This window comes from Benincasa hispida, chromosome 6 (genome assembly GCF_027475165.1).
Source record: "Benincasa hispida cultivar pf3 chromosome 6, pf3_genome.v1.1, whole genome shotgun sequence".
In the NCBI taxonomy this organism is placed as follows: domain Eukaryota; kingdom Viridiplantae; phylum Streptophyta; class Magnoliopsida; order Cucurbitales; family Cucurbitaceae; genus Benincasa; species Benincasa hispida.
The window spans coordinates 1,125,235-1,269,413 of record NC_143483.1 but is presented as its reverse complement, the minus strand read 5'-3'; the positions used below and the strand labels follow the sequence as shown (position 1 = coordinate 1,269,413).

The 144,179-nt window shown below is 33.8% G+C and overlaps 3 protein-coding genes across 4 annotated transcripts in view; 1 reads left to right on the top strand and 2 right to left on the bottom strand.

Moving 5' to 3' along the window:
- Nucleotides 1–26,200: 26,200 nt before the first annotated feature.
- Nucleotides 26,201–30,378, bottom strand: LOC120080333 (cytokinin hydroxylase-like). Its single transcript, XM_039034977.2, has 5 exons — nt 29,959–30,378; nt 29,634–29,860; nt 29,223–29,464; nt 28,041–28,422; nt 26,201–26,989 (listed from the first exon to the last, which is right to left on the bottom strand). Exons 1-5 carry the CDS (start codon nt 30,248–30,250, stop codon nt 26,561–26,563), a joined length of 1,572 nt encoding a protein of 523 aa, XP_038890905.1. The 5' UTR covers nt 30,251–30,378; the 3' UTR covers nt 26,201–26,560.
- Nucleotides 30,379–38,182: 7,804 nt separating this feature from the next.
- Nucleotides 38,183–113,128, bottom strand: SWEETIE (HEAT repeat-containing protein). 2 transcript variants are annotated; one of them, XR_016530135.1, is made up of 48 exons: nt 112,772–113,128; nt 110,177–110,384; nt 109,283–109,389; nt 108,278–108,514; nt 105,353–105,442; nt 105,157–105,244; nt 104,425–104,489; nt 103,880–103,984; nt 102,607–102,696; nt 102,390–102,470; nt 101,219–101,287; nt 98,632–98,757; nt 88,459–88,562; nt 87,883–88,015; nt 87,661–87,767; nt 86,694–86,804; nt 86,390–86,557; nt 86,188–86,274; nt 85,999–86,092; nt 74,852–74,920; nt 74,635–74,757; nt 74,486–74,554; nt 74,282–74,386; nt 74,042–74,130; nt 69,712–69,868; nt 67,580–67,729; nt 67,002–67,051; nt 66,568–66,667; nt 66,349–66,405; nt 66,169–66,236; nt 52,240–52,333; nt 51,687–51,913; nt 49,370–49,514; nt 49,216–49,284; nt 48,847–48,903; nt 48,570–48,656; nt 48,371–48,499; nt 47,691–47,894; nt 47,146–47,598; nt 46,138–46,203; nt 45,213–45,310; nt 45,017–45,116; nt 44,681–44,819; nt 43,482–43,720; nt 43,191–43,378; nt 41,732–41,896; nt 41,522–41,647; nt 38,183–39,129 (listed from the first exon to the last, which is right to left on the bottom strand). XR_016530135.1 is itself a non-coding variant. In XM_039035175.2 (48 exons), the coding sequence occupies exons 1-48, from the start codon at nt 112,934–112,936 to the stop codon at nt 38,368–38,370; spliced, it is 6,636 nt and encodes a 2,211-aa protein (XP_038891103.2). In that variant the 5' UTR covers nt 112,937–113,128; the 3' UTR covers nt 38,183–38,367. The 2 variants fall into 2 exon arrangements, 1 of the variants encoding a protein (XP_038891103.2); XM_039035175.2 differs by having other exon boundaries at nt 43,191–43,325; nt 43,413–43,720.
- Nucleotides 113,129–142,649: 29,521 nt separating this feature from the next.
- The window catches only part of LOC120080445 (T-complex protein 1 subunit zeta 1), a 7,906-nt gene continuing 6,376 nt past the window's right edge, over nt 142,650–144,179 (top strand). The window contains exons 1-4 of the mRNA XM_039035101.2: nt 142,650–143,065; nt 143,160–143,223; nt 143,512–143,647; nt 144,107–144,179. The exon at nt 144,107–144,179 is cut by the window's right edge and continues 79 nt beyond it. Coding sequence (XP_038891029.1) covers nt 142,932–143,065; nt 143,160–143,223; nt 143,512–143,647; nt 144,107–144,179 — 407 coding nt within the window. The 5' untranslated portion in view covers nt 142,650–142,931. The remainder of the gene's footprint in view (nt 143,066–143,159; nt 143,224–143,511; nt 143,648–144,106) is intronic.

The window sequence follows — 144,179 nt, the reverse complement described above, 5'->3', positions numbered from 1 at the left end:
GATCGAATCTCTAACGTCGAATAGTGATGATACATTCTTTATGCCAATTGACCCATGCTTCTTTAACAAAATTTAGTTTAGTTTAGTCATACTTTCAAAATATTTATTTTAATCTGTATACTTTTAACAAAATTTAGTTTGATATCTAATTTTTTTCAAAATTAAGCCCATAAATACTCATTTCACCTCTTAGTTCTTTGTTTCGTTATCTACTTTAATTTCTACCAATGTTTTAAAAACTAATTCAAGTTTTGAAAACTAAAAAAAAAAAAAGTAGTTTTTGAAAATATGTTTCAACCCTTTTATTTTACTTAAGAAAGATGGAAACCATCGTAAGAAATCAAGAAGAAATAGGTTTAATTTGAAAAGAACAAAGACAAAAAAAATCAAATGGTTAATAAATGAGACTTTAGAAATCAAAATAGATATTTGGACATACAAAGACTAAATGAATCATTTTAAAATTAAACTATAAAAAAAATACAAAAATCAAAATAGTATTTTAAATTTTGAAACACGATAACAACAATATATCAATATGTATTAATTTGGATTAGGTAAGTAAAATAGAGCACGTAATATAATGTATTGGTCACCTCGTTGATAAAACGAATGAACTATCAATTTCCTAATCTAGCTACTTTTGAAATTATTTCCCAATAAAAAAATAAAAAAGAAAAAAAAAAGAAAAAAAGAGAAAAAGAATTAAAAGGAAGGAATGTGATGGTTTGTAATTAATTTCACTAGGAAAAGCCAAAAAAATAGGGGTGGAAGATACTATATATGAAAATTGGAAAATGGGAGATAATGCCATATCTTATCCTTAATTTTTTCTTTTCCATTGATTGATCAGCCATGAATGCTACCAAATAGGTCTATGCACTCACTATCCATCCATTACAAGCATGAACAAGATTTCATTTACACATGGGGAAATTAACCACAATGTTAACCAAAATAAGAATTAATAAACCCTAACCCTAGTTTTATTATTTTGGGATTGGAATTTTCTATGATTTTGAAGCAATTAAATCATTTATTAATATCTTTTTTTTTTAATTAGTGTGCATATGTATATGAGTAATTAATTACAAATTAAACGAATGTCTAAGCTAAAGAGAGAATCGATCACAAGAGACATAGCAGCATTCACCCATGAATAATTGTTCCTCAATACAAACACTTAAAAGATTGATTGTTGCCGTGAGCATGACAAGCCAAACTACGAACAATAGAATTATTGCTTTGGAACCTAAAAGAGAAGTTCATAATGAGATCTCTTCTACAGAAAACTTGGATATCATCCACGAAAGCTAGGACTTTGTTATTATAACGGTCCTAACGTTCAAGTAAATTTTAAAGGATCAATGAGTCAGTCTCGATCCAAATTAAATCCGTCAATAACTTATTAAATACAAAATAATATTTTTTTTTTTTTAAAAAAATCAAATTGAAACTATAAGAATTTAGGTATTAAATACTTTTTAGATGTTTTAAGGATATATTGGATATAAAATTAAAAGTTTAGAAACTTATTGAATACATTTTAAAGTTTAAAGATAAATAAATATAAAATTGAAACTTTAGGTTTCATTTGGTAATAACAATATTTGATATTATTTTTTTATTTTTTGAAATTTAAATTTATTTTCTCTTAATTTCTTGTCATGTTTTACCTCTTTCTTAAGCAAAAGAGTTAAATTCTTAGTCAAATTCTAACAATAAAATACAAAATTTTAAAATCTACCTCTTTAGTTTTCAAAACTTGATTTGATTTTTTAATACCCCATAAAAAGTAGATGAATAAAACAAAGAATTTAAGAAGTACAAATGGTGTTTATACGTTTGATTTTAAAAAATCAAAGGGTTTAAGGAATTGAATTTGTAATTAACTTTTATTTAGATAAGAATACAATGAGAAATAAATATATCTAAAATAATGTGAGAAAAAAAAGCATTATTATTAGATAAGATTGAAAAGGATTTATATTTGGTGTATATAAAACAACCTTGAATAGTAGAAGATAAAAATTCAAAAAAAGAATAATAAAAGAGAGGCTAGAAGATATACCTAAAATTGTAGGTATATATATACATAGATCTCCATGATGGGTACATGCTTTGCTTCTACATTTTGGATTTGTGGGCGTTGGTGACAAACCAATATGTAACAAACGGGTCAAACAAATATTACCCTTAATTCTTAGTCAAAAAGTTGCATCATTAAAACCATATATACTATTTTTAGCTTTCCATTTATTTACTACATAGAAAAATATGTAGAGATTCTTTGAGAAGAGTTATTATATTCCGTGAGTTATCATACTCTATAAATTATAATAGTTTGTGTTTGAATTACAGACTATTAATTTAGATAGAAAATAATAAACACTATAATAAAGAGAAAAAAAAGGATAAGTAAGAAATAGTAAATACTAATAAATCGTAAGTATTCTAACCAATAGAGATTTGAAACAATAATAACATTTTAATTAATTGTAGGTTATAATAATTAAAAATACCAATTATTATAATTGGAGTTTCAAGTATGGATTGAGCTATAATAGCCTACTTCATCTACTTGAAGTTCATAACTCAAACACTAGTCAAATTATAGCTTATTAGGTGACAATTTTTTTATGTGATGGGAGGGAGCTGGAGGAAAGATAGATGCAAATATTACTTTAGAAAGATATGATTTTTGTTTTTTTTTTTTTTTTTAGTTTTATAAATTTCAACAATTATATGGGGTATTTAAGTTGAGTACATTACGAAGTCTAAAGTTAATATGTTAAAATTAGGAAGTCTATGTTTGTGATGATAATAGTATGTGTTTGTGATGATAATATAGGGTTTTTCGATAAATATGCAAAATAGAGAAAGAGAAGAAGATATATATATATTTTATAAATGTGTAAACTTCAATCATGTTTACTATTGAAATTGAGTTATTTAACACAAAATTATTGTTTCAAAATGTATATATTTATTATGCATCAACTATGTACCTAGAATTGTCAAATTGAATATAGTTCAATTGACATACGAGTGTCTTAAAAACCATAAGGTTTGTGGTTCAAACTCTCTTATTTTAATTTCATTTAAAAAAAAAAAAAAAAAATCTATGTCCTAGCATTTTAGTTACCACAAAATTGTAATATATATTTTTTGGGAGTGCCTAAAATACCAAACGAAATATAATTACAACTAAAATACCATGTTAAGGAAATTCAATACTAAAGAAAGTTGGAATTTGGAAAAATCTTAACCATTTGTTTTTTGTTGGTATAACAAATTGTTGGTAAATCTGTTAAAATCACTTTGAAAATACACACTTATTTCACAGTTTTTAAAATCAATTTCTACTAACTTTTAATTATGATACAATTAGATGTGTCACTTTTTTATAAAATTTTCAATTTTCAATTTTTAACTTTATTCTTTAAAATTAAGATTTATTTTATATATTTGGTATTATTTCTCATATAACCAAAATCTATCTCATAATTTTTCATAAGTTGAATGCAACTATTTTCTTTTAAATCATACCATATTGGTTTTTTTAGTAAAAAATTAGAGCTATTTCCCTTAGTTCTTACCAATTAATTTAGAGCATAATAATAATAATAATAATAACAAACAAATAAATAAATAAAGTCTCTTTACATATATGGAAAAATGAGGCTAAAATATTGCAAAAATAACAAAACTTAAAACTAATTGTAAATATAGCAAAATTTACCTCAGCCCTTACAAAATGTCCAAAAAGCCCATTGAAGACACATAAAAATGTTGGAGGTACGAAATTCTCGATGTTTGAAGTTTATCAGTATTGTACAACTATTATAAGTGATAGAAGTCTATGTCCTATAGATAGTATTAGTAGTAAATTCTTATCATTGATAGACTCATTTCATAGATATTTTTTATATCATCAATATCTACTTAAGTTTTATCATGGATATCATTCATACACGAATATCATAAAAAACAACCTAACTTCTATCACCGATATCAGTGATATACAGATATCATTGATATCTACTTAAGTTTAATCATCGATATCATTAATACACGGACATCACCAATATTTACCTAAGTTATATATCACTGTTATCATTGATAATTGATATCATCGATACATGGATATCAGTGATATCTACCGAAGTCATTGTTGGGTTGTATGTCCTAAAACTCATTGATAGAAATTGTAAATAATTGACTATCATCAATAAAGAGTTATTGATATTATTTCAATAAGCATTATTGTTTGTATTGTATTTATTTTATCTTAATAACCATAAATCCAATAAATTAACATCCTAGGTCGTCTTATGAGTCTTGAATTGTATGTAGAGACATAAGAGGATCAATGTTCAAGATACAGCCTAAAGGGCCTATAGTATAGAGATAAGACTGGGTACCTTATCCTGATAAAACTATGGATACAACCCACTTTGTATTTGATACAAATGCAATGATCCAATGCATTTGTGTAGGTGACATGCAAGTGGAGGTATCATGTGCAATAAGTTTGCATAAGACTAGACCGCGAAATAGTAACCACTAGATGTAACTTCGTTGACTAGTTAGGCTTCTATTTCAATATGATGACCTAGACAACTTAATCTTAATCCTTAGTGTATTATGAATTTCTGTTCATGAGCGATTGTTTTTTTATTTGTATGGGTGAGAGTGGCCAATTCACTGACTCAATATGTCTACCATTTTGGGGACAAGACCGAATGGGGAGTTGAGAACATAATAATACAAGATGGATTTCACTCTTCCTAACTATAGGGTAAGTAGATGAGTGTTCCCCTAAGTGGTATCTCCAGACTTTGAACAAAGGGCCCTACCCTCTCACTGGCTTGAGAGGGATTTCTGTTTAATGGCTGGACCATAAATAAGTTGTCATTGAAGGAGCACCAGTACTTAAGGATATAGAGGTAATCTAGGGGTAAAACAATAATTTTGACCAATTGATGTTACGAATATTCATGAAGGACTAATTTGTTGTTATTGGTCTATACTCGTGGACACGGAAATATATTTGTAGTGAGAAGAGTGCAATTGTAGGTCTTTAGTAAAGTGTACTCACAGTTAAGGAAAATTGATTAATGTAGTTAATGAGTTTAACCAATTAATCTCATATCATTAGAGTTTCTAATTTGTAGGTCATTAGGTATCCTTCCTAGTTCGTAAAGGGTATTGAGGTAATTATATCTTGAATAGAGTTTAAAATGTTCAAATTCACTTAGGAAAATAATAGTGTATAATGATATACTATAATATAAAGTTTATATTTTAATTAAACTTTATAATATAAATTTAATTTTGGATACGATTTAAAATTAATTTATGAAAGAATTAAATATTTGAAGGAGTTCAAATATTAATATAATATGAATTGGATTCATATGAAAACTATAGTTTAAAATTAAAGCATATTAGATGCACATTAAAACTATATTTTATAAGAAAAATACAATTGAATATGATTCAAATGTAGGTTAAATTAAATATAGTAATTAATTAATTGGAATACTAATTAATTATTTAATTTAATCTAATTTAATTTGACTTTATTTAATTAAATTAATTGAATTAATACTATAGGTTATGTGAGAGATGTCTATTTAAATATGATTTAAATGAAACTATTAATTAAATTAGATTTAATTATTAATTTAATTTAAAAGATAACTCTCATGTTGAGAGTTATCAGAAAACCTGAAATACTTTCCACATTTAACTCTCAGTCTCTCATGCCTAAAGTAGACCTGGAGAGATGAAGAAGTTTTTTTTTCTAGAAGAAGATCAAACACAGAAAGTGATTTGGTGGGGAAAAAAATTATCTTTGAACTTTTCTCATTTTTCCAATTTGAGAGTGATTCCCACAAACCAACAACCCCAATTTCGCTCAGAGAATAGGGAGGTTACCAAATGGTGGTGTTCATATATTCCATCCTAAGGAGAATTAGTCTTTTTGTCCGATTCATCAACGAAAATAAATGACATTTTTCTATTCTTTGTAAGACTAAATTCCCAAAAGGTAGTAGGTTGAAGTTTTTTTTATCACTGTTTTAATCTGTGTGTTTTGCTAATGTACTGGTATTTTAGATTCTAGATTAATTTCGAGTTGGATCTTGACTCTTCTGCTGCATTAGGGCTTTTATCCCTGCAGTCATATCACCAATACTGCTAAAATCATTGATATCATTGATACATGGATATCTCTAATATCTACTTAAGTTATATAATTGATATCACTAATATCATCGATTTTAAATGCTATAATAACCAAATTCATATTTTCACATTTTTAAATACGATTTTAGTGATTTTTTTTTAACATATAAAGACATAAGTGATAGTTAGTGAATTGATCTTCAGTTAATGATAGAATCCTTTAATTGACTAATATATAAGTATATCGGTGGTTATCCCTGATAGATTTATATTTATGTCATTATAATAGAAGTCAATCAATTATAGTTACTAATAGATTTTATAAGTTTTTAGACTTCCATTTTGATCTTGAGTATCTAATTACATTCTAATTACAATCATCCAAACTAACTCTTTTACACTAATGTTCATTTATTCAAGAAGAGAAAGTGTTACTAGACAAATACTTACTAATAAATTATCATACATTAGTTGATAAAAGCCTATAAATTATAAATTTCTATCACTGATTCAAGTAATAGAACCCTATCACTGATATCACAAAATATCAATGATAGAAGTTTATTACTAATAAATGTTATACTTTCAGATTCCTACAAAATAAATAAATAAATATTATAGGCTTGTTTGATAACGTTTCCGTCTCTCATTTCGTTTCTAAAACAAATGTCAAATTTGAGAAACAAAGAAATGTAGTTTCTTTCATTTTTCTATTTAGTATTTATATTTAATGTTCAATTTCATTAATAAAACCTAACAATTGGCTCATTGGTGTCAATGAAAAAATAATAAAAAATTAAGCTTGAGAATCAAATTTAGCAACGAAAAAAAAAAAAGAATGCAGAGCACACCAGCTTGGAATAGTATGTATTCGAAGAAGAAGATCTACGTGACAAACTCAAAAAGGAACAAAGAAATATGATTTAATTCACAAATAATAATTTAATTGTCAGTAATTATTTTAAAAGCTACAACAATACCAAATTAAGTTTTCGACCCACATCATATATATGTTAGTGTGTAAAAAAAATGTGTATAACATTTAGAAATTGTGTTTTTTTTTTATCACATTTTGTAGTTGTTTTTAATAGAATTGTTGTATATAGCTTATTTTAGTTGTCATGAATATCAACATTATTAAAGAGAATAATTTTTTAGTGTTTTGAAGATTATTTTTTTAAAAAAAATATATATAAGAATTAAAACATGATTTTTTTTAATAAGGGGAGATTGAACATTTGACTTTAAGGTGACATTGAACTATATTCATTTTAGTGAATTAAGCACATGTTTGATACCACCAAAGATTGTAATCACCTCTAACTTTTAATTTGAAATAAAAATTTAATGCATATATTAGAAACATAAAGTGAAATATATTCTAGACTTTTAATATATATATATATATAGTTTGATTTAGTTCCTTTAAAAAAATACTATTAAAGTTACGTTGGTTAGTTTTTTCGTTTTCACTTTTTGAAAATTAAACTTATAAATACTACTTTTATAATTTGTGTTTGAGGTTTGGTTGTCTACATATTTTAGGAGTGTTTTCAAAATCAAACCCACATTTGGACAACTATAAAAAGTAGTAATTTTGTTTTTGAAAATTGTCTAAAAATTTAAATGTTTACCTACGAAGTGTGAAAAATATGAATAAAGAAATTGAAAATAAATAAATACAAATTTTAAAAATAAAAAACCAAATAATTATTAAAGGAGACTCAAAATAATATAGTGCTCTATATGAATGACATGATATGATATGGTAATTAAATATTATAGTGCCCTATATAACTATATTTATGATTTAACTTTAATTTTAGTTAAATGATTAATGTACAAACCCTAAATTATTATTATTATTATTACGATGATGATAAATTTTGACTAGGAAGTGTAAGCAATGAAAGATCTTTTGAGGTTTTTGAGTCCTTAAAAAGATTATGATGTGAACTTTTTTTTCAAACACATTGAGAGCAAACCATAGATTAATCTTTTGATTAATTTATTTCCATTAATGATTTAAAGATACACTGCCATTATTTTCAGTCATTATTAATTAAACCTGAAAGCTTTTTAGTGAATTGTCAAAGGGTCTTGATTGTCTTGTAGATTAATTAAAAATTCATAGAAATCTAGTTCAAAAAATTATTAAATTAATATAAAGACATGAAAACTCTTTAATTATTGTATACATTATTTTTTTTACTATATACTTTTTGATTTGTGTGTTGTTTTCGTGCTTATACTCTTTATTATTTAAATTTTATTCTTGTACTTTAATTTGAGTGTCAAAAAAAGAAAATTGTTGAGAGGTGGCCAACTACATATCAAACATTATTATTTTAATTTTTTAAATTAGATTTAATGTCTTTCATTAATGATAGGGAATATTATTGGAAGTGTATTTTCAAAATGGTCTTTGAAAGATAATATTAAATATGTATATTTCCATTTTGAATGTCATTTGCATTTTTAGTTCCTCATTTTGATTTAGGCTTAATTTGAGATTTGTGTGGTAGCTTTTAAAATAATGATTAGTAATGGTACTTTTAGAAAAAGTAGTTGTAAGCCATATGCTAAGTTGAGACTTTGAGAGATGATGTATTTCTTAATTATTGTTCATTATTTATTGATCATATCACTCACAAATCATAGAGAGGGAAAAAAAAGAAAAGAAAAAAAAGACTTCAACGAATCATATATAATAGAAATTATTATGGGTTGGTCTAATGATAAACAAAGAATATTGAGTTTGATAAAGGACTAAGAGGAAATGAATTCAATATATGGTGACCACCTATCTAAAATTTAATATCTTACGAATTTTCTTTAATATCTAAATGTTGTAAAAAACAGATAAAATAAAAGATATGAATGGAGTATATGATTTTTTTTTAGTTTAATTGGATATTTTTCACATTTTAATTATGAATATATATCTTATGGAACTAGTTTACAGATATAAAAGAATTAATAGTAAATATTTTCATTTCTTGAGTTATATTAAAGATTCTTTAACTTTTATTCCTTTAAAAAAATGATTTCTTAAGTTTTCTTCTTTCTTAAATCATTTAAAAAACTTTGTAGTTCAATCATCACCATAATGTGATTGTGCTATATGGTAACAAATTTCTGATCACTTGAAAAATGTAGCTAAGGAAGTAAATATTATAAATTTTTTCATACATCTTAAGTTTAGAGTCGATAACTATAATGAATTGATCAAGTTGTGAAACTCTATTCGATAACGGTATTATTTTTTAAAATTATACTTTTTTTTACAATTTTTTTTGCTAGATTTTTCACATTTTTTAAAAACTTGCATTTGAATTCCAAGTTTTTAAAACTACTTTGGCAAATCGAATTGATTTTTTAAAACAATTTTTAAAAAAATATATAATAAAGAAAACTAGAAATAAAATAGGGATTGAGAAAGACTGTAATTTTGGTTAAGACGCATTATAAAACATTATTCTTAGAGAAAACGTGTTTTTACTTGTATTGAGTATTTTGACACTCCACTTACAAAATACAACTTCTTACAAAAAAATGTTAGAGTTTTGGAATTTGCTATTTTTTTTAAAAGATTGTTTGGTCCTTGTCGTATGAGACGTCTTGCTGGTTGTCTCAAGCAATATCCTACAAATCCTAACTATTTGTTTCCCTTATCTGGAAAATCTTTTGCTTTTGTTTCTCTTGGATATTTTTCTTATTTAAACTATGCAGATTTTGAATAGGGTATTTTTCCTTTTTTTCGATGTGCCTATTTAAAAGAAAGTTGTTGTATTGCTAGGGTTATTGCTTTTGAGTATTTTGTTTGAAGCTTTTCGCTTTGTATGGTGGCCGAACTATCTGGTTGTACGTTAATCTTTAAGATTGTGGTTCAGAGTTCTTGTAGATCTTGAGGTTCTGCTCTATATCATTTTGAAGCTTAAGGTTGTCTTCATTTCAGGGGAGCCTAAGATATCATTGTTTGAGAAGAGATTCTCTAACTTAAGGGGAGCCTAAGTCCGTCAAGTGGAGTTATCTTCACTAGAAGGTGGAAAGACTACTAGGGAGTCTCACACTTAGGAAGAGTTTAACTGATTGCTTGTTAATTAATATACTTAAGGAGCCTAAGTGATCATTTAGTCAGTAGAGTTGTTTGTGTGTCACTGTATTTGTCATATATCTATAGGTAAGTACGACGTCATAATTGTTTGACTTCATATTAGTAAAAACATATCGCCAAATTGGATTACCAAACTTTTTGTCTTATCTTTTAAATTTTATTTCTTTGGTTTTTTGTCGTTCTTGCAATTACTGACACATCGTGTGTAACAACATTGGTATACTTTGTGACAAATAACCTTAATTTCAGAAAGATTGTGTACAACTAAGCTATCTTACGAAATTTTTGTTGACTTGTATGCTCACAAAAAATCCCTTCTGACGTTGAAGTTTTGAAAACAAAAAGCTTATGTATGAATATGGTAATTTCTATAAAAAGATAGAGAAGACTGACTCATTCATACCCATCTATTTATTTGATAACAATTTAAAATAAAAACAAATAATTAAAATAAAAGGAAAAGAATATTTAAATTATCCAACATGCACTTCATCAATTTTAGAATTGACTTCACTCTCCTTTTACTCTTTAAACCTAGATGGTGTGTAGAAATAAATATAGCACTTAATATCACAAAATTAATTAAATAATTAACAACTACTCACAATTATATTCAACGTGCTAATTATAATTATATTTACGCGTGAGTTTAGTCTACAAAATAATCTCTTAAAATATGCTATTTTTTATTTTTATTTTTATTTTTATTTTTTACTTTGAAGCCTAATTTTGAATAAATAACCAAAAAGGGAAGATCTTAGTTCCATGAATGTGATATATATTATATATCAACACTTGGAAGCCTGACTTGATTAAAAGTAGCTTTTTACACTCTTCTAAGATTTCAATTAATTAAATTATAACACAATCACATAAAATTATATATCACACAATATGATTAGACATTTATTAAACATATACTTTACACTAATTCTTAATTTTTTATAATTAATTTCACAAACTAGATTAGTATCACTTGAATATTTAAAAAAACAAAAAACAAAAACAAAAAAAACAGAACCTTTATGTGTTTGATATATGAATTATTATTTTTATTAAAGTTTTTCGTTCTCAATCTAATGATTATTTAGAGAATCTCAAATTATTTTATACATATAAAAAAATAATATTGAATTGAGATATGGGATTTGTGATTTATTTTTTTTTTTAAAAATTTATAAAAGTTTGTAATGATGGTTACTGCCACTTAAAAAAACACTGAACGGTCAGATATTAACATCTTTTGTGCAGATTTAAAGAGGAAAAAAATATTATCTAGGCGTGAAGCTAAAGCACTTATAATAAACTATAATATCTAATTAGTTGTCTTCATTATATGTTTAATTATGTGAAAGAAAATATTGAAAGAGAATAATAATAATTAAAAAAGAAAAAAAAGAAAGTGGTGGAGGGGAAAAAGGTGGTGGGAGAGGGTTGGCATATTTTTGATTTGGTATATGGTGGCGCATATTTATTATTTATTATTTGAGATCTTTAATTTTACTTAAATTCTTTAAGTGATAATGATTTTCCTATCATTATTGTTAATTTATCATAGTCTATTACAACCGTGTAAAAGCTAGCCTTTCTTTTTTTCTTTCTTTTTTTTTTTTATATTAGGAATATTATTCCATGTGAGCATATGTGTATACTAGATAGTACGAGGTCTGTGGTTTGAATCTTTTTACTTCGATTGTACTAAAAAAAAAAAGTCTTCTAAAATAATTATTTCTAGTAGTTTTCTTGATCTCTGCACCTAATTAACAAAAATTGACTTGAACTTTCAATCTCAAGAAAAATAGTACAAATAAATTAATGCTTTGAACGATTAAGCTCATTTGGATAATAACTCTAAAATCTATTAGTATACAATATTCATACTTGACAATAAGTCCTACTTTATGCTAGATAGATTCAAAGACATCCTAAGCGTTAGCATGTATTTATGCTAGTTAGTTGAGCTATAGTCGTTTTGGTAAGTGTATTTTATTAATGAATTATTTGTCTTTTTATTAATTAATATATATGAGGGAGTTCTCAAACATTGTTTTCTCTAACCATTGTTTACTTTTTAGTCTATGTTTTTCGATCATAATTTAAGGTATAGGAACTCATACCATGATCTCTTAAACCATGGTCCCATACTATTTGTTTGGACTATGTGATTAGTCTATATGCTTTTGTGAATTTATTTTAATCATAATAAGCACAAATTTCAATAATAAAACAACCAATCATAACATTTCTCTGATTTATTTTCAAATATTTTATAAATTGTTCAAAGATGGTATTTTTAATTTTTGGTGTTTTGTATTACATTAAAACAAAAAGCCTATTCGAAAATGTTTGTGAGAGTAAGCTTTTTTTTCCATGGTATCCATAAGGGTCGGGCTAGCTTATCTGCACCTCGACTAATCTCATGGGACAACCCGTTTGACTATACAACATATGAGTGTCAAGAAAACTCGTATGATATTCAATCGTAAGTAGGTGGTCACCGTGGATTATACCCATGACCTCTTAACTTTTTATCAAGATCATACCCATATTTGCCATTAGGCGAATCCATGAGTTTATGTTTGCTAGAGAAAGTTCATTGGCTAGGAAATTAAAAACATAAATTTAGCCCTTCAAAATTGAAAAAGCACTAGGATGACTCGCCACTCGATATACGAATGTTAAACCGAAAGCACTGACAACTACTGTAACAACAAAAATACAACCAATAAGTAAAGACACACAATAGTTGGTAATCTAGTTCGATGACAAACACCTATGTCTAGGGGGCAGAAAGCCCAAGAAAGATAATCCACTAATATTAAAGAGTTAATTTACAATGTAGTACTTATCTGTAATATACCAACTACTACAGTGGCTCACGTGGAGTTTAACTCACATTGCACTTAGGCTCTTCCTAGATTGAAACTCCCTCTCAACTAAATTTAGTCTCCCCCTAAGTATGTTAATATTAGCATCAGTCACTTCGACACCCAACAGTGTGTGGGACTCCTCTCAACTTGATTATCTTCCTCTTGGATCAGTGAACTCCCTTCACTGACAACTCTTAGATCTCCCTAAGATAGAGAACTCTTTCTGAAGTTGAGTCTTTGACTCGCCTTAAGACTGAAAATCTCTTCTCTAACAGTAATGACTTAGGCTCCCCCTAAGACCTTGAAACTCTTTAACGTGTTGCACTCGACGGATGAAGAACATGCACAGTGGAATAGTGAGTAGACAAGAAAGAACATGATATAGAATAGTTCGGTCGGAATATAGAAAATGTCTTGCTCAATTACACAAGTATGGTATCCCTAAATGGTTTGCAACACTCACTTTAAATAAATGAATCCAATAAAGGAAATAAGTCCTCATTTGGAATAAAAGGATGCACTTAAAAAAGAAACATATCGGACTAAATATCACAGTCGGATATTTCTAGATATGGAGAAATATTCTACAAGAAAATACTTTAATGTCACAACTGGATGTTAATACTTTATTTGAGACATCTGCAAAACCCCTACCTTAGAGAAAATTATAAAGTCAACGAACCAAAACTCCAACAAACTCTCCCTTTGACTTATAATTTTTTATTTTTTTTTTATAGATAGAACAAAAATAAACTACCATTCAACAACAAGCACAAATGTTTGAAAGAAAGTCTTGATAGAAATAATAACATCAACAGAACAATACAAAATAAGCTAAAACATATCAATCCTTAGAGCATAAATACATCATAATCAGGAGCAGAAAATCAGATAGAAACCTCCGCCAAACTAAACCACAAATAACTCCCTCTTTCTGGTTGGCAAAAAAAAATCAACGTCCTTATTGAGAAGAGGAAGCACCCGCATCCCAACCGCATGATCAGTAAAACCTCATCCACTTCAGCCTTTTTCTCCTAAAGCTGGTGCACCAAAGACTCTAGATCCCATGATACAGTGGAAAGTAGCTAAAGAATACAACCACCAAATGAAAAAGTTATTAAATCTCGACTTGAACCATCAAGATAGTAAGTAATTGTGGTAGTATCTAGACTAGGAACATGATGTCCCTACAAAATTTTAGGATTGATGGAGAAGAGACTTAAAGATGGGCCAACAACATCTGAAGTAGTGAGAAGACTAGGCTTCTAAGACAAAAGGATACCACAAATAAAGCGAGGAAAACAAATAGGTAATTTCAAGGTTGTAGACCCAATGTGACGTTTAATCTAGTTGATTACAAACACAACATAATTGAATTTTGATCTAGTCCCAATCTAATATATTAAAGTAGCAAGAGCAATGGACTTTCCAATCCTATACGAAAAGGCATATTTAACACTTAAGATAGTTGTAGACAGTTGACCCTTACGTGGCCAAATGGAACGTGCTTCTCCAGTTAACTCAAACATCAAATCTCTTAAAGAAGAACGTTGTTCTTTCATAGTTTCAAACACAGTACGAAAAAAAATTGGTTGATCACTGCAGCAGAGAAAACAAAAGCATGTCGCCTAATATGTACCCTTTGAAATTTGCACTAGCTGATTCTGCAAAGTCTGAGGGAAGATTCATACTGAATTCACGAACAAACTGAGGATAGTAGGGCCCCAAATTCAAAACTGTTCTTTTAATATCAGGAGTTTGAATCAAGTCCATAAGCTCAACACATTCTTGAGTACGATCAGATAATTCTTTCTCATTCACAATATTTCTTTTTACGACATACTACCACATGCTTGCACTCTCTTCAGTGTGAAAAGAGACCCATCCAAAGGCATAGAAGGGACATTAGCACAGATGGTTGTTTTCTTTTGGTTTGAGTCGTGGCCTTAGTGACCCGAAAAGATCATGTAGCTTCTTTGTCTGAACTACTCTTGAAACCCCCATTCAGAGGCTTCCTCAGAAGCAGATTGCTTAGAATAATCATCAGAGAACTGAGAAGAAATATCAACATCATTATTACCATCTCTAAAAACACAAGCACTATCAAGAACTTTCTTAGATTGGAGAGCAATAATAGGGATATCATATTCATCATCAAAATGAGTGGAGCGCGGAGAATTCTCTAAACTTGGGCCACTGGAATCAGTGTTAACTTCAGATTCAACAACACATTCTCATGAGCCATAAAGATCAATAAATCAACATTATTAGGATTTTGGTCGGATAAAGTGGAGAACTCATACAGAGTTTGACATTTTCTTTAACATTCTGAGTCTCGTCACTAGGCCCAGTGCCAATAACAATCAGTACCATAGAAGGGCTTTGCGAATCAATACCATCGAGAACAGAGGAGGCAAGAACAATATTCTAAAAAACAGAGTTAAAAAAGAAAGGTTCATCAAAGTATTTACACCTTCATTTTTTTTTTAAATCAGCAAAATTTCAATATTATCACAAACTAACATTACAGTTGAAGTAGGAACAAACAACTTCTCAAATTCATGACAATTCGGATTAACAACATTCGAACATAACTCAGGAGCAGGAGTTTGAACAACCATATCAACAAAGACAGAACCAGATTCAAGATTAACATGATAAACTAAACTACCTTAAGAAACCCTAGCGTCTACATGAGCTTATACAAAAGGTTTATCTCTTTAGGTTTTCTAGGCATGGCAATATACTTATGCATATGATCATATTTACCACTAGAAGGAGTTTGTTTGGAATAATTTCAACACAACCCCAATTAAATCAACCATTATTGAGCTCACCTTTCCTTTCTCTTTAATGTCTAATGGTTGACTTGCTCCAGAACGTCTTCTTTTTGCGGAGGAAGGAGGAAATCCAAATTTCTTAATTTCAACAGGAAAACCTCGCACATGAACACCATATTTATTTGTAGAGGGCGGTAGAACTTCATCAATGACATGCATCTTGCACTTTATCTTTTTCTTTATATCTTACCATTTTACTGGCAGATATGTGAGACTCTTGGCGATTACTCATCATTAGAGATGACTGAGAGAGATAATCAAGAATACAAACTTTGAACAGAGGCAGTTGAGAGAGAGAGAAACCCACGATATAACAAGAAAATCTGTCATGATCAAACCGCCTATAATTTGAATTTGAATAGTAATTTGAAGTTAAACCCACGTTTATCTTCCCTGAGTTCTCACCAATCATAATTAAGATAATTAATTGCATGATCTGCCTCATGGGCTTCCACAACTGATGCGTCGAGATTCTCAGTTGAACGACCCATGACATTAATTGTTATGCCTTAAGAACATAAAGACTCAAGGCTACCCTCAGAGCCTCAAAACGATCAACATCAAGAGTCTTAGTAAAAATGTCAGTAATTTGATTTTTTGTGTTAACGTGTTCTTACACAATCTGTTTACTTTCTACAAGATCACGAATAAAATGATGTCTGATGTTTATATGCTTAGTAAGATTGTGTTGAACTAGATTTTTAGATATGTTAATTACACTCTAATTGTCACATAAAAGAGTCATGACATCATGTGAAATATCATACTCCATCAACATCTGCTTCATCCAAATTAATTACGTATAACTACTCCCTATTGTAATATATTCTGCTTCAATCATAGGCAAGGAAATAAAATTTTGTTTCTTGTTGGACCACGAAATCAAGTTATTCCCTTAAAAAAAAAAAAAGCAACATTCGAATGTACTCTTTCTATCCTCTGAGCTACCTACCCAATTAGCATCACAGTAGCCAGATAGAGCACTATTAGTATCAAGGGTGTACAATCAGTAATAATTGCTAGCTCCATTTATGTATTTGATGATTCTCTTTGCACTTAGTAAATGACTATTTTTAGGATAATATTGATATGTAGCACATACCCAAACAAAAAAGGCAATGTCAGATCTGCTGGTAGTCAAATAAAGCAAACTCTCAATGATGCTCCTAAATGGCTATTTTTAGGATAGGATTAATATGTAGCACATACCTAAACAACAAAGGCAATGTCAGGTCTGCTGGCAGTTAAATAAAGAAAACTTTCAATGATGCTCCTCTAGAGACTCTTAGCAACATTTGTTCCACTGGAGTCTTTTGACAGTTTTACATGAGTTGGGGCAGGAGTTTTTTTAGTATGGGCATTTTCAAGGCCAAATTTCTTCACTAAATTCTTGGCATATTTTTTTTGTGAAATAAAGATTCCCTCATTAAGTTGCCTGATTTAAAATCCAAGAAAATAGGATAGTTCTCCTACCATACTCATTTCAAATTCATCCTGCATCAATTTCATAGAGAGCTCAACCATCTCCTGAGACGTTCTTCCAAAAACATTGTCATCATCATAAATTTGAACAATCACAAATTTTTCACTAGAGCTCTTTCCCAAGAGAGTTTTATCAACCCCCCCCCTCCTCCCCCCCGATCTGTACCTATTGTTGACAAGAATTTGGGTTAGATGCTCGTACCATGCTCTGGGAGCCTGTTTGAGGCCATAAAGGATCTTATTGAGTTTATATACATGCTCAGGGTGAGAAGGATCCACAAATCCTTTGGGTTGAGCAACATACAGTTCCTCATTTAGAATTTCATTCAAGAAGGTACTTTTTACATCCATCTAATGTAATTTAAAATTTAAAAGAAAAGCAATGCCGAGCAAGAGTCTGATGGCTTCTAATCTTGCAACAGGAATGAAGGTTTCATCAAAATCCACACTTTCAACTTGTGTATATCCTTGAGCCACTAATCTTGCTTTATTTCTAGTCACATTTTCATTCTCATTAGTCCTTTTTCTGAAAATCCACTTTGTACCAATAACATTCACATATTCAGGTTTGGGGACAAGAGTCCAAACGTCATTCCTCACAAATTTCTTGAGCTCCTCCTGCATGTCATTTATCCAACATTCATCAGCAAGAGCTTCTTTAATATTTTCTGGTTCAACAGGGCAAGTGAAGCAAATGTTATTGATGATGTCAAGATAATTAATTTTGTCACATCTAAAGGCATGTTAGACGAGAGGTTAGGCATATTAGTATTAATAACTGAAGTGATATTGAGATCTTCTTCAATAGAAGGTAGTATGAGTTCATTTGTTGTAGACACGGTAAGCTCAACTATTTGTGGAATATCGAAAAAATATCCTTCCATCAGACTTGAAATCCCATTTCCTTTTAGTTTCTCTATCAACAAGAATGTAACAAACACTTTCAAAGACATGAAAATATTTTACATTAGGTTTTCTACCTCTCTATATTTCATAAATAGTGTTTGAAGTTCCTGGTCATAAGACCACTCTATTACGTATGTGACAAGCCATGTTTAAAGCTTCCACCCATAAGTGAAATGACATATGTTTTGCATGTATCATCGCACGAGCCATCTCTTGAAGTGTTTTGTTTTTCCTTTCCACAATCACATTCTGTTGTGGTGTAATAGGACCTGAAAATTCGTGTGAATCCTAACAGACTGATAGAACTCAGTGAATTGAGAGTTCTCAAACTTCCTACCAAGATTACTTCGAATATATATCACATTCAGATCTTTCTCAGTTGTAGTTGAAGACAGAGGGTATGAAAAACAAAAAACAGTGTCTGCTTTTTCACAAAGAAAATGCACCTAGGTGTATCTAGAGAAGTCATCAATAACAACCATAACATATTATTTGCCTCCCGGACTCTTCAGATTGCATGAGTCTTATCAAATCCATATGAAGAAGTTTCAAAACAAGGGAAGAGCTTGGGTGACCTGATTGCTTGTGAGAGGCATGAGTTTGTTTATCGGATAGTCAATCTCCAGAAATAATTCTAGGAGATGCTGATAAAGAGAGGAGAGTGTTTATGGCATTCGTTGCAAGAGCCTTCTGAATAGTTCCCATGCTTATATGCCTAAGACATTTATACCATAAACTCACTTCATCTTGTTTAGAGAGATGAAAAACCTGCAAAGAATGATCAGGACTTGACAGATAACAATTATCAGAAGAATACAAACCTGTCATAACGAGAGCTTTGACATCGTCTGTGACAACACATTTGTCCTTAGTAAAGCTCACATTTAGTCCTTGGTTGCACAATTGACTGATGTTAATAAGATTGGCAGTGAGTTCTTCAACCAACACTACATCTTTCAGTGGAGGAAGACCCGAACAATTTGGTTTTCCTTTTCCAATAATTTTTCCACAAGAACCATCACCAAAAGTGACCTTTCCAGAATTAACAGATTTGAGATTGGACAAATAACTCTTTTCACCAATCATGTGCCTAGAACTTCCACTATCAAAATACCAGTCACCCTTAGCAAAGGAGCTAAGCGAAGTTAGAACCACATTACATTTGTTTTGAACATTTTTCTCTCTCCACACTTGTTTGGCTCTTGTCTAGTTTTTATAATGGTTCTGTGCGAAGTAGGGATCTAGAATAGGTGGGTCTGTAAAGAATCTTCAATAATTGATAGTAAAAAGGTATTTGTGCCCCACTTTTCCACAATAATGAAAAACCCACTTTGGTCTAGTCAAGGGATTATCTTTTAATACAGTATTATTAGTAGATGTACCTGTAAAGCCATAAGACTCAGGATCTTCAGATCTAACAAACTCAATCTTTTGCTTCCCTTTTTGTTTTGACTGGTTGTAATGTTGACTTTCTCTTTTAGAAAATTCAAGCCTAGAGTTATCATTAGTGAATTTTCCTTCTATCAAAAGTTTTTCCAAAGACTCAGGTCCAACATCAACATTTTGATATTCTTGCATATTGAATCCTTTTCAGCTTTAACTTGAGAAAGTTCACACTTCAAATCTGCAATAGTAGATATAAGTATGTGATTATCAATTATCAAAGTCTCAATCTTACCTTCTGCACATTAAGGGCTTTCTGATTATCTTGCCATTTGAGAAAAAAAGTATGATAAGAGGGATTTATAGACTCAATTCTTGTAGTATCATGATCGGTCTTTGCATACACATCATGAGGTGTCCGAGAAGATGTTCTAACAAGCGCTTTTGACATCATCCTCTGAGTCACTGCTATCTTGGATTCAGTATCAGACAAAGTTAATATATATCCTTTGCTCCGTCTCTTCAGAAAAATGGGACATGCAACATATGACCGAATCCATCACACTCTCGACATTTGGAGCTCTTTTCCTTGTGTGAAAGTAGATTGCCTGACTTGTCAGATTTCCTTTTACTATATTGAGATTTGAATTGACTAAGAGGAGTATAACCATCTTATTATTATTATAAGAGCCCGACCTCTTACCAAAATGTTTTAGCACACAGTTAAACTGTTTTGAAAGCAAAATAACCGATTTAGCAAGAGAATCTTTTGATTTTCTATTGTCACTCACCAACTCTTCTTTAACCGTGGATTGAAGGGTAATTCCCTTATTTTTTTTTCGACTTTCCCATCTAGGGACATTTCAAAAATGAGTAAAGAGCCAAATAATTCGTCTACTCTCAACTTTGTTATATCTTGAGCTTCCGCAATGACAATGATTTTCATATCAAATCTCTTGAGTGGAGATATAAGTACCTTTCTGACAAGTTATTCTTCTGAAATCTTCTCTCAAAGAGCAAACCACTCATTAGCAATATCTAGCAAATTTACATTGAACTCATCAATGGTTTCTTCTTCGTTCATTCTAAGATGCTCAAAGTTTGATGTCATCAACTGCAACCTGGACATCTTTACTTTAGACGTTCTCTCATGTGTAACAGACAATATGTCCAATGTCTCCTTAGCCAAGACACAAGTGTTAATTAATCTGAATATGTTACGATCTACACCATTAAATATGACATTCAAGGCACGATAATTTTCCAAAGAGGCTTCATCTTATTCTCTAGACCACTAAGAATCTGACTTCAAAATTTCCTTTCTATCATCAGTTTTGATGGTAAGATGAGTCCATCCGGATACAACAACCTTCCAAGTTTTGCTATCAGTCGACTTCAGAAAGGTAGTCATTCGAGCTTTCTAGTAGGAATTGTTTGTTCCATCAAGAACAGGTGGACGAGGTGGTCGAGTCTCCTTCCTTGATTCCGTCCATGATTAAAGCACCTGAGATAAAGGTGATCCGTTCTGGTACCAATTGAAAAAGCATTAGGATGACTTGCCATTCAATATACGATTGTTAAACTGAAAGTACTGACAACAACTGTAACAACAAAAATACCAACAAAAAGTAAACAAGTAAAGACACAATAGTTGGTAACCCAGTTCGGTGATAAACACCTACGTGTGGGAGGAAGAAAGCTCAAGAAAGATAATCCACTAATATTAAAGAGTTAAGAAATTTACAACGTAGTTCTTATCTGTAATACACCAACTACTATAGTGGCTCATGTAAAGCTTAACCTACAATACACCTAGGCTCCCCCTAATGTGAGACTCCCTTTTAACTAAACTTAGGCTCCCTCTAAGTATGTTAATATTAGCATCTGAAACTTCGACACCCGACAGTGTATGGGACTCCTCTCAACTTGATCATCTTTCTCTTGGATCAGTGAACTCCCTTCACTGACAACTCTTAGATCTCCTTAAGACAAAGAACTCCTTCTATGAAGCTAAGTTTTAGGCTCCCCCTAAGACTGAGAATCCCTTCTTTGGCAGAGATGGCTTAGGCTGCTTCTAAGACCTTGAAACTCTTCAACATATTGCACTCAACGAATGAAGAACATGCACAACAAAATAGTGAGCAAACAAGCAAGAACGTGATATAGAATAGTTCAGTCGGAATACAGAAAAACGTCTTGCTTAATTACACAAATGAGGCAACCCTAAATAGTTTGTAACACTTACTTTAAATAAATGAATCTAATAAAATAAATAAGTCTTCATTTGGAATAAAAAGTCACGCTTCAAAAAAGAACATATCAAACTAAATATCACAATTGGATATTTCCAGATATGGAAAAATATTCTGTAGAAAAATACTCTAATGTCACAACTAGATGTTAATACTTTATTTGAGATATCTGCAGATGCAGAACCACTGCTTTAGAGAAAATTATAAAGCCAACAAATCAAATCTCCAACAAAAATAAAAACCTCCATTTTTTCTATTTATAGTTTTAATATGTGTGTAATGGGTTAGCTACAAATATTGGTACTATGTCAATTATATACATATTATAAAGAGCATAAAGTTGAGGAGGGAGGAGAGATTTAGAGACTCTTGAGCCTATACTAAATCTGTCTCTATGTGTATATATATTTAATGGGAATAAAAAAAAAAAAGATAATGGATGATATTTAAAAGGAGAAAAAAAAAAGAGAGGAAAAAGAGGGAGATCCCATGTGAGTTAAAAGGAGTCAAAGCACTAAACATCTAGTTGTTATTATTAAATAATACTTTATAGCAAATCTGAGTTTAATAATAAAAGTCTTTGAGTTAGTTATTTATGAAGGAAAACCCTTGGAACACTTCTTTCCACTTTACGAATTTAATCGCCACTAAAATCCGCTCGTGCAAGTTTTAAACTTTTATTTTAAAAAAAAAATAAATTTATTTATTATTTATTATTATTTAAGTGTGTGTACAATATCCAATCATTATCAGTGGGGATAGTGACTTTTATAACCATCACATGCCTAACTCTTCCACGGTGGAATTTCAATTTACACGTGGACAAATACATATCAACTCCAAAGGAAACCGACGGAAATGAACGAGAAAATTTCTAATACTACAATAGTATGAAAAATTTTCTATACTACCTCAGTTCGTTGTTTGCCACAAAAGTAACATTTAAGAATCATGTGAGTCCATGAAATAAATGAATAAATTATTTAATGAGGTATCAAATAATGAATGAGAGGATTAGATATTATAATAGTACTAAATATTTTTCCAAAATGAATAACTCTACTAGCATCAAACATGTACTACATCATTACATCAACATCGAGATTTAAAGTTTCATCTCTACCTCAAATATTAACAAAAAAAAAAAAAGACCTCAGGGAAGTGAAGCATTGAAGCACAGTTAGTAGTACAAGTTCTAAGGTTGAGTTTACTTATTTCAAGGTTGTAAGGGTGTTTTTTTTCCTAAAAGTTAAGCGTCCATCAGGATTTTGTGACTTTACTTTTTTTTTTTGTGGCTAGTACAACAACTATGAGGCGAGGAATTAAACCTCCAACCTCTAGGTACGAAACTTTACTTTGAGATGTATTTCTTTATACAATTTTTTATTTAACATTATTTTTTTAAAAAAACTTATTTTATATGTAATCATAATTGTGAGACTTTTAAAAGTCAAAGATTAGTGTATTTCTAAAATCATAATTTATATATTTATTACTTCAAAAGAAAGAACAATCTTAGTTTTGAAAAGGAAAATTTTCACAGACACAAAAATTGTCAAATTATTTACAAAAATAGTAAAAAAAAAAAAAACTGATAGATACTAATAGATTTTTATCGGCATCAATCAGTTTCGATCACCAATAGAGATTGATGTCTCTATCAAAGAAGATTAAAATTTTGTTATTTTGTGTAAATAATTTCCCTCATTTTTCTATTTTTGAAAATCCCCCTTTTAAAAATAACAAAAAAAAAAAAAAAAGTTGGAATGCTATTTTAAAATCTTTATAACGGCTCTAATTCAAAGTCATAATTGAAGAGATGAAAACATCACTATAACCAACACCATCGTCTCATATTGGTCTCATTACTAGCACACTTCAAAAGTCACCTTAATCTAAAGTAAAGTTTTGTTTTATAATCTTATTGTATGTTTTAATATATAGTTTAGAATTTCCAACATATCAAAAAAGTCACCTTCATCAACAAAAAGAAGTAGGGAAGGACTTTTATATGGTCATTTGCATGTATAAAATCTTCACTCTCATTTTCAAAACTTTCCTGCCAAAAGTTACTAATGTGAGGTTCAATGGGGCACCATCCACACTCAATCTTTGAATCTTTTAAAGAATATTTAAAAAATTATCTATAGATATTTAATATTAAATTATTTTCCACTTAACAACATCTCATATGTGTGTTATTTACTAATTAAATTTTAATGGAGAATTCAAGATATATATAAAAACTACTTTTTATTTTTCATTTCCATATTTATTATTATTGAAATGGACAGTATCTTTAAGATTTTTCCTTTTTTGGATATGGTCTACAAATATTATAATTTATTTATTAGTGGAATACCTTGAATCTATCTATTACGTTTCGAACGATTAAGTAGGGATCTCGCTATCCAATTAACAAGTTGGGATCTAAGAAGTTATATTCGTATTTGTCAAATATTTTTATTTACGCTTTTTATCTTAAAATTTAGAGAAGTGCACTATATAAACTCTCTAATTTTAGAGGTGTCTCTGGCTTTGTAATCTGAAATATTCTCTTTAATAATAAATTACTCTACCTCTGTCTGTTTGGACATAGTTAACACACTATTAATAAATCACGTAAATTTATGAATTCATTAGATTTGAAATTAAAAATTAACGATTTATTAGACATAATAGGTTTGTTAAATTTAAAACAGTGTTGAATAATTTATCAAATTAAAAGTTCAAAAAACTTAGCTATAAAATATTCTTAAAGTTTAAAGATCTATTAAAAATAAAATTGAAAACTCAAATTTTATAAAATATTTATAAAGTTTAGAGAAATGTATTAGACATATAAATATAAAAATTCGAACATTTTATAAGACAAATTTATTATACATATTTGACACCAACATTAAAGCTTAATGCCTGAAGTTGCAATAATTATGTTCCATTTAAATATTAGATTGCCGACTTTTCTTATGGCATTATAAATTGATATAAAATAAATAATAGTATTAGAAAATAGAGGAGTGGGAAATGAAAATAGATGAACAATATTTTAAATTAATTCTTTTTAATAAATAATTATTTCTATTTAGTGACAGCTAATCAAAGTCATAGATTAATGACATTAAAAAACTATCATAACTTTTTGAAAATACGAAGGATTCCACACTTTTTTTTTCAAAAAAACATGCTAAGTATTTTTTTCTTAAATAAAAAATACGTATAAACTAATTAATTATATTTCATGACAGTTAAAAATTGCCATAGATTGATGAAATTTTAAAATTGTCATAAATTTTTAAAAATTCGACAATTTCTATTTTTCCCATTAAAAAAGCGTTTCTTTTAGCATTTATGACACTTTTTTTTCTATCTCTACCTTAGTTTGGCTTGACAACGATATCATGGAAGCCCACTTTTCTTTAGTGTGTATTGAGAACGGTATCCATCATTTTGCACTCTAATCACACAACAAACAAAATTTTAAAATATTTTTATTTAATTATTAGGTCACAAACTGTAGTTAAACAATTAGATGAGGCAGACACAATTAAGTAATTTTTTAAAAAAAGATAGTGGGACGTGAAGATAATTAAAGAATAATGGGTTGCAGGAAAAAAAAATTAATTATCCTTTGAAAGAAAGATTAGAAGAAAATGCATAATGTTTTGGTGTATGTTTTTGTTTATATTATTAATAAAGTTTTGTTTTGGAGCATGTAAAAAGTCATAGACACCCTAGACACCCTGTCTAAGAGAGAAGCTTCAATATAATAACCTCTAAACTCCAAAGTAGTGCATTTGAGGCCAATTAAGAAGCTGCTGGCTTTGACCTGTAATGTAATTAACTCACTTTTTGTTCCATTTTTCTTATATTATACATTTTTTCTTCCAACAAAAAAAACTTATGTCCTTTATTCAATATAATAACCTCTAAACTCCAAAGTAGTGCATTTGAGGCCAATTAAGAAGCTGCTGGCTTTGACCTGTAATGTAATTAACTCACTTTTTGTTCCATTTTTCTTATATTATACATTTTTTCTTCCAACAAAAAAAACTTATGTCCTTTATTCAAGTCAATTAATCCAATATAATTCAACTGAGATACATTATAATTTGTTAACGATTAAAATGTCGAATAATAATTAAAAAAGAAGAAGGAAAAAAAAAACGGTTGCCTCTATTTAATATTGCTCAAAATATAACATTACAACCAAACTTCATATTCTCCCACATCTCTCTTTCTCTTCACAATGACAAAAACAGAAAGAGAGAGCAAAAAGAAAAACAAAAACAAACGAGTGAAAAATGACCAAATCTCTCTCTCGTCTCAAAAAGGAAAAAGAAACTCTACCTTAGAGAAAATTTATTAAGGAAAAGTACTTGAGTGCATTCTACGCTACACCCATCTATTTCAGCTGTCCAATCAATTCTTTTTTTTTTTTTCCTTAAATTATTCTTTCTAGTGTCTGGTTGGAACGAGGTACAAAAAGATGGGTGCAACTCACGATGCATTCAAGTATTAACTCTGTGTATTCAAAGGCTTCAAACAAACTTGAACGCCGTATTTAGGTTTTATAGTGAGGACGACAACGGGTGCATGTCGGTATTTATCGGAGATCGTGAAGCTAAATTTGGAGATGAGCATAGCCAAGATGATCTTAGTTTCCATAAGAGCAAAAGATTGGCCAACACAATTGCGAGGGCCAGAAGCAAAAGGGATGAAACCACCAGAAGTAAAAGCTTTTGAATTGGCAAATCTTTCTGGATTGAATTCATTTGCATCTTTTCCCCATATTTCTTCACTATGATGAATGGCTAACACTGGAATCCATATTGATAATCCTTTTGGGATCTCTAAATCTCCAAGTTTTATATCTTCAAATGCCATTCTTGGAAGAATACTTGCTGGTGGGTATAGTCTTAGCGATTCATTTATCACCATACCTAACTGTAATTAAGGACAAATAAGTAAATGTACACGAATAAAAAGATATAAATAATTATAATCGGAAAAAATTTGGATGCAGTTACGTAGAAAACACTCGATAAAAATCCGTCATGTGATCAATACTTTTAAAATATTCAATTATTTTTATTTTGTAAAAGGTTGTACCTAATCATGTCTATATATGAATATTTATTTATCAAACAAATGTAAGGGTAAATAAGTAAATGTACAAGTATTTCCTTATATTGTAATAAAAATATGTTAATTAAGCTCATTTAAATCCATAAAAAAAAATTGTAAATGGTAAAAGATTGACCATGTGTTTATGAGTTTTAATGTCTTTTCAGGGCCAACTGAAGTGGCTACAACAATCATTAGTTTTGGTTAAGTGGAATATTTGGATTTTAATTAATTAATTAATTAATTTTCTTCTAAAATTTGTGAAAATTCAGTTGAGGAAAAAGACATTTATAAGTGGTGTGCCATGAAGTAAGCCATATTAAAATGAACTAGGGTCCCACCCACAATCTTTTTTTTCCTTCCATAAATTAATTTATCTATTTAGTTTATAATTTTTATTTGTTCAAAATTAAATCCATAAATTTTTATCTTATTTGGTTATCTACCTTATGTTTTAAAAAATCAAACTATTTTTTTTTTAAAAAAAAATTATTATTATTTTTAACATTTAAATAAAAATTCAATTCTTTTACTTAGAAAAAATAGAAAATGGTAATAAAAAAAATAAAATGATTGCAAAACTCAGGCTTCCTTTTCCAAATTATAAAATTCTTTTGAAAAATCTTCTATTATAGCTGAAAAGACAGTTTGGGAACCTTAGTGGGTTATCCATCCCCCACTTTTTTAGGATATTAAATTTTCATCTTCTTATTAATAATTTTTTTGGGCTTTATATTATAGTAATAGAAAAATGTTATATAAAATACAAATAATAAGAAATTTTAACTTGCTTTAAAAGGGTGAAAAACTTGATTATCACATTAAATTTTTAAAAAATAATTTATAAAATTAAAATCTCGACATTTCTTACCAGAGAAAGTTTGGAAAGATGATGAAACGAGGGCGTTTCAGAACCACAGATAGCGATAACTTCGGCTCGAAGTTTGTGTTGCCAAGAAGGGTTAGTAGCTAATAACATGACAGTCCAAGTGAGCAAAAGGGCAGTGGTTTCATGGCCAGCAAAGAAGAATGTTTTGCATTCATCCATTATAATTTGCAAATTCAAACTCAAACCATTCCCATCTTTTTTCTTTTGCATTTCATTTAGCAACATTCCCAATAAATCATTCCCATATGAACTGCTTCTCCCAATTTCCACACAATCCCTTCTGCTTTGTATTATCTCCATTAACAATTCCTCCACTTTCCCTTTCAATGCCTTTATTTCTCTGTTATATTTACTTGGAAAAAACCTGCCAAAAACCCAAATTAAAAACTACCCATCATCAAAATATTACTCTAAAATAACATTCACTTTTATGTGTTTGAATTCTTTTTTTTTTTTACTTAGATACATTATGGGTTGCACACGTTCTATAGTATACATCTACTAGTATATATCTACTAGAATTATACGGAAGAATAAAAACTTAAAAAAATTTTAAAAAGAAAAAAATTTGTCACATGACAAATTGTACCTAATAACCTTGTTTGATTGAAAAAATGTAATTTATGATGATTTGATAGCTCTTAATAATAGTTGTTTTTTCCGACCAAAATCGAGTTAATAGTTAGAAAATTAATGTTACAAGAAATCGAGCTTAAGAGGTCGTTGAAATGTTGTAAGTGTGACTTGATCTAAAACGATGCATTAAGAGATCAAACGAAGCAATTGCACTCGTGATAATACAAAAAAGACGAAAATGTCCTTAAAACTACAACATTGCACACCCAAGTTTTTTTTTATCATGAGCTAATATTTTTGTTCCAACAATAAAAGAGAAAAGAGATCAAAATGAGCATAGGACACTCACATAATGTTTGCATTATCAATCTTAAAATTATAAGTTCAATTCTACACTCCACGATGGTAAAAAAAAAAAATTAACAAAATGTAGCTAAAAAAAGAGAGTGAAAAGAGAGTGAAAAAAGAGGAGAGAGAAGAGAGAAATTAGATTTTTTTTTTAAAAAAAAAAATGAAAATAAAGCCATGTCAAAGGTTAGCACTGTCAGCATTAAAAAAAAAAAAAGGAGAAAAGAAAAAAATTGTTACCGGCTACCGGGAAGACAGAGGTGGCGGCTGGCCTGGGCACAGAGATGCTGTAAAACAGTAAGTAAATGAAAGATTTGTTTTCCCTTTTCGTAACTGCTTTCAAACTCCGTTCTCGATATTATATCCGCCGTTAATCTTGTCATATACTCGCCGATTTCAAATTCTGATCGCCCCGATTTCACCTCATTTTCTATTGACTCCAGCATCTCCCTTGTACACTCCACCATATACCCCGCATAACTCTGAAAAAACAAAACAAAACACTAAAATTCAAATCCAAAAATAAAAATAATAATAAATAATCATTTATTCGTGTTCTTAAATCATTTACGCTAGAAGTTGGATTTCCCCACTCACATATTATAATTTTTTTTTTTTTAAAAAAAAAAAAAACCACAAAAGCGTACGGACCTTAAGTCGGTCACCGACAAAAGCGGGTGCGACAATATGGCGTTGATGGAACCAATTTTGGCCGTTGGCCATTAAAAGACCACGGCCAATAAAGTGCTTAGAGCCTTGTTGTTGAAGCCATGACTTGCCCGAAACGGCGCTGTATTTAGACAAAAGCTCTTTTATCAAATCCGTTTCTGTCAGACACATTCTTGGCTCAATCCCATTCCAAAATATAAATCTCTTCCCTGAAAAGATGAAATAAAATAAATTACTTAACGATGATAATCGTCGCAATGCAAATAATTTGAGGGTCATCATCATGATTGACTCATCATCGACGTACCAAACTGGGTGGACCAGGCGAGGAAATGAGGGAGGAGACGGGGGACGAGGTCGTGAGAGATGGAAGGCATGTCGGAGGAGGTGGATTTGGAGAGGAGGGCGGCGACGTCGAGGATGTTGCCGAGGAGAGGGCGGGGTTTAGGGCCGCGCACGCCTTGCTTTGCCATCTTGTGCTTGATGCGTCTAGGAGTGAAGCAGTAGCAAGAAAGGGTGTCGTATAGTAAAGAGAAGATGAAAAACGACGTCGTTAGGAGAACTAGAGTTGTAAGGAGGAGTGGCAACATGATGGGCATTGAGAGATCAGAGAGGGTATAATAAGTGTTTTGAATTTATTTATATATATAAAACTTAAATTTTGCCAAACACAGAAGAGAGATTCAGAGTTGGGGAAAAGGGAGAATGCCAAAGATAGAAGAAAGACATGCACATATAAATCGTGAGCACATCTTATGTGAACTTTGCTTCCTGGGCCCTACTTCCAACAGTTTTATTACTATTTTTATTTTTATTTTTTTAACATTACCGGTGAAAGATCGAATCGTTGACCTCTAGAGAGGAAGGATTTAAACTCACTTTTTAACTATTTTAAGATTCAAGTTTAATTGTATCTTTTTTCTGAATTTTTATTTCTATTTTTTGTATAATAATTTCTTAATGTATTAAAATTGAATTTTTCGAGATCTACTAGATATAAAATTGAAAGTTTAAGAATTTATTATAATCGCTTTTAAAATTCAATTATTTGTTAGCAATATTTAGAGATAAATTTGTAATTTAACTTTTTTTTTTTGTTCTTTTTTATTTTGGAATGAATATAATAGAACACTTTATTTTATTAATTAAAAAATCTTGGCATTTGAACTTGGATTAAATTACACATGTTTGGTGATCGTAAATATGAGTCTTGATTAATTAATTAAAGTATATATACCATTAATTAAGAGGTCAGAGATCTAAATTCCGCGTTAACACGTAATGTTGAAGTCTAAAAAAGAATTAAAAATTTGGTCTTAAAACTTTCAAGATTATGTTCTACATGTTTGTAAACTATATAAAAAAAAAGTGTAATAGGAATCTAAAACCACAAAAACTTGAAATTTTAATATTATGATATAATTCAGATAATTTTCGATTTTAAATTATTAAACCGGAAAAAAAGTGAATAAAATAAATTGTTCAACCTAAAGTTGGAGGGCATCTTTTATTATAAATTATCATTTTATAGTTTTGGTCCAATATTTCAATATATAAATAATATCTAATCGATTATAATTGATGTGTAATTTTTTCCTTAAAGATAGAAGATTTAAAATTTCAATACCTACATTTATTGTGTTTATGATAAACTATAGATGTAATAGTAACTAAATTTAATTATAGTATTAATAGCAGTTGTACATATACAAATAAATGAACAAAATTAAATTACTATGTAAAGATTTGAATTTAAAAATAAAGAAATACAAATGTGTTGAACAAAAATGTAAAAAATTGTAGAAAAAGAAAACGTGGCCACAAGAGCATTACATTTTTCAAAAGGTTTGACCAAATAGTTTCCATTCGAGAAAATCAAATTCAACCAATTTTCTTGTGACCAAATAGAATTTATTTCGATTCCCATCTTTTTAATTAAATCCCTTCATTATTCAATCTGTTATTATTTTATTTTATTTTTTTTAATAACTTTTCTTTATTCAAACATTTATTATCATTTCCACTTCTACGGTAGAAATAAGTAGAAAAATAATAAAGAAATTAGACATAAGAGTTTACATAAAAACTATAAATTCGGAGAAAAATCACGATCTACAAGAAAGAAATCCACCATGTGAATAATTTTCTACCAATCCCAATTATAAGAGCACTCTCTCAAAACTTGTATAAACCCGATACCCTTTTTTCAACTCAAACTAGAGAATACATAAAGAAATTTTAACTAAAGTTAGCACATTGAAGTTTAAAGTATTTCTAATTAGGACAATTTGAAACCAAAGTCGTAAGTTCCTTTTATAGTACTTGGAGTCTATCACTTTCTTAAACCTTTTCGATATGGGATAACCACATTTCTAATATTTTGCCAAAACCTAATCGAAATGGTTCCAGTTCCAATTTCCCACATTTTTAATTAAAAAAAAATTGATTTAAAATTTGTTGTAAACATTTTGAAAAACTCAGTTCTTTGGTTTTATATATGATTTTTAAAATTAAACTAATAAAAAAAGTGATTATATTAACGTCCCATTTGTTAAAGATTCTTCTGAAACGTGCTTTAATTAGAGATGAAGAGGGCTTGTTGAAAGCTGTTTGTATATCCTTAATAAAAGTTCTCAATTTTATCTCAAAATATATATATATATATATATATATATATATATATATATTTGATTTCAATTTTCATAGATTTAATTTTAAAAATAAGTCATTTGAAAAAATTTGAAGTGTTTTGCAACCAATCAAAATAGTTTTCGAAATACTTTTAAAATTTATTTTTAACGGTTTTTATCAAAAAGAGTTTACATGAAAATGATTTTTTTAAAAAAATTTTTTTTTTCTCTAGTCAATCTTCTAAGTTTTTTTTTTTTTTTTTAAGAAAAAGAAATTGCAAAAATAAGGCATCTTTTTTATAACTATTTCAGTTTATTTATTTTTTGTTTTTGGTCTTCAAAAGCCATACATGTTTTATAATCGTTTTTTGTCTTTTCACAAAAAAAAAAAAAAAAACCTGTTTTTTTCTTTAAAAAAAATTGAATGATAATTATTTTCAATTTTCAATTTTTTAAAAAGTGGAGATGAAGAGATGCTTTAGAGAGAAAAAAATATATAGAGATGTGAAACTAAAAATTTTATGACATAAATATAAAATTTTAAGATAGAAAAGTTATACACAGTAAGTTTAGAAACATTTTGAGAATGAGAAAAGGTTAAAAAGAGAATATTTGTTAAGACTAAAAATATTAGTTAGATAAAAATAAAGAAATAGAAGTTAGAGAAAAAAAAAAAGATAAATTTTTGAGAGAAAAAATGTTAATAAAACAGAAATTTCACATAATTTTTTCTCTCTAGCATTTTGACCTTTATAATTTCTATTTATTTATTTTTCTAGCTAATATAGCTCTTAGAAACTATTATTTTTACATGAAAATGTTAGGGAGAAACTTTTGTTAAGAGAAAAGTTTTGTTTTTGATATATCATTAGAGAGAAAATATTAGTTGGAAAAAAAGAGATAAATTTATTGAGAAAATTATGTTAGAACAACATCATTTCTCCCTAGGATTTTTGTATCTACAAATTTTACTTTTTAGTGAGATGTATTTGAAAAATAAAAAGTTCATAAAGGTAAAAATGTTTAGAGAAGAAACTAAACTTAAAATTGTTTGACCAAATCGGAATATTTTAGAGTCTGTTTGGTAGAGATTTTGAAAGTATAAATTTGAAAATAAGAGATTATGAAAATAAAGTTATATTTCATGTTTTCAGATATATGTTTGATAGCAAATTCAAAAATTGGATTATAATATAAATAATTGTTTAAAATTTGTTTGGTATATTCATTTCTAGATCATAAAATTGATTGTAGTTACCCACTAATATTTAATTGACAATAAATTATCATTAATTTATTTATCAGTATGATTTATGTTAAAAAATTTGATTTATGTTAAAAAAATTATATAATTAGTATTTTATAATATTATATAATTTGTAATATATTATATTAAAAAAAAAATTGAATTTATAACATGATATTATTGTATTTCTAAATATTAATTTCAAAATTTGAATATAATGAACATGTAAAAACATTTCAGAATTTTCATTGTTTAGATCATAGAACTGGAAAACAGTTGTTAGAAATAAAATTTGCTGTCAAACACATATTTACTGAACTCAATAAATTAAAAAATATAAAATATAATTTAGATTGTCTACCAAACAAACTTTTAGTTTCGATTCAAGCACTAAATAATTGTTTTTATTATATTAAATTATACTATATATATTTTTAAACCTACTAAAATAATATATTGCAACTATGAAAACAAATTGGAAAAAAAACCCCACAAAATATAGAAGAAGGAAAAAGTAAGCTTGACTTACCCACACCCACAACCCGTGCCGTGAAATTAAAAACCAATAATATTTATATTTCCAATTATTATCACAAATTTAAAAATCAATTATTTTTTTTCCTTTTCCTAGATTTAATAATTGTTATTTTCAATCATAAATCATTGACAAGAAAAAACTATCATAAATTTTGAAAAATCTAAAAAACTTCATTTTTTTTATGGTAAAAAAGCATGATTTTGACTTTAATAACCATTTTTTCTCTACCTTTCATATATTTACAACGGTTCATATGTCAAGAAGTAGTGATTGATTATTAAACGATCCCTATTTTATTGAATTTTAGGGTTTATAAAGTATCTCTAAATACAAAGATCTCTAACAACACTTGAATTGTATATCTAATCTACAAATTTTAAAAAATGTCAGATAGATTAAAAATTAATTAAGCACAAAATTAAAAATCCATAATATATTAAGAGAAGATTGAGATTTCATAATTTGAAGAAATGTTAAATACAAAATTGAAAATTATTCTAAAAAAGAAAAAAAATAGAGATCTGTCACATTTTTTTTGTTTAATAACTAAATTTCTAATTTATCACATCAATTGATTCATTAAATTTTTTATTTTTTTTTTGTCAAAGTAAAAACTTTTATCCTCTTTAAATGAAGAGAAGAGAACGCTGCCGTCCATTTTATGCTAGGAATCAAGACCAAGAACTTTGCAAATATTTTAATTTTGAAATTGTTCACTAATTTTAATAATAATAATAATAATAATAATAATAATAATAATAATATTATTATTATTATTATTATTATTATTATTATTATTATTATTATTATTTTGGTTTCTCATGTTTGTCATATTATTGGGAGATTATAAGCTTTTAATTCGTTGTGGAAGATAGGTCTTGCAGGCCAAAGAATCCTATAAGTATCTTTGTGGTTTCTTTTGGGTTTATTTGTCTTATGATCTTTTGAAAATATAAATATGTTTTAAAAAATTTTAAAAAAAATCATAGGAAGTAAATTATTTATTAAAAAAAAAAAAAAAAAGCAAGTACTTCTATTATATGTTGGGAAGAGATTCATTCCTAATAAGAGCTAAGAGGATAGGCAAAATTATCAACTTACTTGAAGATTTTATTATTTCATTACAAAATTATCTTCATTTAAAGTCTTTAATGACTCATGCATAAGGACATAATGGATTAGAAGACACATTCCACCATTTACCTAATAACTTATTTAGTATATTCGTTAATATCAATTTTTATTGATATGTTAATATTTCCACATTTTCATGAATTATATATCAATATAAGAAGTTAATTATATCGTAAACAAAAATATGAAACACAAAAAATAGGATAATTACAACGGATAGTATTTTTAGGGTTTATATTAAGTATATAGCATCAATTTTAAAGAATTGTAAATATAGCAAAATCTATCGATGATTGCAATATTTGCAATTGCCCCTAAAAAATAAGTATAAAAGGTGTCATTAATATGAATATAATTTAAATAATAAATATTTTAACTTGTTTAAATATATTAAAATGTCTAATTACTAATTTAAATATATTTTTTAATTTTTTATTTTAAATCTTAGATTATTCAATTGGGAAGAAAGAACTATAAACTATTGATATTAAAATAGATGGTAATTGAAAGAGAGAGAACTAAACAGAGATTTGACTCAAATTGTAGTTTCCACTTTTAACTTTGAATATTCAATTTACCTTTTTCTTCTTTTTTTAAACTAATATTCAATTTACCTTTTAAGGTTGGTTAATGCCTTCTTTCAATATTCCCTTTTTGTTTAATTTGCACAATTATGGTAATGGGTTCAAGTCATTATTTTACAAAAAGTCCACAATAAGGAAAAAAAAAAAAAATTATTGACTATGAATGCGAATGGCTAAGCCAATCAAGAATTTTAGACACATAAAAACTCATTAGTTTATTATATGTACAATATCTAGATTTGTAAATGACATCTATATGAATATTTATATTTATGGTATTTATTAATTTATTTAACAAAGAAGAGGGGTACTTTTCCAAGTAAAGACAATTGAAATTCAAAAAAGAAAAAAAGAAAAAAAAAAACCCTCCATAGACAGTTTTGGCCATTATATACTCACCTAGAAGGAGGACTTTAAAGAGAAGCTATGGCTTTAAAAATTATAATACTTTGACCAAGTTTCTCAAAATCTGCAAGATAAAAGGGCTCTTGTTACTAATATTTTAGAGAATCATCTCAATTCTTTTAAAAAATAATAATTTTAAAAAAAAATTCATTACTAGAATATTATGTTTTTTAAAACTACAAAGAAAAAAGGTCCAAATAGAAAAAGTTGTCACTTGACCAATAAAAAGTATAAGATTAAAATGCTTTCTCATGTGTCAAAGTATTTGTATGACTATGGACTTCTTTCATTTTAACAATCAAAGTTTGATTAAATTTTCATGTTGATTATAATGCCAATATTATCAATCTTGACCACAAAAAAGTGAATTGTAAGAACAGTTAGCTTAGAAAAAATTATTTAAAATCTTATTCATCTTTTAAGATTTTCTCTTTCAATATGCATTTGTATATTAATTTTGGTTTGAGTCTCACTTTTAACCGAATTTAATAAATACCACTTTAAAAAGTAAAAATTCAGATTGGTGATAATAAGAAAACAAAAAATTAATAAAATAAAAAGGTAAATTTGCCCAAAATTATAAGTAAAATTTCTTAATGAAATAATTTAAAATTTTAGGACACTTATGAAATATAAGGTGTAGAGAAGATTTTTCCCACTAAAAAATCTCTACAAAATGAGTTATATGACGATTTGAAAGTAAAAAAAAAAAAAAAAAAAAAAAAAAAAAAAAAAAAAAAAAAAAAAAATCAAGAGTAAAAATAAAAGTTTTTAAACACATCATATGGAAGTAGGTAAGTAATTTAGACCTCATTTGATAACGATGTTTTTTTTTCCTATTTTTAAAAATTATACTTGTTTCCTCACGATTTTTTTTGGGTTATTTTTTTCACCTTTTTACTTGATTTATATAATTTGTTTTCAAATATAGGCAAATAAGTCAACTTATTTACAAATATTATAAAATGTCACTGTCTATCAATGGTATATAGTAATAGACACTCATATAGATCTATTTGACAATTAGAATTCTATACATAACTTTGAATTTTCTCGAGCCGTATGAGGAGAAAACTTCTTGATACCAATGGTAACAACCCGACTCTCTAGGACTTAAGTTAGGTCGTTACTAAACACATGCATGCATGAAACTTAAATCGACACTCTGTTGTGGTGAAATAAATGCTAATTAAATAAGGTAAATTTAAAAGACTTATGCATTAAATTTTAAATAGGATACCCATAAGTCAAATGATAATAAATAAATCTGGAAGCGATTCTAAATAGTAAGTTTAAAACATCAACACTGAAAGCTAAAAAAAACATGAAAAGAAGTTTAAATCTCATGAGCAGAAGCATAAAACATGTCCCAATGGCTCGATCACGAATTCCGTTCGTCATTTGCCGGCACGTGAAAACGGCAAGAAAAAAAAAGAAAATACAAGGAGGGGGGGTCGACGGCGGACCTGGCTCGTGCAGTGGGCGATGGTGAAAAACGGGAGTGATGGTGATCGAATATTGTTAATTTACATCTATCCCAATGAACCGTTTATCGAATCATTGCAATTGATGTTCGATCCTGAAGAGAGGGAAGAGATCTTCGTAAAGTGGACATTTGTCAGTGTCAGTGAACACTGTAACAAAAAATTTAAAAATGATTGCAAAATAGCAAAAACTATAAGATAAATAGTAATATAACAAGAGGTGATTATTATAATCTTATGATAGTCCTTGCTCCAAACATCCCTAAAAAATTATAAAATGGGATGTCAATGACACAACACTTATATTTTGTTTGTTTAATTCTAAGTCATTTTAAAAAAAATTTAAAGGTGTACTTTACACCGTTTTTATCAAAAGAAATTAAATAAAAATGATTTTTTTGATAAACATTTTCTTCTCATCATTCCAAACATGCCTTTAAATAATCAATTCGTTTAAATATTCAGAATTTCATTTTTAATCATAATGAACTAATTTTCTAACTCGATGTATAAAAATAAAATAAGGCAACTAAATTCTCAATGTACCAATGTTGTCATGTCCCCTGTTACAAAATTTAGCCAACACATAAAATAATAAATAATAAATAAGAAAAACCTTAATATTTAACCTACAATCATAATGGCAATACAATTCTATTGTAAACCTGAAAATTGGATCAACTATAACAATGTTTCTATATTGGTAATCGTAAACTGTCATTTCTCTGTTCATTCTCAACGCTCGAAATTTTAACCACGGTATCGTTTTCATCACCTTCTTTGTATACTCTGACACGATCATTATCTGCTTCATCATCGCGTATCTCACGGTCTGAAGGCATCGGGGTTTCGTTTTCTGGGCTTTCACCAACTGGTTTGTGAACCCCGAACAAGCTGACTATAGCAGAAGCTTGGCTTAGTTCTTTTCCTGGCAAAGCTTCATTCTCTGTGCCATGTTCCTGATTGAGAACAATATCAACATTTCCACTTTCTCGATCACTGACTCCTTGCGATCCACTCCGATCGCTGATTAGATCTCCGTCTGAAGATCTCTGACCTGATGAAGATATAGACAGCGATACCTCTTCACTGGTTTCTTCATGTTCCACATTCTCAATCTTCGATTCATCAATTGGAAGAGGAGTGGAGTCTTCCATGCTAACACCAAGACTACTACTTCCAAGAACTTCCTCAGTTTCATGAGATTCTGTGACGTTATCGGTTATCACTTCTCGTGTGGAAGCAGGAAAAGACTGGAAAGTATCCCAGTCATCCTCATCTTCATCCTCTTCGCCGACAGTCGCAGGATTGTTTTCAATGCTGGACTCAGCCGTGTGCGGGGAGGAATCTTTTTCTCTATTCACCTCTATCGCGGGTGCTTTTATCTCTAGCATTGGTTTTGGGAGATTCTTCTCAGTTGGATGTTGATCCTGTGTGACAGAAGCACGAATAACCCCCTGAAACCATAAAATTATTACTTTGTTAGTCAAATTAGTATTGCTACAAAATTGCCAACTGGATGAAATCTGCCTCTCATTAAATATTTAAATATGGTGAAACGTTTGTTCCAATACTTAAAGTGCATTGATCAAGTTCAAATCTTTGGAAGTATAGGAAAATATGCACCTCATTCATAAATGAAATTTGTGGATACCATAATTGAGGAAGCAGAATAATCCAACTGATATTTAGACTACCCTTTCAGAAAAGGCCAACAGTGCATATTTTGATAGTGAAACTTGAGATGAGATTTAAACCCGATGTTATTCCATTTTTATTTATATCTATGAATGTTCAAGTCAACTTGTGTGCACCTCAACTAATTTCACGAGACAATCTCTTACCCTTGATGTAAGAAAAATAAGGGTTAATTGGGCAATTAGGCAATATTCTATATTAATTTCTCTTTTTACCCCCACTTGTAATAAAACTCTATAAACAGGAGTCTTTCCCCTCTTGTATGAAACACTTTATCATTCTAATAAAAGATCCACAATCTCGATTCTTGGAGGATTATTCCTTGAGGCTACTTAGGCTACATCAATTTAGTATCAGAGCATCCGTCTAGGCCAATGTTGACTACCACCGGTAGAAGTTCGAAAAATTCTTGGTGACACCGATCACAAGAGGGAGCTTTGTGAGTTGTACTCATTACCGAACAACCTACATCTAATTAGGGGGAACTCTTGAAATTCCAAATAAGAAAGAAGATATTAAAGATTTATCAAGATTTTGCAAGAATGGACTATTATCAATCAAAGAAAAAATTCAGTCATTGGTATAGGCAAGAAAATCAATTTTACTTCCAAAAACAACGCCGGAATTCTGACTCAAGTGATTCAGAAGAAAAATTTCGACATACTAATTTTGCCCATGCTCGATTTTCTCAAAGAACCGACCGATCATTAACCACATTGGATATTTGATTCTAGTGATTCTAGTGACTTTGATGATGTTTCAAGGCAGTTTGGGACAGAATAAAAAGACGACAATATCCAAAAAAGGGCTCAACAATCCAATCAAACCCCTTTTTCAAGAAATCAACGTAAAGATTGGAAGTTAGATGAATTAAAGAATCATCAAGAATGGATTTTTACATCCCAAGAAAAACGTTCGAGACTCAAAATTACTCTTTTGATTATGAAATACGATCAAGAAAGGTTGATTCAAGAAAATCAATGGATGAGTCCTATACCCACTATGAGATTGAAACATGTTCAAGAATCCAACAAAATGACTACTTTGATCCCATAGTATTGTAGGAAATAAAGAAAACAACAAAAGATATCCAACGTCCATTGGGGAAAATGACTCAACATATTGATCAACTATCAATTTACTTGCAAGAGTTCAATAACGAATTGATTTCATATACCGAAGAAAAAACAAATGACTCACGGTTGGAAAATTTTCAAATAAAAAAACTTAGAGATAAAATTGAAGAAAAACAAGAATTTCAAGATGTCGATTTGGAAATAGTAGCAAGTGAAGAAGAAAAATCTAACGAAGAAGATGAAAAAGAAGTATCGAACACCGAGCAAGAATTGAACAAGAACGACACATTGATTGCGGTGGAAATGGATCACCAAACTGTCAAAGAACTTGAATCAAATGATAAAAAAGAAGTGATTCTTGAACGATCCTCTTTGGAAGGTAGTTTTTTAATGATTGGTCATTTGAATACAGTTTTGAATGAGCTTGAAGGAAACATGTTTTTTTAGTTTATGGCCGATGGAGAAGTTCATTTGCTGGTGGCAATATTGGATTTTTTGTCTCGAATTAATCCCTTTGATCATAAAATCTTTGTTCAAAATGTAGGAGGTTGGTTTGGTCATACTCTGTTGAACAAGTTTATTTCATTATTTGTTTGCTTCATAAATTTATTCTTTTTAAAATTCGAGGACAAGTTTTCTTTTTGGAGAGGTAGAATGATGTAAGAAGAACAGGGGTTAATTGGATAATTAGGCAATATTGTATGTTAATTTCCCTTTTTACCCCATTTGTAATAAAATTCTATAAATAGGAGTCTTCCCCTCTGGTATAAAACACTTTATCATTCTAATAAAAGATCCACAATCTTGATTCTTGGAGGATTATTCCTTGAGGCTACTTAGGCTACATCAATCCTACTATATTTGGTTGCCAAAGAAATTTGTAGGACATTAAAACTTAGGTAAGTGGCCACCATAGTTTGAACATGTTCTCTCTAAGTTCTTTATTAGTTTTTATGGCACCTTATTTGACCACTAGGCCAACCAAACATGCCCTTTTTTTTTTGGCTCATAATTACACTTTATAAATGCGTCCATACAAAAAAGATATGTGTACGAGGAAAAACTCAGACATTACTTGTAGTTGTTGCCGATGCATCACTGGCATTGACAAAATGACATCCTTGAAAATAACGGCAGAGGCAGGTATCTGAGCAAGATGAGAAACAAGTTTTATTGATGTACTTTTCAATTCTTCAAGCTCCTGTCATTAAGTAAATTTAATGAATAAGAGAGGAAAGAATCTTTAAGCTAGAGCTTCAGACTTGGTTGGGTTCAGTTTGCTTACCCTGGGATTAGAGCCTGAAGATGCAGAGAAAACCATGACTATGGCTTCTAAAAGCAGATTCATAAAAGTTTTCTGGCATTCACCGACTTTGGATACTGTTTGTAGAAACACTAAGAATCTCAAGCACTCAACTGCGATCGCTATTGATTCTTTAGTTATTGGTTTCTGCTAAGTACGGAAACGAAAGAGCTCACATCAATGAATGTGGGATCTATTCAATTATGAAAGATAAAACGATACTAGAAAAGACACACAGTAAGAATAAATTTTAATGCAAAATACGTTGTAGTTTAAATATTGAACTTTCACCCTTTTAAATACTCTGATATGAATCTTAAACTGGCAAGTTTAAATATTGAACTTTCACCCTTTTTGTTATGTATACCAGAAAATCACAAATTTAGATTTCTATCACACCTCAAGTGATAATGAACCCAAAAATAAAATAGCAGTAACATTATGAAATGAAAAATACGCATATATTATGTACTATTGGTTTTTTAAACTCCAAATGCTATATCTGGTGCAACTCTTAAAATGCTGAAGATTTAGGGGAAGTACTGAACGTTCTTTCTGAGTTTTCATGAAGGTTTTTTTTTTCCCTACTGAACAAGGAGATCTTCTTTGCCTAACATCACTAGTTTCCTTTTCCTTTATAGAACAAAAATCATAAACTAGTAACCAATCAACACAATTTATTTTTGGGTAATTTACATTAAGCAGTTAAGCATTCAAATATGAACTTAGAGGGCAATTAAATTAAAGATTAATATACATATATAGCCCTTCAACTTTTAGTTTTGTGTCTAGTAGATCCTTGAACTTTAAAAAATATTTAAGAGGTCCCTAAACTTTCAATGTAACGAACAAATCCTTATCATATTCAACATTTTTTAAAACCAACTGATCTATTGGACACAAATTTAAAAGTTTAGGGATCTATTAAATAAAAATTCTAAGTCCTAGGACCTATTAGACACAAATCTAAAAGTTCAAGGACTAAACTTGTAATTAACCTTAATTAAGGTAAAAAAGATGAACATTGTCATAAAACCAAGGGCAAAATGCACTTTTGGTCCCTCCGGTTTGAGATTGGTGTCTATTTGGTCTATGAGGTTTCAAAAGAGACTCTTTAGTCTCTAAGATTTAGAAAATGCTTTAAATGGTCCCTAAGTTAATTTAACAGTTAGTTGACTAATAAAAAGGTAACATAACTTAGTTGGCAAACTTTAAATGAGGTGCAATTTTTACTAATTTTATATTCTTTTTCTAGATGAGGTAAAAGTTGAAAGGGAAAAATGTCTAACGTAATTAAAATGTCATCAGTTGATGCACTATAATTGTGAGGCTTACTTTTAACTTTAAATTTGGAATCCTAATTCTTGGATGGAAATTTAAGTTTAAGTTCATCATAGACACAACGTTAGAAATAAAAAATATTAAGAGTGAAGTAAATTACCTTCAACATCGTATCGATTGTTGTCAAAACATCTCCAATGAGTTCCCCAACAAAGAACAGAAGGAAAGCTTTTTCTTCATTATTTGTGTATTTTTGGGTCATGCCTTTTAGTACTTGCAATCCAATTGCTTGAACCTGAGGAACAGAAGCTTCCATCATCCAATTTTCTTCCGGTGTTATTATTTCAACTGTTGCAAAAAAATCACTTTGGATAATATTTACCTGCAAATCTGAATCATGAAGTACGTTTCCGATGCATTCAGTTCCATATTTGAAAACAGAAAAACATACTTTCTCAACCTCAGCATCTGCTTGAAGACACCCAGCAAGATAAACGAGCTTTCCCAGTGAAATAATTTGCTCTAGAGAAAAAGCAAGCTTTACTAGCAGTAGTCTCTGGAGCTTGGAACTTTTGTTCTTAACCATATGAATTCCCTCAATACAATTGTTACATGAATCCACAACCAAATTCATACAAGTTCCAAGAAGTTTTTTAGAACAGAGACTATCCTCACCAAGCTTTGTTCCATCTGCAACAAGATTAGTTTTACATTTAAACAAACCGTTTCATAAGTATTCTCCAATTCAAGTTGAGTCTTTATGAGGTAAAATCTAAGAACAAAGTTTAATCTTAAAAACAAAAAAAAAAAGGCATTAGAAGCAAGAGGAAAACAGGCACATAATTGTCGATTCAACCAGGTACTTGCTGAAAAAATCCTCAGTACATGCAAAAGATAAAGAACGTAATATAATTTAAGAAAAGATAAGAATACCTAAAGGAAGCCTATCCCTTTAAAGTAAGAGATAGAATCACCACAAAGTCAGAGAGTTCACTGAGCCTATCTTTATTTATCAACAAGGAAAGTGAACACCTAGGAAAAGATTAGAGAGCTTCCACTCTTCCAGCGTCAACTCTCTTTATGATACTTGCATTCATTTTATACTAATATCGAGTTTGGGATGCATGTTAGAAAGAATACTTATAAGTGTGTAAACACTTCTGGAAGAAAATTAATTCAGGATTTTATCTGTTTATAGTATTTCTCAAACTATTGAAAATTTTAAATAGTGCATTTGATTGATTACCGCTCTTTAAAATTTTAACCAAACGCTACCCTTTCTTAGTAATTACTTTTGGTCAAGCCTAAGCACTTGAAATGACATGCCAAAGACACTCGAACAAACAAACTCATGCCTTCTTGCGTATGTCACATGGATTGTTAAGTCCCTCCCCATTAGCACTTTCTTACTGATAAGTGCATTGCATGTACTACTGGTGTCTTATATGAGATTCTACAATGTTTTCCAATTGAATATTTTTAATAGGACATCTGAAATATGGAACGTTTCTACAACAAACAACAATATTTTCCAACGATAACTACAAAATTACTACATAAAGGAAAAAGGACGCAACTCATTTGTACCTAAGTTGGACATAGAAATACGTCAATAACCTTTACAATCAGTTACAACTTCCAAAAGATTACCTTGGATAAGTTTCTCTAGTATATGGCCAAAGGACCTAATAAAATCATTTACTTTAGATAAGCAGAATTCAGTTGACGTGTGCCTAAAGTATTTGAGTCCAACTGAGAAAAAGGCCAGCAGCAAAGATGGTATTTGTTTCTGCATGCCAAAAGAAAAACGCAGTTCAAGCAAAGTAACCGATAATATTGTAAACTTCTTAAAGATTATGATATCCTAATTGAATATATTCCTTAAATAAAGCAACTTATTTCCGAAAATATAAATTAAATAAAGATTTGATCAGAGAAATGTAATATTCAATGAATAGCTTCTACACCACACATCGACTTACCCACCTTAAATTCAAAGCGCTCCATGAGTACCTTAACTGTAATAAATAATGATGATATCAAATCCTCCCAATTTGGATGATGATCTAGCTGTCTAGAGTTCATACTGGACAACAAGAGGATGAAACATATCATCAGTCTGGCAGCACAGACAAATCTATTTACATTTTAAAAAGCGTTATTATGTACTATTTCATATCACCTCTGATACATTCGAAAAAGGAAAGCCAGACATAATTCCAATGCCAGATAAGCAAAATCTTCATTTTGAAGAAAACTTTCTGGGCAGTTCTGAACCATCTGATTGAAAAAAGCCACAAAAAAAATTGGCATGAATTGTCCAGATATTCTGAAAAGATCATGTGTTTTTGGATTAAGAAGTAACAACCTTAAAGTCGACATTACTACCCTAACCCTTAATCACAGCATTTTAAAGACGGCATTACTAATGCTTACAATTCACAAACATACATTAAGGACTCTTATTGTTCATTAACAACCTTTCAAGAAATAATTTAACAGGTTTGCATGATAAAAATTGACTAGGGAGAAGATATAGTGAGCACAATGCACATATAGCATTTACATACTGGTTTTATTAAATGAATTTCAACCGTCCTGGACTTAGTTATTTTACTAAATTTTAAAAATATTACTCATCGGGTAAACTATAGCTCTGAGCTGGACAGGCAATAATCGGTTAAAATTAGGGAAGAACCCCAAAAATTTCCATTCAAATGATTTTGTAAACTATTGGGACCCAAAAAATCTTTACATCAACACTTCAAAATTTTAAAAATCACTTGGTTTTTTTTGGCACAGTTTTCTTTGTTAAACAAATATAATTTAGGTTTTAATGTTTCTCCAAAATCTTTTGGCTTCTTAGAATGTCAGTCAACTACAATTTTCATAATATTTGAAGTTGGTATTATCAAATTCATATATCATCAGTTAAATGTATTAGGAAATTGAAATTCTATTTCTAAATCAGATATGCCCTAAAAGCTTTCCTATTGAGTATTAATGCATAGTCTTAAATTTCCACATCAGTCAGTGCTGCTCATGCGTACAATTTTAGAGTTTAGAATTTAAAACTGACGTACTTGGAAAAGCATAATGGTCTTTACCTGGGATAGCACAGACGCTGCAAGAGAATTCCAAGAGATATCCAAGAACGTGTAATATGAGAAAACCTACATAAGATAATCAGTAGCATGTGATAAGAAAATCGATTCATAATCATAAAAGAATCTCATAAGGAGCTAAAGAATCTTAGTAAGAAAAATGAAAATCAACATGTAATCAACAGCACAGGACAAGAAAATCAATTATAGAAGTAGCATCATCTAGTAAATACCCTAAAGTGAAATCCCCGTTCATCATTGTTTAAATAAATTAAAGAACAGTTGAGAGCACAATGATTGCTACTTCATGCCCAATGATCAAAGCATCTCATATGTACAGGGAAAAAAGAAGAAAAACAGCATAGCTAACATTCAAAATACAAAGGAGACAAACAGATGCAGTACGTACTATCAGCTTAGAATTTGAGAATTTTGTAATTACGGAATAGGAATCTCTGATTAAGAAGAGAAATCATCCGAAATTCATAATCCTAGTCAGCCATAAAACTCAGTGGTGATTTTAAAGCATGCAAAACTTAACCACCACCTTGTAAGGTCACAGAGTTTCCACGATTCCACATATTTCTCAGGTTCAATGCAATTATACTTGCATCTATGAAGTAGATGCAAATAAAAGAGAATTGATATTCATTGGTTTACAATTTAATGTTAAATGAAACCATAGCCGCGCATGTTTAGGAGTGATTCAAAAATGGTTAAAATTAATGTTGTTATTTTCGACATAACTATGAAACATGTTTTTAATCCTTCAAAACTAATTATGATGATATGGAAATTGATTTTAAAAGTGTAAATTTTAATATTAAATTAACTTTGAGTGATTAAAAGTGTGATTTTAAAAAAGACAAAAGTGATTTTGACAATTTTAAAATCACTTCCAAACATGCACTTAGATATTTATAAACAAGCCCCAGAAATTAAATGATATTTCTAGAAATTTAGGATCATTGATCTTATTAGAGGGATAAAAGGAATAAGTATAAAATGCACCTGAAGAAGTTCTATGCAGATATCAACGGTAAGAAATCCTGCACTAAAGAACTTTACAGTTGACAAAGATTGGAGCACTGGTAGTACAATTTCATAGAGTTTTAGTTCTATAGAATTAGTAGTTTCCTTTGGAGAGTCCTCAACCACATTTGCTGTAGTAGAAGATGATGATATGTTTTGTTTGCCAGGATGATGACGGCCACAAAACAAAGAAAAAAGAGCAAAGCTCCACAGAAATCGATATTCATTAGATTCCAGTTCAACCATGCTATATCCAGATAAAAAGTTGTTTTCCAATGCATTATTAATAGACGAACTTGCAATCCCACCAAAGTTCACTGGAATTGCATCCAGTGCAATGGCCTGCAAAATAACTGGCCAAGATTCTTCTAATGAAGATTGTAACTTTGATATAACCAGAGATGATTGAATTCCATCGAGAAATGGATTCCACTGCAAGAAATTTGAACAAAAGATGAGATAGGAGAAAAGAAACAAAAAAGAATAACAGCAAATAGTAAATTAGTTAATATCATATTCCTTACTTTTTTCTTGGGATGCAAGAATAAGCAGGTATGGCAGTAATCCATTAGAACCCCAATCCAGTGCTTTCCCAATATAGTCGAAGTTTTTGAAAACCATGGTAACAGGGCTAGATACTCGTGTGGAACTTCACTCTGTTGTCTTCTCAAAAGTGCATACGTGTAACATTTGAGAGAGGCGTGTGCAGCCAGAAGTCTAACCTTGATCTATATTTCATAGTTCATAGATTCTTAGTAACAAATATTATAGTTTTGACCTTTGTACTTTTAGTTAAGTAACAATTTAGTCCCTAAATTTTATATAACAATTTAGTTCTAGTACTTTTAAATTTGGAACTATTTGGATATGTAACAATTTATTCTCAACTGTTAAAAATCTCATCTAGTCTCTAATTAATATATCGATCTATATATGCAAGAAAGATCATTTAATTTTAACAACATTTTTCATGATAATAACTAAATCAAGAAAATGTTTATTTTAATTTGAATATAGTACCCTGACTAAATTGTAACAAATTTGACGTTACAGGGACTAAAAATTATTACAAACAAAATTTCAGGGACCAGATCATCACTTTAATGAACGTATAGGGACCAATAATGTTTTTAACCAATATTATATAAGAAGGGAGTTCTTGCTATGTTCAGAGGGAAAGAAAGCAAAGAACAAAGGAATATACCTTGCATGAGACCCATTCAGCAAAAGAAGGATAATAGAGCTCCTTGAAGTCATTCAATAGCCGTGATATCAATGAAAAGATGCGCTTAACAGCAACTTGATCACCATCAATTATTCCACTCGTGAGGATCTACACATGTATGAGAGCCTGTTAACTCGACATAAAGTTTTGAATAAGATGAAGATGTAAATGTTCTAACCTTAGTGGCCAGCATTAGTCCTGCCTCCAAAAGAATAGGGCCAGAGGATGTATCTAAGGCAGAGCGAACTGCAGATACTAATTGGGCCTATAATTCAAAATTGGAAACAAAACTTCAGATGATCAATGAATAACCAACCACATCATACAAAATCATTCGTTAATGGTTTATGACAATGATAGACAGCATCAAATGCTAATTTGAAATGGGCTAAATATATGTGTGCATGCACGCATGTGTATAGAGAGAGAGAAAAGACAAACAGATAGGGAAACACCTGATATTGCTCCAATAGAAGGTGATCCGGAAGCTCAGGATCAGCTATGTGTTGAAACTGCATTCACAAAACACAAGATATACAACACTCTCAAAACAAGAAATCACAAGGAATTAATAAATTTCATTGGCCCGAGAAATACATGTGTGCATATGCATGTGGCTTCATTGCGTTAGGGAACTAAATATTCTTTTACGACAATGGTTATTAGAAAACCATTCAAGGGGGGAAAAAACAAATAATCTGTTTGCATGCAACATGCATTATCATGCAAAGTGTCGTTTTTCATTTTGATATGAAATTAAATTTTGCATAAAAAAGAAAAGAGAGATAAATAGAGTACATTTGACATGTAAAGTTGTAATGTACCTTATCAATAATCAAACTTAGGAGTCCAACGCCAATTGGCTTCATACTTTCAAATTGAATTGTGCTAATCTATAACCAAGAAATCAACTATGAGACTTACTTGAGACAAAATCTAATTAACAGAATCATATATACGTAACCTCATATTTAGCACCTGATAAGCAAGTGAAATAAGCTCTTGCACATGAAGGACTAGCCAATCACCAGAGGTGGGCCCGTTAGCCAATTGATTCCTTGCTAAATAAAGGTGAAAATGAGCTGCATTCATTCCAACCGCATCAGGTAGATGACTCAGACACCTGTAAAACAATTAAATTTTGGTTTTAATTTGAGGGGAAAAAAAAGGGAAAAAAAAAAAAAGAAAGAAAGAAAGAAAAGACAAGAAAAGAAAAAAAGAAAGAAAGAAGAAGAAGAAGAAGAAGAAGCAATTTGTAGTAACCAATGGTTATAGTTTTAGCGTGGATCACTAACTGAAGAAATGCCCTGTGGCAAGTGATGTAATTAGTCTCCTATTAAAAAATTTATTAAAAAAAAAAAAAGAAACTAAGATGTATTAATCACAAAAAGCACAACCTAGGGGGAAAGGCGCGAGGAGCCTCCCTCCCAAAAAAAAACGATAACACAGCCTCCCAATTTTTGGAGGATTTGAGACGAACAATAGCTGCAAAAAAAATAAAAATAAAAATAAAAATCCTTGTCTGAGACTCCACATCAAGGATAACTTGCACGAGGTTACAAAAACCAAAACAAAGGACTTATCTCCGAAGGTCCTGTTTTGTTCTTCCCAAAGCTCCCACAGTAAGTGATGTAATTATTCTCAGTGAAAATATATTTAAAATTTCTAAAAGAATCAATGAAGCATAGGTGAAAGAGCATATGCACATACATCAAAACAAATAAATTCTCCTTTCATTTCATTTTAATCCTGAAGATATCCATTCTGTGTAAATTCACTAATTTCCGAAAGTGTCATATCTTCAACATGATCCACAAGTTTGAAGATATTAACCGGTGCCATAGGCACTTTGACAGCAAAAGAGATAAAAGAAGAATTCCATAGTAAGATTTGAAACAATAATAAGTAATATTTGAAAAAGTGAAAGGCTAAGAAGAATATCTGCTCCATTCATGCCAACTTTACAAATCATTTCAATCTTTAAATTGCCAATGGAGACTTCATCAAATTATGAAAAGATAATTGGTGCAAGGAGTTTACTTAGGATGACATATTAAAGGAGTCAAGAGTTTGAAAAAGACATGAACAAGTTCTAAGAGAACCAAATGCAGCATAACACATCCTTTTGAACAAGAAACAATTTTTTAATTAATTTATGAAAAAGATATAAAAAGCTCAAGGAAATGCACTCCCATTGAGAGAGAAGAACAGAACACCCAGCCAAACTAAAAACACAGAACCAAAAAAGAAAGGGAAAAAAACCCAAAAAACAAAGAACATAGCTCTCCAAGAACAAAAGGACCCAACAAACAAAAAATGAAAGAAGAAAACTCCACAAAGATAGTCAGAGCCACAAAGAGCAAGGCACCATAGCCAACAGCAAAAAGCAGAAAGATCACCAACAAGGCTACAAAAAGGAAACTCCAGAATAAAAACGAAGTAGCATAAAAAAAAACAAGAAGTTGCCAGTAGAACCCTCAGAAAATCAAAACTACATTTTAGGCTTAATCTCTAAAAGAAGTCCCGGATTCTGCACCAAATTGAAATAGATCTTCCTTAGTGAAAGGAGAATGAAAGCATAAGGACGATCTTGGCTTAGGAGACCTAAAGAATCTGAGAATGAAGGATCTATTGAAGGCAGAGGGGCTTCTAGACCATATTGCTTATCATCATTCAAAGAACAAAGACCAACTTAGAAGAAGACAAACATAAATTTACAACTTTACAAAGTTGAGGAATTATTTGATTCAAGAATAGAATGAAAGTGCCCAGTAATGCTGGATGTCTGTTTGGTTCTGCATGTTGCTTCTCTGTAGGCTTGTCCATTATTACTGCATTAACTAATCAGTTACCGAAAATAAGAATGAAAATCATTTCGAAGATATATTAACTAACTCTGCCATTCCACAATTCTACCACAAAGATCGGACACTTTTCCAAATAATTACATCTCAAAAAAATGGCAAATGTTCCAACTGCCTGAGAAACCTTTCCTTTCTCTAAAAATGGGTGGAGGGACAAGTATGTTTTCCAAGAATATCCCCAATACAAAAATGAAAGATTGCTGAAACTAAGAACTTAAATTTACAGAATAGACAAGAGTAAACAAAATAGTGAAGGAAAAATGGCCTCGATCCTTCCAGTGTCGCTTTTAAGGAACGTGCCACTTATCAATAATGCATAAACAAACATTTCTTTTTTTAAAGATCTATAGAAATAAAATACTGATAAGGTTGACTACACTGTGTTCGTCAAAAATTGTAACTGAAGATAGGAAAAAATTTATGGCACATACTCGGCAGCAAAAACTCTGGTTCGATATCTAAGGTGCTTATCCCTCTGAATCATAATATTGGAAGACTCTAGAGCATGTCCTGGTGTTGGAACTCTACTGTGGCCAGAAACCATATTCTCATCATCATCTCCAATGTTCAACTTTAAGTCACTGTCTTGAGCATTTGAAGGATTATTTTCTGAGTTGGATCTATACTCAATATTTCTCCTTGTTGATGTAGCAAGAACCTGAACAATTCAGCAGTTTAAGTCAGGTACATCATATATCGAGAAGTGTTGAAAATATTACATTAATGTAAACTGACTTCAAATCCCAAAGACCACAATACATTTATAACGACAAACATCCAAGAACATGCCAAATTGACCTAAACTTTGTAATCTTTTATCATACTATTATTAAAATCTTAATAATACAACGGAAAAGGAGAACCCATTATTTGAACAATGGCTCTCACACAAGGATGTAAATAAGTCAAGTACTTCAATCATTTTCCAATAGAAGATGGAAAAAAAAGAACATCACATGAATTTGGGCAAGTAAAAGAACTTACAAGGTTTCGACATATTGTTATCCAGTGAGAGGGGCATGAAGGGCACGATGCATAGAGTAAGCGCATGATTGTGGTCCTCACCATATTTGCAATGCTGCAAAAGTCACATAACAATAGTCAGGAATTGAAGATGTTTGTAACATTTGACAACCATTTTTCCACACTCATATTCTAGATGCAAAAGTCACATAACAATAGTTTCAAAAAAATTGCGTTGGAGTACACAAGATAGTTGATCCCCTGTCATTGGACCCCACATAATCAACATTAACTCCACTCCTTATTTTTAAAAGGAAACGAGTCTCTTCACTGAGATAATGAAATGAGACGATACTAAGTGAATAAAAATACAATAAAGAGACAAATCTAAAGCCAAAGGATCAGTTAGTGTACCCGGACATCTCAACTAGGTTGACACCCCCTTAGCACTCTCATTATATCCAATAAAGTAAAGAACTATCCAAGACCGAGGTTCCAAAAACAACTAGGAATGAATACAAAGCCAAAAACAAAACATTACAAGAGCTTAAAACAATACAGGACAACTACAACTGAGAAAAACCAGCAATAAAAGATTACGATGAGGAAAATGAAGGCCTTCCAATTAAGATTGATGTCTTGGATGGAGAAATCTTCAAAGGCTTTGGAGAGGGAATATCACGAGGAAGCATTAAGCCGAGTTATCTCGAAACGGATCATCCAAGGGGAAGCTTTGTCATGAAAAACATGTTGATTTCTTTCAACCACAGTTCATTGGACCAAATCAACCTTGGTTTTTCTTTAAACTTAGGACCAATCAGCAGCTGCAAAACATTGTCATTGAACTCATTACCAAAACTCCAATCTTGGTTTTTCTTTAAACTCTCCACTTCTAAATCACATTTTTCGATTTCTTTTAGCAAGGCTTCTTGCTCTTTTCTTTTCTCTCAAAATCTGCATTCCAAGACTTCAACGCTGTCTTGATTTTTCTTAACTTCAATATTCAATGCTCTTTCAATTACTCAGCAGCTTTCTTTAATGTCTAGCCAACTGTTGCAAAATCTGAAAGGAAAAGGTCCCCACTCAAAGGAACCAGCTTCAAGCAAAATAGGAAAGTGATCCGAAAAAGTGTGTGCTTGTCTTGCAATTCTAGTGTTTGCAAATATCTCATTCCAATTATTAGAGAATAAGAACCTATCGAGAAGAGCAAGAGATATCACGTTGCCTTCGCGTGACCACGTAAAACAACCATTGCTAAATAGAATTTCCATTAAATTTACCTCAGCAATGAAATAATTAAATTTTCTCATTCCTCTTGTCAATCTCCCCAAAGGAAAACGTTCCTACATTCTTCTAGTGATGTTGAAATCTCCTCCAATACACCAAGGCCCTTCACAGTAATCCGAGAGAGAATGTAGCTTTGGCCATATAAACTTCCTTTCTCTATAATCAATAGATCCGTAGACATTTGTGATCCAACAGGACTTCTTACATATAGTCAGGCATTTAATGGATATAGAATAACCCCCTTTCAACACTTCAATAACTGAAATTTTACTTTCATCCCACATAGTTAATATTCCTCCAGATTTTCCAAACGCTTCAACAAAGGCCCAACCAATGTCTTTCAAGCTCCATAATTCTCTGATAAAGTTTGCATCAATTGATTCTCTCTTTGTTTCTTGAATTAAGGCCAAATCCGGATTTATTTTCTTTAAGCTTCTTTTCAATGCCAATCTTTTGGAGTCATCTCCTAAACCTCTTGTATTCCATGAAAGAATCTTCATGATAGGACAAAACGAGAATGGAGCTCTTTTACTGGACTTCAACCGAGGATCAATTCACAATCTTCAACCACTGAAACCAGGTTTTGTGGAATTTCCTTATTATCTATAGGTTGAAGGGATGAGGCACCAACACGGCCTATCATTGTCATAACCATAGTGATTCCCTTCCTCTTTGAATTCCTCTGTTTCTGATTTTTCTATTTCTTCACTGCTAGCATAGGCTATTGAGTCTCCATCTGAATCGCATAGACTGTTTTGAACAACGTTTTGTTGGGATTCCGAGGTACCTCGTACAAAAGGCATGCTTGAGCCAGCAATTTTGAAATTGGAATAAAAAAAAGAACAAGATTCAAAAGAAGATTTATCTGATCTGTCTAGGAAGATCCCATGAATTTGGACTTTGATGCAATACTCTTTCAATTACTCGACAGCTTTCTTTAATCCCATGAATCACACTCTACTTCGTCATCCTTCATAACTTGATTTAATCGGACAGTATCAATTGGATTGGTAAAATCATAAACAAATAAATCTCCTATTACCTTGCTGGATGCGTCAATTGATGAAATATCACCAAAATTCAAGAAAATATTACCCCTCTTTTCATATGTAATTTCTATCGTTGTAGGGATGAAACCACAAAGATTTTCCTTAACTTCAATTTTGGCTTCTAAGACATTAAGAAAATTTAGTGATTTGATAGCAATATTTTCCAATCCACCAAAATAAGCGCCGATTGCTTCAAATATTTGTTTGTTCCAGCAGTCTAATGGAGATTTTTAATTGAGATCCACCCGCTGTAGCCTTTTGAATACCAGGACTCTCGATTACTTCATCCAATGATCCTCGATCCATGTCAACCAATGCGTTCTCTGCAAATATTGGTTGATTATGACATTTGATTGAAAATAAAGTTTCAATATTTCAGTAATTTCTAACCAACTATCAAACTCAAAGAGGCGTGAAACAACCCATAAATTATTAAAATCTGCTTTGAATACTTGTGAATTCTTTATGACCCAATATCGCCTTATGCTCTGTTTATTGGGTACAAAAACAAAGGACTTAATGCTCTATTTATCAGGAGCAAAAATAGAGGTTCTTTTTTCAATATTCTTTTCTTTTTTTTTATTCACCTGTGAGAGTGTTGAAGTGTGGTGATCAAACCTTGTCGTTGTAGGTTCCGTATGATTTTCACTCTTGTTAGAAGACTCATTGATTTGCATCATTGGAGCTTTTCATGAATTCTTTGATATTTCTTTAACATTCTCAAAAATGTGTGCTAGCCGTTCAATAAGTCACCAAAAAGAACATGGATGAAAAATCGACCTCCAGACAAGGGCCAAACTACACAACGCATAATCCAACTTGAAGATTTTCAAAACTTTAACAGCCGCATTGTGCCCGAGCCATCTTTTCCGTTTTTTATGTAAAAACGAGACATTGGTCCTTGTATCAACTCAATGATGCTTTCTACAAACCAGCTTAGTTGAGACTTAGATAAACGTAGGAATTTGTCTGCCTCCATGTCTTCAACAAGGAAGACATCAAATTCTTTCCAAATACAGTAAGGAGTGTCGTTCACCTTGCAATTTATAACTTCCATGTTCGTAGCTCAACGGAATGGAGATGGGTGACGATGGTCAGAGTAATGCACACAATCAAGGAAAGGAGTTTTAGGATGATCGGAGATGGAGGGCAGAGTTACTTACCGGAGATAGTGAGAGGGGAGAAGAAAGAGAGAGGAGAGAGAAGAGAGCATACTTACCTCCGCAACTATTTAACATTAGCTTCACTTCCGATCCCACTATTAATCAAGTCCCGATCTTCTTCCACGAAAGCCACTACTCTTCTTCGAGGGCAACTATTGGATAGATCCCCTTACACGTTTAAGGTCCATTTGCTCTTGGACTTCATCTTGTGAACCATCAACAAATCGTGCAATTTGGTAGTTTTCATTCTCAGCCAAATTGGTCCGTGCACTGAGTCGGTGGAATTCCTCTATATAGTTTGCTACAGTACAATTTCCTTGCTTGCATGTTTGGTATTGTTGATATAGCATCTATTCATAATTAGCTGAAAGGAATCACGCTCTCATCATATTATGCATTCTCTGCCAATTCCTTCTAGGTCTTTTACTAATTGCTCCTCTATTTATTTGAACTTGATCCCACCTAGCTGAGGTGCCAGACTTTAATTTGAAAGTAACCAACTTGACTTTTCTTATTTTTAGGCGTATTCATATAGTCGAAAAAAATTTCAACATTCTTAACCCAATCAAAAACTGCCTCCACACCTATTTTTCCACTAAAAATCGGCAAGTCGATCTTCATTTTATAATCTTGCTGATGCTTTTCATACCCATTTTTCATATCCATTGTATTGCCTCCTTTCATATTGTCTCTCATTCAGAAATTGTGAAAAAGGTTTTCTTTATCACTACTTGCCTCTGAATCTTGATCTTCTTAGAAGTAATCTTGGTTTTATGCCATATTAATCACTGCACGGATCCTTTCTTGAGAAGGTGAACGACTGCTATTATTGTCTCGTATATGGTTTTGTTGATTTTCATGGTCAATCCCTCTGTTACTTGCAGTCTTCTGTTCCTCTTCTAACCTTTGTGGTTGTGCAACGGTTAATTGCTCCAGCTACCATACCATGGTGCCTAAGAGTCTGCGCATATCTTCAACAGTTTCTTGAATCTCTCTCTATATTTCCTTCAACAGATAACAAGTGTTCTGTTGTTGATTTGTGGAGGAGAATTTCAGGTGGATGGGTCTAGGCTTCTTCTTCCCTTCCCTGGCTGGTGTTTGCTACGCACTTTCCAGCCATGACTTCCAAGGGATCTTGGGCTCTGGTACCAAATCTTGGTGTAAACCAAGTTCAGGAAAACATTCAATCTTGAATAGTAGTACCTCAATAATTATCTCATTAATGAAAAGAAGCCAGCTTATATACTAGGTGGGCTTCTAAAACAAACTTATCATAACAGTAATTAAGTGTTAGCGGCCATTAACTAATAAAAGACAGCCAACTTAAAGAGCTCCTAAGAGCACAATACAGCGAAGACTTCCAACTCAAGACATTAACGAATTACATCAAAGGAAACGAGATAACCTGTATAAACTACTGAACTCTTTCAAACCAAAGTTTTGGCTGAACATACATGCCAAATAAGTTTGACAACATGCACATGAAACAGGGATGCTGCAAGACCATGTAATCAAACAAAAGAAGAAGGGAGGAAGCTGGATAATGAAGAACCCAAGAGATACACAACAGTCTTCAACTATATTCGAAAAGTGATATTCCCTAATGTGTAGTTTCAACCAATAGGACTACAGAAGAAACAATATGCAAAGGAACATTCTGAAGGACTTTAACCCACTTTACACTAATGAAGACCACAAGCTTCTTCCACAGTTGAAGAAAATTTGGATGGTATCAGAGAAGGAGACAAAAGAGAAGCACTCAACTTTGGATCATGAACACGTTTTTCCTCATCCCTTTGAAGCAAAATATCAAAAGCTTCCCCTATGTTCTACTGAAAATAGTTCCTCGGGAACGGGGTCCAAATGATGAAGATCCGATTCTTCACTACTCACACTAACAACTGAGTCTTCATCACAATCATTGGGATGAGAGAGATGGTTGGAGGAAGAATGACGAGCAACATCTCCAATAAATTGAGTCTTTGAACCTGGGATGGAAAGGGTTGAATAACTAAAGACCTTTGAAGAACAATGACTCCTTGAAAAGTTGTGAAGATAATTTTCCTCTGACATCATAGGAACTTCCCCTCTCACGAGTCAGAATTATCTACTAAAAATTGGAGAGGAATGATTAATAATTCTCCAAGTATAATGCAAAGGAATAGTCGGAACATATCTCCCAAAACTATTCACCGGTCTCAAGGGAAAGATCCAATGACTGTTGTGCTTCCATAGACTTGGAATTAGAAATCTCATTAGAGTGAAGAGAACAATAAGATTAGACCTAGCTAGTTGAGCTTCTTTAGAATCAAAATGATCATTCATTTCAACTCTAACGACCAAAATAGACTTATCGACATGCAGCAAAGGATCGTTAGAGTTTGGCCCTTGATTGTCTAAACTATCAAATAGACAGGTATTATTCAATTCTGGCGCAGATCATCATCATTGAAAGTAAACTCTTCATCTTCCATAACTTGCCTAATTCTGGCCAAATCAATAGAGTGTGAAAAGTCTTTGGCAAATAGAACACCATGACTTAAAGACTTCAAACTTGGAGCTTCCAAAGGAACAATATCTCCAAACCAAAGAGAGAAATCTCTGAGATTTGGATACTTAATAACAATCTGAACTGGAACAAAACCACAAATGTTGTTTTGCACCTCTATTACTGCCCTGGAACAATCTAAACCATTAAGAGTTTGTGTAGAGAGGCCTCATTTGAGTACCAACTATTGCTTAAAAAAAAAGATCTTTGAAGGAGTCTTCGAAGTCCCATTGAATATGAAAGAGTGATAACAAAATTTTCCAACATGCCTACAAAAAACCGCTTCATAAACTTCTTTAACCATGCCTTCTAGAACTGTCAAGTACTTGAATGGAAAAATAACTTAGAAATTTATAATCACGGATGAAACCTCTTTATTAATGTCAGTCAGGTGATTTCTATAACGGAACTTTTTTTTTTTTTTCTAAAATGGAAACGAGCCTCTTCATTAATAAAATGAAATGAGACTAATGCTCAAAGTACAAGAGAATTATACAAAGAGCCAAAAGGCCTAAGGGTAAGAAAACAAGGCTAAAACTCAGCCCATACAAAAGAGCAACAAGAACAAATGGCTCCAACATAAACCAAGACTAGACAGAACAGAATGGACAATTACAGAAAAAATTCAAAACTAAAGAAGATGGTGGTCTCGGCTTTGGAGGTCTGAAACCTAGAAATTTGGCACTCCTTGCTAAGTGGAGTTGGAGATATTTTAATGAAGCAAATTCACTGTGGTGTCAAGTTGTACATGGTCTTCATGGAAGAGATAATTTCAATTGGCATATGCCTAGAAAGTTCAGTCAAAGTCTATACCATGGTTAAAAGTTGAAACCTTAGCGATTTTTAAACTCAGTTGTGGTACCAAAATTGGATTTTGGCTTGATCCTTGGATTGATTTAGTGCCATGGAGTTCAAGATTTCCTAGCCTATTTAGACTTGCATTATAGCCCTAGGGATCAGTTCCAGGATACTGGGATGAAGATACATCTTCTTGATCTATCTTCATTGTTGGTTGCTGAAAGAGGATGAGATTGTTGAATTTCAAAGTGAGTTTGATTTCATGAAGAAGGGTGGTTGAGCATCCAGATTGTCATATTTGATCTTTGGAGTCTTCTGGGATTTTTCAGTGAAGTCCCTTTCGAAGCACTTGGCTATTTCTAATCCTTTGGATAAGTTGGTTTTAAAGCCTTATGGAAGTCAAAGAGCCCAATGTGAGTTAACATCCTCATTTGGGTTATGATTTTCGGGTCTTTGAATTGCTCTTCTGTTCTTCAAAGGAAGCTCCCTTCCCACAGCTTGTCTCCATTTGTTTGTACTCTCTGTATGGCTGATAATGAAGACCTGCAGCACCTCTTTTTTGGTTATTGCTTTTCCAGATCTTGCCGGTGGCACCTGTTTTCCTTCTTTAACATCCATAGGTGTTCTGTGAGGAGTTGAAAGGTAATGTGGTTCAGATTTTGGTAGGTCCAACTTCCTATTTCTCAGTTGATTTGGTCCAATGCATTTAAGCGATTCTGGCTGAAACTTGGTTCGAAAGAAATTAGTGAGTTTTTCATTTTGAAGTTGCTCAGGTTAATACTTCTTTCTGGCATTCCCTTCCCAAGTCTTTTGCAGATATTTCCACTCAAGAATTATGCTTAAATTGGAATGCCTTTATATTTGCAGCTTAGTATTTATGTTGTATTTGTTCTTGCACTTTTTACGTTTTATGTTTTTCTTTGGTTTGGATTTTGAGCCATAGTCGTTTTTTATATCTTCAATGAAAAGATCTTTTCCTTAAAATTAACAAATAAAAATAAAAAATCGATGAATTCCAGATAAAAATGATACTTACTAGACCAATGCTCCAATTTTAGATGCAAGTCCTCGTAAAGTTGCCATTTTCCATTAAATTTGAAATTCGCAAAATACTAGTCAAACTTTATCAAGACCTTGCCATCCATAAATGGATTAATGGAAATTTGAGACTGAAAATAATCTTCCAAAGCATACTAAATTTCCTTCCAAGAGTAATGTGGGAGCAGTCTAGTAACTACAATAACAAAGTCAAACTTTAATTCCAAAAGCTCCCTCTCTTTTCGAAACCAAAAGGAGGATTCTTGAAAACAAGGAAAACTATAAATTACTTCAATTGAACCAGTAAACTGCCTCAACTTGAAGTTTGGAAATCAACTTTTACAAAGCTTCTCAAATTTGGCTTACAACTCTACAATTTCTCGAGAGGCTGATCCTTTTCAAGAAAACAAAAAGAATCAAAGTTTAAGTTTCTCAGCTTGTCAAACTTAGAGAGAAATCTCTTTTTTAAATGTAAACATGATTTTTCATTGAAATAATGAAATGAGTAGCTCAAATTACAAAAGAGGATACAAAACATTAAAACAATAATAACAATAATCTTAGAGCAAAAGTCTCTATAACCCTTTTCCAATCATCATTTCTTGTCAAAGCTGGTTGGAACATGGATATTCATTCTTGTTGTACTAAAAAAAAAGTTGTACTAAAAAGCATGGATATTCATTCTTCCACCAGTGCTAGACCCAACGGCACACTAAAAATATCTTCCATAAGAAGATTTAAACTTAGATAATCGTATGACTCCTGAAGCTCCACAATCTTTCTTATGAAAAAATGATTGTCCTGGGAGATGCAAAAGCTCAACCAAACTAGCTTCCAACCAACGCATAAGGGAGTAAGAAAGAAAATTATTTTGCTTTTTGCTCTTATCTTCCACAAACAACCCATTCTCGTTATACCAAATATGGAAAAAAAATTATTACGGATGCAGGAACTGTGAGTTTCCATCATAGCATTGGAAAACCTCACAAAAACCCAACAAATGATAAAAACCAGCTTGTGATCAGCTAGAGAGAGAGGTCAAAAACACAAAACAGGCAAAAGAGGCGGACTGCACAGCGGAGGCAGAGGCCAGATAATGTAGAACCCAATGAGAGAGTTCTATTCAAATGATCAAAATCTAGTCAACCCAAGATAGGGATTCTCTATTTATTGAATTACATGTGGGATAGGGTAACTAATCTTGAATTTACTAAATTACCTCAATTCCTATTACATCATCATATTCTATCCCTCCTAGAAAACAAAAAACTCGTCCTCGAGTTTCAAAACGAAATGAAGGTAAAAATAAAAAAGTAATCCACTTGAACGGAGACAACTCTGAACATCCAACATCAAATAATATCCAAATTTCATGATTCAAGCCAACAAACCCAAGAACTTATTTGTTCAAAAAATCCTCTATTGCAAAAAAGATATGCAGAATTCTTAGAAAATGAGAAGAAATTCATTTGGTAAGTGTGAAGAAAAGTCAATTGGGGTTGAATTTTAATTATTTCAGTAGGTTTAGATATGGGTTGGACTGCAAATTCCATTAAAAAATGGACTTCAAATTTGAACTGGGCCTGGGGATGATTTTGGGTCCAATTGTGTGGGTCATGCGCTAAAAAACCCAAAATTGCAGTAAGAGGGTATTGGATCTTCTTTGCCGGGTCAGGAAAAAGGAAATGGGTCAGAGAATTGTTCGATTCGGGTCGGGTCTTGGGCTGCATTTTTTAGGTCGGGTCAGAAAGGGAAAATCGGGAACAAATTTTATGAAGATCTCACAAAGCTGCTTCATCTTCTTCTCTCTTGTAGGTGACTATGATTGGTTTGTTCTTTTTGTTGAGGGTTGTAAATGGATTGTAAACAGTTTTCCAATGATTTTCTTTGTCAGCCACACGATTTTCTTCTTCTTCCTTCTTCGTTGGTTCTTTCAATTCTATCCTCTCAATTTTTAACGTCAAAATACCCAAATGAAAATTTGTGTGGGTTCCCCAATTTTTCCAAAGTTTTTAACATCGATTTCTCTTCCAAATTAGGTTGCGCAATCTCCAATTTGAAAATGGTTTTGTTGTTTTCATTCCCAATGACAATTTCTTTAACCTTGCTGTTGACAATTTCTTCAATTTGGATCTCATTCTCCTCATCTTCATCGGAGGAATTCGAGTCAGTCCTAGTAGATTTTGAGGATCGGTCTGAGCTGTTGATAAGTTCTTGGGAAAATACGACCTTGCTCTAAATTCCTTTGTTGCATAAACTTTGGAAGCAATCTTGGTTGTTCTTGAATTTTTGGAGGAACAGTTCTGTCCCAGAAATCTCCTTTGCTGTTGTTGAAATCCTTTGCTGTCTTACAGATCTTGGACTTCAGCATCATCTTCTTGATCTCTACCTTTGTTTTTAGACATTCTGCTCAATTCTTTAGTAAATTTCTCCAAACCTTGATGCATATCTACCAAAGAGGTTGGCATTGCCGCAAAATTCTCGTTAAGAATTCTAATGGACTGCTGAACTACTGAGAATCTACTACTGAATAACCGTGGGGGAGAGGAAGATGCTTCCGCATCATGAGGTTGGAGGTCGGGAAGCTTGGTGGAATTTTTTCCATCCATCAAGTCCCTTCATGAGGATGCTCTGATACCAGTTAATGTAGAACCAAATGAGAGAGTTTTATTCAAATGATCAAAATCTAGTCAATATAGAGAATTACATGTGGGATAGGGTAACTAATCTTGAATTTAAAATTCCTATTACATCATATGCAGTTAATGTAGAACCAAATGAGAGAGTTTTATTCAAATGATCAAAATCTAGTCAATATAGAGAATTACATGTGGGATAGGGTAACTAATCTTGAATTTAATAAATTACCCCAATTCCTATTACATCATATTCAGTTAATGTAGAACCAAATGAGAGAGTTTATTCAAATGATCAAAATCTAGTCAATACATGAGAGGAGTTCTCTATTTATAGAGAATTACATGTGGGATAGGATAACTAATCTTGAATTTACCTTTTTTTTTTAAAATGGAAACGAGCCTCTTTATTAGGAGAATAAACTAAGACTAATGCTCGAGGTACAAGAGAATTATACAAGGAGCATGAATACATATCATAATGAGACTAAACAAAACAAAATGAAACCTAAGGATCAAGAAGCGCACCCGGACATCTCAACTAGGTTGACACCTCCTTAACACCCTCATCATGTCCATACAAAGGTATTAAGGCCAAAGAAGTAAGAGAAAAGTGTGATACAAAGAGAATCCAAAGCTAAAATCTAGGCAAAATGTCTAAGGAGCAGGGGAGATTAAGCCTGCCAATTCAAATTTATATCTTGTATAGTGAAGTCTTCGAAATCACTACTTAAAGAACACCAAGCTGAAGCGTTTCTTTGTGCTGAATCAAACTAAGCCCTCCAACAAGTTTCTTTATCATGGAAAATTCTTTGATTTCTTTCAAACCATAGATCTCCAAGAATAGCCTTAACTATATTGATCAAAAGTAATCTTGGTCTCTTTTTAAGAGAGGGACCCAATAGGAAATTAAGTACATTACTTCTAAAATTGTCTCCGAACACCCCAACAAAGTTAAAGTTGTAGAAAAAAGTCCACCAACAGCTTTCTGAGTATGGGCAATTGAAGAAGAGGTGTTGCAAGTCCTCCCATGCCTTTTTGCATAAAGGACAAATAGAAGGCGATAAACAGGCCAATTGAAGTTTTCTTTGCATGACCGCGGAACAATTTAGGAGCCCGAAAAGCATTATCCAGATCTGGATGTTAACTCTCCTCGGGCTTTTTGTCTACCATAGTGCCTTGAAAAGGCTTTTATCCAGTGGGGACGAAGGGGAGAGATAATGGGTGAGAGATTTAAGTGTGAAGAATCCTGATACTTCCAAAGACCATGATCTTAAATTTGGTCTAGCTGAAACTGTCTTTCCTGAGAGGAGTAGTAGCAAGGCTTGAAATTATAGTATTTCCTCATCTTTAAGCAAATGACGAAAAACAATGGACCAAGAGCTCAAAGAATGATCCCAATGAAAAGCTATGGAGCCCCTTGGCAACAAGGTGATCCTAAACAAACTTGGATAGAGGGTAGACAAAGGATTGAGTCAATCCAAGGAATAGACCAAAAAGCAATTCGAGTGTCGTCCCCAAGAATGAAAGAAGCCAAAGACTCCACTTTTGACCAGCTTCTTGAGATATTAACCCAAGGGCTTCTCAAACTATTCCCACATTTCCCCAAAGAATGCCAATTGAAAGGACCTTTCCCATGAATACTAGCGATCACTTGTCTCCAATGGGAGTTTTCCTCTACCATAAAACGCCAACCCCATGTAGCAAGCAAGGCCGAGTTTTTAATTTTAAGCCCACCCAAGCCGAGACCTCCATCATTTAAGACCGAGAGACAATGCTCTAATTTATCAGATGGTTAATTTTGCTTCCTTTGTGACCTTCCCAAAAGAAATTTCGTATTAACCTTTCTATTGTAGAAATCACTTTTTCTGGCATTGCAAATAAGGACATATAGTACGTTGGGAGATTGGAGAGAACTGAGGTGCATACCCTTCCTCCTCTTGAGAGATTAAATCTTTTCCATTTATCCAATTTTTTATGGTCCTTTTCTATCACCGGCTGCCAAAAGGAGGTTTGCTTTGGGTAGCCCCCTAATGGCAAACAAAGATAATTGAGAGGTATTGATTCGACCATACAAGTGAGCAGGCCAGCCATTTGTATCAATTCTCCTTCTTCTATGTTGACTCCAATAAAGGCTGATTTTTCCCAATTCACCTTCTGTCCCGAGCACCATTCAAAAAGACTAATTGCTTCTTTCAGTTTAAATAGTATTTTGCTATCATAGTTGCAAAAAATGAGGATATCATCTGCAAATTGGAGTAGTGGAACATGAATCTTCTCCTTCCCGACCACAAAGCTTTCAAAAAGGCCATTTCTGTACAGCTGGTCAATAATGGCACCCGACACTTCACTGACTAGAAGGAAAAGAAAAGGGGACAAGGGATCACCTTGCCTAACCCCCCTAGATGTGAGAATGCGGCCTCGAGGTTTTCCATTAATAAGAATAGAGAATTTAGGATTTTGAATACAACACAAAATCCAAGAGATCCAACAAGAATCGAAGTTTTTTGCAATCAAAACCTTTTCTAAAAAGGTCCAGTCCAGCTGATCAAAAGCTTTTTCCATATCAAGTTTAAGAATCCACCCCTTTTTCTTTTTTACTCGGTAATCTTCCACCACTTCATTACTAAATTACCCCAATTCCTATTACATCACTGGAGACAATAGGAGCAACGCTCAAATATGGCGAGAGAGGCAGACTACATCTGCAACAAGAAAGGATGGCAAACAAGGGTTAAGGCTCCAGTGAAAAGGGCGGGATGATCTAGGTGTTTGACGAAAGAGGGTAGAGAGATATTATCGACAAGGTCAGCGCTGACAGACAGAAACTGGTGAAAAGGAAGGATGAGCTGAGCCAACGGACAAAAACCGACAAACGGAAGACAGCAAAATGGCCGGCAGCAGCGTCAGGCTTAGGTCAAAGAGTTAGGGAATGGTTAAGGGAGATAAACCATCAAGGAGAGAGAAACCCTAAGGAGGTGGGGGTAATTACGATGAAGCACGAGCTAAGCAAGCAGACAAAAACGGAAAAGACTGGCGACAGTGACAACAACTAGGGTTAGGTCTCAGAGTCAAGGAAGAGAAAGAAACCATCGGGGAGAGAGAAAACCACAAGCGCCTTCACTTAAAATCATGAGAAAACTGTCATTATAAAGGAATTACATAAAAAGTATATAACAAAACAGCTAAATATTCATTGAACAAAATGCACCGAGAAGCAAAGTTTCTTTTCAATCAGATGATCTTTTAATAGATTTAAGTCATTTTTCTGCTCCTCCCTTGTATATGTAACCTGCGTGTTCAACAAACAGAAGTAGATGCACTGTAACTAAACATCAGAGGGAAAACAAGAATTCCCACTTAGAACAAAACCACAAAAAAAGTTGACCCTCAAAGTTTAGGCAACATGAAGAAATTCATTCATAGCTTACTCTGAATCAGTTTCTTCATCCAACATATGAAACAAGCTCTCTTCTATTTGCTCATCGATGATGGGTACCTAATAAGAATACATGATCTTAGACATAAATTTCATGAGGGATGCAAACGAGCCATCAAAATGGGAGGAAAGAAAAGGAAAATAGGTAAAGTAAATAGGAAAATAAACATACTGGATCCTTTTCAATAAGATGCCGAAGAGTAGATATGGCAAGATGTCTTAATGTTGGCTGCATTCCCAAAAGAAAAAATTGTGTGATAAAAGAGAGAAGACTAACTTTATCAAGTCTTAAATTTCGTTTTTCAAGGAGAGAGAGAGAAAATACTATTTAGGAGTTGGAATCTTAAACAAGTAATTTGGAAGCTCATTTCATAATCAGGAGGGTCTAGACCTGTTTAGAGGCTAATGTTGGGAGAAGAACTTGCAAGTGGGAGTGCACAGAAACGGCTTGTGGGGCAAACAAAACAAGTTGTTGAGTAAATCGGACACTCCTGCAGCAATAGCATGTGACAGACTATCATTGCCAACAAAAGGGCAAAATTGAAAAGGAAAAGAAAACAACTATTTCATTTTGGCCAAAGTTAATTGAACTTATGCATTTTGGATGTCGCAAAGAGTACAATGGTCAGACACATTCATGCTCCAATGTTCTCCACGTGAGTGAAGCAAATAATAGTCATACTAGTAGATTATACCAGACAGGTGAAGAACTGAAAGGACAATAATTTGGATAACATATTGGTCATGCATTTAATTGAACTTTCTTCTCCAACAATGTTGGTGTGTGGGGTGGGGTGGGGGGAAGAGATGAGAAAATCAGCTTACTCAAGCATGATTGACGCTTCTTGCCAGGAGCTTATCTCTGCAACAACGGACTGAAAGTAACACCCATTATAGATAAAGAATTTATTAGTCCTGATAGAAAGTTTATAAATAAATAAAGGCCATTATGTGTAGCCCTTGTTCAATCAGCAGGTATTTCAATGGCTTCAACTTCTATAATCATATTTGTAGAAGCCCTTGAATTTCCAATAAAAGACTAACTTTTAAGACTTGTAAGATATTTTGTTTCAGAGGTGGTGTTTGTTCCTTTTTTTAATCCTCAGCTAAGCTATGTTCATCAATTACGTCTTTTGAGCTATGAGTATGATCTTCAAAGACAAGAATGAAGGATAGGAAACTGTTCGGAGGAGAGTGGCGTTCCAGCTTCATTTTGTATGCTACCTTTTTTTATGTTCTATAAATTGAATATGTATATTGTATCTTGATCCTCTTAGGTGAGAGATTAGCTTTTCTCCCTTATTTTCTTAGTTTAAGCATTCCACCAATAAATATTCCAGCTTCAAATTAAATGAAATGTATCCAACTAAACTTGGTTAAGAAAGTTGAAACACTAGTAATACCTTGCAACGTGAAAAGAAAATGCTCCCTGGGGCCAGTTCAGGACCAAGAACAGCAACAATAGCATTTATTAGGCGACCGACTCCTTGCTGAAGGTCAACTAATCCATTCTCCTCTGATAGAAGGATATCCAGTGCTAGGCCAAGAGTCGCCTAAAAGAGATAGAGACAAATTTGTATGGAAGAAAATATCAAGGAGTCATTCAGATAATTAAGAATAATGCAGGAAAAGAAAAAAACGAAAATGGAAACAATGGCAAGCTGCATCAATAAAATTAATAGTTGATTGTCCAAATGGGAGTTGAGAGGACTCTCCACCGAGAATTCAGATACCAGAATTTTATATTTCTTTGTATGCGTAGACAATATCAGAAATTTAGTATAGTATAATCAACAGGAGGGTGAAAAGAATCTAATCAAGTTTGATATAATCTTTTTTTTTTTAATCGAAACGAACTTTTCATTGATATAATGAAAAGAGACTATTGCTAAAGATACAAAATTCATAATGCAACGATGCAAAATGAACATATAAATCTAGACATCTAGGGATCAATAGGTGTAATTGAGCATCTCAAATAGGTTGACACCCCAATAGCACCTCATTATATCCGTTTACAAGATGGAACTATTAAAGCAATAGACAAGCGACGAATTGAAATGCTCATAATTTCCGACTGGTTCCATAACCGTCAGTAGCCATTACACTAGAGGCTACCTATATTACTGTCCAGCTGCTGTTTTTAACAACAGTGAATCACATACAATCTGCAGCATTCTGTAAATATATAGCTACAGCCTACAGTTCTTCCTCATGAGAATCCAGCTTTCATCAATTTTCATCAACTTCAATTATCATGTTAGTTTTATCCCTCTTAGTAGGAAATAAGAAAATATTCATTCTCATCTCTGAACTGTGTTTTTCAAAATATTTCAATTGGTACCTACAAACACTAAACAGGAGAGCCCTCACAAAGAAATAAGAACAAAAATTTACGAAAAATGGCCTCAAAAAATGAAACCAAAAACATAACAAGAAGTGACTCCAGATGATATGAAAACCATTAATAAATGAAAATTAGAAAATAATTTAGTCAGAGAAAATCTGGAGAGAAATATCTGAGTCCAAATCCTAAATCTCTTCACATGATCCTGTACACCCAAATACAAAAATAATTAATATATATACAAAGACTATCTATTCCTCCCTAACCAAAAAACGGAAGGCTGACAAAAGAAAAGGAATCCCCCCCTCCCCAAAAGGAAAAAAAATGAGAATTCTAGTGTTTCTAGTGTTTCTAGCGTTGTGTATGGTTTTGGGACCTCTTGTATGCTTTGTCTTGCTCCTCTTTATGTTCTCTCTCTCTCCCTTATGGAGTTTGTATTATTGAACATTATTCTCTTTTCATTTCATCAATGAAAAGTTTTATTTCTTCTTTAAAAAACAAAAACCCAACGATGTCCGCAAGATTCTCTCAAACCTCAAATCTCTCTCCCATCATCATATGAAAAAAATTGATAATATCTATGAAGATTGTGGGATTACTTCATATACACTATTATGAACAAGACTACAAATTAGTTGCTTCTTAAACCATGAGGAGTGAAGCAAATAAGTAAGAAATAGGCCCAGCAAATGTTTCTTTTTTCTTTCCCTTTTTTTTTTTTTTATAAGAAACAATTTCAACAAATGTTTCTTTTTTTAAACAAAAACAGAACTTTTCAACAAATGTTTCTTTATTCTTAAAAAAAGTTAATATGCTTATGAAATGTTTCTTTATTCTAAAAAAATCTACGATAAAGTTTATTGATAGCTTTATCAAGATGTTCCTCTTTTTCTTAATTTTCACGCTAGGATCTCAGGTTCAAATACTTGATATTCAAAGACTTACTCTCCTTTTCCCTTATAATGAAAAACTAAACTGTCATAAAGACAAGTTCAAAAATACAAACAGTAAATTCAAGCCCTCAACAAATGAAGCAAAAAAGTAAAAAATAGTGCCCAACAAAAATACAAAAATTACAAGTGCTCCAATAAAGAGGCTAAAAGGCAGTGCAAAGATAAAATGTAACCAAGATCGGGTTCAAAAATGAAGATTTCAAATTTTAAAAATGCTCAATCATAATTCGAAGACCTGAACTTGGGATACATAGGACAAGCCAGCAGCTTCAATAGTCAAAAGAAGTCCATGCAAAGACCATGTCTGCAAGCTGGTAATTGAACTCCGAGCCAGCATAGATATTGAATTCACTGTCGCTGTAACTAATGTTGACAGAGCTATCCCTCCTGCACTGGAAGTAAAGGAAAACGCATAGGTAAGGAAATTTTTGACATAGAAGTACATAAGTACTTGCAGACCACATGAGTTCCATACAAGAACATTGGTAAAATAAATTCAGACACGTTTCAAGAATGAAAAATATTTTATATTTAAAATAGGAAAAATGATGATCAACTTCTTTCAGTCTTAACTGTAGAAACTTGATTAAATTGGATCATTCCTCATAAAGGCCAAAGCAAGAGGACACTATCGTATCTACCTCACTGTGAATGCTGCATATGAACCTGTGGAATAACTTATATAACTTGCTTGTTCATTGCCCTTTCTTTTTTTTTTCTTTTTTTCTTTTTTTTCTTTTTAATAGAATCAACGACTTTCATTGAAAAAATGAAAGAATAGAAAGGCATTCGAAAAGAAAATAAGCCCACAAAGGCACCCCTTCTAAAGAATGGGCTTCCAACTAAGTAAGATGTTACCTAGGAAATAATTATCAAAAAAAAACTTCAAAACCAAAGCCCAGGGCAAAATATGAAACCTCACTCAGTCTGCTTGTTCATTGTCCTTGGTAACTCAATCAGTCTGGTGTATTTTTTCTTTATAAGAAACATGAGTAATAGACTAAAGACAAAAGAGGGAACAAAACAGCCTACAAGCGGGGGAAGAGAAACCCCCCTCCTATGGCCAACATAAATGAAATAACCTCTAATGGTCAAAAGACAATTCCTAGTAGCTATATAATGCCTGCAACGACAATAAAGAAAAGTAAGCAAATGCAAACTTTTTCATTACCCTTCAAAAGGCCTTCCTCTTCCGAGTTGAGCATTTTCATTTGTTCACTAAAAAGTTCTGATTCTTTTTTTAAAAAATAATAAAAATAAAATAAAGTCTAACAGAAAAGCAGCTAGTTGACCGAAACTTAAAAACGTATAGCTTAAAAGGTAAAGCCAATTTTTTTTTTTTGAAAAGGTAAAGCCAATTACCTCCCTGATACTTTTTTTTTTCTCTTTTTTAAAAACAAGAAACTTCTCCTCCTGTTCTACCATCCATTCTGTCCAAGTTTGCTTCTCTAATTGAAGCCTGTGGACTTGAGTTTCATGAAATTTCTCCATTGGTTTATGAAGTCATGTCAGTTTCTAAGTTTGCCGAGCATTGTTTCGCCATACATGAGGCCTCAATGTTTTGGTTCTTCTCTAAAATTTTAAGCCTGTTTGATTGCTTTTATGATTTTTTCAACCTTGTTATATGACGGTGGTCATGAGTTTTCATGAATTTCCTCCTTTGGCTTTGGAGGATGAACCTTATTGGTTTAGTTCGACAAAGTTTTGTTTTGGCTTCTCTGAGATATTTGGTTTCACTTACATAAAAAGATTTTATTTCTTTACTAGACATATGATCTTAGTACGAGAAGTGAGGAAGCTGAAGCACATTTAGTTGATATAGAGATTGATAAATCTTCTATTGAAAACTCTTTTGCATAAGCATTTGAAAGCATTTTTTCGGTTGATGACAAAAGGAATTCAATTGAAGTTTTGAAATCAACAGCTTCAGTAGTTAACCTTCAATTCCTCCTATACTTCATTCCTTAATTGAGGTTTGTAGATTACAGATGAAGGAAATAACACCTCAATCACCCACAATTAAGATCTAATTGTGTTTCACTGGTTTTAATGATTGTCCTGCAATGTGTAGTTCTTCCTGGTTCTTCAGCGGCTTTGGAGGTTGTGATGTGTAGTAGGATTAGAATATGTGAAGGGTATCTCGGTTAAATCCATAATTGATTAGAATTTGGAATAGTTTTTTTTATTGATTAGGAAACTATGATTAGTTTCTTTGGTTATTAGAATTAGGATTAATTTCTTTGATTAATTAGGATTAGGATTAATTTGCTTTGCAATTCTCTATAAATAGAGGATGTCTTCTTGTATTGATAATTTTGATTAATATTAAAGACTTTGTTGACTTGGTTTGAGCGCTTTGGGACAGCCCAACTTAACGCCTTGTCCCGGTGCACACTATCCAAACATTTTGCAGACTTTTCAATTCAAGAACTGAGCTTAAACGAGCGGGCTTTCATCTCACGATTTTTAGTAGTATTTTTGGTTGTTTTGTGTATTGCTGATAGATTAAGTCTTGTGGCCATGTTTCGTTTGTCATTAGTTAGTCTATTGGCTGAGTTGTAATTGGTTTCGCCAGACATTTGATCGTATGTATTTGTTTGATATTTAGGATGATTTGGAGATGATGGAGATGCTAAGGGGGTGTCAACCTAGTTGAGTTGTCCGGATGCACCTCTTGATCCCTAATTTTTGTTGCTCGTTGTTTCCTTTTGTATAAGATAATGAAATGAGACTAATGCTCAAAGTACAAAAAGAGATACAAAAGTACAAGGAGCTAAGGATCAACAGGTGCACCCAGGCATCTCAACTAGGTTGACACTCCCTCAGCACCCTCATCATATCCACAATTGATCAAACAAACAAAATCCGAAGAAAAAATAAACAAGAACACAAAAACAAACTAGAACAATACATCGCGAAAAAACTTAAGCTGGAAAAATAAAGGCATGCCTAGTTGAGATGCCCGAGTACGCCTCCTGATCCATATGTCTTATGCTTTATGCTCTTTGTATAACTCTCTTGTACTTTGAGCATTGGTCTCATTCAATTATATTAATGAAGAGACTTGTTCTCTTTTCAAAAAAAATAAAGGCACGCCAGTTTAAACCTAAGTCTTGAATGGAAAAAGTCTTCAAATGGCTTGGAAAAAGTGCACCAAGATGAAGCATTTAGCCGAGCTACTTCAAAACGATCCATCCACCCAAGTTGTTTGCCATTGAACACCCTTTGATTCCTTTCTAACCATATTTCAGCAAGCAACGCCTTAACTGCATTATCCCAAATCAACCAAAGGCCTACTTTCAAACTTGGACTGATAAGGAGTTGCACAACATTATCCAAATAATCACCACTAAAACCCCAAGCAACATTAAAAATAGAGAATAGCCTCCACCAGCAGTATAGATACAGTCAAAGAACAGATGTTGCAGATCTTCACCGGGCGCTTCACAAAGAAGGGAAATGGATGGAGAATGGATGGAGACAAGTAATGTGAGGGTAGCTTTCTTTGCATGACCGAGGAACAGTTTAACTGATTGAAGACCATAATCCATACAAGGATGTTAACTCGCTGAGGGCTTTTTGTCTTCCATAAAGCTTTAAAGAACATTTGACGAATGAACAAAACAAAGCTTAAAAATGTAGGATATTGAAAGGGCATGTTAAGGATTCCACATTGGAAAGATAGACCTCCCGATGTTTATAAGATAAACAAGTTACTCCTCTCACTACCAATTGTTTTTTAGATGAAACCCATGTTTCTTCAAATATGGTATCAGGGTCTATGAACCCAAACGGGCATTCAATTAATAAAGAAAAATAAAAAGATCGGATCCAAGAATGATGAACCCAAAGAGGCAACATCTTGAGGGGGATGTTGAGAATTTCACATTTAGAAAGATGTGGAGTCCTCACAGTGTTTATAAAATAAATGGGCTACTTCTCTGATTACCAATTAGTATTGAGTTGGACCCCTGTTAGTTAATATGGTATCAGAACCTATGAAACCTAAATGAGCATCAGTTCAAAAAAAAAAATTGGGATTCAATCCAAGAATGGTGATCATAAAGAAACATCATCTTAACGGGACTTTTTTATTTTAAATGGAAACGAGCCTTAAGAGGACATCTTAAGGAGCATATTGAAGATCTCACATTTGGAAAAATTAAGGGACCTCGTGATGTTCATAAGATACATGAGCTACTCCTTTACCAATTTATTTTGAGATGAAACCCATGTTATCTAGTACCCATAAACTAAAGCCCATTCAAAATAATGTATTTGTTTAGGATGATCATATACCACAAGGCATTAGGCTCCCAAAAAGAAACGCCGTAACCACTTCCTTGTGTATTCTCCCTATTCATTTTTAATAAGAAACAACTTCTCATTGATAAAATAAATTAGCACAATAAATAGATCAATCAGATGGAACGCAATCAGTATGCTCAATTTGAAACTATTGATTTAAGATATTATACAATTCTCAAAGCCAATAAAGGATAAAAAGGATCATTTTTTTTTTTTTTGTTTGGGGGGGGGTGTTAAAGGATATTTTAACTACCAACCTTCGATGTATGCAACCGAGTGCCAAAGCAATTGATCCAGCATAAGTAGAGTCTGTCATTCCAGTTAGGTCACCAAGCAGCGATCTGATCTGTATGATAACACGTAAGATGGATAAAAAGCATATCTAAATAAAAATAGATGGCAAAGATAAATTGGAAAAATAGAAGAATGCCACCTTTCTAGCATAATCCTTGATATACAGAGACAAGTTTGTGTGTGTGAATTGGAAAAGAGTATACCATTCTTGCAGTAAAAATGTCATTCCCAAGACGAGCCAATAACCCAAGACCTTCGGCAGCAGCTCTACGTTGTGATGCACAAATGTCTCCAGCAGCCATAATACTCTGTTCAAATCAAAATCTCTAAGAAAGAGGCAGAAGAAGTAACAAGCAAAAAAATCCTGATTAATCAAGGAAACACAACATAACCAAAAAAAAAATTACCTGAAAAATACCCTGGGCAGAACTTAAAATCTCAAGGCTTACAGGTGGCACACGTAAAGATAGAAGCGCCTAACAAAATTTATTGGTTCATTTGTCAATCTCACCGTCTCAGAAAGCCACACCAACAAATAAGAGAACGTAATTATTACCTTGAAACCTGCAAGCAGCCCCACGCATATATTAGTGACACTAGCAGCATGCCATGGCTGTTTCTTTCCGGTTTTCAGACACTGCTCCACAACTCCAAGAAGAGAGAGCATTCCACTGCTGTCCTGGTTTTATTTATACAATCATGTTAATAACATAAGGAAACGCCATATTTTGGAAAAATGTTTACGGATCCAAACGAATAATGACAATTCAAACCTGACAAGCAAAGATAACCCCAAAGCACAGAAGCATCTCGTTCACCAATTTTTTGTTTATTGTCTCTGGCTTCATGTTCAGAATAAATTCTCAGTGTGTAAAACAAAAGCCAAAAAGGGAAGAATAACGGAGGGGGAATCAAGAACAAAAACTTAAGAAGAAGAAACGCCCCAAAGCTCTTTTCAAGCTACAACTTTCTGGTAACTGATATTTACCCAAAAACAAGCTATTGCCTTTTCCTTCACAAACAAGAGATCTCATATTCCATACTGCAAGAAAAGCAAGTTCGGAGCAGAAAATAAACAAAATATAAATTGAATGGTTCAAACATCGTTAGCAATGTGGAAGTGGGTTTATGAATTGATCTGTTATATGAACTAGAAAATTCAATTCTCTAATAAGAATGATTCATGGGTACAACTGGGATCTATCATCTTTGGAAGATAAGACAACCATCTGGTAGAACCATAGCAGCCCACTATCCACGTTTACTATATGATGTAGGGACATATTGGCTTTCGTGGCTTTTCTTTCCATTCTTGTTAATTCTTTCTCAATTTCTTGAAAACCTTTGGTCTGGTAGGTTTATTTCTTCAAGTTCTTGGTTTAGTTCTTGTATTTGGGTAGTTAGGTTTTCTTCCACCAACCAGCTACTTGTTAGCCGGTTATATTCTCCTTTTATCAGCTCATTTACTGCCATGTCTATAAATATGGCAGCTATTGTACATTTTGAGGTATAGAATAGATCTTTTGAGGTACTTTCAAACACGTGTGCATCAATGTAACAGAAAATTTTGATCATCGCTGTGTTCTCACTCTCTAATCCTTATCTCAAAATCCAATCTAATCTAACTTAATCATAAGTTGCAAATAAAACTATTCCGAACTACACTCCTATAAAAATGTCTAAGAATAAATATTTCCTCAGGCACAAGTCTCAGCCCTTGAATGGACTGAACAGAGAAAATTCGACACCAAAACATTAACTCCGAAAAATACTCTCACGAACTTTGGATCTCCATCAACTCTTCCTTTCTTAACCAACTCCTCGAGAAATAACATTCTTCCACTCTAATGTGTGATCCCTCCAACACCCAACCTCCATCCAATGTTATGAACAAATGAGAGTGCTAATTATTCATTTTAGGAAGACACTCCAAAAGAACTTTCTTTAGGATGATTCAATCACTTTCCTCTTTCTTTCTTTCTTTTTATTTTTTTCCTTTTTTTCCTTTTTTTTTTTTTTTTTTTTAAAGGGAAAGGTCTTCTTTCCGAGTTATGGGTGGAAATAAATCAGCATATATTTCAGGAAGCTTCTTGTTCATGTTCGGACCATCTTGAGTCATGGGGTTCTCTTTTCGAAAGTTTCAAGGGTTTTTTTCATCCAAGACACTAATAGCAATTCAGAGAGCTTTATTCTTCCTTTTTAGATGCTCTTCTTGATATTGTTATATGTCCTTTTGTAATTTTAATGACTTTATCTATGTGGCTTCTTTTGGTTTTTGTATTTTGAAACACTAGCCTCTTCTCATTTTCTTAATGAAATATTTGGTATCCATTTAAAAATACATAAATAAATAATTTAAAATTTAAAAAAAAAAAAAACAAAAACAAAAACAAAAACAAAAAAGAAACAAAGAGAGAGAAATGAAACTTAATTTTTCATTGATATAATGGAAAGAGGCTAATGTTTTTTTCTTTTATGAAAGAAACAATTTAATTGATGGAATGAAATTACAAAAAAGGACAAAGACCCCATAATGGAAAGGAGCAAGGTAAAGCTTTGATGTAGACTACGAATCTTGGAGAATTCTTGGAGTACAAATATTATTCATTAGTTGTTCATACATGAGGGGAAAGACTCCCATTTATCAAGTTTTAATACAAGAAGGGGTAAAAAAGGAAATTAACCTTGATGTGGCCTATATGATAAAAAGGAGTAATCCTCCAAGAATCAAGATTGTTGATCTTTTATTAGAATGATAAGTGTTTCATACAAGAGGGGAATGTTCCTACTTAAGAGTTTTACTACAAGTGGGGGTAAAAAGGAAATTAACCTAGAATATTGCCTAATTACTCAATTAACCCCTATTCTTCTTACATCATGCTACCCCTCCAAAAAGAAAACTCATCATTGAGTTTTAAAAAGAAAAAAATGAAGCAAACGAGGAATGAAATAAACTTGTTCAACAGAGTATGACCAAACCAACCTCCTATATTTTAAACAAAAATATTATGATCAAAGGTATAAATTCGAGACAAAAAATCCATTATTGCCACCAAAAGATGAACTTCTCCATCGAGCATAAATCCAAAAAAGATGTTTCCTTCAAGCTTATTTAAAATTGTATTCAAAGGACCAAACATTAAAAAAACCACATTTCAATGAGAATCGTTCAAGAATCACATCTTCTTTATCATTCGCTTCAAGTTCTTCGACTGTTTGTTGATCCATTTCCACCGCAATCAGTGTGTCCTTATTCTTGTTCAATTTTTGCTCGGTGTTTGATACTTTTTTTCCATCTTCTTCTTTGGATTTTTCTTCTTCACTTTTTTTTTAAATGGAAACGAGCCTCTTTATTAGTAAAATGAAATGAGACTAATGCTCAAAGTACAAGAGAATTATACAAAGAGCAAGAGATACCAAGGATCAAGAGGCACACCCAGACATCTCAACTACGTTGACACCACCTTTGGATTTTTCTTCTTCACTTGAAACTATTTCCAAATCAACATCTTCGAATTCTTGTTTTTCTTCAATTTTATCTTCAAGATTTTTTATTTGAAAATTTTCCAACCGTGATTCCTTTATTCTTCTTCGGTATATGAAATCAACCCATTCTTGAACTCTTGCAAGAATTGATAGTTGATCAATATGTTAAGTCATTTTCCCATGAGCGTTGGATTTCTTTTGTTGTTTTCTTTATTTCCTCCAATTCTACGGGATCAAAGTAGTCATTTTGTTAGATTCTTGAATATGTTTTAATCTCATCGTGGGTATGGGACTCATCCATTGATTCTCTTGAATCAACCTTTCTTGATCGTGTTTCATAACCAAAAGAGTAATTTTGAGTCTTGAACGTTTATCTTGGGCTGTAAAAATTCATTCTTGATGATTCTTTAAGTCATCTAACTCTCAATCTTTACTTGAAAAATGGGTTTGATTGGATCATTGGGCCCTTTTTCGATATTATCGCCTTCTTATTCCGTCTCAAACTGCCTTGAAAAATCAAATTTCCAATGTGGATAATGATAGGTTCTTCAAGAAAATCAAGCATGGGCAAAATTAGTATGTTGAAATTCTTCTTTGGAATCACTTGAGTCAGAATTCCAGCACTGTTTTTGGAAGTAAATTTGATTTTCTTGCCTATACCAACTGCTGTATTTTGTCTTGGACATCTTCTTTGATCGGCAATAGTCCATTCTTGCAAAATCTTGAAAATCTTTGATTTCTTCTTTCTTTCTTGGAATTTCAAGAGTTCTCCCTAATTAGATATGGGTTGTTCGACAACGAGCACAACTCACGAAACTCCTTCTTGTGATCGGTGTCGCAAAGAGTTTCTCGGACTTCCACCAGCGGCAGTCAACGTTGGCTGATACCAAATTGACGTAGCCTATATGATAAAAAGGAGTAATCTTCCAACAATCAAGATCGTGGATCATTTATTAGAATGATAATGTGTTTCATACAAGAGGAGAATGTTCCTATTTATAGAGTTCTACAAGTGGGGGTAAAAAGGAAATTAACCTAGAATATTGTCTAATTACCTAATTAACCCCTATTCTTCTTACATCAAACCTAGAATATTACCCAATTAACCCCATTTTTCTTACATCATTCTACCCCTCTAAAAAAGAACCTCATCCTCGAGTTTTAAAAAGAAAAAAATAATTGGAACAATCAAGAAATAAAATAAACTCATTCAATGGAGTACGGCCAAACCAACCTCCTACATCTTGAACAAAGACATTGTGAAAAAAGGTCCAAGACAATTTTTTCATCAAGTTCATCAAGACTCCAAGCGTTGTAGTTGTTCAAGTACCCACTGACCAAGTTAGTATTTTTAAGCAAAGAAAAAAGCTCCTTCCTTACTGAATCAATAGTCTTCACCGATTGTACAGAAAGGAAGTTCTTCCAATAGAAGTATCCACCAAAGTTCCTCTTAGCTTCTTTTCATTCCCCATAGGCCCGAATAGAAGCGAGGTTGTCAACTTTTATTCTATAATCTGAATCTTGGTGCCAAGATTAATGATTCACATTTTGGTGTTGCCAATCTTGATAGTCTTGGAAAGATTCTTGGTCATTATGTCTAAATGATGGATGATGTTGACCATTATGATAAGTTGGATAAGTGTAATACCCTCACCTAAGGATAATTAAGTAGGGTTCGTTGACCCCCTGACTATCCCGATCCCATGCTCTCCTCATGGTAACAAGCATTCATTAATTTTGACAGCCTTACACTTAAAGTTTTTTCATAGCAACCCTCATATAGAAACTACATTCAATTTAAAAGCTTTTGGTTCAAGAATCACCTGATTGGCACGAGTAGTTTGGAAGAACTCCTCGTTTGAACTTAGTGTTGCTGTCTATCCGCACAGTCTGCACAGTCCCTGCGTCCTTGCTTTGATAAACGCATGGATCAATGCAACCCTTCCTCTGTTCGACGCAAGGTTCCCTCTGAATTACTCTCAACCTCTCCTTTTAAGTGATTCTCGAAGTGGAAATGTTCTTGTGAACTGAAGTGAAGTCCTTTGCCTTATTTATAGGCGTTCCCACTTCACCTGGTCTTGATACCTCCAGCTTGTTGCATGTCGGGCGTCCCTTACTCAGGCTACCAACGCCCTCCCTTGCCACCACCAGCTTGAAGTGTCTGTCTCTTCTTCCTCCAGCTCAATCTAACCGATTTGCATGCCTTCTCCTTCGCCCAGCTCAAATTGCATGGACTTCAGACATCCCTTTGATTGCCACATGTCCAGTTAAGTTCTTTCAGCCCACAACCCTCAAATGTCCTTGGCTCATAGCACATCATATAGCTCTTGCGCTCATCGTCTAATAATCTCTCGTTGTCGCTCATCATCCAACTCTCTCGCTATTGCTCATCGTCTAGCGCCTGCGCCCATCGCATAGCTCATCGTCTAGCTATCTCTTGTTGTTGCTCATCATTCAGCCCTCTCGTTGTCGCTCATCTTCTAGTGCATGCACCCATCATATAGCGCTTACGCCCCACTGCATAGCTCTCCCTGTCGCTCATCGAGTAGCACTGACCCCATCGTCTAACGCATCACGCCCATCGTATAGCGTTCACGCCTATCGTGTAGCGCCATCGCCTAACGCATCCTCTAGCGCTGCAAGCAACTACGCGGTCATCCACGCGCATGCTCCAATGCCCAGCGCCCATGCTCGAGCCTACTGGTCAGCACGCATCCTTGCCTGCACCCATCATGGTCACTAGACGAACCTTCCTTGCTGCTTGCTCACACAGCCTCTTATTATTCCAATGCATGAGCAGCCTTTTGTCACGCTAACCCCGGCCTCATGCCCATGCTCAGCCAACATACATCCACCACAGTTTGACTCAAAGCTTGGTGTTTTGGTCACACATCCTATACCAATGCATAGTCCTTTATGCGTCCACCTCTTAGTCAACATGACACCCTTCCACATGAAGACCAATGCATAATCATGCGCCCATGCCTCACAAGCCTCAACGCATGGTTGTCCTAGGCTTCAACACTTAGTCAAATTTCAACCCGTTAAGTCTCAACTTAAAGCTACTCAAAGGTAACTCATGGTAGCTTATGTTCATGGCTTGGTCTCTCATCCACGCGTTATGGAGGTTTACCCTATGCGTCCAAGCCTCCATTTCAACGCCTAGCTTATTCTTAGGTTCCACATAACCTTGCACACTCTTTGGAAATCTTGGCCACTCCTACACAAAGCCCCATGCATCCTGGTTATCTAACATCCACGCATGTCTAATCTTGTACTTGGCCAATTTTTACCACCCTACTTGATTATCCTTAGGTGAGGGTATCACAATTCCTCCCTCCTTAGAAAAAAAAAAATCGTCCTCAAAATTTGATCATTGCTAGAAATATTGCTTTATTACTTTAGAGTATTTACAGGCTACATTTTTATAGAATAAACAAGCACCCCTTTTTCACTGTTATCCTAATACCAATAGTCCTTCCATGCTTGATTCCCTTCTGAACCACTGCAGAACTATTTGTTGGGCAGTTTTTACAGTGATGTCCTGGTTGCTCACACTTTAGGCATAACCCTTCTCTTCCCTTTTGATCTTTTTGATGATTCCTATGACATCTGCGGTAGGGAAATCCTTACTGGGGTCGGGTGCTGTTTCCCGATGGCTGAGGAAACGAAAGAATTCTGGGCATTGTTTTCCTTTATGTCCCGTTTGTTTGCACACAACATTTATTCGTTCCTTTCAAGCATCTCGCACAGAGAGGATTTCCTTCTTCCCTTGATCCCATCTGTTAGCTAGCAATTATTTCAGCAAACAAACACAGATTGTCAAAATATACTTTATTTATCACATTGTAAATAAAACATATGTACAAAAAAGTAATTTCAACTAAGCACATAGTATGCATTTCTCTCTGTCTCCAAGGCTTTTCCCTTCCCTTTGTCCTCTTTTCCCGTATAAGGGCAGTTTCGTTTGTAATGACCAGATTCTCCGCAATTGTAGCACACATTCGCTCCTCCATAACATCGTCCAAAGTGATACTGCCTACAGTTCGAACACCATGGCCTCTGGGTAACACTCGCTATGGACTGTGAGAGACAGGAAAAGGTGCACATTCCCAAAGAGTAATTCAGAGGGAACCTTGTGTCAAACAGAGGAAGGGTTGCGTTGATCCATGCGTTGATCAAAGCAAGGACGCAGGGGTTGTGCAGACTGTGCGGACAGACAGCAGCACTAAGTTCAAACGAGGAGTTCTTCCAAACTACTCGTGCCAATCAGGTGATTCTTGAACCAAAAGCTTTTAAATTGAATGTAGTTTCTATATGAGGGTTGCTATGAAAAAACTCTAAGTGTAAGGCTGTCAAAATTAAAAGGAACCGAGAAGTGTTCACCAGAAAGGAGACAACCGGGCCAAGTGGAGAAAACTTGAGACTCTGAAGTCTCGAGAGGGAATCTCAGGGCCAAACTTTAAGGTAAGTTGGTTAAGACATTTCTAAACATGTTTGTAGAAGGAAGTGTCTTGAGATATTGTCCGGAATGATGAGAAATCTACGCTCCAAAGTGAATCTGAAATAGGGTTCAACAAGAGGCCAAGGGAAACTGGGTGAACTGGGAAGGAAGAGTAATCCCAATAGATCACTGTGAGTGGTTTCTTATTTTAGTCTTTTAGCATATTCTGGATTATATGCTATTGTTATGAATGAATGCTTGTTACCATGAGGAGAGCATGAGATCGGGATAGTCAAAGGGTCAACGAACCTAGCTCCTGAGCCCGAGATAGAATCTCACAGGATGGTCAGGGGATCGAGAAGTCTAGTTCTTGAGCCTGTGGGAGGAACCTTGCATGGAATGGTTAGAGAGCCGACGGGCCTAGCTTCTGAGCCCATAAGAGGGAGAATTATGTGCACATAAGGTTGTGAATGATTTAAATGTGAGATGTTAACTATCTATCGTGTGTGTAGGTAAGATTGGAAGAGGCTTCATTCAGGATGGAGGCTTGCGTAGTAACCTTATATTATGATATGTTGATATGTTTATAAGTTGACATAGACTTACAGAACTATGATTCCACTCACTGGGCTTCAAAGCTCACGTTTTATTTTTATGTCTTCCTTGCAGGTAGCAAAAGAGTCCGAGAAGTGGTCAAGGTCTGCCACGAGATAGATAGTTACTAGAATAAAGTTTATAGTCGGGATGGGATTACTGTTGTAAAACTTATTTTAAACTGGTTTCCTAAACAAAGTTGAAATCTTAGTTATTTTTCGTTAAGTTTTTCCGTTGCATAATTATTTGTATTAAAGGAAACTAGCAAAATTAGTGGACAATGGATGCAATGAAAGAGTGATATATGTTGTCTTCACGCCTCCTTTTAGGTAAGAGGTAAAACCCAGGAGGGGGTTGTGACAATAAGTTTCTTGAAAATGAGAATATTGAATTTGATAATCTGGAAATTGGTTGCCCATGATTTCATCATCTGAAGAATTTGAATAAAATCCCAACAGATTGAGAGGAAAGTTTCGTCGTTGGCACACGGGATGCATTGGAAGTTTATTTTGACTCTTGTACCTCAGTTGAAGTTCATGTGGGGAGCCTCTTGGGAAATCAAAATTGGCTACTCTTGGATGGAAATGCCCAACTTCTTGGTTTCTTGCCACATTAATAGTATGAATCTCCGGAAGTCTTTGTTGTCTAGGTCTTCTTCCATCTTGGGGATCTTGCAAATTGCCCGCACATTCTTGGACACGAGGTTGAATGCCTTGACGTTCTTGAAGAATTTACCCTCTGTTTTTAAGGTTTTCTTAATTGTAGATAGGATTATCTTGGATTCTTAGTTGGTTATTGGCTATCTTTCTTACTTCAAAAGTCAATTTCTCAATGGATTGTTTCATAACAACCATTGAAGTGTGCATTGCAATCATCTTATCCAATAAACCACTTACAAAGATTTCCAAATTGTCAAGTCTTCGGTACACGGTTTGAGGAGATGTAGAGAAGGATGCTTCCACATCATGAGTTTGGAGGTTGGGAAGCTTGTTGGTGATCTTGATCACCATCAGGCCCTTTCACGAATGCGCTCTGATACCAATTTGATATAGACTATGAATCTTGGAGAATTCTTGGAGTACAAATATTATTTATTAGTTGTTCATACATGTAGGGAAAGATTCCTATTTATAGAGTTTTAATACAAGTGGGGATAAAAAGGAAATTAACCTAGAATATTACCCAATTAACCTCATTCTTCTTACATTCAAGCATAGCATCAAAAAAATCTATAGAAGGGGATTTATTTTCCTGGGAAAAGAAGAGACTAATGTTGAAAATTCAAATACTCTTAAAAGGGAGTAATAATAATAAAAACATAAAGTGATAGGTCACAACTGAGAGTTAAAATCATTCCAATTAAGACAAAGATCCTGAATAGAGTAATTCACTAACAATATGTTTGGGGCAAGGAGTTGGTTGTTATAGTCCTAGGTTATTTTAATTGGGTTATAATAGTTTGTGTTTAGGGTGTAGATTATTTTAGCTTGGGTTATAATAGTATGTGTTTAAGGTGTAAACTATTTTAGTTTGAGAAGGAAATAGTAAACATTATAGAAAAGAATAAAAAAAATGATGAAGATAAAATAGTAAAAACTATAGCAAATAGTAAATACCGTAACAAATGGAGTGTTAAAATAATATTGACTATAGGTAATTGGGGAATACAAAATAGTATTTACTATAGCAAGAGGTGGTTATTATAGTCTTAAAATAGTCATTGCCCCAAACGCACCCTAAGTGTTTGGATAGAGTGCACCAAGAAAAAGTCTTAAGACGAGCATAACCAAAACGATCATTCCATGGAAGCATCGAATTTTGAAAGATCCTCTTATTTTTTTCAAACCAAAGATTAATATCCTCTTTTTTTCTTGATAAAAAACATTATTCCCATTCAGCTAGAAGTACAATCAGAGACCAGGGAACATTTCCAGCCAACTAAAGGTCATAAAAAACCCCAGCATCAAGATCAACCGTAAAAGGTTGATCTAAAAAAAGGTTTTGAAATATTCTTCTAGCATCTGTTTAACATCTTTCCAACAGCCAGCTTTTAAAGTTGAAGCACTTTTAGGGAGAACACCAAAATCTTTTTGAAAGGAATTAAGGTAGAAAGGTCATTTATCTCGTTTATTGGGTTTTGGTCTCCACTTCTTAGAAGAATGATCATCTTGGTTTGGAAGGCTTGAAATTGAAGCTTCATCATCGGCTTCTTTTTTTTTTTTTTTTTTTTTTTGAAGAGGAAACAAGTCTTTTTATTAATGTATAAAAAAACTATTCATTTTAGAAGTTTGTTAGAAGATACTGAAATTTCTGTGTTCCATAAGTTTTTTCTTGTCTCTCCGGGCAGCTTTGTGACATCTCTTTTTTATTTTAGTAATTGGAGTATGTTAGACGATTTTGTTATCTATTTTTCATCTCCTTTGGGACTTCGGAGACTCTTTTAAAGAATTTTGGTTTGAGAGGATTCATAGGAGCTTTAATGTTAATTCTCTCCATTGGCTGGATTGTTTTGAAGTAGCAATCGTTTTTCTTTAGTGTCCTTTCTAAGATTTTTGTGTATTTTTCTTGTCAAGATTTTTTTTTTTTGGGTGCTCATCTTGCTAATATATGTTCTCGTGAATGGTTCTCTTGGGATTATACTTCTCAGATTTTCTAGCTCTTCATTTTGTATCCTTGTATTTTGAGCAACAGTCTATCAATGAAAAGTTTTTTTTTTCTTTTTTTATAATAACAATAAAATGCCATAAGCACACTAGAGAGAGGCCTTCAAGTGAGCTGTTTCAAAACAATCAGTCCGTTGATGCTTCCTTTCAAAAACTCTTTGATTTCTCTTTAACCAAAACTTTAAGATAACAGCCTTAACAACATTGATCCATAATAAAAGAGGCTTAGGAGGGAGACAAGCGCCAATTACCAGTTGTAGTAAACTGTACTTTGAGTTATTTGAGAAAACTCAAATGATGTTGAAGCTTCAAAAACAATGATGCCAGAAAGAGAGGGCATAGGAACAATCAAACAGTAAGTGATTTAAACTCTCCAAACGATAAGGTTGACAAAAAAAATCCCAAAAATCATGAATGGGAACTTCAAATTGAAGCTGAAGAGCTAAAAAATTAATATTAAAAGCCACAGTTGAGAAATCAGAGATAATCAGTGATTTTGACTATGAAAAGTACTTGCTGCCTTCAAATTAAGCATTACTCCGTAAATTGGAGCAGAAAAGGTGGGCAAAAATTGTAAATAGGGTTTCCAAGATTGAGGACAAATTCCACTACAGATTGCAAAGGTATGAGTAAAAGTGACCTAGACTAAAAATAACATAAAAACAACCAGGAGGAAATTATAATTACCTGAGCATTCCCTACATGAACAAATAAAAGGGAGAATGGTAATTACCTGAGCAAAATTTGAAATTTCATCTTCCCATATCGTCGGAACAAGCCCATCTTTTCCCCCTTGAAAAGCTCGAAGCTCATCCTCAAACGAATCCCTACATGAAAGAAAGAAAAAAAAGGGAGAACTCTGTTTAAGGATAGCCCTAAAACTAATTTCTAGTCAGGATCACCAGAAATTAATCTTTATCACCTTCCAGGAATCCAAGGACCCAACCATGCATCTCGTCTGTCAAGTAGTAACCTCAAGCACGAGCTTTCTTCACATCCAGAGGCATCCCTTTCAATTTAACCAAAAAGCAGGAGCATACAGTCACATCAATAACACGGAAGGGAAATTTTTAAACTAAAGGGGAAAAATGATAACACCACCATCAATTGAAGGTGCTTGCTACCTGAAAGGGGTTGTGCATAACTGAATAATCTGAGAGTGGTCATTTTTATACACCATCGGATCAGGAAGAGACTGATAAGCAATTAACGTTCTTATGATCAAGATGTTTAACGAAGGTCTCGAACTGCCAAGATCCTTGGTTGCTAATAATGAAATATGGGATAGGGCTCTGCTTTCCATTCAATTGCAAGAATATTTAGATACAAACCCAAAAACATGCTCTTGCATGAAATTGAAGAAACTATATTCTCAAATCCATACTGAAAAAATAATTTTAAAATAAGTAAATAACTAAATAAACCAACCTGCTCAAGTATAGAATCACTGGTTGAAGAAAAACCCCAGCACTTATGACATCTGGAGAAATAAAGCATCTAATAAATGCTGTAAGCGCATCAATGGCAGTAGACCAAACACTGCAAAAAAATTAGAACACTAACTAGGTAGATATAACCAGATTATTCTTTTAATAAAGTTCACCGTAAATAATAAATTAGTCAAATGTTTGTTATTCTAAATAATGTGCACTGCTAATGCTAAAAAATAAACTCCAAGAGGAGCGTAAAAGAAGAAAATACAACGAGCAAGCAATCCACAAAAATTTTGATGAAAATTAATACTAAACTTTTGAAGAAGGGCGTCTATTTTCTTGGGATTCTTGTATTGTCTTGAGACATTTCTTGTATTTCATTAGGCCGTTTCTTGTTTAAGTTGGGCATTCCTTTACTTACTCTCTTTTGGGTTTTCTCTTTTTTTTCTTTTAAACAGAAAAGAGACTTTTTCATTGAATTAGTGAAATGAGCCCAATGCCCAAAGTACAAGATCAAAACAAAAGGGAGCTTAACAACAAGAGAAACTACAAGAATATAACCATACCAGTACTTTAACAAACTCTTTATTCTGGGCGATGCCCTTTACTCTTTGGTAACCTTGTGTTTTTACAGCTTTACTTACTAAGCTGGTTGGTTAGTTACTTTAGCATACCTGAGAGCCTTCTTTTTCCCCTATGTTTGCTCCCTCAGTAAACATTTATTGGGGAAGATAGCCCTGATCCTTTTGTAGGAATATTTGGATAACTATGTTTATTTCGCACGATTTGTACTTGTAACAGGAAAATACTCAACAGGAGAAAATATAATCCTAAAGCAGATATCAAAAACCCTAGCGAACTTATAATAGGAGATGTCCCACATTAGCAGTAAAATTCTTCATTACTACACAATAAATGATGGTCCTTTTCCAGGCCAAGCTAAATTTTCCAAATTGGCTTACCATAACTTAGAAGTCAAATCCCCAGTTTGGTTGATTTCATGTTCCATGTTTCCAGTAAAAAACATAGCCCACAATGAAAGAATATCAAAAACCTCGTCTTCAAGTTCCTTTATGCATCAAGAAAAGCAACTTAAACGTCTGTAGCAGATAATAGTAAAAACAAAACCAAAAAAAAAAAAAAAACATACACACACACACACAAATCTGGCAATCATTTTGTACCTCCTTAGGCATACAGGCTAATAATGATGATAAAAGTAACCATCCAGCTTCGTTCTCTACAGTGGAAGCAACAGGATTGCGGGAGGGATCTGTCAGCATTTTCTTTAATACTTCAAGAACTGACCTAGGAAATCTGGTCATGAGAAGGGGAATTAAGCATGATATTACCTCTTTGGTGTAAGAACTACCATACAAAACGCTATAAATGTTAACAGAATTTTGAAAGCTCAAATTTGAAGAAATGTTAACAGAAACGTCAATAAATATGCTAGGACAACTACTCTGCAAATGAAGAAGTGTTTTGTGCACAAGCAAGGCCATCCTATTCAAACCCAAATCCATTATAACATCAGAAATTGATAGAGAGAAAGATGCTTTCTCATTCATATACAAACGTGTGGCAAACAGTCTCAACGCAGAAGACACGACTATAAAACTCTATATTAGGCAGGAAAGCAGGCCTGCATTTTCTTTTCTTTTCTTCTTCTTCTTCTTCTTCTTCTTTTTTTTTTTTTTCTTTTTTTTTTTTTGGATAAGAAATTTATAGACTTTGAACGAAAACGAAAGGGAAGTTACCTAGATGGATAACCAAGAGGTAGTTTGGGAGATACAGACACTAAAGCTGCCAATACAGCAGCTTGACCATGCAAAGAATCGAGCTCCAATTGCAAATTGTAATTCTGTAGTCAGACATAATGCCAATCAACAATCACCAACCATATGACAAGTTTCTAATATACATGGAATTAGAATGGAAAGAATATACGCATAGATAACAAAATATAAGACAAACTGGTCTGCTTTCTTGATGCTTTGATAAATTCAAGAAGATGTTTTCAACTTTGGAAGTTTGTGTGCTTCCTCCTATCTTCGTCGTTCTATAACTCGAGAACGAGTTTAAGTCAAAGGAAATTGACGCAGCATGGTCTAGGCTCTCGCTCTCACTTTAGTCCTCTAACTCTAGCTCTTGGCCTCTAGTTTACTGAGGAGGGAATTTCCCTAATAATTAGGTCAATTCTTGGTTTAATCTTTATGATTTGTTTTTAGTATTTTTAATACTTAGTTTTTATTAAATAACCTATAAATAGAGGGTTCTTCTCTTATATAAGATATACTTTGATGATAATAAGGATTAGAGTTGATATCCTAGAGAATCCTCTCCTTTAGTTCCTTGAGCTAGACCAGAAAGTGCTGGAAAGCAGTTGAGAAAACAATTGTCCTAAGTTCTAAAGCATATAAGATAAATGTCTTTATAAGCATACAACCAGAAGTAGGAAGGATGATAACTAGTTGTACCCCTCTATAGTACATTCTGAAGTATATTGCCTCTTTTAGAAGTAAATATGGGAAACTCGCTAACAAAAGGACAAGAAAAGTAAACTAACATGCAAGTTGATGTAGCTCTTTTATTAGAATGATAGTGTGTTTCATACAAGAGGAGAATGTTCCTATTTATAGAGTTTTATTACAGGTGAGGGTAAAAAGGGAATTAACCTAGAATATTGCCTAATTACTCAATTAACCTCTATTCTTCTTACATCACAAAAGAAATACATAGAATGAAAGTATGAGGGCTAGAGGCTATCGCGAGCAAGCAGCCACATGCAACAAGTTGTGGTTGAGCATAATTATGACAATCAGCACCCAATTGAAATTAGCAACTTCAAAAGACTCAAAGATGCATGATATATTTTCTAAAAAATTACAAAATTGGTTTCTAAGGTTTAATTTAGGTTATATTTGAGTCCTTAAGTTTTCAAACTCAACAATTTTACCCATGAGGTTTGCATTTGGAAGCATTATTGGCCCCTCCATCAATTTTCCTATTAGTTACTAGCAGAAAACTGACGTGGCACTTATTGAACTTTTTATATATTTCCATAAGTTTCAGGTCATTGTTTTGGCTTTATCTTTAGTTTTTCACTTTTGATGTTTCTTTAGGCTTTATCATCATTTTGTAATCTTATTATTATATCTCCCAGTTATGGGTTAGAATTGGAGATGATGAGGGTGCTAAGGGAGTGTCAACCTAGTTGAGACGTTCGAGTGCATCTCCTGATCCTTTTATAAGCACTTGTATTCTCGCTTTGCTCTTTGTATAACCCTCTTGTACTTAGAGCTTTCGCTCCTTTCTATTTATTAATACAATGAATCGTTTTCTTTTCAAAAAAAAAAAAAAAGAAAAGAAAACTGTCTTGGCACCTTTTTTGTTTTAAAACTATTTTTCTAATTTTTTAATTATAACACTAAAAAACATTTTTTAATTATTTTTTTGTATTTATATTTTAACATATTTTAATTATTTTTTTGTATTTATATTTCTCACACGTCTTTCTCCCTCTTCTTCTTCCATCTTCTACCTTCACCATCATTGGTGGTGATTGTCTGTCATTCGACAGTTGACTTTTTTTCTTTTCGTTTTCTCTTTCCCCTTTCTCCCTTCCTTCCCGCATTTCAAAAGAAAAAAGTTTTCAGATCTAAAATGAAAAAACCAAAAACATTATTTTTTTTTTTTATTTCTCCCTTCTTTCTCCCTCTTCTACCATCACCATCAATGGCAGCAACCATCTATCGTCTCCTTCAGCGGCATGTGACATTTTTTCTCTTCTTTTGGGAAAGGAAACAAGACTTTTCCTTGATAAAATGAAAAAAGACCAACGCTCAAAATACAATGAAACAAAATAAAACAAAATATAGTAATTACAACAATTACAGCCAAATACAAACAACAATAGCACTTAAAAAGAAATAGAAGCCATTTTTTATCAACTAAGCAGAGAGTAGACCAGCAAAGAGAGGGACTGACTTTTTTTCTCTTCTTCTTCTCTTCCACTCCCCCGCCCGAAAACAAAAGAAAAAAACAATAAAAAAAAATGAAACGATTTTTTTGTCGAAGTAACTGATAACATTTGCTGCTCGAAAAACGATATGTTATTTAACCTGATCAAAGGGTTTTCCCTACAATCAAATCGTTATAGATGGATGTATATTGGCCACCGTTTTACCCAACAAAAAAAATGAAACGATTTTCAGATCTAAAACAATTCACGAAACAAAAGGGAATCCCCATTTGAATCAAATACATGGGTTCATTCCAGATCTGATATGAATTTTTTTAATTGAAAATGTAGGCAAGAAGGGGAGAAGGGAGAAAGGAGAAAGGGAAAGTGAAAGAGAGATGAAAAAAGGAAGGAGAATAAAGAAGAAAAAGGGGGAAAGAAAAGAGAAAGGAAGAAGAGGGTCGCCAGCTACTACTGATGGTGAAGGAAGAAGATGAAAAGAGGAAAGGGATATAGAGGGGGGAAGTGGGAGAAAGAAGACTGAGAAAATAGAAAAATTAGAAGGAAAATATATTTCGAGTTTTTTTTTTTAAACAAGAAACAAGCCTCTTCATTAAGATAATGAAACAAGACTAATGCTCAAAATACAACAAGATACTAGCATAACAAAACTTTAGGATCAGGGGAGCACCCGGACATCTCAACTAGCTTAACACCCCTATAGCACTCTCATCACTTCCATGAGAACAATAAAAGGAAAAATAGTACTGGGAAACAAAACAACCCCCAAACACTGAGGGTCCAATTAATACAAGATGAAACAATCAACAATACAAGCAAAGAAATTTGTTACAAACACCCAAAAGGGAACCAGAAATTCAAAGATCCATGCTAAAATAGGAGTCTGCATGGTAGAAGAGTGGTATATAAGCAGGAGCGGCAGCTTAGAGGTCCGGGTTTATAAAGGCTCTCCAATTGATACATATATCTTGAATTGTATAATCTGCAAAAGCCTTTGATAGACAACACCATGAGGAGGCATTCAGTCTAGATGTCTCGAAGCGAGAAAATCAAGGAGTTTCTTTATCGTGGAAGACCCTTTGATTTCTTTCAAACCATAAATCTGTAAGCAAAACCTTAACAACATTAATCCAAAGGAGTTTTGGTGTTGGCTTGAACTTTGGCCCACAAGCACTTGTAACACACTTTCTTTATCAACTTTTCCAAACACCCAGCTAGAAGGGTGCCAATTAAACATGTACCTCCCACGAATACTCTTTACTACTTGACTCCAAAGAGATTTTTCATTATTTATTAGAAGCCACCCCCAGTTGGCTAGGAGAGCCAAATTTCTTACTCTTAGTCCACCAAAGCCGAGCCCTCCATCCTCTTGAGCCTTAGTAACAAACTCCCATTTTAATAAGTGATTGATCTTCCCTCCTTTGTGGCCCTCCCAAAAGAAGTTCTTCATGATTTTTTCCAAAATGACTAGCACTTTTTCTGACAACATAAATAAAGACATATAGTAAGTAGGTAAATTTGAGAGAACGGACATACAAAGTATGGCTCTCCCTCCTCTAGATAAGTTAAATCTTCTCCATTTATCCAGCTTCCCTTGCAATTTGTCAATGACCGGTTGCCAAAATGACACTTTTTTGGGATATCCTCCCAACGATAAGCTAAGGTACATCAAAGGTAGATGCTCCACTTTACAATTAAGTTGTGCAGCTACTGAATTCAGCTTATTGTCCTCTATACGAATCCCACAAATTGCAGATTTTTCCTAATTTATCTTTTGGCCGGAACACCATTCGAAGATCTCAATAGTTTTTCTTAGATTTTTTATCATCTCATCATCATATGTACATAATAACAAGGTATCGTCAGCGAACTGAAGAATGGAGATATGCACCTTATCTTTTTCCCACAAGAAAGCCTTCATATTTCCCTTTTTCGTGCAGCCTTGCAATCAACGAACTTAGAACCTCACTGATCAAGAGGACTAGAAAAGGAGAAAATGGGTCTCCTTGCCTAAAGCCTCTCGTACCCTTAATTCTACCACCAGGTCTTCCGTTTATAAAAGTAGAGAACTTTTGTTTGGAAACACAACCCGTTATCCAGGAGATCCAACGAGGATCAAAAATTTTTCTTTGTAGAACTTTCTCCAGAAACTCCCAATCTACTCTATCATATGTCTTTTCCAAATCAAGCTTTAGTACCCAACCTTTTTTCTTCTTGGATCTATACTCCTCCACGGCTTCATTGGCAATGAGGATAGGATCAAGAATTTGCCTTCCTTCAATAAATGCACTTTGTGTAGTGGCTATTATGCTTGGCATAATTACTTTGATTCTTTCAGTGAGGACTTTTGCTACTATCTTATAAGTAAGTGTAGTTAAGCTAATGGGCCTAAATCTTTAACCATCACTGCATCCACCTTTTTCTGAATTAAACAAATGAAATTGTCTTTAACACAAGAATTAAGCTTTCCATTGCCATAAAATTCCTCAAAACGCTTCATGAAGCTATCATTTAATAAATCCCAAAATTTAAGGATGAACTCTGAAGTATATCCGTCCAGACCGGGGGCTTTATTCTTCCCCAATGGTTTCACTGCTATTCTAATTTCAGATTGTGTAAATCTGGCCACTAGCTGACTGTTTTGCTCTCTTGACACTTTTGCCCACTGTAGGTTGATAGGAATCGACCTTACTCCATCAGCCTTGGAGTAAAGAGATGTCTAGAAGCCTAAAATCAGGTCTTCAATTTCTCTAAATGATTTGGTTGGGATGCCCTGGTCGTTGATCAGTTCTGAGATCAAATTCTTCCTCTCTTTTGCTACTAAAAACCGATGAAAGAACGTTGTGTTTTCATCGCCCAAATTTAACCAATTTAACCTGCTCTTTTGCAGGAGGTTTCTTTCATCCATTTGGTATAGGGATATTAATTCTGCTTTAATGATATTCTGATGCTTTGTTCCAGCTCATCAAGATCTATGCTTTCAGCAACAATTTCTCTTCTTTCTATTTCTTTCTACAAAAACTCTTCCTTACTCCTCCTACTTTTCTCATATTCAAACTGCCATTTTTCTAAGGCATTATTCAAGTTTCTTAACTTAGAAGAAATAGCATAACCGGCCCATCCTTGCTGGCAATCTACCACAAGTTTTCTTTCAATCAAACGACACCATTCTTTGACATTCAACCAACTGTTGCAAAATCGAAATGGGGCTGGACCCCATTCGAATGCTCCGGCTTCAAACAATAGGAGGAAGTGGTTGGATAGAAGTGTAGCTTGCCTAACCACTCTTGAATTGTCGAAAACCTCCTCCCAATTGTTTGATATGAAGAATCTATCAATAAGGGATCGTGAAACTATCATACCTTCTCTTAACCATGTGAATCTTCCATTAGAAAGGGGGATTTTCAACAAATTAGTATCTCCAATGAATTTATTGAATTTTCTCATTCCTCTTGTCATTCTTCCTATAGGGAATCTCTCTTGAACACGGCGGGTCATATTGAAATCTCCCCCAATGCACCAATGGCTCTACACAGTGATTAGCAATAGAAGACAATTCTAACAAAAACTTGCTTCTTTCTCTATAATCTGTTGGGCCATAAACATTTGTTATCCAACACACTTTTCTGCATATAGACAAGCATTTGATTGATAAGGGCATTTCCCCTTTGATGACCTCTATTACTGAGATCTTCCCTTCGTCCCACATGGTTAAAATACCTCCTGATCTACCTATTGCTTGATATAATACCATCCAACATCCTTTGAGCTCCATATGCTTTTGATGAACGCTCTATCAAACTTATCTCTCTTTGTTCCTAAATTAACACTAGGTCCGGATTTAGTTTCATCCAAAATATTTTAATTATCACTCTTTTTGTCTTGTCTCCAAGTCCTCTTATATTCCATGAGACTATCTTCATCGAGGTCAGCCTACTATCTTAACATTATAGTCAATCCCCAATATCTTCCACAAACGATCTTGATCATCCAAAGGTGATTTCACAGTCTTCTAATAGGGAATGCAGATTCTGGGGAATGTCGTTCTTGTTAAGGGGAGGGAATGAGAAGAATTCAGATTTATCCACTGTGGGTGCTTCCTCTACTTTAAACAATTGGTCCATCTCCTTGCCATATTCATTCAAATCGATAGAATTCTCGTGTTTCTTCTACCTCCGAGTTCTCAATCTCCTAACTGCTTGCACTTACAATTGATTCTTCATCAGAATCTTGTAGCCTCTGCCTTGACTTGGATGAAGAATGACTTGAAATACCTTGCACGAAAGATAAATCTGAGCCAGATAGCATAAATTCTGAGAGAGTAAAGGAGCACTGTTGTAAATTAGAGTTTTCTAACCTGTTTGGGAATCTGTCGAGGATCTGAATTTTAACACAACATTCTTTGTGAAGATCTGAGTTTGTAATTGTTGTCCATGAATTAAAAAGGGAGATCTTCTCTTAGCAAAGGGTTTGGGAAATGGCTTCGGCCAATGAGCACGTTTATTGGAATGTGAGGATGGTTTGCTCGTGCTGCTTTTTGCTTTTAGATTCACCAAAGAGAGACTTTTCTTCTATTGGAAGTTACCAACTTCTTTCTGTCCCTGATAGAAGATTGTACTATGATCACTAACTTTCATGTTCTTACTGCGGGAGTTGGCAACTTTAGAATTAGAAATGTCACTCTGTATTGGCTTCGAGACAACTTTTGGCATGGTTTCATTAATTGGGGAGTAGTGATCAGCAGATATAGTTGTGCTTTTGACAAGCTTAGCCTTTTGGGCTTCCTTCGAATAGCAATCAACGGACAAAATTTAAAACACCTTTTCGCGCCTTTGCCAGCATCGTCCCTCGAACTTCCAACTAATTTTCGAGGTGCCTCCGAATTCTCTTTCCTCATTAATACATCTCTGTTCACACCTAACTGGATTGGGCTTCTATTGGGATGAACTTTCGCCTGTGGTTGAGAAACAAGTGTCGGAGATTCCCTGTGACTACACTCTAGCGATCTCTCCGACGAATTCTGTATCAATTTATTCCTTTGATTTTTTTTCGAACAAGATGCAAAAGGGTTCCTTGAGGAGTTATGGTGGTTACAGGGAGTAGCTAGAAAGGTCCATTCTTGATTTGACCCAAAGAAATCTATTTCCTCATCTTCCAAAGCTTGTTTTAATCGTACTAAGTCAATTGGGTTGGAAAAGTCTTTAACATTAACAAAATTCAAAGTTTCGAGTGCAATAGATTCTAATCCGCCAAAGTAGGCCCTAATAGCTTCAAACATTTGCCTGCTCCAGTAGTATAATGGAAAATTTCTAATCGATATCCAACCTCCGTATCCCTTTAACACATTCGGTCGACTGTGCACTTGTTTGTTCCATTTTTCAAATTTCAAATGAAACAACTAACCACATTCCTGCCATTTCCCCATATAATCTAATATTCTTCCAAATTACCCTACTCTAACTTCATTAAAGCGTTTTTTGCAGATAGGGGGTTGATAATGACGTTTGTATCAAAATATAACTTTAGTGTGTTAGCTATATCTGACCAATCATAAAACTCAAATAGTCATGAAACAGTCCAGAGGTTGTTAAAATTTTCCTTCAAAACGTCATAGTTTTTTTTAATCCAATAAGAAGGTTTGCTCTGTTTATCAGGTGCCAAAACAGGGGCACTGAATTTGACGTCTTCCTCCAAGCTCTGTTTTTACTACAGTAGAACAGAGTAATGAATTTCTGGTGATTCCTCCATCTCCAACAAGTTTTTGAGTATTTCAGCAAAAGTCTGCCATCCTTGTGTTGAGACGCCTGCAGATATTTGTAAAAATTGTTTGCGTCCTAAAGATAGCCAAACAACGCACCTCATAATCTAGCCTGTAGAGATATGTAACCCGAATCACTTTGTTGCCCTACTTCCATCCCTTCCATTTCTGAGGGAAAAACTAGATAGAGAACTCTTGATCAAATCTGATATATTTTCCACAAACCACAAAATTTGCGATTTTGATAGGACAAGTTGTTTCCTTGCTTCAACATCTTCCACAATAAATTTGCTAGATTCTCGTCGTGTGCAAAAAAAAAATATTGTTCATCTTACAACTCTTTACTTCCATGGTCAAAATATCCAGGGTTTCAAGTGTAGGGGACGACGGGTTGATGGGAAAGGAGGTGGATGTTGGTGGCTAGAGATATTGGATTGAAGAGAGGGAGGGAGGAGAGGTCCTTTAGAGATGCTTTTAGAAGTAGCTAAGGCAATGGGTTTTGATGAAAGAGGTTGAAAGATTGATCGAAGGAAGAAAGATGTCGGAACTATGGTCGGAGAGGGAGAAGTGTGGAGAGAAGGGAATTCCCCCATCGGGTCATATTTTAAGTTTTTATAATTAAAAAAATTAGAAAAAAAATATCTTTTACTTAAAAATTAGTGACATGTCAGCTTTTTGTTAAGTTTTTTATGTAGGAAGAATGGGCTTCATTGGGTAAGATTCTGGGTTAATTCTCTATTTATCCTCACTTCCCCCCTTGTATGAAACATACTATCATTCAAATAAAATATTCACAATCTTGACTCTTGAAGAATTACTCCTTGAGGCTACTTAGGCTCAAAGCAACGGTTAGAGCCAACATTGACTGCGGCCAATTGAATACCAGGAAACTCTTGGCGACGCCGATCACAAGAGAGAGCTTTGAGTGTTGATGCTTGTTGTCAAACAACTCACATATATTCAATGAGAACCCTTTAGAGTTCAAAAAAAGAAAGAAGAAAATTAAAGAAACATCGAGGATAGACGTTTACAAGCCAAGAAGAATATTCAAGGTCCGAAATTATTATTTTGGTTATGAAACACGACCAAGAAAAGTTGATTCCTATTCAAGAAAATCAATGAATGAGTCTTATACCTACGGGATTGAAACACATTCAAGAATCCAACAAAATAACTACTTTGATCATGTAGCACTAGAGAAAATAAAGAAAACAACAAAGAACTCCAATGTTCTTATGGAAAAATATCTCAAAGTATAGATCAATTATCAAGTCATTTGCAAGAGTTCATGAACAGATTGATTTTGTAGACTAAAGAAAAAACAAAGGAACCACAATAGGAAAATTTTCAAATCAAAAATCTTGAAGATAAATTTGGGAAAAATTTTGATGAGACCCATGTAGTTAATGGAGGTGATTGGGGCAAAAATCGTAAGGATGAAGTAGAAGAAAAAGAAGAATTTGATGATGTTGATTAGAAAATAGTCTCAAGTGAAGAAGAAAAATCCAACGGAAAAGATGGAAAAGAGGTATCGAACACCGAAACTCTAAACATCAAGGTGGAAGTCAAAAAATTGAGCAAGAACAATGAAACACTGGTTGCGTTCGAAATCAACCACCAAAACATCAAAGCACTTGAAGCAAATGATAAAGAAAACATGATTTTTTAGGGGTTCTCTTTGCAAGTGTTTTTTTTGGTGATTTGTCCTCCACGCACGGCTTTGAATGAGCATGATGGAAATTTTACGTCTTGGATTTACCTCTTTGATCATAACATTTGTTTTCAAGATGTAAGAGGTTGGTTTGGCCATACTCCGTTAAACAAGTTTATTTTATGCCTTGATTCTCTTTTTTCTTTTAAAACTCAAAGACGAGTTTATGTTGATAGTACAAGCTTTATGCTTGTTGAGCTATGCTCATATTGATAGCTTTCCATTAATGGTTAATGGAAAAACTAACAAAGAGACCAAGAATGCTACCAAATGCAAAAACAACAAGTTTTGAATGAAGGCACACAAAAAATTGAGAGGGAAAACAGAGAGTAAACCTATAAATTAAAGATGCAAAGAAACAAGAAAATTATTAAAATTGAAGTTGTAGTGAGTGAAGAATTGAATAGTTAGCAGAACCAATAGGAAGATACATAAATGCAGGAAAAAATGGTGAGAATATGGAAAAGAAATAGTCGCACCTTTTCAAATGAAACATTCTCTCTTAGAGCTGTTAGCATAGTTACTCCATAAGAAAATAACCCACCAACACAGTTAGGATCAACCTCTGTCAATGTGCACAATGATAGAGCAGCTTCAATGCGTACCTGAACCAAATGTGTGCAATTAACTAAAAGTGTGCAATTTTTTTAACAAAAAATGTTATTTTCCATTAAATAAATGAAAGACACATCACTAATCATTCAAAAAGTTTAATTATAACAATACTTCAATACTCTCCCTTACTTGTGAACTTGAAGATTTTTAGACGGCCCAACAAGTGGAAATCAATATTAACCGGAGAAGAAATGACATCCTAGGGATCAAACATAGGACCTCGTGCCCTAACACCATATTAGATAAAGACACAAACCAGCGTAGCTTACTCCAATACAAGGGGGCCTATTTATAGGGAACTATAAGATTCCTAAAAAGATAACTAAAAATGGTTACAAACTAGTCTTTCCTTTTATCGTATCTCTGGTAGATTGAGCATTTGTCTCATTTCATTATCTTAATAAATAAAGAGACTCATTTCCTTTTTTAAAAAAAATAAAAAATAATTATTATTATTATTATTATTTGGTAATTAAAATGTAATTAATCAAGGATTAATTAAGATTAACTTGATTTTACCAAAATATCCCTATCCTATTACATCAGTGGATTGCAAATGAAAGAAATCAGCCTCAGTCACCACAAATTAAGATTTTACCGAGGACTTGGGGCCTGATTTTAAGTTGTTTTGTACTCTTCAGTTTTTTTCATCAGAAGTTATTCAATTGAAGAACCTTTTGAAGCCTTTTAGTAAGTTTTTCAGTGGGTGCAGTATTTTTGGGAGTCGGTCCACCTTTTTTCACTTTTAATGGCTGTTTGCTAGGTTGTTTAAGGCCAACGGTTTTCAGTTTGGTTGGACATTTTAGAAGATTTTCCTCAGTTGTTTTGTTCACTTGCAGAAATAGATTACCTTGAGGAGTTTCGCTTAGGAAGAATTCTTCAAGTCTTTCAAGATTAGTCACTTTCTTGGGTTTTAGTTTGATATCGCTTAGAGTTTGGCCTTCTCTTGTTTTATTTGGCTTGTTTGTTGTAAAAGGATTTGCCTCTTATTTTATTATGTTTGTTATCACAAGAGTCTATGGAAGTCTAACAGCCCTCGAAGGGTTAATATAACTGTTTGGATAATGCTGTTTGGAACCCTAAATTGTTCATCGGTGCTGCAAAAAAAGCTGTCTTGCTTTTCTATTTCCCCCAATTGGTGTGTCCTTTGTAAATCAGCCGAAGAAGACCTCCAACCTTTATTTTTTGACTGCTGTTTTGCCTTCAACTGCTGGAAGAAATTCCTTAAGTGCTTCAACACTTCTTGGGTCTTTAATTTTTCCTTTAGATGCAATGTTCAGCAGCTACTTTCAGGTCCTATTCTGAAGAAATACTCCAATTTACTATGGACTAATGGAGTAAAAGCAATGCTGGTTGAAATCTAGTTTGAAAGAAATCAAAGAATATTCAATGGGATTGAAACTCCTTGGTATAATCGCTTTGAGGCAGCAAAGCTCAATGCCTCGCTTTGGTGCTCCATTTCTAATTGCTTTGAAGCCTACTCCTTGCAAGACATAAGTTTAAATTGGCAATCTTTTTGTCAATTGGAAGATTAATCGAAGCATCAGAAATAAAGACAGCAGCTTCGCTTTCTTTAGTACTCTTATTTGTCTTAGCTTCTTGATGTAATTTAGATTTCTATAGCCTAGTTCTATATTTTGTTCGGTTGCAACATTTAGATTGTATTGCTTCATTAGACTACTCTTATTTTAGCCTTTGTTGGATATGATGAGGGTGCTATGGGGGTGTCAACCTAGTTGAGATGCCCGAGTACACCTACTGATCCTTTGGTTTCCTGATTGATTTCCTTGTATTTTGTTTGTATCTTGAGCATCAGTCTCTTTTCATCATTTCAATAAAAAGATAAGTTTCCTTCCGCCGCGAGTGGGGGAGAACATTATCTTTTATCCAACCAAAAAAGAACAAGAAGAATGCCTTGCAGTATCAGGTGCAGTTGCCTAATAATATTTAGGGATAATGAAAGCTAAATAATGATTATACTGTAAAATAGCCAAATCATAAATGGCACAACAGTGTGTTCTAAAGAGAAATTCAAAGAATCAGCTTAAAAAGGTGTAATCAGAACTAAAAGTTTCTGTCAAATGACGCAATGTTATAGTATACATGAGTAGATATAGGAGTTTATTAGTCTTTTGTCTTTTACTGCCATTTTATAATTCTTAGTTTAGGGTTTTCATGTATTGAATGCCTATATATATTGAACTCTAATGTATGGATGTAGTGGATTCTTCAGTATTTTGGTCTCACAATGACACAAACCAGCGTAGCTTACTGCACAAGAGTTATCTAAACTAAGCCAATATCATAGAAGTTTCGGCAAAATCAAGGAGAGAAAAATAGGTGTAGCATGAAGGTTATTCCACGATCACTAAGCAAATAAATAATTTAAATCAGGTAAGCATAGAAACAGGATGTTCAGACTGGAAACTACAAACAAAATATAGAACTTACAAGTTGTGAAGAATGAGAAACTGCAGCAACAACTGTGTTGTCAAGTACTTCCTTAAACTCGGACGGGACCTACATATAAATAATCAAGCAATGTCTGACCAACTTCTCATTCGGCACAAGTAAAGTCCTAATTCATGATATGCAAAAGGCATGGAGTTTGTTTCTTTTGACCATTAGCCTCTTTTCATTTCATTAATGAAAAGTTCTATCACTTGTGGAGAAAGAAGAAAAAAGAGGGATAAGTGCACGGTAAGGGTGCGTCTGGCCCACTGAGTGGAGTTAATAAATCCAAGGTTAATATGTTGGAGTTGATGAGTTAGTGTTTGGGGTGTGAAGTTGTAAGATAGAGTTCCTCACTAAGTGTAAAAAGTAGATTAAGTGGGGAAGATGGAGTTACTCAATAAATGTGAAAAGTAAAGATAGAGGAGAAGATGGAGTTTTTCGATAAATGTGAAAAGTAAAAAAAAAATTGGGAAGATGGAGTTACTTGATAAATGTGCAACTTCAATAGTGCCTACTATTGAAGTTGAGTTGTTTACACCAACTTAAGAAGGCGGGCCAAACGGCCCCTAAAAGTAGAAGTGTAAACTAAAACTGGCAAATCTGTGATAAGGCTCAAATCTATTTTCTTTTCTAAAGATACAAACTTTTCATTGATAGAGGCTAAAGCTCAAACTCCATAAAAGAGTGGAAGTAAAAACATAACAGAATGCATATCAAATTAAGTAAATAAAAAAGCCAAGATTATCAATCAAGATTCAAATGCTAGGATGGATAAACAAAGCAGCCGAGTTGAGTCAAATGTCTTGCACAGACTGCTTGGATAAAGAAAACCATGAGGAAGCCTTTAAACGAGCAGATTCAAAGCAATCTAGCCCAAGGAGATGCTTGTCTTGGAAAACTCTTTGATTTGGCTCAAATCATGTTTTCTTTGTAGGAAACAATTTCATAAATAATATGAAATCGCAAAGAGGGGATGAGAGCAAAGCCCCACCCAAAGAAAAATTACAAACAAAGTGCTCCTTCAACTAGCGCAAATAGTATATAAATAAAGCCGTTGGAATGGCCATAAAACTTACACCCTTATCAGTACGAAATAATTTCACTGAAAGTCATTTCTCCTTTTCTTTCATTAAAAAATTAATCCTTCAAAAATACAATTGTACCTTACCTCTCCCAGAGTTTTCAGAGTATAAGACAAAGTACGCAAACAAGCAATCTTCATTGAAGGGCTAGCATCTTCGGATTGCAGCTGTCAAATTTCCAGAAAATTGTCCCATTAAAAATATAATTACACATAACCAATATGATATTTGGTCTAGACGAGAAGTTCGAACTACTCTGCAGTCAGCACCAAAACTAAACTATATTCAAATAAATTTTGCAACCTGCTTTCCAAGAAAAACCAAGAAGTTCCTTTGGGTGGGTTCTGTCATCTGATCAGTAATGCCAACCCTAAGAATATAGAGCACACAAGCCTACAGCAAACAGAAATAAAAGAAGTCAGTGACGTAGACAAAATGGAGGAAGGTTCTCTATTAATGAATCTGGTAAGTTGAATAATCCAAAAGAAATTTTACTTATAAGAAGAAGCTAAGCTGGTAAACCCAAAAGGTAACCGGTAAACTATGAAGTATGAACTAAAGTTACTGTCTAACTGAAACACCAAAAACAAATACCGAGAATAAGACTACTGAAACAAGACTAGATGAACTCATCATAATTCCATCCAGAAATAAAACTTCTCTCGAGTTTAAGAAGCTAACTGAAAACCATATAGAGCTTGAGAATAATGAAAATCAGGAACGTTGAAGATGGGATGTATCCAACTAGTAGGTGGAAGATCGACCTGATAGCCATTAGCACCTCGATACGTACACAGGGGCAGAGGGGGGACAGGGGCAGAGGCTTTTGCGAACTCGCATCTCCAGAGAATGTGATCCAAGTTTTCCTCTGCCTTTTGACAGAGGATACAACAAAACGAGCCAACTTCCCTAATGAAGGCATCTTCTACACAAAGTGGTCCAAAGTACTAACTCTTCCATGTAAGACCTGCCAAGAAAAGAACTTAACTTTCCTGGGGATCTTTAATTTAGCTCAATGGTAATTGGCGTGACCTTCCACTCAAGAGGTTGAAGTTTTGATCTCTAATTCCCACAATTATTGTACTTAAAAGCGCAAAGAAGACCAATTCACCTAAGGGAGAAGGATCCATAAGCCTACGAAAGAAAGAGTTACACAAGAATCCTTCCAAAAGATCGAGACTCCACACCCTAAAATCATTCCTCCCCTGTCTAAAAACAACCGACTCAATCAAGGACAACAACGAGGCCACACCATCACTTCCCTATCGGACAAAGGGTGACGGAACCAAAACAAAAAGGAGAAGAAACTTCCTAACAAAACTAAGAAGTCCGGTACAACGCATTTTTAAAGGACGAGAGGTGAAAAAGACACGATATGACGGATGTTCTACTGAGACCTCAAATTTTTGTTGTCCTCATTGGAGTAGTAAATTGATTTCTCTGATAAATTGTTGATGTTCATTACCAAAGGAAAAAAAAAATTAGGGGAGAGAACTTCCACCTGGGCATACGACGTAGCCAAGGTCTAAAAGTAATAATTATGGATATTATATATAAAATAAAGTTTGGCAATTACCAATGCATGGGCATCTACAGAAGTATCAGCACGAAGTACTTCCATAACCTGCAGCGCAAAGTCTTGGAGTCCGGTATCTGGATGTAAATATCTGAGACGAATGGCCTACAAGACATTTTATGGTGTAAATAGATCCATAAAATATATGTAAGTATAATTGACAAATACATCAAATCTATAGTCAAAATTCAACATAGAAGAGGAAGTAAAACCAACATTATCAGTGCAAAATAAGACAGCAAAGAAATTCAACTCAAACCTACACTGAAGGGAAATCTAGATTCATGGTAAAACATCTTAAAAAGAGCAACAAATTATACTACATGAAAAGGCGCAAGATATGAAAACATGGGTGAAAAGTTAAATGAAGACATTGAAGAGTATACTTGAATAAGATTTAACATAAAGCTTCCAAACATCTAAGAATTTAATTATTATGAAATAGTCTTCCAAAACCACAACATTCAAAAGCTATAATATCTCAAACAGAAGCGAAGGGAACAAAGGAAAAAGATCTACTACAATAGATAATAGAAAGCACAAACCTGCAAAAAGAACACCCAAGATAATGTAAGGCTAACACGAATTTCCTTCAACCTTGGTCCATTTGCTGCAACATGACTCATTATGCAAAACAGGCAATTAAGTATATTCATCTACTCAATGGGCAAAATTAGAAAGAAAAACAACCATCGACTATAAAGAGAAGAAATACTTGCAAGTGTGAAATGGGTCCTTCCAAAAGATGATAAAAAATTAATTTGGGAACTTAGTCATGGGTGCCCCAAACTGATGTTTTACAGAGTAGGGCTCCATGGCATTTTACTTCGCCAAATTGGTGTGTCCTTTGCCAAACAGACCACAGGAACGCTTTTTTAATATATATCCATCAAACTTCCTTTTCTTTAGTGAAAGGATGACCCATGATGATCGTTTCAAGCAAAAAGAATAGTGTCATTTGAGAAGAAAACGTGCTGCCTGAAAGCCAAGAGGAACTTCTTCCACTAGTTTTGAGCAAATTGGCAATTTCTGAAAGGGTGCATCATGGATTCATGGTCTCCACAATATTTTTTAATTTAGCAAAGGACACACCACTTTTGCAGAGGAAACAATCCATGGGGATTTCATGATTAAGATTTCCACCTTATTAACTCAATGATATTATTTCTATTCTGAGAAGAAAAATAGACTTACTATTCTAATTTTCATGGACCTCAACATGGAAAGTAATAAATAACAAGCAAGCCACACAACATATAAATAAGTAACCCCCATACCTTTACTGAATGGCAAAGATAGATGCCGATGTAAACCGCCTTCTAGTTTCTTTGCTGGAGGGAATGGACCTTTTCCCCTTGGTTGAACCTAGTAGGACATAAACTTAATTAAATCTTTAAAGACAATAATAGTTACACATACGAGATAAATTGGTCAGAAACAGCAAGATTATTACATAACAAATAACTTATGTACCTGAGCTTCAGGATTCATTCCAAGTGCCAGTAACAAACCCAAAGCTTCAGCAAATGCATCCCGAACAGATGAAATTGGATCCTCCAGGGCCTGTTTGATTCAACCGGATCATTTGGGAAGATAATTAGAACATTGTAGATGTGGAAGATTGGAAGATACTGGCAGTATATATTCTAGAAGACAGAGAACTTTTCATTGATGGTGGACAAGTTACCATAAAGGAGTAAACAAACCCTATTTAAAAATAAATAAATAAATAAAACTTAAAGGGTTATTTTGGGGTTCCAATTTGGAACGAGTTGAGTGGGCTTAAATGTTTGGGGAATGTATTAAGAAAATGGGAGGGGTAAGGGTTGTTTTAACCCCCATATTGCTACAGTAGCACTATCTACTACTCAATATTTTAAAATAATCAATTCACCCTCCCTCCAATGTTTCCAATTACTCCCTTGCGGGCGGCCAACTCCAGCGAAGACCACCTCTGACGACTAGCTCTGACAACTACCTCCTGTGGCCAACTCTGGCAATCGCCTCTGGCGACCAACTTCAACAATCAGTTTAATAATCTTCTTTTATAGTAATTTGACATTAATATAAACACTTTGAGTGTATTTAAAATCAAACAAACTTATGTATAAACACTTTTGAGAAAATGTAATCAAATGCATGAGTGTTCTTATTTCAAAATTTTTTATAAAAAGTATTTAAATGAAAAACACTTTTTGTGTTTCGGCTCCCTACCCATTAGCTCCTTGGGAAATCCTTTTGTCGCTCCGTGGGCCAAAGCAACAACTTCCCCAACTGCCTCCTTACCAGACCTTAACCTTCAAGTTGGCTAGGCCACAATCAGCTTCCCTTTAATACCTTGGAAAACCAGACTTAACTTCATCCTCTCCATCAATTTCCTTTCTGAGCCTCTGAATTCTTTCCCTTTGTTCTTTGTCGAGGGCCAACCTTTGGCCAATCAGCTACTAATGAGGGCCCAACCGCGATACTAGGCCCACCTTTCTGCAACCGACCTACCTCCTTTCTCTTCAAGTTTCCCATTGAGCCCCTTTCCCGAGACAACTGACACAGCTGCTGAAAAGAGAACAAACTCAGTCGTACTTTCCCTAATTTCCTTGGGAGACTCGCCGAGCCACCGGAGGCTCTTCCTCACACCTCCCACCAACGAAAAATCTGATCGGAAAGGAGAAGTCTTCATAGTTGACAAAGCACATCACCTGAATAAAGTCGTTCTCATTCCCTAGCTTGAAAATATACATCCTCCTCCCACAAAGCTCCCTGATCTAAAACTTCCATGGCTTCCTCCTCAGCTAGACCACCACACCATAGAGCCAGCTCGGAGAAAAAGCTATTAGATCTTAAAAACGGAGGAACGTCCAGGACTGTAACCCACCCCCTTGCGAAAGCCACCTGTCTACCTTCTGCAACCACACGAAAATCCCACTCTAAGTCTACTATACCTTCTGAAAGAAGAGTTGATCCACGAGCCATAAAATCTTTAACCATCTCCTAACTGTCACAAAGGAAAACAGCCAGATTAGAGCAAAATGGTCGAAGCTAGAATGTTGATTTCCTCCCTCAATCAACAACTTACTAACCAACTCCCGGCTTACCTCATTATTTGATCTCTCAAACAACACCGCTATAGAATAGTCAAAGGCAAATTTGCAGTAACACAAAAGTAACAACCGATTCCTTTTCCTTGCATCTTCCCAACAGCAACTCGGGTAACAATTCTCTCTTTGGCTCTCTCACTTTCACTAGCCCCTATGAAGTTCAACGGGTCTTTGGGCAGATGCTAGTTGCTAAAGGACTCTTTTGAGGGTGGAGAGGGTAAGAGATTCAATAACTCATCAACTAAGAGCCTCCACCCTCTTCTGTGAAAACCTTCTGCGATGAAAATACGAGCTTTCCTTCCTTTGAAGGATTCTAACGAGACCAGAGCCAATACACCTCCTAAGTTAGAGAGTACTTGAAAGAAAATGATTGCTCCGTTTAAACGTCGTCTTCTCCAAAACCCTTTCGATTTCCGCGAATCTAGCACTGCTTGCAAGCAATCCCGCAACCAGGCTGCTACTTCAAGCTCCAACTCCAATTTACTCACCTTCAAGCCTCGACGCTCCTCAATAGAAACCCTCCTACCAATCCCACACTTGCACAGGACAAAGATTTCCTATCGACTACTACCTTCCCCATAGAAACTCACATTCAGAAAGACCTCAAAAGGGGGAGTCTATGAAAGAAGCTCAACACTACCGGAAATTGAGGAGGTTGGTCCGAGAAGAGGTCTGCCATTCAACCTCCCAAAAGTAACAAACAGGGGAGTTCATAAAAAAAGCACAACACTAACCGGCAACAAAGAAAATGTATAAGATGTGGTGTGCCATACAACCTTCCAAAAATAACAAAACTCTTTACTAGTCGCTTTGAAAATTCTATTGTTGGTTTCTATTCAAATTATGTAAAGTATAGCTCTTATAGTAGTACTCTTCCAAATAATCCCAGCTTTTCCTTTTGCCACCTACCTAATAGATTATCCAGGAGCACTATCTAGAGCTCTTTGCAGACAGCCATGCATACAAAAATAACTGTAGCATGTGTACCAGCTTTGTTGCAGCTAATGAGCAGCCATAACAACTTTATCTAATAGTTAAAGAAATTCTTCTTGAAGTTTATTGGAAATATAATCACTAAAAAAAAAATACCACACTTTTCATTAGGAGAATGAAAAATGACTAGTACTCCATGACACAATGTTAACAAAGAAAACATAACATATCTAAACAGTCCTATCCCCTTTTTAACTAACCTATGGAGTTTCCTCTATTGTTTTCTGTAAATGAAAAACCACAGTATTGATGCTGTCATAATCAGTAAAAACAAAGAACAAACATATGACGACAAGAATAAAATGACTACCTTAACACAAAAGGAGGCTGAATTATCAAGTTCTCCAATCCCCAACCCCGGTCCTCCAATGTTGGCAAATGCCTTCAGACATCTCGCTGCTGCTATTCTAACAATGAATGATTTATCACCAATTCCCACACGAGTAATCAGACGAAATGCTTCAGTGTATGCTGAAGCAGCTGCAGTACCCCCTGATCCTTCTAAAGCATTCTGAAGCAAACGCAGAGCTTCTAGTCTCACAAAATCCTGATATTTGGCACACAGATAATCCTTAAGCAATAAATAACTAAACATAAACAAAATGGGAGATACTTCGACGAAAAACAGACCATTTTTGAGTTTTCATTAGAAACAAACAAAAAGACAGCCTCACAACTCTCATAGTCCCAAAAAAACAAACAAACAAAAAAAAAGGGAGTGTGATCCTTGGACTAAATTCAAAAGTCAACGGAAGTGAACAAAATTATTCCAAAAACTACTAAAAAGAGGCTCCTTGGTGCCTTCCAATTCAACGTAAACAAAAATTCAATGTGGCATTTGAAAACAATAGAGACAAATAGAACGGTTGTCTGTGTTATAACTAATTAAAGGAAGAAGCCCAAAAGTTAAGGAAATCCCCAATTATTACTCCTAAATTGCTTTATGAAGCAAGACAAAATCAATAATTAATATTATGGTGTGTCCAGACCAATGTACACCAAGAAGTTCCTTGCAAGTCTACAATGTTTAAGCATGTACGCAATGAAAACACAGCACCTGACAGCTTCAACTCTACAAAATTTGATGAATTTATGTGGAAAGGGAAAATTACGAGAGACAAGTACTCATACATCCCAAAAAGAAAAAGTTTACAAAAAATAATTAATAAATAAATAAAAGAAAAAGAGTTCAAGCTCCAACATAATCAAGTTAAACGAATACAAAACAGGCTCGCTGTAATTATAAGCACAAGTTTGTGAGAATACTAGAAAAATATCACGTTAAAGACAGGTGACAATGGGAATCAATGGGAACCTCATTAAATCTGATAAGCTTGGCAGCAATAATGGTTGTCTCAAGCAAACCAGAAGTGATTCTTCTCCCAAAGTGCTGATATAATTCTCCCAAACATTGGGCAATGCCTATAAAGATAAGATGCAATAAAACATGACATGCTATGTAAAGAAAGAGTTAAGAATCTCTAAAGATATGAAGCATAAATCTGGCACGGCTTGGGGGCATTCCCATGGAAAACTCTTAAGTACAAGATTAGAGGAAATTTTCTTTCAAGGAAATGAAATGATTAAGAAGCCCAAATCCATGAAGAAATTTGCTATTATGTCTACTCTGAAATATAAATCTTTATAAGAATGATAATACAAATATATCTCTTTGAGAATAGATAAAACCGAAATAAAAGGACATACAAGATTAACGGATCAAAATTTCAAAGAATATATAATTATATTAATTTGAACTCTTCAGCAGAGAATAATAGCCATCAAATAAGGTAGTCTGAAGATAGTTAGGTGAAACTGCATTCTTCTGAAGATAGTTAGGTGAAACTGCATTCTTTCCTTTAAAATAAGTTTTTATTAAGAAATTAAAAGAATTAAACAAAACAAAACAAACTTTTTGATAAAAATTAAATTTTTACAAAGCTTCAACTGAACAAAATATAGCATAAACTACTCTAAAAAAACAAAACAAAAAAAAATCGCAAGGCACCAACCCTTCCAAAAGGCAAGAAATACAGGTACTAAATAACATTTTTGATGAAGAAAAAAATACATAATTAAGGAGAGAGTTTCTCTTTTTATTTTATGCAACACTTTCTACCGTAAAACGTACACTCGAACATGTGCACATGAAACACACTCCTATTGGTGATTATCTAAGATTAATCAAGTTCAAGCTTCCGTAACAAACCAGCAATCTTATGAGGTTCGTTCCTTTTCCCATCAGACAGAAACCCTTGAAGACTACTAACACGTGAATATACTGAAATTGTATCTCCCTTGGATATAATTCTTGCCATTACTACTGATGCGAGATGACGCACTGGTCGTCTGGCACCAAGACTGAGTAGAGAATAGAGTGCTTCCTCGCATTTTCTTTGCCACAACAGTATAGATTCCTGAAATTTGTAATGTTCATTTCAAAAATTAAATAATCGCCCTTGCCAAATAGAATAAAATTATTTATATATTTATTTATTTCAAAACACAACACACACACACTCACACTCCAGACATTTTAATTCTGAAATGTTAGGATATAACTTAACAGACATAAAAAATGTTTGAACAGTGTCATTTCCAGTTAAGGAATATACTGTAATGTTAGCATATGACTTGACAGAGAGACTAAAAATGTTCAAATTGAACCGTTTCCAGATTAAAGAAGATACTGTAGCAGTGTAGCTATGAAAGCACTCTTATGTTAACTATGGAAAAACTCTCTTGTATCATTAGCTTGGAAATGGCACTAAACTTAATTGAATTGCACTATTGGAGGAATTTATAGGGTCTGTTTAAAGTAGTTCAGTGCGCTGAAGTTAATCTTATCACATAATTATCCACCAAACTTGCATGCTTTGGAACTTTAATCAAACTGAAAAAAGAGCTGCTTGTTAGGATATGATTTTCTGTGCTTTTCTCTCGTTTTATTCATTGTATCTTTTATCTTTTTACCATTCCTTTCATGTAATTTGCTAACCATTGTAAGCAAGATATGGCTGTATCTTCTTCTTTAAAGATCTATGAAGGTCAATGATCACTGTGCTTTGTATCAAGCATTGCTCTCATTTTCTATGATTGTCCCCTTTATTCTCACCAGAGATTTTCATACAGTAGCCTACTGGTCTCATCGGTTCTAATTATCCTAATCATGTGATTCTCCTTTGCAAGGCTCTCTACGGTTTTAAGCAAAGTCCTAGAGCCTGATTCGGCCGGCTTTTCTTGATGTCAAAGCTGATTCATCTATGTTTATCCTCAAGGATGGTGGTTCTGTTGTTGTCTTACTCATATATGCCGATGATATTATTGTTACTAGGAGCAATTCTTCTCTTGTTCAGTAGTTTATTACAGATTTAAATCAATATTTATATCTAAAAGACCTTGGTAATCTATCCTTTTTTTTCTGTGTAAGTTGTCCATGATGGAAACTCTATGCATTTGTCAAATACATTAATGATCTTCTAACCCAGGAAAACTTTAGTGGTTTCCCTTACACGATGGAGAGTCTTTGGCAAATGGAACCGAATACCTCAACTTGGTGGGCATTTAGCAGTATTGTACCCTTACTCGGCTTTAGATTTGTTTCAATGAACTTTGTCATTTCCTCCATGTTCCAATGACTACACATCTACATGTTTTTGGTTCTATCTTGATTTCATGGTGTTCTTCAAAACAAAATATGCTGTCTCGTTCAAGCACAGTTGAAGGGTCGTGGAATGTCCAATGTTGCTACTGAATTAATGTGGGTCTAATCTATTATGTTTGAGATTCACATGCGTAATCTTCCTCCTCCACTTTTGCTTTGTAAATAATTTTAGTGCTACTTATTTGGCTGCTAACCCTATGATCTAGTTGAACCAAACACATTGAAATTGACCACCATTTCATTCGCCAAGAGATAGTTCACAAGCAGCTTTGTGACAAATTTGTTCCATTTGTTCATTGGCTAACTCGTGTTATGACTAAAGCGCTTCCTTCTCCTTAATTCCATAGTCTAAAAGTTAAGCTCGTGATGGTTAGATCACTTGCAGGGGATGTTTGGGATATTATTCAACGTGCTTTTTCTCTCACTTTACTTTACTCATTGTATCTTTTATCTTTGTACTCTTATCTGTTATATACTATCCATTGTAAGCAATACGTGTGACTGTATTTTCTTCTTTAAATATCTACGGAGGTCCTTGTGCTCTGTGCTTTTCTGTGACGGTCTCCTTTATTCTCCAAGTCGTACAATGCTGAATAACAATTACATGACGGGAGCTATATAACCCTCGTTAGCACGGAAGCAAATTAAAACTTCATAGCCACATACCAAATGAAGACAAATATTCCCACCCGTGGACAATCCAAGATGGAAACAATGATGAAAAGAGCAGAAACATATGCCGATATGGTGTAATACCAAATACTAGATTTGAATGAAATGAATCTCTACCTCTAAATGAGGGGAGATGGTCTTTATTTATAGGGAAAAACGAAGTATAAGTTCTGTATTTATAACAGAATTACAAACAAAGCTAACAATTTAAAACAACAAACAACTAATTAACTAACTAACTATCCTTCGATGCTAAAGCTTCTTACAACGTCACAATAAAACTGACTACACAGAATAATTCCATATCCGATATCAAATTCATCGAAATCGGCGTAACATCGCAGAATTCAATATCGTGTCTTGTTAATATAAAAGTTGGCAGTTCAAAACCAGTAGAACATGTTCGAAAGAGGACAAGATGGATGCTAATTAGCTAAATGAAAATGCAGCGAAATTAAAAGAGTGGACCTTGGGCTCTTCGTCGATGGCGGAAATGAGATCGGATAGAAGATCGAAGCAGAGAAGGGGATCCGGAGGTTGTTGAGCAGCGGAGGCGACAATGGATTCTAGCTGAGCTACCAAGACACCAAAACGAGAGAGAGGCACATTCTCTCTCACGTAAGTCTTCACCATTGTAGAGTGCGAGCAGAAATCGAGAAGAAGTGAGCAGCTACAGTGTGCAGAGTGGCAATTCTACGTCGATTGAAGCCGGTGAATCGGTGTCATTTGAAGGTCGATCGTTTGCCGATCGCTCTGTTTTTTCACTTTTTTTTTTTCTTTTCTTTTTTTTCTTTTTTCTTTATTTTGTTAAAATGCTTTTTTCGTAAATCAAATTTGTTAAAATGGCCCAAGCTAAAATGTCCTGCTATGGACAATTATACCCTACCTTCCTCAATAAATTAGGTCCATCTTGATCTTACCGTTGAAGAGGCTGAAAGGGGTAAAACAATTATTACTTCTACCTAAATTGTAAATTTTGGCACTACTAGTAATGACCTTGTACTGACGTCACATCCCTTGTAGATTACGAATGATGCCCATCTCGCTCTCTCGCTCTTTGTTCTTTACTCTCGATCTGTGTGATGATTTGATTATTGGTGTATGACTCATTTGGCAATTTCACGAAATCATTTGTTCCACCTTTAAATCAACAATACCCTAAACATGCATTTATGCAAATATTTTCTTTAAACCTTGAGAACTAGAATAGTTCATTTCAATGGTGTTTCTTGAATGACGTTATCTTGAATGGTGTTTTCTTGAACAGCCTTCCTTGGACGACATTTTTTTGGAGCGGCGTATTTTCAAATAGGTACACAAAGAACATTACATACTTGTATCTGCTATTGACAGTTTATTACATTCTAAACAAAGAGCAAGAGTGGGTGAAAGGACAAGACAGTGAACAAGGGAAGTGGGAGCGAGAGAAAGCGCGAGAGACATCGGGAGAAAATGAGATCAAAAGCGAGAGCGAGATTGAGAGGGGTGTGGTTATAACCATAACGAGATAGCGATAGATGAAGCACAAGATAGAGAACAAGAGCAAGACAAATAAAGAAAGTGTGTATTAGACTGATATTCTCTTGCTTGTACAACGTTTGATTGATATTTTATTGCTTGTAGGATGACAAATAAATTCCTACTCGTTCTATTTGAAGGTGACTAGAATGGGAACCAAAGTTCATATATTGGAGGTAAGTTGACAAAAATTGTATTGCCTATTACATTAAAGTACGAATAACTTAAATTTGACACATATGAGGTTACAAATTCAGTTTTTCAAACTTTGACGTCATAAAGAGGGTTAAATATAAGCTGGACTATGAAGCCCCTCCACAGTACATAAGGAATGATGGTGATGTTTGTTTTCTTCTTTTTTTTAGATAATCTTTGTAGAGTCTATTTGTAATGCTAAAATCGAAGCATGAAGAAAATGGGAATATAGGGTTTGACAATGTGATTTGTGATCATACGATTGTAGATAGAAAATTCGACGAATCATTTGAGATTGATTGACGAGAGGATGATGTTCCATTATATGAGAATTCTATACCATCAACATTATCACTGGACAACGACAACACAATCCATGGGGCTTGTAAAGGAGCAGCTCGATGTAATCATCGGTGGGGTCGTAATGATTCATGGGACCCACAAATAGCAACTGGGTTAATGTAAATCTCGTGCTTACAAGGAAGCATTAAAGATGGAGCATACATGTATAATGTTTAAGATAGAGCTTCGAAGATTATGTGTATTTCGAGTACATGTTTATGGCATTAGGGCCTTATATTAAAGGTTTTGCAAGTTGCCAGCCTGTGATTTGTTAGGGTCGATGCCCTAAATCTCGTGGATCTTGTATTTTGTAACTGTAATGTACAACCAAATTTATTTATTTAATAAAATATGAGATATTTTATTCCACATTTAGTAGCATTAACCTACAAACCACTAAACTAACATCCAAGGTTATCTTCTATAACTTAAACATGTATGTAGAGACATACAGGTGGATCATGTTTAAGTGATAATCTAAATGGTCTGTAGTAGATGGATAAGACTGAGTACCTTATCCTGGTGACACTACGAATACGACTCGATTTGTAGATGTTACAATTGTTGTAAAGTGCTACAAATGATCTGATCCTAATAACTCATATGGAGACATATGAGCGAAGGTATTCTATACAAAGAAGTTTGTATAAGACCAAACTACGAAATGACTAGTCTCATTATATAACACTGTTAATAATAGAGACTTACATCTTACTAGGATGACCATAGGTGACATGACCTGAATCCTGAGTGAGTTATGAACTCTTGCCTATGAAGGCGGTCCATTTATTTGTATGGGTGAGAGTGGCTAGATCGTCGAATCAATAAGTCTATCATTTTGGGGATTCTTCTAATTTGAGAGTTGAGAACACAACTATACAAGACAGAAATGACTTGGAAGTTGAACTAGGCAAATATTTTATAAGCATGCAATAAGTGATCAAGTTTGCTAAAGAGTTTAATGAATAAGATCAATATTGTTAAATATTCAATATAAGCATTATTTTTTAGCAAATTAACAAAGAACTTAGCTGAAAATTGATTAGTCGAATTTTACTAAGTTAATAAACCCAAAAGGTAGAACACTAGTGGGAGGAAAAAGATGTATATGATATGTCATTTTTTCACCCACGCTCTCCCTAAAAGTCCACAGGGCGAGATTCATACTTGGACTCGTGGTGTTCTAGGCGCACCTTCTCTTAGGAAGGTATTTACATAGGTCAATATCAAGGTGAATGGAAAAAGTGTTTATAGTAAGTGGGAGAATGACGTGTGACGACATATCCTACAGTCTTCTCCATTAGTTTGTAATGTTCTTTCATGCTCGGTCTCGTGGTGCCCTGGGCGCACCATCCCTTAGGAATGTATTTGCATGGATGAAAAGAATTACAAACTTCATAAATGGATAAGGTCGCTATAATCAATTGTTCCAATCATGTTCTTCCCCAAGGCATACTGGTTAGCGCAAGGTTATAGGGTTGAAAATGAAGGGTTACACTTACGATGAAGCATCAAGTCAGTTAATGCCAAATGGATGGTAATTGAATATTATGTGAATGAGTAGCTATTATGGGATAATATTTATTTGAGAGTGTCTTGCTTCAGTGATATGAATAACTATACACCATGAGGTGGCATTTATTTCAAATCACTGAATGTATCATTGTAGAATAAATGATGTTGGGTTCATTATTAGTTGTTCTTGCTAAACTTATTGGATTAAAATGAAAAATGATTTTTTTGCACAAGTGTCTAATATAAGTAATTTATGTTGTTTCAACATGTCTAGCTTAATCGTTACTTTTCTTGGCGCCAAAAAATTAACTGGATAAAATTAAACAACATGGAAAAAAACGATGAATACAGTTTTGGTAATGGATGATCTCAAATTCGATCTCACGGAGGAATGTCCTCCAATCTCCTATGCCCAACGCATCATGAAGTATTCATGATGCTTATGAAAGATGAACCAAGGCAAATGACAAGGCAAAGGTCTATATTTTGGCAGGCTTATCTAAAGTCTTGTCCAAAAAGCATAAGACCATGATCACTGCACGCTAGACCATGGTCTCATTACGTGACATGTTTAGAAAACATTCCTCACAAGACATGCATGATGCTCGTACGTTCATCTTCGTTGCATGGATGACAAAAGGATCGTTTGTTAGGGAACGTGTCTTTAGCACGATGAACCATTTCAACATCACTGAAAGAGCTCTATCATGCAATCTCTACTGTATAGATTTTTGCAATTCTATAGCAATTGTATTATGAACAAAATTGACTATAATCTCACCATCCTTCTTAACGAGCTACAAACTTTTGAGTATTTGATGAAAGCCAAGAGAAACAATGGGGAGGCAAATGTTGCTTTCTCCAAAAAGAAAAAGTTCAACAGATGTTCAACCTCTGGAACTAAATCAATGCCTTCATCTTCATCTAGTGTGAAGAAATAAAAAAAGAAGAAGTGTGGAAAGGGGAATAAAGCCACCACTGTTGTTGCTGTCCAAAGGAGCAAGAAGATCAAGGTTGTAAAAGGAACTTGTTTCCATTACAACCAAGATGGTTGTTGGAAAAGGAATTGCCTAAAATGCTTGACCGAGAAAAAGAAGGAAAAATAAGGTAAATGTGATTTACTGTTCTAGAAGCGTGTTTAGTGGAAAATGTTAATCATGCCTGGATACTTAATTCAAAAGCCATTAACCACGTTTGTACTACTTTGCAGGAAACTAGTTTCTGGAGACAGCTGGTAGTTGGAGTGATGACTCTAGGGGTTGAAACAGGAAAGATCATCTCAACAATTGTAGTTAGAAGTCTGAAGTTGTTTTTTAATCAAAGTTTATATTGCTAGACAATGTTTACTATGTTCCTAGTTTCAAAGGAACTTAATTTTAGTTTCATGTTTCTTGGAACAATTATTTTATGTGTCTTTTATCTGAAACATTTATTTTGAAATATGGTATTGATATTTTTTATGCAACAAACAAAAGAAATTTATATGTACTAATACCATTAGTATACAAAATGCTCCACAATATTGAAATGTTCAATACTGCAACCACTAAAATTAAGAAAAGAAAAATCTCTCCTAAAGAAAATACTTATCTTTGGCATTTAAGACTAGGTCACATTAACCTTTGTAAGATTGAGGGGTTAGTTAAGAACGGACTTCTAAACGAGTTAGAAGAAAATTCTTTACCTGTATGTGAATATTGTCTAGAAGGAAAAATTATAAAACGACCTTTTACTGGAAAAGGTTATAGAGCCAAAGAACCTTTGGAGCTTATACACTCAGACCTTTATGGTCTGATGAGTGTAAAAGTTAAAGGAGTGTTTGAATATTTTGTCACTTTTATGGATGATTATTTAAGATATATACATGTTTACCTGATGCAACATAAGTCTGACATACTTGAAAAGTTCAAAAAGTATAAGGCTGAAGTTGAAATTTAGGTAAAAAGATTAAAACGCTTTGGTCAGATCGAGATGGAGAGTACATGGATATTGAATTCTAGAACTTTTTGATAGAACATGGAATCATATCTCAACTCTCAGCACCTAGTACACCTTGACAAAACGGTGTATCAGAAATGAGAAATAAAATTCTGTTGAACATGGTTCGCTCTATGATGAGTTATGTTTCTCTACCTATCTCGTTCTGGAGTTATGCGGCGGAGACTGCAGCTTACATCTTAAACCAGGTTCCACCAAAGAGTGTTATCAGAACACCTTTTGAATTATGGAGATGTCATAAAAGTTAGTTTACGACATCTCAGGATTTGAGGATGTCCAACATGTGTGCTTGTAGCAAATCCATAGAAATTTGAACCACGTTCAAGATTATGCTTATTTGTAGGTTATTCTAAAGAAATGAGAGGTGACTTGTTCTTTGATCTAAAAGAAAACAAAGTATTTATATCAACAAATGCTACTTTCCTAGAAGAAAACTACATTAGAGAACATAAGCTAGGGGGTCAAATCGTATTAAATGAAATTTTCAAAAAAATTATTGAAACTTCGACATGAGTTTTAAAGAGGTGAGCACTTCAATGAGAGTTGTTGATGCTGCTTCATCTAGTAAAACACATAATTCTCAACTGTTGAGAGAATCTCGATGTAGTGGGAGGATTGTAACCCAACTTACTCGCTATTTGGGTTTAAAAGAAACTTAAATCACCATATTAGATGATAAGGTTGAGGATCCATCGTCTTACAAGAAGACAATGGTTAATGTTGAAAAGGATAAATAGATCAAAGTCATGGATCAATAAATAGAGTCTATGCATTCCAATTATGTTTGGAAACTCGTAGATCAATCTGATGTAGTAAAACCCATAGGTTGCAAGTGGATCTACAAGAGGAAATTGAGTGTATATGGAAAGGTGCAAACCTTTAAGGCTATACTAGTAGCAAAAGGTTATATCCAGATTGAAGGAGTGGACTATAAGATTCTTTCTCACCTGTTGCTATGATTAAGTATCTGAATTCTCTTGTCCATTCCTATGTATTATGACTATGAGATATGACAAATGAATGTTAATACTGCCTTTTGTAATGGTAATCTTAACGAAACCATCTACATGACCCAACCAAAGGGATTCATTGAACAAGGTCAAGAGAAAAAAGTTTGCAAGCTTAATCGATTCATTTATGGATCGAAACAAACATCTCGATCTTGGAATAGAAGGTTTGATACTGCAGTTAAATCTTATGGCTTTGACAAAATATTGATGAGTATTGTGTTACAAGAAAATCATCAACAATTCAGTAGCTTTTCTTGTGTTGTATGTGGACAATATCCTATTCATTGTGAATGAAGTAGTTTACCTGACTACCACTAAAGAATGGCTAGCTGCTCAATTCCAAATGAAAGATTTGGGTGAAGCATAACTTGTTTCAGGGATCCAAATTATAAGGGATCGAAAGAAGAAATCACTAGCCTTGTCTCAGACATTCTATATTGACAAAGTGCTTGTCAGATATTCGATGAAAAATTCCAATAAGGGTTTGTTACCTTTCATGCATGAAATTATCTTGTTTAAGGAACAATGTCCTAAGACACCTCGAGAGGTCGTGGAGATGAGACATTCCTTATGCATTTGCAGTGGGTAGCATGATGTATGTCATGTTGTGTAAACCCGACATCTATCATGTAGTGGAAGTAGTCAATAGATATCAATTCAATCCAGGATTCGATCACTAGACGACAGTTAAAGTTATTCCTAAGTATCTTGGGAGAACAAGAAACTATATGCTCGTGTATGGGACTAAGGATTTGATCCTTACAAGAAATAATGACTATGATTTTCAGACCGATAAGGATTCAAGGAACAAGATAAGTGTTCACTCTGAATGGAGGACCTATAGCATGGCGCAACATTAAGCAAGGTTGTATTACATATTCCACTATGAAGGTTGAGTATGTAGCTACCTGCTAAGCTACTAAAGAAGTCGTTTGGCTTAGAAAATTTCTCAGAGATTTGGAAGTTGCTTCAGCCCTTGCCCATCACACTTAATTATGATAACAGTGGTGTTGTGAAAAACTCCAAGCCTCGTTAAGTATCATCTTATTAGAGAGATTGTGCAACAAGGCGATGTGATCGTCACAAAGATTGCCTTGAAGTACAATATTGTTGATCCATTTACAAAGGCTCTTACAACTAAAGTATTGTTGGGTTTTATGTCCTAAAAACTCGCAATTGTAAAATAATAAACATCTTCTATATCAATATACTTGTTATTGATCTCATAAATTGTATGAAAGTCTAAATCTAATAAACTAAGATCCAGGACTATTGTATAAGTACTTGAACTTTATGTGGAGATAAAAATGGATCAGGTTCGAGTAAATAGTCAAAATGATCTATGGTACATGAATGAGGTTAGGTACCTTATTTTGGTAACACCATTGGATGCGGCCTACTTTGTAGTTGCTACAAAGAGTTGTAAAGTGTTACATACGATGTGATCTTAATTCGTACATGTTATGACATGAGGAGTGGGGGCATCCTACGCAATGAGTTTGCATAAGAGCAGGACCAAGAAATAAGTCACTCTTACTTTATAACGTTGTGTACTATTTAAGACTGACTATTTCACCTAGATGACCTAGGTAACTCGATCTTAATCATGAGTTAACTATGGACTTTTGTTTATTGGAGATTGCCCTTAGATTTGCATAGTTAAGGGTTGACTCAATAGCGCCGACTCAATAAGACTCCCTTTCAGGAGTAAGATCGGATAGATAGTTGAGGACATAGGGTGCAAGACAGAGTTTATGCCTACCCGATTTAAGGATAGGAGAAAGGTTGTTCTCTCAAGTACTGAATCCAGGTCTTGAACAAGGGGTCCCACTCTTTCACTGGGCTGAGAGAGTTTGATTTAGTGATTGGATCACAAACCAGTCGTTCATTAGAGGATCAGTAGAGACTTGAGGAATAAAACGTAATCTCAGGGGTAAAACAGATATTTGACCCAACCGTTATTACGAACAACCTGTGAAGGGTTGACTTGCTGATTATGGTTAAATTATGTGGACATAATATATCTATAGTGAGGGGAATGCAACTATGGGCTTTAATGGAGTAACCCATTAGTTAATGAATGAGGATTCTTTGGTCTAATGAGTTTAGTCAATTAATCTCGGATTGTTGGAGCCCATGATCTATAGGTCTGCGAGGTCCCCCTACTAGCTCGTAACGGACTAGCTCTAGAATAGCATGATAAGTTAATTTTGAATAGTTCAAATTAGAATTAAGGGATTAGTAATTGTATGAGATATAATTACGTGTTTAATTTAAGAATTAAACATAGAGAAATTTATGTATATATATTTAAATATATAAAGATGAATATTTGTTAAAATTAATTTAATATTTGATATTAAATTAAATAAGTTTTATTTAATAATTAATTTATGAAGTTCATTATTTTTCCTTTTTTAAAATCAAAATAGTTTTTTTAAAAAATCAAAATTTGATTTTATGATAAAATTGAAAAGAGAAAAAAACAACAACAAAACACAAATGGAAAAAAGGGATTTTCCATCATCCATCTTTGTAGTTGCTCATACATGAAGCATTTGCTTTGGCTTTGTCTTCTCCAAGCATGAGCTGCAACTCATACAACTCACTCTTTTGCATGTTGATTTGCAATATAGTGAAGAGATTGGAGTAAAAAATGGGCATGCAATCTATAGAGATTTTGAGAGAAAATTTGGTTTGAAGAAAGAGTTCTTCAGCTGGTTTTCTGCCGTGAGCATTTCTCCTTCTACCCTTGATTCAAGCTTGTTTTGAGTCCCACAGCTCAATCTAGAGCACCAAGAGAATAGTGAGGAAGATCTTGTGGCGGTCTACAACAAGATTTGGAGAAGACAGCAACTGGTGAAGGAGCTTTGAAGAAGTTTTACGAGAGGTATGTCTTGAAACTCACTTGTTTCTGCAAAAACATGCTTTATATCTTGCCAAAATTAGTAGATTTTAGTGCTTAGATTATCCTTGTGCTTCCGCTACTGTTGATACAATCCTACAAGTATTTGAAGGTCACCTAAAGGGTATGGGTCTACGAGATATGAGTCACTTGAGCTAGGGCAAGTGGGAGATTTTATTGGGTATATTGTATGCCCTAGTTTATTATATTGTATATTGATACTTTAGAGCCTGTTTGGTTTGCAATCCAGATTTTGTTTTATGTTTTCAGATTTATTGAATTCAATTCATATGTGTTTAGCAGACAATCCGAATTATGTTTCTAAAGTTAAAAGCTAGTCCATATGGTTTTAAAAATTAGATTTTAGTCCTTGCGGTTTGATAAAACTTCACATATAATCTTCATGGTTTGTTAAATCTTTTAAATAATCAATTATTTATGAAGCTTTTATCAAACCATATGGGGTGAATTCAAATTAATCATAAGACTTAAATTTTAACTATTCCAAACTACAGGGGCAAAATTTTCAATTTATCGTATAAATTATATATTATTACATAATAATAATTTTACAATTTTTTTAACATAAAATATGTTCATAAATAAATTAATAATAGTTTATTTATCAAGTAATATTTAGTGGATAACTACAACTACTTTGCAGTTATTTAAATTGGAATTCAATTTATGAATTTTATTACCAAACACATACCTAAAAATATGAAATACAACACTGTTTTCATTTAATCCCTTGTTTTCAGATTATCTGCCAAACAGACTCTTACTTTCCCACTCGTCTTTCATCGTATGTTGATACATTCTACTGGCTTTGGACAAGTGGGAGATTGTTGGGATTGATGTCCTAAATCTAGTGTATCTCGTGGTTTGTAGTTTTGTTAACACAACTTATTTATCTAATAAAACCAGAGGTATTTTATTCAACATTTAGACAACATTAATTCAATCCAATAAACTAAGATCCAAGGTTATATGATGTCACTTAAACAGTATGTGATTGACATGTAGGTGGTTCATGTTCAAGTAATAATCTAAAAGGTCTGCAATAAATGGATGAAGATTAGGTGCCTTATCCTGGTAACACTGCGGATACGACCCACTTTATAATTGTTACGTGAGATGTAAGTGTTACAAAAAATATGAACCATATTGTTCATGTAGAGTCATGTGAGTGAGGGTATCCTTGTATAAATGAATTTATACATAGACCAGACAACAAGATAATTAGTTTCTCTTTGTAACATCATTACTTGAAAAAATTAATATTTCACTAAAATGACCATAGAAGACGTGACCTTAATCTTGAGTGAGTTATGAAATTCTGTTTATGACGGCAATCATTTGATCTATATGAGTGATAATGGCCATGATAGCCCACTCAATAAGCCTACCATTTGGAGGATTTTTCTGATTAGGGAGTTGGGAACACAGTTACACAAGATGAAATTCACTCATTTCCATTCCTCAAGAAAGTAGATAAATTGCTCATTTAATAGTTGGTTTCAGGTCTTGAACAATGAGGTCTCAACCTCTCACTCCAAAAAGGTGTTAATTTATAGTTGGACTATAAACTGTTTGTCCGTTAGAGAAATCAATGGTACTTAAGAAGTTAAGTGTAATTGCAGGGGTAAAACGGTATTTTGACCCAGTTGTAGTTATGAACATTTTGTGAAGAGTCGTCACTCTGTTGATTGGTTATATCCATGGGCACATAAATATATATACAGTACGAATAATGCAGCTATCGATCTTTAGTGAAGTGATCGGTAGTTAATGAATATCGATTAATTGGATTAAAGGACTTTAATCAATTAATCTCATATTATTGGAGCTTTTAACTTGTAGGTTCATAAGGTCCTTTGTTAACTCACTAAAGGATAATAATGAGGAATGATTTAAATTGTTCAAATCAAATGATAAAATTTTATATTAATGAGATTAATATATAATGGTTAATTATAGACATGATCTATAATCCAAATTATGCAAGAGAGATATAGTTGAATAAGATTAAAATATTAGATACATATTAATTAGATTCATAAAGAGATGTATAGATATAAATATGTGATATTTATACTTTAATTAACTCCATACTAAATATGATTTAATATAGTTATTTAATTGATTAAGAAATAATGGAGATTGAAGATTAGCATAAACATATGATATTTATGATAATCAATTAAATGTATATTAAATAAGATTTAATATATGGTTATTTAATTAATGTGTCAATTAATTAAATAAGGGTTATTTAATTAATTAGCACTAAGGGTATAACAGAAAATTCTTGGAGAAGGGGTTAACCTTTCCCCATATAAATATATCCTTATAGCCTATTTAGGGCAAGAGATTTTTATTAGACTAAATCCTAGCCTCCAACCTCCACCTTATCTCTAACTTCTCTCTATAAATTATCTTCACCTTTTTCTCCTCAAATTTCTTGGAGTTCACACTTCCAAGCTCTTTGAATCATAGAGAATAGCAAGACAATCTTGTTGGTAGTGTCCATCTTGATTTGAGAAGCTCAAGATTATAAAAAAGGATGGAAAAAGAAAGCTTAAGGAATCATCAAAGGTAAGGTTGATTTCTTCTATTATTCCTCTATTCTAGCATGCATATGTTTTTTTTTTTTTTTAATATTTATCCTACACATGCACGATTCGTTTTATGTTTTTGTTTCTTTAAAAATCGATTATCTAAATTCAAGGCATTCACCCGCTTCCGCTTGGGATTTGATCCCTTCAAACTGACATGCCAACTGTATCATATAGTTTATCATTATATTTTGTGTTATTACAATTGGATTGACACCAATCATGGGATATTCCAAAATTTTAATTGCAAATATGCCACGATCTAGGGACCCATGTTGTATGTTCTTACTTGTTGGTCCCAATATGCATCATTGACCCATCTTTAAGTCTTGCTTGAAGCATTTCACATCGTAATAATGAAGCAATGATGACAGGGGTGAAAGTCAACGACTCCAAGAAAAGGCTTCTTCATGGATGTGTGGGACGATAGTGAATCAAACACGAATAACCAACTTCTGTTAATGTCCATTGCAATGACCACCTGATATAGCCTTTTACCGTCGCCTGTAAAGGACCAATCAAATGAAATTTATATTGTACCAATTAATACTACCTATATTACTACTAAGTAGTACAAGTGGCAAGACATGGTCGATCCACATGGAAGCACGAAGATTAATTTTTCGAAGTTAATTAGTTAGTTAGAGCGATAAATGATTTTTTTTTTTTTTTGGTAGTTTGGGATTGAGTATACATGGAAATAAAGTATAAGTAAAGTAAAGGATAGATATGCAATCAAATGCAACGTTTTAACTCAGAGGAACAGAATCACCCAATGTAATTTTGATTAACGAATTATCAAAGCATGATGTTAACTTATTGCCTATATCTAGCCCAATTGATAAGAAAAGTTAACTAATTTTCCAAAATATCAAATTAGCCAATTTAATTAGACGAGAAGCATCCTAATCAATTTAACTAGTCGCATTACGCTCTAAAGATTGCGCTAAGATAAATTTCCAATAGGAAAAACCTAATTAAAAATTTAATATGATTTTTCCTAGGTCGATAGAGCAATGCTCTTTGTTGTTTGCCACAAATTACAAGCCTATCTAACCTATTGCTTCTTGAAGATCGACATACAACTATTTGTCACATATTATGCGTTAATCTAAAACTTTGAATTGCACAATCAAGCATTAGTTGTCAACCGATAATAAGAAAATTTAATTAATAATCAATAAATCAATAGCAAAACTTATAGACAAGAAATCTCAATCAAATTATCAAAATACTCCAAAAAAAATACAATAGTTTCCTCTAAAATCCCCTAAACTAGAAAACCATAGATTTTATCTTCCCATGGTGGTGGAAAAGATAGAACCCAACATTGTTTTTGCTTGATTACATAAAGAATATGAAAGAAAACCTAAAATCTAATGTTGTAGATGGATAAAGGGCGAAAAAATGAAGAAACGAGTGGTTATCTGCCTAAAACGGCCATTTGGATAAAAACAATGTGACCTAAAAATCGAAGTGTATTTTTATAACTGTGTGATGATGCTGCACCATTTTCCAACGTTCTGTGTGTTGTGGTTGATGCCCTAAAGTCTCGTGTCCTGCAGTTTGTAAACAAATTGTACGAACGCTTGTGTTGTATAATATATGATATTTTACTTCACATCTTGTATTTTACTCAGTTGCTTGTTTTATTTGCTTTACCATAAACTAATAAACTTAAAATCTCTGGTTATCTGTATGTAACTCAAGCATGTATGTGGTGACATACAAGTGGATCATGTATTGAGTGATAACAAAAATGGTTTGTAGTATATGGATATATGAGGGAAACCTTATCCTAGTTACGAATGCGACTCACTTTGTGGAATGGTCACAAGTGTTGTGATTTGTCACAAATGGTCTGATCATGTTCATTCGTGTTGGGGACATGCGAGCAGGGACGTCCTATACAAAGAGTTTGTATAAGACTTGACCACGAAGTGTTAATGTCTCGTTATGTAACACCGTTCATGACAGAGATTTCACATCACTAGGATGACCATAAGTAACATAACCACAATCCTGAATGAGTTGGGAACTCCTCCGATTGAGTGTGGTCCTTTGATTTGTATGGGTGCGAGTGGCCAGGTCGCCGATTCAAACCTACCATTTTGGGGATTCGTCTGATTTGAGAGCGGGGAACTCAGCTACACAAGATGGAATCCACTCATTCCCCAAGATAGGGGTAAGTAGATAGATAGCTCCCTTAAGGGCTGATTTCGAGGCTTGAACAATGTGGTGCCACACATCTTCTCTTGGCTTGAGTGGTGTTCACACATAATTGGACTATGTTGTATTGTTCATTAGAGGAATCAGTGGTACTTAAGGAGTGAAATGTAACTATATGGGCAAAACGATAATTTAGCCCAGCTGTACTTACGAGCATCTGTGAAGGGTCATCGTGCTCATGATTGGTTATATCTGATGGACACAGAAATATATCTGTGGTAAGAAGAGTTCAGCTGTTGGTCTTTAGTGGAATGTCTGACAGTTAACGGATGGTGGATCTTATGGCTAAAGAGTTTAGTTAGCTATTCACGGACCGTTGGAGCTTCGAGTTACAGGTCCATTAGGTCCCCTGAGTAGCTTGGATAAAGTCGAGAATCGGTGTTTCGGTTAATTTGAAATGTTCAAATTGACAAGAGGAGCTTCGATTATATATGATATAATTGGACTGGTTAATTATATATGATACAATTGGCTAAATGTATGAGATACATTATTTTGGAGGAAATTAGATATAAATATGATTTATATCAAGTAGAGGAGAAATTACTATAGTAGATATGTGATATCAAACTATAGGGTAAAAATATAGTATGATTATATTTATTAATAATTTATTTAGAAAACGTAATCGATCGTTTAAACTCGATAGCCTATACGATAGTCGCTCAGCGCTTAAACGATTGCATACCTAGCACCTAAACGATCGCCTACCTAGCGTCTAAATGATCGCACACTAAGTCTTAAACGATCGGTTAGCTTTCCTAAATGATCGTATAGTGTGTCGTGTCTGCTAAACGATTGCCTTCTGTTTTATAAACGATCGTTTAGTAAAATCTACACGATCGTGTAGTTTTTCTAAGCGATAAGCATTTTGCTATGTGATAGCTTCTTATTCTTTCCCACTTGCTTATCGCCTATATGATCATTTCTTCCTCCTACCTCTACCAAACTCACCGAAGACCACGCTTTTGGTTCTCAATCCGAGAATACCCGGGGCTCATTTTTTGTGGTGTTGTCCCTGCTACGTTTGTGTGTTTGCGATTTCGTGCTGTTGTGTCGACGCATCTGCCGGGTATTGGTTGTTCGGGTAGAGGTCTTCCGCTGCATTGACTTCCATAGTTAGAAGAACGTCTTCAACTGGTATGAGAACTCTCTCCCTTATTATTTCTTAATCAAAGCATATCGTTAATTGACTGTTTGTTTGCATAACTATGCGTTTGAATGTATATGGTGTATTTCGGTCACTGTGAAATCGGAACGATCCGAACGCACTCATGGAACTCTTCGTTAAGAGATCCTTCACTGTGAAGAGCCCATGCCCCAGCGCGGTAGGGCACCGCGACACTCTCGCCTGGGGGCAGTTTGTCATTTTCTCTCCCGTTTGTAGCCTCATATGCCATTTTAACTTTTATTCCTCCAATTAACCCGAACAACCCACTGAAATGCTTGCATTACTTGAGATGATAAAATATAAATATTTAAGCACATTAAATATCATAAATGAAATATTAGAGACACTAAGATAGTGCATTTTTGGTGTTATTACCATCCAATGCTCATCGATGTTCACTACACTATACACAAAGTCTACATCTGCTCACTTGATGTTTTTCGATACCGAATTTACCCATGATGTAGTCCTCATATGTATCTTCTTCCTCCCATAGTACTGTAGCGTGCAATCCCGCCTTTCTCATAATCAGAATTAAGGCGACCTTGCAAGATTTAAGTAGTTAGTTGGATATTAATTGACGATAAGTTTACAACATTACCATTGTGTCGGTTAGCAGGATGAACTTGTTGGTGCACATATCTGGTTGGCTATAAAACTCTTGTCTTTCATAAATAGAAAGAGGATATTTACCACCTGCATCCATAATAAAATTTTAGTTATATGAATATTTAATGAATCACGGTGTAAAAAATAAAATGCAAACCTACATCATAGCCAACCTAGGAGCTCGATTCAATTAGTTCCTGAAAAATGTCTTTAATAATGGCTCATACAAACTTTTTCGAACTTTTCTATTTTTATTTTTATCAGCGATCAAACTCATCATTTTTATAAAGATGGTAGAGTGGAACGTTGTATACTAAATTTTAATTGGTCATCGCTCTAAAGACTGGTGTACAAACTCTAGGGAGATGATACTTAAACGCTGGTCTAGTTGAAGAAGAGTGTACCTTGGGCTCGACCTCTATATGTTGTGTTGACATCACCTTAGTTTGCTATCATTTTGCTTATTTCATGGCTAGTGTCGTCGTGTGAGTAAACTTGTTCACACCTTTTCGCTTTTGCCGGTTCTTCGAGATTTGAAAGTTACCTACAAACATAAATAATCATGGATAAATACAAGCATAGAAAAATTGAATGATATACATAATCATACCAGTAGATCTCCATGTGTGGTGTTGGAGGATGCGAGAGGCAATGGCTTTAGCATAGGCCATAAAGTAGGTAATATGGATGATTTAGGTGCACCTAGAGTAGGTAGTGTGGATAATATAGTCAGAGGTGGGATAGGTGACCTGACAGATGAGTTACCTCGTGGTAGGTAGTGGTATCGGTAGCCAAAAGTGGAAATGGGGTGGTAACCTCGTGGCGTCGAAACCAGGAGTTGGGATGGGCGACCTCGTGGTATTGGGCGCTGAAGGTGAGGGTGGTGGCATCGGGAACCAGAGGTAAGGTTGGTGGCATTAGAAGTCGGAGGTGGGTAGGTGATCGTATCATCGAGAGTCGGAGGTAGAGGCGCCGACCTCATACTATGGGAGCCAAAGGTGGGATAGGCGATTTAGGCATGTCGGTGAGACCCTTCAATCATTAAGCAAACATATTAGTTGACAAACTCGTATGAACTAAATGTAAACTGTTGAAACCAAACAAACTTTGCATAGAGCACGTAATGGATGATGGTTATGCTTTCATATAACCAAAGCCATCCTCGAAATTGAAGACACTGCCCTTCAACCTCGATATTGAACCGTCAATGCTCTATAAGCATGAATAGACATTTGGTGTGGAATTGGCTCCATTCCCGTGGGTAAAGTTTGAGGGCTCATGACACTCCTCCTCATGACTCAAAGAAACACGGGGTTCACCTCGTCCTCCTCATATATGTGGACCATCCTCGAGTCATGAATGTACTCCACAGTAGCGGTTTATGTCGTGAAACCCGAATTTCCATTTGTCCTATTTAAGCAGGAAATAAAAAGCGATTAATTAGGTGAAAGTTAAATCCTATGTTAAAGTGAAGGAAAATTCTAAGTGTTTAAATAGATTTGTTAAGTAGCTTTGAGATAAGCCTTAACTAGTAAAAATTTGGTTAAGTATAATGCCAAAAAGGAACTATGCGTTGGAAGCCAAGGCAGAAATGGCCTAAGTACTAGACAATGCATTGGCCTTGAGCTAAGTGTTAGTGTGATGCCATGTGTTGGCCATGAATATTTGAGAGGTTATTTGGGTATTGAAAGAGGCTGGAGTATGGCCGAGAGGAAGGGCTATGCGGGGACAAGCATGCGGTAGCCTATATCTTGAGAGGTTAGAAAAACGCATATGGCAGCCTCAAGTTACGCGGACAAGGGCGTTGGGCGTTGGAGTGCGCACGCTGGTTGATCAAGGGACAGTGCTATGCGATGGAGGCATGCGGTGATGCTACGCAAAGGCCTGCAGTAATACTGCACGACGGCATGTGGTGATACTGCGCGATGTCATGCGGCAATACTACGCAATGAAGGCATGCAGCGATGGTATGAGGCGATGCTATGCGTTGGTGCTATGCAACAACGCTATGCGATGGTATTATGTGGCAATACCATGCGTTGGTAGTATGCAGCAACAATGAACTATGCGGTGATGAAACGAGCCATGGTGGGCACATAGGGGAACGACTTGCATTGTTAAGGCTTGCGGTAATCAGGGTCATGAAGTTGGTTGCGTTGGTCACAAGGGATGCGTTAGTAAGAACCTAAGCAATGGTGAGCTATGCCTTGAGGTGTTGAGTTGAGAACCAAGTCTACCCAAAGGTTGTTATGCATTGGTGATGTGCTATGAGCCAAGGACATCCGAGGCATGTGGACGCATATGCTAATTGGTGGTGTTCGGACATAGGAATGTTGCGGCAATTGGATGGGCGCATTTGTGGTTAGATGAACGCATATGAGGATGGATGGACGCATTAAAGGACGTCATCCAGACATATGGCTTGTTAGAAAGAAGTCTTAGGCCTTAAGTAAATGAGGTGGATGCACAAGAAGACATGCAAAATTGAGGGCTATGCGTTGGTAAAATGGGAGCAAGACACCTTGGATTGCGATGACGCAAGGTTCGTTAATAGTGTAAGAAAAGGACATTTGGACATCCGGCCAAGTAGAAGGTGTTGGCCTTAGAAAGATTTTGGACGCTTATAAATAGGGCCAAGAACTTCATATAAGAACTCAAATTCTCTTCAAAGGACATTCAGATGAGTGTATGAAGGTTGATCAGGAGAAGATTATGCGTTGATGAAAGAACATATGCGTTAACAGCAAGACCATGCATTAGTCAAGAGGTTCCAAAAAGGGAAGATGATGTCGAATAGAAAGGACAGAAAGTATCATCAACTTGGGACGAGAAGTTCTCCCAGAATACTTGTGCGTTTGGAGTGATTTCAAAACCATATGAAAGCTATGAGAGTCTAGTTTTCAAGGTAGGGCTGCCGGAGAAGAAGCTCTAAGGAATCGGGCTAAATAATGAGGAAAAGACAGAAGAGTCGAGCTGTCGGGTAAGCTTGGGCCAGTCTTGATGTTTTGAAGATTCTGGCCAAACCACGAGGAATTCTGAGCTAAGATTTTGAGGTAAGCGTCCTGAGATATTAAGAGCATATTTGTAGACGGAAGTACTCAAGAGAAAGCTTAGAACTATGAGTAATCTGAGCTTTAAGTTGAATATGGAATTTAGGGTTCAAGATGAGCCGGGAAGACCAAGAAACTTCTAGAGAGAAAGGTTCCTAAACGACCAAGGTGAGTGGTACTTTCCTTTAAGTCTTAAAGCATATCTTTTAGAATAAATTGTATATGCTTATGTTATGAATGAGTACCTAGCATGAGAATGAGATTATGTGATTGGGATGGTCAGGGGGTCAATAGATCTAGTTCTTGAGCCCGTAAGTAAAACCTCACAGGATGGTCAGGGGACCAAGAGGTCTAGTTCCTGAGCCTGTAGGAGGAACCTTACATGGGATGGTCAGAGGGTCGACGGGCTTAGCTTCTAAGCCCATGCCGGGGATCTATGTGCACATAGGAGACATTGGGAACAAAAGGGAACTTAGCTGAGTAAGCGTTCATGATTAGTATTAGTTAACTATCTACCGTGTGTGTAGGTAGGCAACGTACTCATTCTATGTAGTTATCAGTTTAGCTATCTACCGTGCATGTAGATAGAGTTGAGAACAGACTCATTCAAGGTTGAGGGTTGAATGTAATCTTGTATTTATAATATGTTTGCTATTATGAGTTGAATTAGACTCTAGAAGTTGCTTACCACTCACTGGGCTTTGTGAAGCTCATTCTGTTATTTCATGTTTTTCTTCCTAGGTGGCAAAAGGTGAGGAGTTCTAGGGTGCTGCTAAGGTCAATATCTGCCACAAGCCACAGTTACACTTCCAGAGAGTTTTAAAGAGTTGTTGTTGTAAACTTTATTGTTAAGTCTTGGAGTTGTATAAACATTACATTGTTGTAATAAAATGGGCCTACTTAACCAGTTGTTGTTATCTCCTTGACTTAAAGTTTATCGAGTGTAGTAGAGAGGTTCAGTTGGACGGTAGGTATCACAAAAGGGTGGTATTTGTGGTCCCTTATGCCTCTCATCGGGCTCGGGGCGGGGTATGAGATATGTGGTCTCATTTGTGTTCATGTTATTTAAGCCACCATCGTCATCCTCATACTCGCCATTGCCCCATCCTCTCTGGTGATCATCTTCCCCACCATCTTTACTATTCGAACCATCGTCGTTATTATTTTTTTCATGAATGGGTATTCACTTGACTGAAGTGTCCTAAAATTTCCTCTCAATATTGGACATGAGCACCCTATTGATTATCATAGCATTAACAACCGGCCTTGGTAAAAGGGTTAATGTTAATATCTAAACCAAATGAATAAGATTTTAGAGACACGTACATTTCGAGACTCGAAAATGTCTCTTTGCAATACTTTAAAGGACACTGAGTGAAAGTATGACCATTGTAACATATGAGGCACAACTAATTTTCTCCTTCGAGTTGCAATATTTATTGCAATTAATGATAGGATCTTGTATGTCCATACCTAAATATGAAACACATGTATTCAGAATTATGGGCAATGTTAAATCAAAAATAAGAATATGTTAAAGAACATGTAGTATCTGAAATGCTTAGGGAAGCCCATCTAAAAAGTACTTGACAACACAATTCTTATTTGGTTTCACCTTATTCTTGCATACTACAACTTTGTCTTTCAATGCAGTCTTAAGGTTCTCGAGTGTCCTCTCCCAAATGATGTTTTCTCAATCTAAGATGTTGTAATATTCTAAGTTTTCTAATTCTTCGAGCCGTCTATGATTCACTGCACCCTCTTATTTATTTTTTTCCTTCATTGTAACCTCTATGTAGTACACTAAGGTAATCTTCGTAGCATTGTTGTCATTTTCAAACTCAAGCTTTGTACAATTCTTCCAGCAAATCAATGTGGAACGAGTCAAACCTTAATCGGTTATCAAAGGTACTTGGTCTTAAGTTATTTAGAAGACTCATCATTGCGAACCATTCGAGTAAGGACGTGCCATTGACCAATCATCAACAAAAAGTCGTCCTTCGAAAAGGTGACGACTGTGTACTTTAACGGATAAGCTCATCGAGTCCACTTTCTTGTCCTTCACTTCCTTCAACAACATACGGTGGACAATTGGAATATTGAATACAAAGCCAATGTCAACAAACTGCCCCAAAACTATTATCCTGAACATCTCGAGCTGCCGTAGGGTAAGCTTCTCCATCACAATCTTGTTCGCATTCACAATGTCGACCAAGCTTGTTACTTATCTAGGAAAGCAATCAACTTTCAATATTTTAAAAATTGTCGACATCAGAACCTATGTGTACCAAAAAAAAAAAAAAAGATGTCTGTTAAAATCAGTTCCCAAAAAATAAGCTATTAGTGAACAGTATGTTGTCTGTTAAAATCTCGCTCTCCTTTACGAGACCAGTTGCCCAAACATCTCTCATGGCTCTAAGTATAACTCTCTTCCAACCTTAATGCCATTTATATCACACAGAAACATAAAAGAATACTGCAAAAGATTAAAAAAAAAAAACCTAGAAAATGATCGATTACTAAACTCTCAAATGACCGAGTGATTCTATTCATGCAAACCAAACCCAACAACATGCAAATCAAAGAAAAATATCACTTGCTGATTGAATTAGATTTGTCACCAACATATGGACGATTTTGCAAGGTGGTTGATGGGTTTCAACAATGGAGCAAGAGCGTTTGGAATCTTGGAAGATGAGAGTGGGCGAGAGAAAGTTGTTTGATTGTAGAACATTTAAAAAATAAAGGGCATATAGAGAAGTCAATGAAGGGCATTTTTGTAATCTATGTCGGGTATGACGTCAGTAGAATGTTATTTGCCATTTTTTTCAACCAAACATTTGCCACTGTGGGCCCAGATAATGGGTCAATCGTACAAAATTTCCAATTTTTTATTTACGATGTACATATATTTTATTTTTTAAAACGATAATGTAAATTAATTATTTATGTTATAGCTTAACTTAAGTTCCTAAACTTCAAACGTACCCGTAATCAACATGGAATTTAAATAAGATTCAATGACATACAAAAATAAAATAGTACAAATAAAAATAATTTGATTTTATTCATCAACATAGACTATTTTTTATCTCTCAAATTGTTTGTTCTTTTTTTTAAACATGGATTGTATGAAGTCAATTTTTAAGACCGTAAACAAAGGTATTTTTTTATATTATTATTATAGTTACATCCCACTCCAGTGAAATAATGTACTAGTTCAATATGTAACCACGTCTACCTGTACAGATGTAACCTATTAGTATCTGTTGTATTTATTGGACTCAAAAGACACATACATGCGTGTAATCATGCCCCATCTCGATGAGTTGGTATCAATTGCACCTCAATAGACTTATATTTGAATAGTTGTGTCTCACTTAGAAAAGGTAAAATATAGATTTATTAAAAAAATAGGGACATGATGAGGAGATAAAGATTATCCCCTCGTAGCACTTTTTATAGTAAGTATAGAAGTATGGATATAGATGTGTACTTTTATAACGTTGTCTTGACCAATTACCCTCTTTTTCTAAAGTACCTTGCCTCAAAATAAAGTAGTTAAATTGCAAATTTAGTCCTCAGACTTTCATTTGTATCATTTGGTCTCATTCTCTCAAATATAATAAATGTAGGGTGTGTATGAAAATTTGACCAAGTGGCAATTATCTTTTTAGATGTGCTCATATTAGCAAGTTCCTAAATTTTTACAAATATGTCTATCAAGTTTGTGATTATTTAATGTGTTCATTCTAGAAAAAGGTTTATCAATGTTGATGCCAAAATTTAGATTAAGGAAAAGACATGTGACATTCACATGACAACAATGATAAATCTGTAAATTGGGAAGAAACGACCTGCAAAACAGAGAAAATGACTCCGATGCCAGAGTCAAAATAATAACTCTATAATAGATAGGAAGCCATAAGTTTAAGTTACCTAATAGATTATCCTAGGGATGACCCAGGACACCTCGTTGTTAGGATCGAGTTTTGGGGTTCCTCTAAGTTTAATTATTTTGAAGCCAATCCCCTTTTGGGGACTAACCTCATATTGAATCTTGTTTGAAAAAAAATGAAAATTGATTTCTTTAAGATTATAAGCTCTCTCGAGAGAGAGATGAATACCGATTTTTGATAGGCGGTATGGCGAACAAGTAGCAATCTTTGTCAAACATATGAAAAATGATTTTTAAAGATTATAAGCAATTTATCAAGAAAAAATAAAATCAATTTATGAGAAATGGTGTAACTAGCAAATGATTATATTCAAAATTCTTTCCTAGAAAGATGAATTTTTATTTCTTATAAATTATGTATACCTTCTCGAGGAATATGAATATGGATTTTAGAGAGGCAACGTAATCAGTATTTGGCCTTTTTTAGGTTACTAAATCTTATCAGAAATATGGAAATCGATTTCTTTAAGATTATAGACACTTTCTAGAGAAAGGTAAAAATCAATTTTATGAGAAATGGTGTGATTGGAATATGTTCTTATTTGAATTTTTCTTTAAAAATATCAAAATCTATTTCTTAGAGATTATGACACTTTCTCAAAAAAAAAAAAAAAAAAGAAGAAGAAGAAGAAAAATATCGATTAGGTAATCTTTGGAGCCTGGTATTTTCTTTAAAAAAAAAAAATCAATTTATAAGGGATGATATGACTTCCATTTAGTTATTTTAGGTTTCAATTAGCCACCAATTTACTCAGTATTTCATTTAGAAAACTATTTGGTTCCCGATAAAATTTTTCCTCCATGTGAATAATCAAATCTCGCTGGAAGTTCTTCAACTAATTTGTCTTTCGTTTGAAAAGGAGGCATATCCCATACGAACATCTGCTTTTTGTTTAACTGGAAAGTATATCCCTTGTGTAGCCTCGACTTAAAGAATCATTTTACTTTGTAAAGGAGATGTGTATGGTTTCATGTTGATTTTGTTGTCGGGTAGTCTTAGATTGCCTTTTATGGTTGTTTCTACCTAATATCAGTCTCTCATTTGGTATTTAGACATAGACTTCGTTTATTCTACATTCTCGACCAAAGAAGGCTTTTCCTCTGGCAAGATTACACACTGAAAACTCATCTTATGTTGGCATTTTGACCCTTAATCTCAAATTAATTAATTAATATTTTAATGATAATAAGCCTACTTTTATTCGTGTTTTGAAATGTCTATTGCGTAGAACTCGGAATAATGGTTCCAATGCAATTTGAATCACTCAAATCAGAGACAAAGAAGATATGACCGAAATAAGCCTAACGAAAAAAATCTGAGTTGATGACGTGACGATTTTTTTTTTTAATTTTTTATCAAAGAGGACCAATTGGAACACCTTAAGAGGAACTGGAAAGTGGATGTAGGCCGGTAGTGCTAGACCACTATAAAATTCTCAGTGTTAATTTCTCTATCCATCTCCTACTTTAATTTTGCAATTAATTTGTTGCTAATATTTTATTGCATAAAATTAATGCAATATTTGTTCATTAAATTAATTGCTTAGGAGGTATTTCATAAATGGGTATGAGTTATTGGGTTGGGTAGGTATTTATTACCCATATTTATTAAGCACATAAAGAAAACCTATGAGTTATTAAAACCCTTTTTCACTCACTCAAAACTTCCCTTTTTTATCCCCTCAAAACTAACCCTAAAAATCAATATATTTTCATTTATTTCTCTCTTCCCTCATCTTTGCCGTTTGGATCCAGATTTATTTATTTATTATTATTATTTTTTTATCGTCAAACGTATGGGTTATTAAAACCATTTTTTACCCACTCAAAACTCCCCATTTTTATCCCTCAAAACTAACCCTAAAAATCAATATATTTTCATTTCTTTCTCTCTTCCATCATCTTTGTCGTTTAGATCCAATCTGATTTTATTTTTTTTTAATCGTCAAACTTTTGGATTCTATTTTCATTTTTTTCTCTCTTCCCTCATCTTTGTCATTTGGATCCCCAAATATACTATCCATATTATATAAAAATAAACTGTATGATATGTGAAATAATAAAGTTAAGTTAGCAAGATTCAATATATATACATACAATATACAAATTAGTAATTGGGATAATTACCTGCAATATATATGCATACAATATACAATATACCAATTAATTGAGCAGAAATATGAAATATATTTTGTTGGTATGTTTTATCGATTGAAGGGAATTTGAATTATTACAGTTTTTGAAAAAAAATATATGAAAACTAATATATTATGTTCTACAGATTGAGAAAAAAAATTGAGATTATCCAGTTTATGTCATAAATGATTTGAGAAAATACGTATATATTTGAAAATTAATCAACAATAGCAAAGCATATAACTAAAAAAAATAAAAGTATGAAATAAAAAAACAAACAGAAAAAAATAGAACTAATCTCATTCACAAAAAAACTGCATCAGATCCTCCAACTCAACTCTGCACAACAAACCTAGACAATAATTACCAACTCAACTCAACTCTGCAAACAAACACAGACAATTTAACTCCCCAGATAATTTAACTCTCTAGATAATAATTACCAACTCAACTCCACTCAACTCTCTACTTTTATCACATACCAAACACACCCTTAATGTTTATTTAGGTTGATTGAATTGATCCTTACATATCTCGTACCAATCTCATTATTATAATCAAATTGGGTGTTTTAAAGTAGCATTATTAGCTTTTTGATCGTTTTGAAGTGAAATTATTTGTATAAATTTATTGTTTAAATTACTTGTTAGTAATTTTTTTTTTTTTTTTTTGTATAATTGGGCCTACATTAGTAAAAAGCTTTAATTAGTTTGAATATACCCTATTCACCTCCCATAGGTTTGCCATACCGATCCTACATCTTAGACCACTACAATAAAGTTTCCTTGTCGAGAATCTCCAGTAAATGAGCTAGATCTTAACTCATTCCTTTCATTTGTTTGTCTAGTGTTTCCAGTCTTTCCTTGGGTCATCTATTGCGTGGATGAAGACGAGATGGGATATGGTCTCGTGTGCTTCATGGGTGGCAATCTTGATTGGAGTCATTTCTATTTCGATTCCTATTCTTGTCCCTCTTACTCATATTTTATAAGGTGTCTAGATTATCATTAGAACTATTTCTTCCCCATATACAACACTAAGTCGTTGATGCCAAAAATTGGACCAGGGAAAACACATTCGACTTTCATGTCACAACAATAACAAATTTGTAATTTGAGGAAAAGAGGACATGCAAAACAAATAAAAATGGCTCTGATGCTAGAGTTAGAATGATAACACTATAACAGAAAAGAAGTTAGAAGCTTAATTTACCTTACATGGATGTGATAGCAAAATAGGTATGTTTGATATAAATCTATATATGAAAAAACAATAATATTGTTGACAAACCTCTAAGTCCAATTTGTATAATACAGCATCAACCATCATTTATTGGTCAAGTACTTAATAAGCATATGAATGATATAAAAAATGTAAAGAGAATGAGTGTAAATTATAATGTTTGCCGTGGCAATAGGTGCGTGATTTGGTAATACACCTCGTAATTAAAATGATTTCTTTCACTTCTGAATCCCAAATAATTCGATTCGGAGTTAGGACACTAAGATTTAAGGTCATTTCTTGGTGAAACAACATTTTATGAGAAATAGTCACAAGACGAATAAAGTGATAAAAACATAAGTATGTTTTAAAATTTAAGTTAAACTACATATTTTGTCATTATAATTTTAGTTGTGTTTAATGAGTTTTTATTTTGTGTAGATAAAGTTTATAGATTATAGAATTTATGCAAATTAAACTTGGATATTTAAAAGTATATAAGATCATCATAATATAAGCACCAAACAAATGTTGCAACATTCACTTGTTTATGTAAACTCCAAATATTATGATTCACGAATCCTAAAACATTAACTTTTGTATTTTTCAAATCTTCAATCGGTCTATTCTAATATCGAGTCTAAAAATATTAAATTATTGTGTTCATTGATGTTGGTACACATATTTGACTTTGTGAAACCCGGATTTTCATTTTCCCTACTTAAGCAGGTGATTAAGAAAATTAACTACATGAAAGTTAAATACTATGTTAAAGTGAAAGAGAAAATGACTAAGTGTTGGACTAATTTGGCTAAGTGTAAGGTCAAAAGGACTCATGCGTTAAGAGTTAGGAGACATTAACGCATAAGTTGAAAAGGCAACCATGTATTTGTAAGGTTGGACACATGATTGGCCGAAGTATTGGCAAGAGGCATTGCCAAGAGTAACCATGCGGTGGAAGCTAAGGAGAAAATAACTAAGTGTTGGACTATGCGTTGATGTGATATCATGTGTTGGCCATGAAGTTTTGAGAGGTTACTTGGGCATGGAGAGAGGCTGAACTAAGACCAAGAACAATGCATGCGGCAACCACTGTCTTGAGAGGTTAGAACAACGCATGTAGTGCGATGGCTGCGATGGTACTATGATGCGGCCGATGGTTTGCGGTCAAAGGGATGCGTTGGTGGCATGCAACAATGAAGGATGCGGCGATGGATGGGATGTAGTGATGGGGGTATGCGTCGACGGTATACGGCAGCAGCTATGCGTTGGCATCATGCGACGGTGCTATGCGTTGTGCGGCCGAAAGTATGCGTCGATTGTATACGGCAGCACTATGCATTGGTGTCACCCAATGGTGCTATGCATTGGGGGCATGCGGCGGCTTTACTACGCGATAGTGTGTGGCCGAGGGCATGCGGTGATGTGGCCTATGGTATGCGCGTATGCGGCTGAAGGAACGCGTTGGTAAAAGAGGAGCAAAACACCTTAGGTTGCGCTGATGCAAGATTGCGGTAATAGTGTAAGGAAGATATACTTGGACATGCGGCCAAGTATGAGGTGTCAGCCTTAGAGCAATCTTGGATGCCTATGAATAGGGCCAAAGACTTTAGATGAGAACTCAAAATCTCTTCAAAGGACATAAAGAATAGTCTATTGGGAGGAGACTATGTGTTGATAGTAAGACCATACGTTGGTCAAGAGGTTCAAAGAGAATGAGATGCTGTCAGATATGAAGGTCTAGAAGTAACATCAATTTGAGACGAGGAGTTCTCCCAGAATATTCGTGCGTTTTGGAGTGATTCTAAAGCCACCTGAAAGCTATGAGAGTCTAGTTTTCAGGGTAGGGTTTCCAGAGAGAAGCTCCAAGGAATCGGGCTGGAAAGTAAGGACAAGAAAGAGGGATCGAGCTGTCCGGTAAGCTGGGCCAGTCTTAATTTTTTGATATTTTTGACCAAACCAAGAGAAATTATGAGCTAATATTTTGAGGTAAGCTTCCTGATACATTGAGCATATTTGTAGAAGGAAGTAGCTCAAGATAAAACATAGAACTATGAGTAATATGAGCTTTAAATTGAATATGGACCATAGGGTTCAAAAGGGAGCCCGAGGTGATCAAGGAACTCCTAGAGAGAAAGATTCCTAAACGATCAAGGTGAGTGGTATTTTCCTTAAGTCTTAAAGCATATCTCTTAGAGTAAATTGTTTATGCTTATGTTATGAATGAGTACCTAGCATGAGAATGAGATTATATGATCGGGATGGTCAGGGGGTCAATAGACCTAGTTCTTGAGCCCGCAAGCAAAACCTCACGGGATGATGGGATCGAGAAGTCTAGTTCTTGAGCCTATGGGAGGATCCTCGTATGGGATGATCGGAGGGACGATGAGCCTAGCTTCTGATCCCATGAGCGGGGAGCTATGTGCACATAAGAGACAAAGGAAACTAAAGAGTAAGCGTTGAATTAGTAACAGTTAACTAGTTACCGTGTGTGTAGGTAGACAGACAACATACTCATTCTAAATAGTTATCAGTTTAGCTATCTACCGTGCGTGTAGATAGAGTTGAGAACAGACTCGTTCAAGGTTGAGGTTTGAATGTAACTTCATATTTATGATATGCTTGTTATTTATAAGTTGAAATAGACTTTAGAAGTTGCCTACCACTCACCGAGCTTTGTGAAGCTCACTCTGTTATTTCATGTTTTTCTTCCCAGGTAGCGAAAGGTGAGGAGTTTCAGGGTGCTGCTAAGGTCAGGGTCTGCCACAAGTCACAGTTACACTTCCGGGGGGTTTTACAGTTGTTATTATAAACTTTGTAATTAGGTATTGGAGTTGTATGAACATTACATTGTTGTAATATAAAATGAGCATACTTAATCAGTTGTTTTTTGCCTCCTTGACTTAATCAGTTGGTTGTTGAATTTGTACATTGGTATCAGAGTTATTTATGCAAGAATTATTAGGCAGTAAGTGTCAACAAAATGGTCGATAACTGCTGCAGTCATGTCCTTTCCTAGGCTTAGAGAGTAGTATGGGACGGGGTATGATAGACTTGTTGGGCATGAGCTAGATCAAGCTTGATCTAGTCAAATTGTCTTCTATGAACTCGAGGTTGAGTAACTCACACGATCACATTGATGTGGTACTATGTCCATCACTTTGATATCTAAGTTACGTAGTATGAACAATGTAGATGGAAAGATCGATTTGTTTATTTACATGTTTTTTTTAACGTATATGTTGGGTTGATTGATACTAGTGAGAACTAGGATGCATGTCTTGATTTAGTTTCTTTTGGGCTCTGTAAATCATGTCCCTTTTGGTGGTCAGACTCTCTTATTATCTCCCTTTATGGAAAACTCCGTTATTTTTTCTGTGAGTTTTTAACCTAATTGAGCACGAGTTATTATTATCATTCATAGTCTATAAGCTCTCTCGAGTCCACCCATGACAACTAACATGCTTTACAACTAAATGGTTTACTATGTACACACCATTGAATTTGTATGTATCACAAAACTAAACCCTAACTCATGCATCTAATTTTGGAAGATGTCAATTGAGTAAAAAGATGAAAGTTCAACAATCGCACGACGTTAAATTGAAAAGAGGTATCAGATACCTTTAAACCTCAAATCAGGTACAAAGTCGAAAGTTTAATGATCTATCAACAAAAAAATTTCAAAAACGAGCATAGCTCAACTGAGATAGTGCTCGTATTATTAATATCGAATTCAAATGTTTGATTTTCCCACATATCATAAAAGAACACAAATCTTAAAAATAAAAGACCACATTTAGAATCAATATAATTTTAAACATTAATGCATGCTCCAACTATGTATTGCACCTGCCGTCGACCCTTGTTTACCTTCCTTTTGTTTTAGGATAAGGAAATTTAAATCACATACTTATGGAGAATGAAAAAATAGCCTTCGATTTTCTTGGTTTGGAAAAATAGTCTTCAAAGTTGAATCTCAAACTAAATTCGAATTTATATACCCGAATAATTTTTCGTCTATTCAGTGCCCTAAAACCCTCTCTCACCAGTTGCCCGCCGTAGTTTATTACTTCCCTCGTAAACCATTTCCACTTCACTCTGTTCTTTGCTTCTCCTTCTTCACTGAACTCGACACGAAGCTACCAGAAAGATGTCGCTGAGAGTACTCAATCCAAATGCGGAGGTTCTCAACAAATCCGCCGCTCTGCACATGAATATCAACGCCGCCAAGGGCCTTCAAGACGTCCTCAAGAGCAATCTCGGTCCTAAAGGAACCATCAAAATGTATGATGTTATTTTCGATCTTCGTCATTTTCGCTTTAGAAATCTGCTTCCATTTTCCCTTCTCCCTTACTTACTTCCGTTTCTATCCGATCAGGCTTGTGGGTGGTGCCGGAGATATCAAGCTCACCAAAGATGGCAACACTTTGCTCAAAGAAATGGTCGGCTCTCTGCCCTAAACCCTACGTTTATCTTAGATCTCTCATCTCTGTAGTTTTTTTTTTCGCGTGCTTCTTCAATCGGACATGTTATAACTTTTTTCTCCGTCAGGGTTTTACAAAGGAGAAATACCGCCTTAATTGTTGGTTTGTTCATATTTACGCTCATTTTCTGACACGCCCATAAAAAAAGAACCATTGGAAAATTTTCACAACCATTCAACTAAAAAGAGGCTTATTTAAAGGGAGACCATTAAATGTGCTATCCATATTTGTTTCAATTGGTTGCAGCAAATTCAAAATCCCACAGCAATTATGATTGCACGAACAGCTGTTGCGCAGGACGACACGAGTGGAGATGGCACTACTTCTACCGTGATTTTTATAGGCGAGCTTATGAAACAGTCAGAACGATACATTGATGAAGGTTGGTACTTTACTCTTAGTGATACCGCTCTTTGCGATTATGAGCTGTAGAACGTCAATGTTCTCCGTGGGAACATATCTTGGTACTTCTGGAATAGTTGCGTGAATGATGGAGTTACAGTAGTGAACCTCAATACAGAGCTCTGTGTGGTGAAAAATTTAGCTGGAAACACATTGTTGTTAGAGAAGTTTGTATAGCATAAATAGCTGAAAGTCTCCCTTATATTTAAAATGGACTCGTCATCTCAAAATTATCGATGAGAATTAGTCATCTTAAGATTCTATGACATATCTCTTTATCATGTACTTTTTAAGCAGAAACCTCTTAATATCGGGAATTAGGCTTCTTTAACATCTTTTAGAAAAATCTGATACAGGATTGGTTGATATTCTCCCATGGTTGTGTGTATTGTTGGTATTTTTTTTTTCTTTTTCTGATGGGATTTATTCATTGATCCAGGCATGCATCCACGTGTCCTGGTTGATGGTTTTGAGATTGCCAAAAGAGCAACTCTTCAATTTCTTGAAAAATT

Coding starts and splice junctions, on each gene's coding strand:
- LOC120080333 (XM_039034977.2), bottom strand. CDS start 30,250: ATGCCCATCATGTTGCCACTCCTCCTTACAACTCTAGTTCTCCTAACG. Junction 29,465..29,633: donor TTGTCGGTGACCGACTTAAG/GTCCGTACGCTT, acceptor TTGTTTTTTCAG/AGTTATGCGGGGTATATGGT. Junction 26,990..28,040: donor ATCTTTCCAAACTTTCTCTG/GTAAGAAATGTC, acceptor CCTTAATTACAG/TTAGGTATGGTGATAAATGA.
- SWEETIE (XM_039035175.2), bottom strand. CDS start 112,936: ATGGTGAAGACTTACGTGAGAGAGAATGTGCCTCTCTCTCGTTTTGGT. Junction 86,805..87,660: donor GATTTGACTTCTAAGTTATG/GTAAGCCAATTT, acceptor ATTTTTTTGCAG/TGTTTGGTCTACTGCCATTG. Junction 86,558..86,693: donor GTGATTCTATACTTGAGCAG/GTTGGTTTATTT, acceptor AATGGAAAGCAG/AGCCCTATCCCATATTTCAT.